This window comes from Papio anubis, chromosome 9, assembly GCF_008728515.1.
Source record: "Papio anubis isolate 15944 chromosome 9, Panubis1.0, whole genome shotgun sequence".
Taxonomy (NCBI): domain Eukaryota; kingdom Metazoa; phylum Chordata; class Mammalia; order Primates; family Cercopithecidae; genus Papio; species Papio anubis.
The window spans coordinates 13750112-13872007 of NC_044984.1; the positions used below are offsets into that span (position 1 = coordinate 13750112).

The 121896-nt window shown below is 38.8% G+C and overlaps 6 protein-coding genes across 15 annotated transcripts; 2 read left to right on the forward strand and 4 right to left on the reverse strand.

Moving 5' to 3' along the window:
• Positions 1-48890: 48890 nt before the first annotated feature.
• LOC101013836 (histone H4) lies at positions 48891-49817 on the reverse strand. Its single transcript, XM_003906046.5, has one exon. The coding sequence runs from the start codon at positions 49726-49728 to the stop codon at positions 49417-49419; it is 312 nt and encodes a 103-aa protein (XP_003906095.5). The 5' UTR covers positions 49729-49817; the 3' UTR covers positions 48891-49416.
• A 3163-nt stretch (positions 49818-52980) lies between these two features.
• LOC101014797 (histone H2A.J) lies at positions 52981-56700 on the forward strand. The gene is made up of 2 exons (XM_003906049.4): positions 52981-53487; positions 53962-56700. The coding sequence occupies exons 1-2, from the start codon at positions 53121-53123 to the stop codon at positions 54060-54062; spliced, it is 468 nt and encodes a 155-aa protein (XP_003906098.2). The 5' UTR covers positions 52981-53120; the 3' UTR covers positions 54063-56700.
• Positions 56701-65466: 8766 nt separating this feature from the next.
• Positions 65467-83856, reverse strand: WBP11 (WW domain binding protein 11). 3 transcript variants are annotated; one of them, XM_009180269.3, is made up of 13 exons: positions 83682-83787; positions 82703-82849; positions 81679-81787; positions 81115-81146; positions 80024-80117; positions 77023-77219; positions 75237-75370; positions 74808-75007; positions 74013-74204; positions 70545-70646; positions 69829-70122; positions 67946-68128; positions 66056-66489 (listed from the first exon to the last, which is right to left on the reverse strand). In XM_009180269.3, exons 3-13 carry the CDS (start codon positions 81740-81742, stop codon positions 66056-66058), a joined length of 1926 nt encoding a protein of 641 aa, XP_009178533.1. In that variant the 5' UTR covers positions 81743-81787; positions 82703-82849; positions 83682-83787. The 3 variants fall into 3 exon arrangements, with proteins under 3 accessions (XP_003906097.1, XP_009178533.1, XP_009178536.1); XM_003906048.5 differs by lacking the exon at positions 82703-82849 and having other exon boundaries at positions 65467-66489; positions 83682-83856; XM_009180272.4 differs by lacking the exons at positions 82703-82849; positions 83682-83787 and adding an exon at positions 82560-82689.
• Positions 83635-103886, forward strand: C9H12orf60 (chromosome 9 C12orf60 homolog). Of its 8 annotated transcripts, none has more exons than XM_021922069.1 (3): positions 83659-83746; positions 91028-91108; positions 102941-103886. In XM_021922069.1, the coding sequence occupies exon 3, from the start codon at positions 102965-102967 to the stop codon at positions 103697-103699; it is 735 nt and encodes a 244-aa protein (XP_021777761.1). In that variant the 5' UTR covers positions 83659-83746; positions 91028-91108; positions 102941-102964; the 3' UTR covers positions 103700-103886. The 8 variants fall into 8 exon arrangements, with proteins under 8 accessions (XP_021777762.1, XP_021777761.1, XP_009178538.1 ...); XM_009180274.3 differs by lacking the exon at positions 83659-83746 and adding an exon at positions 84017-84196; XM_009180278.3 differs by lacking the exon at positions 83659-83746 and adding an exon at positions 84213-84303.
• On the reverse strand, positions 85997-95018 carry SMCO3 (single-pass membrane protein with coiled-coil domains 3). The gene is made up of 2 exons (XM_003906051.5): positions 93804-95018; positions 85997-87034 (listed from the first exon to the last, which is right to left on the reverse strand). Exon 2 carries the CDS (start codon positions 87016-87018, stop codon positions 86341-86343), a length of 678 nt encoding a protein of 225 aa, XP_003906100.1. The 5' UTR covers positions 87019-87034; positions 93804-95018; the 3' UTR covers positions 85997-86340.
• Positions 103887-106049: 2163 nt separating the features above from the next.
• Positions 106050-121044, reverse strand: ART4 (ADP-ribosyltransferase 4 (Dombrock blood group)). Its single transcript, XM_003906050.5, has 3 exons — positions 120458-121044; positions 117926-118637; positions 106050-107106 (listed from the first exon to the last, which is right to left on the reverse strand). The coding sequence occupies exons 1-3, from the start codon at positions 120644-120646 to the stop codon at positions 107015-107017; spliced, it is 993 nt and encodes a 330-aa protein (XP_003906099.1). The 5' UTR covers positions 120647-121044; the 3' UTR covers positions 106050-107014.
• Between the last annotated feature and the right edge of the window lie 852 nt (positions 121045-121896).

Consider the following 121896-nt stretch of genomic DNA (forward strand, 5'->3'; position numbering starts at 1 on the left):
TGATCAGATCCTTGTCTAGATTGATGCGATAAGAACAGGAACAGGATGTCCAGATGATTCACGGAAGCAGGAGTTTAAAGTAAGAAAGGTCATCAGGATAATTCAAGACTTCAGAGACTTGATCAAACATTGGTGTATTCGTCCATTTTGCATTGCAGGTGTAAAGGAATACCTGAGACTGGGTAATTTATCAGGAAAAGAGGTTCATTTGGCTCATAGTTCTGCAGGCTGTACGAGCATGGCATCAGCATCTGCTCAGCTTCTGGGAGGCCTCAGGAAGCTTTTACTCATGGCAGAAAGTGAAAGGGAAGCAGGTGTGTCACATGACAAGATAGGAAGCAAGAGAGGGTAGTAGGAGGTGCCAGTTTCCTTTAAACAAGCAGATCCTGCATGAACTAATAGAGCAAGAACTCACTCATTACCATAGGGAGACCATTCGTGAAGGATCTTTCCCCAGGGCCCAAACACCTCCCACTAGGCCCACCTCCAACATGAGGGGTCACATTTCAACGTGATATTTGGAGGGGAAAACCGTCCAAACTATATCAGCTGGGGAGGGTTATGGGATCTTCTACAACTATGAAAAGAGATTCAAAGTTGTCTTAGCTAGACAACAAGGTGGGATGACACAAAATCAATGACACAAAATCATTACTAGTGCTTTGCATCTAAACCTAGTGCTAGTGTCTGGGATGCTTCAAGATGACAGACTTGTTTCTTTTCCCTGGTGTACCTGTGTCCTGGATTCTCCCCTCCCCCATTCCAACTCTATTCAATGCTTGAGGGGTGTCTTCCTCTCCCTCCTTCCCAAACCTTTTAAGTACAGTATTCTCTGTACTCCAGAAAGGCTGAAGCAGGTGATTGTTATACTTGTCAGGGATAGATGAAAAATCTGTTAAATTTTCTTCTGCCTCTTGGATTGGCTCTTCTGTCCAGGTGGTTGTGTTTATATACTAAGGAAAGTGTGTTTGCAGACAGTAGCAATATGTCTCAGCTATAATAAACTTGTCTGTGTGCTGGAAACACTTCCTGTTTTCTCTTAAATCAAACATAACAGAAGGAACAGACAGAGTTCACTCCCTAGGGTGCCAAAGCATGGTTAGTTGGGCTGATATTTCAATAGTTATAAAGAAACTCTGTATTTTCCATAGGAAAGCCAGCGAACACTCTTGGTTTTGCCCTTTAGGGCAGTTGAAAGATTACTTCCTTATGAAGGTTAAAATAGCTTGGAAAAGAAGAAAGAAAGACTGTGATTATTTCTCTGAAGTGTAAACAGAGAAATAGTCAGTTTTGTTTATTGACATATCTTCACCTGGTGGTTAAAAAGGCAGGGAAAGCATTTAAATACAGAATGGCATATCTTGAGATAAAGAGGAGCTTCTTTGAATTCTAGGAGACAGTTTTACACACACACACAAAACTTGGAGCTGGGTTTGAACCTTGTTTTGACTCTTTGCTAAGCATATGAACTTTGGGCAGGTTACCTATATTTGCCGATCCTCAGTTTTCTCATTTCTAAAAGAAATTTACTTTCTATCCTAACCAATTTTCCAACTTAAGCCTAAGCTATGACCCTTGTTGGATTTTGGAAATGGGTAAGTGCACCAGGCGATTGATGGGATCTGCTCAAACAAAATCCAGATACCTGTGGTTGAAGAGTAAGTAATCCATTCTACGAAAAACAGGCAAGCATTGGCGTGTAGAGATTAGCTGTCATATTACTCAAATCTGTCTGCAGTTCAGTTCATAAATTCATACCTTAGTTTGAGGGAGAAAAAGGCCTGGAATAAAAAACTGGAAGAACAATCCAATGGCGCACTGGTTGAATATTAAGACATAGATATCATTGCTTAGGGCCCCTCTACAAGGCTCCATCACATAAAAGTGAGGCTATTGTTCCTGACCTGGGCCCTGTTCATTAGGCCTGAGCACCACCTGATGAATGCTCATGCTCAGTAGGTCCTTGGCAGTACCTAGCACACATAGGCACATTGGACAATGTTCAAAACATGCCCAGCAACATCTAGAAATACAGGGGCAATAACAAGTGAAAATAAGTTACTGTCAGGCCTCTGAGCCCAAGCCTTCATGTATGCATCCAGATGGCCTGAAGCAAGTGAAGAATCACAAAAGAAGTGAAAATGGCCTATTCCTGCCTTAAGTGATGACGTTACCTTGTGAAATTCCTTCTGGCTCAGAAACTCCCCCACTGAGCACCTTATGACCCCTGCCCTGGCCCGCCAGAGAACAACCTCCTTTGACTGTAATTTTCCACTACCCACCCAAATCCTATAAAAAGGCCCCACCTCATTTCCCCTTCACTGACTCTCTTTTCAGACTCAGCCCGCCTGCACCCAGGTAAAACAAACAGCTTTATTGCCCACACAAAGCCTGTTTGGTGGTCTCTTCACAGGGACGTGTGTGACAGTTACTACTCTTGCTATAAACTTTGCAGATCCCAGTGTGGGGAAATTTGGGCTCACTACATCAGAAAATGGTTTCATAAAGTTCCTGGCACCTAGCTGAATAGGTGCTCAACAAATGTTAATTATTGTTATTCTTCGATGCCTTTCTCTACACAGCAGAACAGATTACTCCTTTCTTTTCGATGCTTTTGTGCATTATAGATATTTCTTCTCTAACATTAATTAAAAATTTATTTAATTGAAACTAATTTAATTGGAATTTAAAAATATATGCCAACTTTATTATATTAGAAAAGAATGGTAGTGGGAAGAAATTTTAGTGATATTCAAGAAATGATAGGCTAGATGTGATTCAAAAATTATTTCTAAAACAAATATTTAGAATCTACCACAGGAACAGAGGTTTAAACTATATTTATTTAGATCTATCTATTTGTTGTCTGAAATATGTTTACAGCAAACCAGCAGAACATATTTGAAACAAAAAACAGAATTTAAGAAATATAAAATGGTACATACTCCTTTTCATGTTATGCACGAGATTAGGAAAAAATAATTTCTCTAATGCTTAAAACTTGGCAGAATTATTCAAAGGATGAACAAATGTCTGATGGAAAGAATCAGATTTAAAGTGATAAGAAGATCAAGGAGGAGAAACGACTTCTTAATCCTTCAAGATTGCAAAACCAGCTGCCCAAAGACTCATTAAATCAAATGTATTAAATGCAGTCACATTCCATACACATTATTTTTCTGTTAAAAACAGAAAGGAGTTGTACAGTTTTGCTGTTGGGATAATAAATTCATTTTGATTTTGTCGTTATGTGGCAGGAAAATAGGGTCTGGAGGCAGGGAACATAAGGCCGATTCACACTTCAGCTATGACAGGAAATATCCTCTCCATAGGGCATACACTGAGTAAATGACTTTGTAACTTTACTTCATCCTCTTCATTTACATAGGGCAGACCCCAACTAGAGGGTATTTAAACTCACAAAAACTCTGTAACGGGATCTTTGAGCCCCTGTGCTCAGGCTGGCTCCCACACTGTGGAGTGTACTTTCATTTTCTATAAATTCCTTCATTCCTTCCTTGCTTTGTGCATTTTGTCCAATTCTTTATTCAAGAGGCCAGGAACCTGGACACCCTCCACCGGTGACAGTTATATTTGTGTACTTTGGACCCAGTACTTTTTCCTCCAGCTCTCAAACATCATTGTAGGCTTTTAAAACTCTCAGAGACCAAGACAGTGATAGAGTGACCTTGATGACTAAGGATGGAAAATAAACAGAGGGAAGCCAAGGCCATTTACAGCTGGCGCCCACAACATCCTTGGGAAATAAAAGGGGAGAGTATTTAAATTAAGGCATTTGCAAGAGAAGCAGAAGCTAAGAGTCAACAAAATACAAAGCTGTAAATTTGTGGGGAAAGAAAATACTATTATATAGAAAACGTGAATGTGGAGGCTAGTGAGAATTCTTGGAAAAAATCTAAAAATTTGCAAGAGCACGTTGCAACATAAACATGAAGTCAGCAAGAATGATAACTGATACAGGAGGTTTGGTTTTTAGCATGAGAATATGGAGGAAGTCAGATCATGAAGTTTCTGGTGTCAATTTTCTTGCGTCTTCTTGTTGTGTAACTGCCATGCAGAAGACATGTGGACTTTTTACATGACCCCCACAGAAAAATTGGAGACAAAAAAATAGTTGGGCATTTGCTCTTAAAAGGAGGATGGTTAAGAATCACATAATAGTTTTACAGGTCAAAGCTTTGGAAACTAACTCTAAAAAGGAAAGAAGCGATGACAGCAGTTGAGATGCAGATTTCAAATTCCCTCTCTTCAAGTTGAAGGGCTCCTGGAAGTGGTATGCTCAGACAAAGAAAAAATCATTCCCAAATCAAAACGTGTAAACAGCGTGGCGAAGAAGATTGCTGAGAAGGAGGAGAGGGCTGAGGACCTAAAATGGACCTTCAGGAAAGTTCGACGCAGGAAAGTATGAAACTCTTGAGGCCCTCCTAGAGAACAGAGGGTTTGACTTCATCTGACTCTGTCTCCTCTGCTTGTGTTTGCTTAATAAATGTCTGCATGTGAGGCAGACAACATACAAAAACCTATACTTAAAATAGAAATGATTGGGCTGTAAGATACTGAAATGGCTCTGTTGTCTGAGGTATATACCCTGGTTCTTTGTCACGGTCGAGAAAGAATTCACAACAGGGGCATACATGAGGAGTGGGTTTAAGAGCGGAAAGTTCAATAGCCAAAAAGGAAGAGAGACAGAAAAGGTTTCTTCATTCAGAGAAAGCAGGTTGCCAAAGAGAGGGTCTCCGGTTTGGGGCGGAATGAAATGGATTTTGTACAGAGGCTTGAGGAGGCGGTGATTGATTTACATACGGCCCAAGGGATTGATTCGACCAGGTGTGCCATTTACATAGCCCCAAAAGACTGGCCCTCCCACCCTAGTCTTTCATTATGCAAATGTGGCTTCTACCTGGCTGGTTGCCATGATACCTGTACACATGGTTTTACCTAGAGGCTGCCAAAACACTGGCACACGTGGTGACAAGGGAAAGAGGATGGGAGCTGCCATATTGAATGTACCCGGCTTCCAGGTAGGGCTGCCGGTATTTACCTATAAAATCTCCTAGGTTGCGTATCTATGCCTGACTTTTCAGGCTGCTCTCTTTTAGGGAAGAAATGATTTGGGGCTGCTTTTCATTAAAAGAAAATTTCACCAAGAACTTGTACCCTTTCTGGCTGCCTAAAAATAATTTCTTAATAAATCCTGTTAATAAGAATTTAGGGAATCATAAAAAGGCCACTGAAATGAAAGTGGGAGAAAGCTCAAATGCTGTGAATTAACATCTGCCATTTGTTGAGCACCTGCTGGGAACCTGCCACTCAGATTATCTGTCAAACACCCAAGTCTGAATAACCACAATTTGCCTTTCAAGTAAAAGTCATTTCCATAAAACAGTGTCTATTTCAGCTTATGACTCAAGCAATCATACAAATAAGTTGTAGTGGATGAAGAATATAATGACCACTAGTGGAGTTTGGTGCCACTGCTTTGATCTGTGCTGAGGTTGTAACGCCTAAGGTTCTTGCCTAGCCACGCCAAAGAATTGGTGTGGCGGCTAACTGCAGCGAGTGGTAGAGACACGGACGGAGAGAGAGAGAAAGCTGTAGGCTTTATTGAGCAGAGTGAAAGTGCAAAGCTTCCACACCGTGGAAGGGGTCCCGAACAGGTAGCCACTGCTGGTTTTGGGAGATTGCCTTTTGAACTCTTTAAGGCAGGAGATATGTGCGGCGGGAAGATGTTACCAGGGGGAGAAACAAAGGCAGTAAATTATTTTATGACATGTCTTAGATTTTGAGGAAAACTGGAATTCCAACTTAGGTTTTATCTACTTTATGACCTTGCAGCGGCATGGCAAAGGAGACAGGATCTTACAGGACTTTACAAAATATGTTTACAAGGAATTGGAATTGGGAGTATAGATAAGGTCCGCTGATCACAGAAAAACGGGCAGTTAACATTTCTTTTACTTTAGTTTTGGGGGAGGAGGAAGGGAGACAGGGAGAGAAGACACAGGGAAACTTACAGCAAAGTTTTTGCTGTTGATAGCTTTCTTGGGGAAGAAAACACATGCACAAATCCTGGTGTTAGGAATATTTTAAGCATATATCTTCAATATTATTCACCCAGGACTAAAGTAAGTCCTGATGCAGGAAATGAGTGAGTTTCACAGCTTTCTGAGCCCCTACTCAACCCAGGAAGCCCAGCTGGCACCTCCTCTCAAAGTTACAGTGGTTTTACCGTTATTGCTTTTGTATAATACTATGTGAACCCAGAAATCTGAGACAGGCCTCAGTTAATTTAAAAAGTTTATTTTGCCAAGGTTGAGGATGTACCCATGACATAGCCTCAGGAAGTTCTGACCACATGTGCCCAAGGTGGTCAGGGCACAGCTTGGTTTTGTACATTTTAAGGAGACATGAGACATCAATCAGTATATGTAAGAAGTACATTGGTTTGGTCTGGAAAGGTGGGACAACTTGAAGCAAAGGCAGGAAGACTCAAAGTGGGAAGGGAGCTTCCGAGTCACAGATAGGTGAGACAAAAACAGTTGCATTCTTTTGAGTTTCTGATTAGTCTTTCCAAAGAAGGCAATCAGATATTCACCTATCTCATGAGCAGAGGAGTGACTTTGAATAGAATGGGAGGTAGGTTTGCCCTAAACAGTTTCCAGCTTGCGTTTTCCTTCGTGATTTTTGGGGCTCAAGATATTTTCCTTTCACACTATTAACATGAATGTCAATATAGAAAAAAGGCAAATAACATTTTAGTGTTCTTATGATATTGATCTCATTGACCCCTTTAAGTGTCTTGGGGACCCTCACCCAAGGTGTCTATGAACCACACTTTGAGAACCACTCTTCTGCATGATAACTATCTTGCTCACATTGCAGGTCTCATCTCCTGTCACTCTCTGCTTGGCTCTCCAAGTTCCAACCACTAAAGGACATTTATATCTGCTGTTCCCGGAAAACTCTGCCCCCTGGTGTCCTTATTGTTATCAGATCTCAGCTCAAATGTCACCTTGCAAAGACACTTTCTGTGATCACCCAGTTTAAAGACACCCCTTACCCATAGTCATTCCCTATTACATTATCCTACTCATTTTCTAGAAAAATTTTATCATTTGATATTAGTTTACTTTTTGAATTCAAGGAATTGAACTATCTTGTTCATTTCTGTATCCCTATCTTTTAGAACAGTATAGTCAAAATTCAATAAATACTTATTAAATAAATAGGTTTTCAAAGGACATTGAGGAATGCAAAAGAAAAGGTGAATATGACAGTGATTTGAATCATATAAAGCCTTGCAAATTTGTTTACTATAGTTTTCAATATTAATCTCCTGATGACTATGATCTTCTGATGATTAGTTTCCATTTTTTAAATGTTATTATAGTCAGATTTTAATATTCTCTATGTAGCAATATGGAACTTGTATTCTTTTATTTTTCCTTCCTATTATTACACTTAGGTGAAGTGCAAAATATTTTAAGGTATACCAATATAATCCTCCTTATATGTAAAAAAAAAAAAAAAAGGATTTCTTCCATTAGTGTCTTTAGAGGATAGCGTAAAGGTTAAAAACTATGGACATGATCAATTTGGGGATAACTGACATCTTTAGTATATTGAATCTTTTTATTCAGGAACATGGTATATCTGCCCCTTTATTTACATCTTTCTTAATGTATCTAAATGAAGTTTTATACTTATCTTCCCAACTATTTTATATATTATTTATTAGAAGTATTCATAACTAGTATATATATGTTTGTTTTACTATAAATCATATGTTGTATATTTTAAAAATAAGTTCCTGGGTAGAAACTTAAATTTCAAAATATTGATCTTGTATCTGATAACCTTGCTAAAGTCTTTCATTACATTCTAGTAATTTCTAGATAAAAGAAGTTTTCTATGTATGCAAACATATCAACTGCTAAATATTCTTTTCCCTTTCTTCTCTCTTTATTATACTGCTTCAAATAGGAGCGGGGAGATTCTACATCTTAGCTTGCCTAGGTGGGGAGGTAAGACAGTTTTTATACTCTTATTTCCCCTCTTGTCTTATCTACTGTTTTACCTGACAGTTTATATCTTGTTATGTTTCTGATTTTAAAGGTAATGCTTTTAACATTTTACTACCAAGTAAGATATTTACTGTAGGCATTTAGCTTTTATTTTATTTTATAGTTTTAGATTTTTTTTATCAGGATAGAGAGATTTTTTTCTATCCCTAGTTTTTAAAGTTTTTAATCACAAAAACTTTATTATTTAAACTTCATATTGACTTTTCTGCATCTATTGAGATTATCAAAATGCTTTTTTAAACTTTTTTTTTTGAGAAAGAATCTTGCTCTGTTGCTCAGGCTAGAGTGCAGTGGCATGATCTCAGCTTATTGCAACCTCTGACTCCCAGGTTCAAGTAATTCTTGTGCCTCAGTCTCCTGAGTAGCTGGGACTACAGGTATGCATCATCATGCCCAGATTATTTTTGTATTTTTAGTAGAAACGGGGTTTTGCCATGTTGGCCAGGCTGGTCTTGAACTCCTGGCCTCAAGTGATCCTCCTGCTCTCGGCCTTCCACAGTGCTGGGATTATGGGCATAAGCCACAGCACCCAGTCAACTTTTTATTTTTTAATAAGAAAATTACATCAGCACATTTTGTCATGTTGAACTATTCATGGAATAGTTGCATTCCTGAAACAAATGCAACTTGGTCAAAATATATTTATTTTCTTATTTATATATTGCTAGGTTTGGCTTGCTAGTATGTTATTTGGATTTTTGCATCTGTATCTTGAGTAATATTGGTCCACAATTTGCCTTTCTCATATGAGAAAGAACTGCCTTTTTCAGGTTTTGGTGTCAGAGTTGTTCTAACCTCATACAATTAGTTGATGAGCATTATTTCTTTTTCTGTTCTTTGGAAGAGTTTATATAAGGTTGGAATCATCTGTTCTTGAATGTGTATGGAAGATATGATTTTTTAAACAAACACAAAAAAGTACAAATCATAGAGGAAATGCTAATTTTTTTCTTCCTACATTAGAATTAAGAGGTAAAAAAATTTATCAAATGCACTATAAAGTGAATGAAAATACAACTAAGAAATAATTGCTGTGTGCATAATTGTGTATAATAAAACTTTTACAAATTAATAAGAAAACAATTGAATATAAAAGTTATCTGTATAATCTTATTTGAATCATTCTCCTCTGTTTCACCCACCTAATGTAGGAAATAATTTTTATTACTTTTACTTTAATCATTATAGTTTTTCTAATGCTTAGAGCAATATGTATTCGTGTTTCACCTCCTTTTGTATCTAGTGACACGACTTAACGGCAAAAATCCTGGAGATATTTCCATATCGGTATATACAGATCTTCATTCTTATTTTTTAAATAGCTGCATAGTATTTTTATCTTGTGGGTTTCTTACTGTTTTTAAAGAAATCTCCTGTTTTGTGAGTGTGAACTTTTCCCAATTTTTGGCTATTACAATATGCTACAATGAGTTACCTTATACACATGTCATTTTATAGCTGTATAAGTGTATCCCAGAAATACTTTCAGAAGGGAGGTAGTTGGGTCAAAGAGTAAATGCAGGCTTTGGTTTTAGTAGATATTGCTAGATTACTCATTTTGCCCTTTCATGTTAACATTGCAATCTGTAGTGTGTGACAATATCTGGCTCTTCACAGCCTCTTTTTTTTTCTTTTTTTGAGATAGGGTCTTACTTTGTCCCCCAGACTGGAGTGCAGTGGTGCAGTCATTGCTCACACAGCCTCAACTGCCTGAGCTCAAGCAATTCTTCCATCTCAGCTTCCCAAGTAGCTGGAACCATGGGCATGCGCCACCACACCCAGCCATTTTTAAAATTATTATTCATGCAGACGAGGTCTTGCTATCTTGCCCAGGCTGGTGTTGAACTCCTTGGCTCAAACAGTCCTTCCACTTTGTTCTCCCAAAATGCTGGGATTACAGGCGTGAACCACTGTGCCCGGCCTACTTCACAGACTCTGATGCAGACTCTGTTGTTAAAATTTTTGACTTTTAGTTATTTAATAGGTGAGAAATGATATTTCAGTGGTATTCCTATAACATCTTATTAACGGATCAAGAATCTTTTCTTAATGCTGCTTGTTTGGTTGGTTAAAAGAAAATAACTAAAAATAAAATAAAAAAATGTTATAAGTTTAAATAATTCTCAATAGCTATCCAACTTTAGGCTGACTGCACTTTAAAGACATATTCTGCTGTCCCCTGGCATCCATCATTCCTGTTAAGAAGTTATCTGTCTTATATAATTACTTTATCTTTTTTCTGTAGCAGCTTTTAAAGACTTATTTTTGTCTTTTGGGTTCTGCAGTTCCACCACAGAGTTTCTAGGTGGATACTTATTTTTATTTATTCTACTTGTGATTCACTGATCATTTTGATTATGAGGATTGGTTTCTTTCACCATTTCTGAATATTCTCAACTACTAGCTCTTCAAATATTGCCTCATTCTCATGCTCTCCATTCTTTCCTTTTGAAACTTCTATTAGACAGAGGTATGCCTTCTCACTTTATTCTCTATATTTATTCTCAACTTTTATTTTAGGTTCAGGGCATACATGTGCAGGTTTGTTACATGGGTAAATTGCATGTCACTGAGGTTGGGTGTATAAATGGCCTCTCTTGTCATACAGGTAGTGAGTATAGTACCCAATAGGCAGTTTTTCAACCCTTTCCCCTCCAACCCTTCCCACTCTAGTAGCACTCAGTGTCTCTTATTCCCATCTTTATGTCCATATGTACTCAATGTTTAGCTCCCACTTATAAGTGAGAACATGCAATATTTCATAATTGTTTTAGCTAATCTAGGTCTTTTGGCATTCCACATTAATTCTAGAATAATATTGCCTATGCCTTTTAAAATCTCACTGGCATTTTGACTGACATTACATTAAACCTATACAATTTGGGGACAATTAGCATCATTACTATAGTTCATTTCCCAATTCATGAACATAGTATGTTTCTCCATTTATTTAGATCTTTAAAATTTTTTTAAATTGACACATAGTAATTGTGCATATTTATGGGGTACATGTGATGTTTTGATATGTGTATACATTTATAACGATCAAATCTAGTAATTAATATATATATCACCTCAAACATTTATCATTTACTGTTGTTAAAACATTCACCCCGTCTCTACTAAAAACTACAAAAAACTAGCTGGGCGAGGTGGCGGGCGCCTGTAGTCCCAGCTACTCGGGAGGCTGAGGCAGGAGAATGGCGTGAACCCGGGAGGCGGAGCTTGCAGTGAGCCCAGATTGCGCCACTGCACTCCAGCCTGGGCAACAGAGTGAGACTCCATCTCAAAAAAAAAAAAAAAAAAAAAAGAAAAAAAAAAAATTCAAAATTCTCTCTTCTAACAATTTTGAAATGTACAATACATTATTGTTAACTAATTTTACCCTACTGTGCAACAGAACACCAGAACTTATTCCTCCTGTCTAACTGTACCTTTTTACCCATTGATCAACTTCTCCCCATTCTTTCCTGTCCTCTACCCTATCCAGCCTCTGGTAACCACTATACTACTCTCTACTTCATCTCTTTTATATTCCACATATGAGTGAGAATTTGTTTTACTGTACGTGGTTTATTTCACTTAACATAATGTCCTCTAGGTTTATTATGTTGCCACAAATGATAGGATTTCATTGTTTTTATGGTTGAGTAGTATACTGCTGTGTGTGTGTGTGTGTGTGTGTATATATATATATAAATATGTCACATTTAAAAAAATCTATGTATCAGGCTAGGTGTGGTGGCTCATGCCTGTAATCCCAACACTTTGGGAAGCCAAGGTGGGCAGATCATTTGAGGTTAGAAGTTCAAGACCAGTCTGGCCAACATGGTGAAACCCTGTCTCTACTAAAAATAAAAATAAAAAAAAATAGCTGGCCATGGTGGTGGGTGTCTATAGTCCCAGCTACTTGTGAGGCTGAGGCAGGAGAATTGCTAGAACCCAGGAGATGCAGACTGCAGTGAGCCAAGATTGTGCCACTGCAATCTAGCCTGGGCTACAGAGCAAGAATTCATCTCAAAATAAATAAATAAATAAAAATTTACTTATCTGTTGATGTACACTCAGGTTGATGGTTGATTCCATATCTTGACTACTATGAAGAGTGCTGCAATAAACATGGGGTGCAGGTATCTCCTTGACACACTAATTCATACTAATTCTATTTTTTAATTTTTGGATATATACCCCATAGTAGTACTATTAGATCATATGGTAGCTCTGTTTTTATTATTTATTTATTTATTTATTTATTTATTTATTTTTTTTTTTTTTGAGGCAGAGTCTCATTCTGTTGCCCAGGCTGGAGTGCAATGGCACCATCTCGGTTCACTGCAAGCTCCACCTCCCGGGTTCACGCCATTCTCCTGCCTCAGCCTCCCGAGTAGCTGGGACTACAGGCGCCCGCCACCACGCCCAGCTAATTTTTTGTATTTTTAATAGAGATAGGGTTTCACCGTGTTAGCCAGGATGGTCTCGATCTCCTGACCTCATGATCTGCCCGCCTCGGCCTCCCACAGTGTTGGGATTACAGGCGTGAGCCACCGCGCCCAGCAGCTCTGTTTTTAATTTTTTGAGAAACCTCCATACTGTTTTCCCTAATGTCTGGTACTAATTTACATTCCCACCAACAGTGTATTAAAGTTCCCCTTTTTCCACATCCTCATCAGCATCAGCATTTGTTATTATTATTATTTTTTTGTCTCTTTGATGAAAGCCATTTTAACTGAGATGAGGTAATATATCTCATTGTGGTTTTGATTTGCATTTCCCTGATTAGTGATGCTGAGCATTTTCCATATCCCTTGGGCCATCTGTATGTCTTCTTTGGAGAAATGTCTACTCAGCCTTCTTGCCCATTTTTATGTTGGGTTTTGGATTTTTTGGGATGCTGTAGAGCTGTTTGAGTTCCTTGTATAATCCAGATATTAACTCCTTGTCAGATGCATAGTTTCAGGTATTTTCTCTGGTTCTATAGGCTTTCTCTTTGGTCTATTTCCTTTGCTGTGCAGATGTAATTGCTTGATGTAATTGCATTCACCTATTTTTGCTTTTGTTGCCTGAGTTTTTGAGGTCTTATCAAAAAAATTCTTGCTCCAGGCAAATACCATGAACCATTTACCATAGATAAATAGACAGACAGATAGAGAGATAAATGTTTTGAGACAGAGTCTGCCAGGCTGGAGTGCAGTGGCATGATCTTGGCTCACTGCAGCCTCCACCTCCTGGGTTCAAGTGATTCTCATGCCTCATCCTCCCAAGTAGCTGGGATTACAAGCACACACTGTCACACCTGGCTAATGTTTGTATTTTTAGTAGCGATGGGGTTTTGCCATGTTGGTCAGGCTAGTCTCAAACTCCTGACCTCAAGTGATCCACCCACCTCGGCCTCCCAGAGTGCTGGGATTATAGGCGTGAGTCACTGCACCCAACCCATTTACCCTATATTTTATTCTTGTAGTTTTGGATCTTTTTTTTTTTTTTAGAGGTAGGAACTCACTATGTCCACTACGTTGCCCAGGCTGGCCTTGAACTCCTGGGCTCAAGTGATCCTCCTGCCTCAGCCTCCTGAGTAACTGGGTCTATGGATGTGCACCACCACCTGACTACATTTAAGTTTTTAATCTATTTTGAGTTGATTTTGCATTTGGTGAGATAAGGATCTAGTCTCATTCTTCCGCATATATATCCAGTTTTTCAAGCACCATTTATTAGACTGTCCTTTTCCCAATGTGTGTTCCTGGCACTTTTATTGAAAATTAGTTGGCTGTAAATATGTGCATTTATTTATATGTTCTCTATTCTATTCCACTGGTCATTGTGATTTTTTTTTTTTATGCCAGTGACATGCTGTTTTGGTTATGATACTTTTGCAGTATATTTTGAAGTCAGCTACTGTGATGCTTCCAGCTTTCTTTCTTTTTTTTTTTGCTCAAGATTGCTTTAGCTATTCAGGGTCTTTTTTGGTTCCATACAATTTTTTTCTTGACACAGTTACTTTGAATTCCTTGTCTAATAGATCACACATCTTCTCTTTGGGATTGATCACTAGCCCCTTATTTTGTCTGTTTAGTGAGGTCATAATTCTGATTGTACTTGGTGATTGTGGCTGCACGTTGATGTCTGCACATCGAAAAATTAGGTATTTATTTTAATCTTCAGTCTGGCTTTATATATGCCCATCCTTCTTCAGTGGGCCTGTTCAGTTATCCAAGCCAACTGTTATGAAAGACTGTGAACATTGCAGCTGTTCCAACACTAGAGGGTGCCCTAAACCCATATTTGCTGTGAGTTTCACAAAAGTTCCAAGATTGGCATGCACTCTGGCAGAGATGGACCTGGTGAAGATCCAACGAGTGTACCCAAGTAGAGTGAGAATATTGGCCAGGGACCCAAGTCTGGAAGCCTGTCCCATAGGCGAGGTTTCCAGGCCAATTCCCCAACTGCAACAAGAGGGGATGGAGCTCAGCCTGGACCACCTTGGTACCTGCTGTGGGATGGGGGCTGGTGGCCCATATATGCATGCATCCCAACAGTTCTCAGGAGATGCTGAAGTTGAGACTGGTTCCCCTCAGAATTCACTGTGAGATGAAGGCCAGTGAGTTTACCCCAGTAGGTCATATGGGTACACATCCCAGAGTCATTTCCTGCACAAACGGGACAGTTCCCAGACTGAGGAGCTGGAGCTGACTTGGCCCCCTCAGGAACTGCTTTGGGATGGAGGCTGATGTTCCCATCATGTAGGCTTACATGACTGACATGTGTAATCCCTAGACTGTGAGATATTGGCAAGTCTTTCTCTTGAGTTCTTGCACAAACAGTAATGAGCTGGGATCCCAGATGAGGAGGGCTAGGGCCCAGTTACAAGGTAACTTTCAAATTCACTTCAAAGACCATTGTCAGTGGACAGACAAGCCTTTCTGCTAAGGCACTAATGTGCATGATTCCTCCTGGACCCCTTGGCAACTTGTTCTGGTTCAAGGATAAACAGGACTGTACCTAAGCCTTTTGGGAAACAAGGCTGTTTCTAGATTTAAATCCCAGGGGCATGATCAGCAGGTCTGCCACCTGGCTGTTGGTCTGCACTCTCAGAACAGTCTTTCTAGCTCTTGGGCTCCCCAGGGATTCATAGCTTCCTACCTGAATCCTGCAGAGACTTGTCTGTGGATGAATGCAGAATTCTTGTTTTGAGAGGATGTGAGTGGGTGACTTCCTATTACACCATTTTGCTGACTTGTCTGTTACACATGTCCATGTGAAGAGACCACCAAACAGACTTTGTGTGAGCAATAAAGCTTTTTAATCTTCTGGGTGCAGGTGGACTGAGTCTGAAAAAGGAGTCAGCAAAGGAAGATAGGGGTGGGGCAGTTTTATAGGATTTGGGTAGGTAGTGGAAAATTCCAGTTAACGGGGGTTTTTCTCTTGCGGGCAGGGGTGGGGGTCACAAGGTGCTCAGTGGGGAGCTCTTGAAATTCATTTTCCAGGAGAAGGACTGTCACAAGGTCAATTGATCAGTTAGAGTGGTGTAGGAGCAAATCGCAATGGTGGAATGTCATCAGTTAAGGCAGGAACTGACTATTTTCACTTCTTTTGTGGTTCTTCAGTTGCTTCAGGTCATCTGGATGTATACGTGCAGGTCACAGGGGTTATGATGGCTTAGCTTGGGCTCAGAGGGCTGACAGTCTCTAGATTTTATTTGATTTTATTCATCACTGTTTTGTAATTTTTAGCATTAAAATAATATACATATTTTCGGGAGGCCGAGACGGGCGGATCACGAGGTCAGGAGATCGAGACCATCCTGGCTAACAAAATGCAGTGTCCTCCACACCGGCGTCTGCCGGGCATGCAATAGCCAACAACCCAAAGCGCCCAGGCCGGATGCAGCAGGAGAATGGCGTGGAACCCGGGAGGGCGAAGCAGTTCGGCGAACCCACCCAGACTTCCAGCTCTGGGCGACAGAGCCAGACTCTGTGTCTCTAAAATAATAATGAAGAACAGGCACTATTCAGATGACATATTTATTCTGAGGATTAAAATGATATTCCAAACCGACGTCCGGCATCGCCAGCGTTCAGCGATCCGGCAATAAACGTTAACAGCCCACAACCCTTTGAGAGATTGCTTTCTTTTTTCTTTAAAGTACCCTTTGCCACAATAAATGATCACCCGCGCGTATGTGATGAATAATGACAATATGCCCAATTGAAACATATGCCCTTTCTGTAGGCCTTTCTTTTTCTCTCTTCCCCTTTGTCCAGTGGTTGCATCCATGTGGGACTGCAAGTTCGATCTAACACAGTCAACTGCGAGCCATTACTTCGACCGCCAACGCCAAAGATCCAATCTTCCAATTCACTAAAGGTCAGATCATATTAGCTGTAGTTTTCAGCTATTAGTCGATTGTTAAAGCATTTCCCCCATCTTTCTCATTTTATGAGAATTTTTATCATTAATGAATGTTGAATATTAACAAATGGTTTTTCTGCATCAATTGATAAAAATTGTGTAATTTTCTATTGATGTGATAAATTATATTGATTTTTCAATATTGAACCATCCTTGTATCCTGAAATAAACCCCACTTGACAGTTGTTTATAATTCTTTTTATACATTGCTAAATTCTACTTGCTAGTATTTTGTTAAAGATTTTTTATCTATGTTCATGAAATATTGGTCTGTAGTTATTAATATCTTTTCCTCATTTCTTTTTTTATTTCGCACTTTCTTGTGCTGTTTTTGTCTGGTATGGATATCAAGATAATTCTAGATTTATAAAATTAATTGAGAAAATTTCTTCTCCTTTTCTGTTTTCTGGAAGAGATTGTATAGAGTTGGCATTAATTCTTCTTTAATGTTTGGTAGAATTCTTGAATGAAACCATCTAAGCCTGAAGAGATTTCTTCTTGGAGAGTTTAAAAAAATTTGAAGTCAATTTGCTTAATACTTATCTATCAGCACATATTTCATTTTGGTGAGTTGTGGTAGTTTGTGTTCTATTTTATCTAAGATAAATTTATCTTAGGTATCTGAGATAATTTTAATATCTAAGATAATTCTATCTTAGATATAATAGAATAAAATAGAAATTTGTCTACTTCATCTAAGTTGCCAAATTTATGTGTATAGATTGGTTTCCTTATTATGCTTTTAATGTGTGTAGGTCTGAAGCACTATCCCCTATTTTATTCTTGATATTGGTAATTTGTGTCTTTTCTCTTTTTTAAAACAACTTTTCAAGAGGTTTGTCAATTTTATTGACCTTTTCAAAGAATGATTGTCACACTGATTTTTCTGTATTGCCTTTCTGTTTTCATTTATTTCTGCTCTTATTCTTTTTAAAAAATTATACATTTTATTTATTTATTGTTACTTTTTGAGACAGGGTCTTGCTGTGTTGCCCAGGCTGGAGTACAGTGGCACAATCATGGCTCATTGCAACCTTGAACTCTTAGGCTCAAGCAATCCTCCTGCCTCAGCCTCCCAAGTAGCTGGGACTACAGGCCTGCACCACCCTTCCCAACTAATTTTTGGTACCTTTTTTGTAGAGGTGGGGTCTTGCTATGTTACCTGGACTGGTCTTGATCTTCTGGTCTCAAGTGATCTTCCCACGTTGGCCCCCGCAACAACTGAGATTACAGATGTGGGCCGCTGCTCCCAGCCCATCCTTATTATTTTCTTCCATCTGCTAGCTTTGGGTTTACTTTGCTCTTTCTCTTCTGTGTTTCTGAGAAGAGAGTTTAGATTAATACTTTGAGACTCCTCTTTTCTAATGTACGTAATTTAGTGGTATAAAGTTCCTTTTTAGCAATGCTTTGGTTTTAGCCCACAAATTTTGATATGTTGTGTTTTCATTCAATTAAATGCATTTGTTATTGCCCTTGAAACTTTTTCTTTGAAAGAGAACAATGTAAAATGTGTTGTTTGGTTTCCAAGTGTTTGGAGATTTTCCTGTTATCTTTCTGTTATTGATTGTTAGTTTAATTCCTTGGTGGTTAGAGAACACATTCTGTATGATGTAAATTAAAAAAAATTTTGAGGTTTGTTTTATGGCCTGAGATGTGATTTATCTTATTACATATTTCTTGAGCACTTGCAAAGAATGTGTTTTCTGCTGTTGTTAGATGGAATGTTCTATAAACATTGATAAAATCCTGTTGGTTGATGGTGTTGAATTCATCACCTTGCCGATTTTCTGTCTAGTTCTATCAATTATTGAAGGAGGGGTATTGACATTTCCAACTACAATTGCAGATTTGTCCATTTTTTCTTTTATTTCTATTTGTCTTTGCTGCACATATTTTTCAACTCTGCTATTTGGTACATACACATTTAGGATAGATATGTCTCCTTGGTTGATTGACCTTTATCATTACATAGAGTCCCTCTCTGTCTCTCTCTCTGTTTCTGGGTTTTTTTTTTGTTTCTTTTAATGCTCTGAAGTCCACTTTGTCTGATATTAATACAGTCACTGACGCTTCTTTTTTAAAGTGAAACATGGTGGCTCTTTATTGAAATTTTCGTGTGAGGACAGAAACTATTATAATACATTTAATTAACTTGGAATATTTGTGTGAAGATATAAATGAATACCTTCAAATGTCCTAGAATCTATCATTTCTAAGCCAGATTATGCTCTTCTATCATTTTCATTCTTTAGCATATGACACAAATGGGAAATATGTCAAGGGGGTGTATGGGGTGTGGTATTAAGGAATGCTATTCCTGATGTCTTGCTATGGTATGGTTTCCGAAATCGTGCTGAAATAATTTTACATTTGGTTGCCTTACTTATTCTCAAGCATTTAAAATAAATATGCATGTGAGAAAGAACACAGATACACTTATATCAACCAGTAAAATTGTTCATTAATTATCAAATACAGTATATGTTAAAAGCCTATAGGGTTTAGGTTGCTATGTTAGTGACTGGCAAATAATACTTTTACTAGATGTAGAGGTTTTACTGGAAAAGACAGATGCTTTATTTTTAAATTATTATTATTATTTTTGAAACAGAATCTCGTTCTGTCACCCAGGCTGGAGTGCAGTGGTGCAATCTCGGCTCACTGCAATCTCTGCGTCCGGGGTTAAAGTGATTCTCCAGCCTCAGCCTCCCGAGTAGCTGGGATTACAGGCAACTGCCACCATGCCTGGCTAATTTTTTGTATTTTTAGTAGAGATGGGGTTTCACTATGTTAGCCAGGCTGGTCTCCAACGTCTGACCTCGTGATCCACCCACCTCAGCCTCCCAAAGTGCTGGGATTACAGGTCTGAGCCACTGCGTCCAGCCAAGACAGACACTTTAAAAATTATAATAATTTACTTAAATAAATAAATATACACAATATGTGTGTGTGTGTGTGTGTGTGTGTGTGTGTTTGAGACGGAGTCTTACTCTGCTGCCTAGGCTGGAGTGCAATGGTGTGATCTCGGCTTACTGCAACCTCCACCTCCCAGGTTCAAGGATTCTTCTGCCTCAGCCTCTTAAGTAGCTAGAATTACAGGCACAAGCCACCATGCCTGGCTAATTTTTGTATTTTTAGTAGAGATAGGGTTCACCATGTTGGTCAGGCTGGTCTTTAACTCCTGACCTTGTGATCCGCCCACCATGGCCTCCAAAAGTCCCAGCATTACAGGCATGAGCCATCATGCCCGACCCACAGTATTTTTTAAAGGAAGAACAGGGATTTATGTAAACCCATATCAAGGCACTGGAAATTAGAATTGGAAGGGAGAATGGTTGGAAAAGCATGTGATAGAGTTTTTTCGATTATTTTTATTTTATTTTTTCAGCTGTATTAAGGTTTAATTGACAAATTAAAAGCCTATAATAACAAACCTTAATAGTATACATTTATGGATTGATAGTATATATTTGCAGCATGAAACATAATGTTTTACTGTATGTATACATTGTGCAATAATTAAATCAAGCTAATTAACATATCCATCACTTCATATGCTTATCATTTTTTATGATGAGAATAATTTAAGATCTACTCTCTTAGAAATTTTCAAGTATACATTATATTATAAATTTTATAGTCACCATGCTGTACAATAGATATCCAGAATGTAAATCCTCCTGTCTAACTGAAATTTCATACCCTCTGATGGACATCTCCCATCAGTCACTATTCTGCTCTCTGTTTTTATGAGTTTGACTTTTTTAGATTCCACATATAAGTGAGATCATGCAGCATTTGTCTTTGATTAATGTTTGCATGATGTAAATTTCTGCATCCTTTTACTTTCTACCTGCCTATTATCTTTATACTTGAAATGAATTTCTTATAGACGTCATATATTTGGGTAATGTTTTCAAGTCTACTCTGCCAAGATTTCTTTTAATTATTTTATTTGGCCCATTTACATTTAATGTAATCAATAATATGTTAGAGCTTAAGTTTGCCTTCTTGTTTTATTTTGTTTTCTGTTTGTTCTGTTTTTCATTTTTGTGTTTTATTTTTAATTTTTATGTTTTGCCTTCCTGTGGATTACTTGAAAGTTTTGTAGAATTCTGTTTTGGTTTATCTATTGTATTTGTAGTGTATCCCTATGTAATAGTTTTTAAAATTATTGCTCTAGGTGTTATATATACATAACTTATTATGGTCTACTGGAGTCATCATTTTACCAATTCAAGCAAAGTACAGAAATCTTACTTCCTTTTATATTTCTTTATCCTCCCCAGTTTATAATTGTCTTTTCAAAAAATTATTTGTTTTCCTGTTACTATCATTCCCAGTAATTTGTCTCTGTGCACATTTAGAACCACATCAGATAGTGTTGTAATTTTTGTTTTAATCATCAAATAGAATTATGGAAACTCAAGAGGAAAAGAAAAGTGCATTGTAATTACTGATGTTTTTGCTTACCATATTCTTTCTTCCTTTGTAATGTTTCATGACTTCTCTTTTTTTTTTTTCCGTCTTTCTGGTTAGAGAATGTTTCTGCCTTCTGGTTAGAGCCATTATCTTAGAGGGGTCTACTGGGAAAAATTATACTCATTTTCCATGATTTGAGAATATCTCAATTTCCCCTTGATTCATAAAGGATATTTTTGCTGTATATAGAATTCTGGGATGTCAGTTATTTTCTTTTAGCACTACAAAATTGTTGTGCCATATATTTCTGGCTTTCATGGTCTCTGATGAGAAATGTACTCTTCCCGGAATTGTTTTCTCCTCTATATAAGGTGTTTATCTCTCACTGCTATGCAGACTTTTCCTTTCTCTTTAGTTTTCAGAAGTTTGACTCTGATGTGTCTTGATGTAAATTTTTGTGGAGTTTTCCTCTTTGGAGTTCATTTGGCTTATTGAATCTATAGGTTTATGTATTTTGGCAAATTTGCGAAGTTTCAGGGTATTATTTCTTTGAGTACTTTTTCAACTCTCTTTCTCCTTTCAGGATTCAAATGACAAAAATGTTAGATGTTCTGTTATATTCTCATGAGTTCCTGAGACTCTGTTTACTTTTTGTGGTCTATTTTTCTTTTGTGGTCTATTGTTCAGATTGAGTAATTTTTATTCTATTTTTAAGTTCACTATTTTTTTTCTTTTGTCTTCTACATTTTGCATTATACCTATACACAGTTTTAAAAAGTTTTAAGTAAAATTATTTTCTAGTTATAAGTTTTCTATTTTCAAATAGATATTATTTTTAGAGTTGTTTGGGGTTCACAGCAAACTTAAGCAGAAAATACAGAGAATTCCCATACATCTCTTTCTCCCACACATGCACAGCCTCCCCTGCTATCAATATTCCACACCAGAGTCATACATTTGTTACAACTGATGAATCTACATCAACACATCTTTATCAACCAATGTCTACAGTTTACATTAGGGCTCATTCTTGATGTACATTCCATGGGTTTTGAAAAATGTGTCATGATATATATCTACCATTATAGTATCATACAGAATAATTTCACTGCCCTAAAAATCCCCTATATAGCTTTTTGTATCTTCTATTGTTTTGCAGATACTTTTAATTTTTTGTTTCAAATGTGTTTATAATTTCTCATTGAAATATTTTTATGATAGCTACTTGAAAAAGATCATTCTAACATCTCCATCACCTCAATGTTGGCATCTATTGATTGTCTTTTTCATTCAGTTTGAGTTCTTTATGCTTCTTGACATACTGTGATTTTCTATTGAAATCTGGACATTTGAGTATTATGTAATGAGACTGTGGATTTTATTTTAACCTTCTCTTTAGTCCTTGAACATCACTGTGGCAGAGAAAGGGAGGAGCACTGCTTCATTGCTGCCAGGTAGAAGAAGAAATTGTGGTCTCCCACTCAGCCTCTGCTGACATCCAGTGTAGATGCTCCTCATTCCTGCTGTATAAGAGTGGAAGTTCTAGCTGCCCATGAGGTCTTCACTGATAACTCCTTAACTGGGAGGAATTGGAGTACCTGCACCCTGGGTGGCCTCCCCTGACACCGTGGTGGGAGTATGTGTACATGGCTTTATTATTACTGACTGGGTGGTTGTGGAAGTCCTTATTCTCCAATAGGGCTCTGTTGTCACCACCCGAGCAGGTAGTGGTAGGGGTGCCTAGTTACTGTCATGTGGGAGTAAAAGTTCAGGTTCCCATGTAGTCTCCACTAACAACATGGGTGAGGGTGTGTGTTGTGGCAGGGGGAGCGGGTGCTTATCACCCAGTGAAGATAAAATTTCTGGCTCTCTACTTGATCCTCTCTGATACCATCCTGGGGTATGGGTCTTTGGAGGACCTTCTTATATCCTGGCAAGGATGAAAATTTGGGATTTCACTCAGCTTTTGCTGCTGCTGGTGGTGGTAGAGCTAAATTTATTTTCTGTGATATTTGGCTGGAATACAGCAGTTCTTATCTAAAACTTTTCTTACTAAGCTGCCCTTTCCTAGTTCTCTGGATAGAGACAGCAGGCTTTTGTTGGGAATTGTTTTGTCTGCACCTGTAGTGTTTCCTGACTGCCATTTTCTGCAGTTCCATGTCTGGGATATATGAGGCCAGAGGAGGACCCAGGAAACTCACCACCATGTTATTCACTGCATTCTAAGTCTCTTCATTGGTCTGTGTTTTTCTCTTCACCTTTCAGAGTCTTCTTATGTTTGTTTTATACATAATATCCAAGGTTTCTGGTGTACTTAGCATGAGGAATAGGAAAAAGTACATAAACTCTATTTTTCTGGAAGTCTATCATTGAATTTTGCTATAATTTTCTTCTTTTACACCATGACTTCATTTCTAGATCCTTAGCTTGCAGATAGCTTAGGTGGGGAGGCCAGGCAATTTTTCTATGGCATTCAATTAACTGATAAATAAACAGTTAAAGACCAGAGATTGCAGGAGCTGTTTTCCAGTTTTGGGAGGATGGAAGAACGGAGGTTAGCTGTGAGTGGCATTACTGGCTAAGTGCAAAGCTGATCTGTGGATATGAGAGTTAAAGAGAAGAAAGGAGGTAACAAGGAAAGTGGCCAAAGATTATGTACCTGTATGACTTATCTACAACAATGGAAGAGTACTTAAATTGTAAACAATGCATGCAAGACTCTTATTTTGTCAATATATTATTTAGTCTAGTTTATATATAACACAAAATTTATTTTGACATACAATTATTAATTCAGTTTTAAACATGTTGAGGAGGAGGTGACTGTGGAAATTTTAGAGGAGATAATATTAGGTAGGAAATCCAGGTTTGGAGCTAAGGAGATTGGTCTGAATTGGTCTGAATTCTCAATAGAGACTTGGAGTCCATAGGTAAGAGGTAGTAGGTGGAGCCATGGAAAGGTGTGAGATTACCTAGGGAATGTGTTGAGACACAATATAATAAAGAGACAACTCACTGAGAAAGATAATCAGGACACCCTGGCATCTAAAAGGAAGGTAGAGCCTGTAATCCTACCACTTTGGGAGGCCAAGGTGGGCAGATCACCTGGGGTCAGGGGTTCAAGATCAGCCTTGCAAACATGGTGAAACCCCGTATCTATCAAAAATACAAAAATATTAGCCAGGTGTGGCAGCAGGTACTTGTAGTCCCAGCTACTTGGGAGGCCGAGGCAGGAGAATTGCTTGAGCCAGAGAGGCGGACATTTCAGTGAGCCAAGATTGTGCCACTGAACTCCAGCCTGGGTGACAGAGAGAGACTCCACCTCAAAACAAAAAAATTAAATTAAATTAAAGGAGGGTAGAGGACAAGGATCTTGGAGAAGAGGCTGAAGAGGAATAGCCTGGCAGGTAGGAGGAAAAATAGAAAAAAGATACATAATGAAAACCAAGAAAGGATGAATTTCTCAGTGTGCCCTTGAATATGTAAAAGAAAAAATATAAGAGATACACTCACCAAAATTTTCACTACCTGGTAACATTTACTGAAGACTGACCTCTGCAGAGAGTTAAACATTTTGTACACCTGGAAGTGGTGATGGCCACATATCTCCTTTTCATCCCTTGATATGGAAAAGTCTATGATTTTATGAGCCTAGCAGCCTTTTACCTGGTTTGCTAAAGTCTCCTAACCCCAGTTTGTTTTGTACATAGATATCTCTATCACTTTTCACAAATGTAATCAGATTCAATAACAAAAACAAAATTATTATTTACAATATGGCCATGAATTTGCTGAATTCTGCTTATCGAAATGTCATTGCTTAAAATAAAGAAATACAGTGTGGGAGAAAGATCTGTGGGTGAGATCTTAGAAAATCTGAATTTAAGTCCCTGCCAAAACCTGGAACCAGAGGAATCAGGAACTTCTACAAGTGCCCCACCTGGTAGCATTTTACCGAAGACTGACCTTTGCAGAGAGTTAAACATTTTGTACACCTGGAAGTGGTGATGGCCACATATCTCCCTTTCATCTCTTTTTATGGAAAAGTCTGTGGTCTTATGAGCCCAAGGTGGGGACTGCAGCACATCTGATTTGAAACCAGATTACTAGTTAAGAGGTTAAAATGAGGTATCGCAAAGAGTCCACACTGAGGAATCAGGGCTTATACTTTTTAAAAAGACTGTTTCTTCTAGAGAAGCATTTTAACTAAGTGTGGTGCTGAAGTTTCATTATTATCCACTGTTTTATTTTTGTTATAGAATGAATTCCGTATCAGTATATGTGGTTCCATGGAAAAAAGACCAATTATTTTGCAAAAGTATTATATAAAATCTCTCTGTAAGAATTAAAGAAAGAGGAAAGAAACATGAAAGGTGACTCGACAGCCAAGGACAGATTTATTTTAGAGAAAACAAACCTGAGAGGGGCTTCTGGCTAAGTTAGGTCAGAACCCGCTCTCTTACAGACTTAAGAGTTTTTAAGGATTCAGGGTGGGAGAGTTTATCAGAGGCTTGGACTGCTTCCGTGTCTTTGTTGTGTTTATCTGGGAGGGATAGTTTTGTGTCTGTTCTCATACATCTTCCGGCAGCTGCAGGGATACCCCCCCAGTTTGCTTTTGGCTTCCCTGTCTTAGTGCACCTGAAGGGAAAGGAATGCGCTTTTTAAGGCCCACTGTTTTACTGGGACCCAATGTATGAAGGTGAAGTTTGGCAGAGACTTCCCCCGCACTTCCCCCTGTGCTGGAGCTGTCTTATCTTTGTTTCACTGTCTGCTCTTTCTGGCTGCTTCTTGTTAGAAGGGAAGTGATTTCCTTGAAATGCATGAGGCTAGAAAGGGAGCTGGAACTTAAAGTAGCGGTGTTTGTCTGAGATGATGGTGCTCCTGCTCTGTCACTCACCCTATTGTTGAAAATGGTACAAACATCCTCCTTATCCTGCCTATTATTTAATGCATCTCTCTCTTCTGCTTTTTGATATATCCCATCAATATTTTTCTCCATATGCCATCTTAGTTCAGGTCTTTATCACTTCACATGGTTTCAAACATCAGCCTTTTATCTGGTTTGCTAAAGTTTCCTAACCTCAGTTTGTTTTTTACACAGCTATCTGTATCACATTTCACAAATGTAATTAGATTCAGTAACAAAAACAAAATGTATTATTTACAATATGGCCATTAATTTGCTGACTTCTGCTTATCAAAATGTCATTGCTTAAAGAAATAGAGTGTGGAAGAAAGATCTGTGGGTGAGGATCTTAGAAAATGTGAATTAAAGTCCCTGCTATATACCATATAATGAGTTTTATTTTCCTCATTTAGGCTTTAGTTTTCTCATTTGTAAAACAAAGTAGTTTAAATAGATGATCTCCAAAGCTTCTAAATCCTGATTCTGAATATAGCTTGACTGGCCCATGGACATGCAGGTCTTCGCATTGAGTTCCCCATTAAATTCCCTGAGGCATTGTTTTTTCATTCAATAAAGTTTAAGGAACATGAATCAGTAGAGGGTCCTATGTTGGACCCTGGGTGTAGAAAAATTCCCTACCCAGAGAAACAGAAGAGAGCCATCCATCCACATATTTGTACTATATCAATATGTAATCAAGGCAGCAATAGCAGAGTTGTACACAGTGCAATGGAAGGGCAATGATAAATAATAGCTTTGCCTGAGGATGCTAAATTAAGATAATAGGCAAGCCTACATTGTAGATACAAGAATAGAAAAAAAAAAAAACAAAAAACTTGAAAAGCAAGGAGGCAGAAAAGAGTCAATAAAATGTTAGGTAGACATCTGATTAAAGTGGATTATTAAATACAAACTCCTAGTTAAGTGCAGTGAATTAAATGTATATGCTTACCTTTGCTTCTCCTTATTTCTCTAAAATGATAATGCATAGATTAAAAAAAAAACAAATACAACCTGTAAAAGAGGAAAAAAAAGAAGATAATGGCAGACCAGAGATAGCAAGAAAATTGGGAAAAATTGGAAAGAATATAGACATGAGAAAATTCACTTAGAAGACTGAATAAAGATGAAAACTATGTACTCCGCAAGTTCAGGGGCAAGTCAAAAAAAAGCAACCTCCGTTTGCATTGAGGAACTCCAAAAGTGTCACAAATTAAAAATGCAAGGTGCCTCTGAAGGTAGTTGCGCAGATGGGGCTGAAAAGAGAAGGTTTGGTTTAAAGTTAGTTTGAGAAGCAGTTAGAGCCTGTGAGGCCCACCCTTACCTCAACAGAGATGGGAGGTTTATTCTCTGGAGACACTGAATGAGAGGATTCAATGTGAAGGATAGACATCTGCTGTCCTTCACACTCAAGACAGCAGAAAGGTGAGGAGGCTGAACTGAAAGGGGTAGGGACTAGAAGCCTACACACTGAAAAATGAGACCCAAGCTCCATTCCACAACTTTGGGTTTGTTTACATGTAGCCTTATTATTCTACAGGCAGAAGATTCTCCTCATGGAAAACTGATATAGCGAAAAAAAAAAAAAAAAAAAAAGAAACAAAATCCAAAGATATTGGCAGCTCATGATTCACTTAAAAATAAGTCCCTACCTGTTACCCTACAGAGAAAGTCATTGGTCAACAGGTAGAACTTAAGTACAAAGCTTGCAAACAGCTTTCCAGTGCCTCACTATTAAATATGAATGGGAAGCTTAAATATTACCTGGCATTAGAGGGAAGCCTCCATTATAAAATATACAGGAAAAAAACCAAAAAAGTACTCCAAAAAATTAAAAGTGTAAGGAGAACAATGAAGCATTACAAAAAAAAAAAAATCTAAGCACCCCCAAAGATATGAGATAATATTGCAACCCTGAAACAAGTAAAACTGTATGTTTATATAAAAAGCAATATTCAAAGACCAAAACAACATCTCACAAAGAATTAAAAAGGTATTAAAAAGTTCCATTAGGATGAAAGACAAAGCTTAAGAAACTTCCAATAGTACAGCAAAAAATGCAAAGAGAGAATGAATAAAAATATAATAATAAATAATAGATTTCTATTAAGAGGGAAGAGAGAAAACAGAGAAGAGAAAATTATCAAATAAATAATAAGAAATAACAGGCCTACCAAGTCCCCTGCACAATAAATGAAGACCTACACCAAACACGATGAAGAAATTTCAAAACACAGCTAGAAAGATAAAATTCTAAGAGGTTTTAAGATGTAAAAAGTCAAATACACAGGATTAGAAATCAGAATGTCTTTAAATTTCTCAATAGCTTGATGGAAACTAGCTGATATGGTTTGGACCTTTAGCCCCTCCAAATCTCATGTTGAATTGTACTCCCCATGTTGGAGGTGGGGCCTGGTGGGAGATGTTTGGGTCATGTGGGTGGATCCCTCATGAAGAGCTTGGTGCCCTCCCTGCAGTAATGAATTCAGGTAAGATCTGGTTGTTTAAAAGGGTGTGGCACTTCCCCAGTCTCTCTTGCTCTCTCTCCCGCTGTGATGTGCCTACTTCCCTTTGCCTTCCACCATGATTGAAAGTTTCTTGAGGGCCTCACCAGAAGCAGATACCAACGCTATGCTTCCTGTACAGTCTGTAAAACCGTGAGGCAATGAAACCTCTTTTCTTTATACATTACCCAGTCTCAAGTATTGCTTTATAGTGATGCAAATGTACTAACACACTAGCAGACAATAGAAAAATGTTTTCAAATTCAAAGGAAAAATGATGTTTTATACTCAAAGTATCAGTCAATTGTAAGAGGAGAATAAAAATTATTTCAGACATGCAAGTTCTCAAAGACCTAGAGACCAACCCATACAGACTGAATCAGAAGGCTTCAGAAAAAAAATTAAACATTTTTCACTTCTATAGGGGGAATTAAAGGATCAACCATGATCAATAATTTTTAACTCCAGGGAAAGCAAAAATTTTTATAAGAAATGTAATCATAAAATATATGGCTCAGTTATGAATAATATTCATGTAGTTATAATAATATAAATACTTGAATACTGATTTAACCAAAAACTTTGAAATAGACTTGACAGATGGGGGTTGGAAAAGTTCATGAGTGGGTAGAAGGGAGGGATATGTAAGAGAGGTAATTTTTCCTCCTTCATGATAGGAAGTTTATAGATGAAACCCAAAACTAAAAAGTTTAGATGTAGCAGTTGTTACATGTTATTTAGAAGTATAGAGATAATTACCAGAAGAAAAAGCTGGTTGACATCTGGAGAGCAGAAACTGGGTGTTGGGATAGGTGCAGCAAAAGATTTCTGTCATTCATTATATACTTTGTAAAACAAATTTTGAAGACTAAAGAAATGTTTTATTTTGATTAAAAAAACAAGATTAAATTACAAAAAGAAATCCTAAGATTAAATGGAGAATTTCTCGTGAAAGTATGTTGAGTTCACATATTCCCACTAATCTCCAAGACTCCTAACAAAAAATAAAAGTAAAGATAAATAACAATTTACAAAGAGCTAAAAACCAAATAGCCAGAAAATGTTGGTAATTGAAAATAAGGGTCTGATGCTTTCAAAGGAGGTTTAGGTAAAAAACATAAATTCGAGCATCATCTTTAGTGAGGTGGTAAATTAATCCATTAATTTGAATGAACTCATTTTAGGACACATAATGAATGAGGAGAGAATGAGCCTTCCTGCTAGAAACAGACTGAAGATCCAGAAACTCAAATGTTAGGGTACAGTGTGGTGAATGGGCAGGTAACATGATCCATTAATGCCTATCATCTGGGGAGAAACTAGGAACTTACATGGGGGCCCTCTCACCTCCGAAGGAATGGCTTAAAACGAATTATAGTCCCTGCGGGAGGGGTGGCCTGTGTCAAGCTGCTGCTTAGAGTGGGAAGAGAGAAGACTGGCAGCCTGCATACCAGGACCAGGGCCATGCCAACCTTTGCTAGGTGCACAATAGCCAACAGAGCATTAAATATAAGCTATCAATTTAAGCCTGGAATGGAGCTGAGAAGCCCAGTCAGTCATGTGGGCACAATCTTAAAATAATCAGAGACACAGTAAAATTAAAGAGTGTATGGAGCCTCAACCCAGAATGCCATAGAGAGAGAGAAGATGCAAAACCAAGTGGCTAGGTCATGGGCAATTGACCCAGGTACTTTGGTAAGGAGTTAATAGTGCGGACCCTGAAGCTACGTTATAACAATTTAAATCTCGAATCCATTGTTTACTGACAGTGTGATGCTAGCCAGTTTTACTTATCAGCCAGTGTTCTTAGTTTTCTCATCTGTAAAACAGGTGGAAAGACAGCACCTGTTCCATAGAATTTTTGTGAATCACCATTTAAAAAAAGTAAGCACTCAGAAAATATTAACTATAAGTATACTTATATATACTATTTATACTATTAATAATTCTTGTTTTGTTATATTAGTATTTTATGAGTTCCACAAGTAAAAAAAATGAAGAAAATTAAAAACAAGCAATATTTAAAAAGAAAGTGGCTGAGAATTTTCCCAAATTGAAATCCACATATCTTTTTTTTTTTTTGAGACGGAGTCTCGCTCTGTTGCCCAGGCTGGAGTGCAGTGGTGCGATCTTGGCTCACTGCAACCTCTGCCTCCCGGGTTCAAGCAATTCTCTGCCTCAGTCTCCCAAGTAGCTGGGATTACAGGCACCTGCCACCACGCCCAGCTAATTTTTTTGTATTTTTAGTAGAAACGGGGTTTCACCATATTGGCCAGGCTGGTTTTGAACTCCTGACCTCATGATCCACCTGCCTCGGCCTCCCAGAGAGCTGGGATTACAGGTGTGAGTCACTGTGCCTGGCCAAACCCACATATGTTTAAGTATACTTGAGGCAAAACACCTCAAAGACTGAGAATCTAATGGAAAGCATGCTTCTTTTTCATGCTACAGTAGCAGTTGCCAGAATTAAATAGTTCTAAAGTGCTGAGAGAAAATTTCTCTCGATCTAGAATGTCATAAATAGCTAACGTATCATTAAAAAATAAAGACCAAATATAGCCATTTTCAAACATACAAAGATAAAGAAAGTTTGCAACCCACACATTCTTGCTAAAAGAAATACTAAAGGGACCTGGTTCAGAAAGATGTCAAGTGAGTCCAGGAGAGGGAATAGGATGCAAGAAACAACTGTGAATCAGGTGTCAGTAAAAAATACTGGTAAATGCAATTAGCTACTGATTATAAAAAACTTAGCTTGTAGTTACTCATAATGTTTTCTTAAATTGTTTTTATATTCTTTATATATGTGTGCTGTTTAAAATTATTCTTAGCAGGCTGGGCATGGTGGTCACGCCTGTAATCCCAGCATTTTGGGAGGGTGAGCGGATCACTTGAGGTCAGGAGTTTGAGACCAGCCTGTCCAACATGGTGAAACTCTGTCTCTACTAAAATTACAAAAAAAAAAAAAAAGAAAACCAATTAGCTGGGCATGGTGGCACATACCTGTAATCCCAGCTGCACGGGTGGCTGAGGCACGAGAATAGTTTGAACCCGGGAGACGGAGGTTGCAGTGGGCTGAGATGGTGCCATTGCACTACAGCCTGGGCAATAGAGTAAGACTCTATCTCAAAAATTAAATAAATAAATAAAAATATAAAATAAAATAAAATTACTCATAGCAGACATTTTTCTAATTTATTATTGTTTACAAAAAGTTTGCTTTTAGCTTTGGTTCTCCTTTTTTTTAAAGTTTTTTTGGTTTGTTTTCTTAATGTTTTTATTTTACTGATCTCTTTTATTTTTCTTATCTTTCATTATTTCTATAAATTAATTCATTTTTCTGTTTTCCTTATTTTTGAAATGAGATCTCACTTTGTTGCTCAGGCTAGACTTGGACTCCGGGGCTCAAGTGACCCTCTGTCCTCAGTTTCCTGAGTAGCTGGGACTATAGATGCATGCCGCCATTCCTAGCTCTTTTCCTTTTTTTTTTTTTTTGGGGGGGGGATGGAGTATTGCTCTGTTGCCCAGGTGGAAGTGCAGAGCCACGATCTCAGCTCACTGCAACGTCCCCTTCCGGGTTCAAGCAATTCTCCTGCCTCAGCCTCCTGAGTAGCTGGAACTACAGATGCGCACTACCACGCCCAGCTAATTTTTATATTTTTTTAGTGGACATGGGGTTTCACCATGTTGGTCAGGCTGATCTTGAACTCCCGACCTCAAGTGATCTGCCCATCTTGGCCTCCCCAAATGCTCAGAGTTACAGGCATGAGCCACTGCGCTCAGCCAAAGTGGTCTTTCTAAAACAGAAATTTGGTTTATACAACTCCTCTGATTATTCTTAAATAACTTCACATTCATTCAGATGAAAACCTAAATTCCTTAACAGTGGTATAGTCATTTCCTATGCCCCTGGCACCATTTCTCCCTTCCCTCTATTAGAGACTAGGTCAGAGGTGTAGTGTATAAATTCTGGTATAAATTTCCTGACTCCTCTTTAAAAATCACTCTTACTGGTTCTTTTTATACCCATATTCTTTTCCTTATTTCTAGTGTTACACTTATAAAACAGTTTTGCAAATACTTGTTTTTACTATATGTAATTGTACAGACCCTGAGGCCTATGATGTGTTTCACTAGGGTATAAGAAAATGCTTGTCATATGTAATATGTATGATTATGGTAAATAATAATGTGTTGAAGAAATTATTGCCTCATCTTCTTTTCCGAATCCTCTAAGGCAGCACTTGAGATTTGTACTTAGCATACACACTTGGATGTGTCGGGAATGGTAGGGTTGAATTCCCTAGTGGAATACAAATTTAATAAATTGGAGAGCAGTCATAGAACTCTTATCATGCCTGCTGGTTTCCTTTTTTTCTGTAAGCCTCTAATGGTAAGCAAATCTTGATTTTATTTCATGAGAATATATCTTCTTTAAAGAACAAAACTATGATGTATTGAGCACCCTTATCCTAGACTGTGTGAAGCTTTTTTTTTTTTTTTTTTTTTTTTTTTGGGAGGGTGTCTCTCTCTCTCCCCCTGGCTGGTGCTGAGGCCGGGTCTCACCTCACCGCAAAATCCGCCTCCCGGGTTCAGGCCATTCTCCTGCCTCAGCCTCCTGAGTAGCTGGGACTACAGGTGCCCGCCACCTCGCCCGGCTAGTTTTTTTTTTGTATTTTTTAGTAGAGACGGGGTTTCACTGTGTTAGCCAGGATGGTCTCGATCTCCTGAACTCGTGATCCACCCGTCTCGGCCTCCCAAAGTGCTGGGATTACAGGCTTAAGCCACCGCGCCCGGCCTGTGTGAAGCTTTTATGGCATTAGTGTAGTCACCTGAACACCATTGTATGGCCACACACCACACCTCCACTGACTCCAGCATGTGTGACATCTTTTAAGATTTCCTGTAAATAGCTGGGCATGGTGGCATACCTGTGGCTCCAGGTAGAAGACAGAAGATCAGTGTTAAAGAACACTCATCATATTCTTATAGCTTCACTTGATTAAAACAATTAGGCACACTTGAATCAAATCCGGAAGGAACACTATTTTCTGACTACAAATACCCACCTTCATTGAACTGTTATTTTAGTGAGAAATTAACTTGTATTGCATTAAGCCTCTGAAAGTTTGGGATTTGTTTGTTCAGCATCTATAAATTTCTATAAATATTTGTAATAGAAAACATTATTTACAGTTATAATGTAAGGAAGAGTTTGGAGGAAAAAGAAAATAATTTAGAAAGAAGGTGCCTTTCATAAGGACATATGGGAGTTAACAAAAAAACGTTGGTCTCAGCTGGGCATGGTGGCTCACGCCTGTAATCCCAGCACTTTGGGACACTGAGGTGGGTGGATCACCTGAGGTCAGGAGTTCGAGACCAGCCTGACCCATATGGTGAAACCCTGTCTCTACGGGAAAAAAAAAAAAAAAAATTAGCCGGGTGTGGTGGCGTGCACCCCAGCTACCTGGGTGTAACATCCCAGTTACCTGGGAGGCTGAGGCAGGAGAATCACTTGAACCCAAGAGGCGGAGTTTGCAGCGAACTGAGATTGTGCCACTGCACTCCATCCTGGGCAACAGAGTGAGACTCCATCTAAAAAAGAAAAAAAAAAAAAAAAAAGCTGTTCTCATGGAGGTAGAGAGTAGAATGATATAGAAGCATACAGTTAGATAGAAGTAATAAGTTCTAATGTTTGATTAGCACAATAGGATGACTATAGTTAACAACAGTGTATTGTATATTTCAAAATAGCTAGTAGTGAAGATTTGAAATGTTCCCAACACAAAGAAATAATAAATGTTTGAGGTGATAGATATGCTAAATACCTTGATGTGATCATTACACATTCTATGCATGTACCAACAGATCACATGTACCACATAAACGTGTGTACAATTGTGTATCAATAAAAAAAACTCGGAGTCTGGGCGTGGTGGCTCATGCCTGTAATCCCAGCATTTTGGGAGGCCAAGGCGGGCGAATCGCTGGAGATCAGGAGTTCGAGACCAGCCTGACCTCTACAAAAAATACAAAAATAAGCCGAGTGTGGTGGCAGGCACCTGTAGTCCCAGCTACTCAGGAGGCTGAGACACGAAAATTGATTGAACCTGGGAGGCAGAGGTTGCGGTGAGCGGAGATCGTGCCACTGCACTCCAGCCTGAGCAACAGAGTGAGTGAGACCCTGTCTCAAAGAAAAACAAAAAAACAAAACAAAACAAAAAAACTTTGAAAAAAGAAGGTGCATTTGTGAATTTTATCACCCAGTGAAACCAGATAAAACCAGATGTAGAGAAGATGAATGGAATCCCCCACAAATAAGCACTGGCAATTTTAAGGGGTGAGCAAGCAAACAGCAAAGAAGAGTGCTTACAAACAGAGCTAAGAGAATCCAAGGTGTTTAGAAAAAATTGTTACCTGTGCAACATGCTACGGGTGAGGCAAATAGAAACATTCCATTCCTTGCCTCTCAGTCACATATACTCTGTCTTTCTTCAGGATTACGTGGCCAAATGAAAAAGTGAGACTTTGTTGTGAGCCCCCACGAAAATGTTCTCCCTTTCGCTTTGTTTCTGAAGATTAAATGTTCAAAAACCTTACTTACTCCCACACTAATCAAAGGCGCATACCCTGCTATTTGGAGGAGTAAATATTATTACTGAAGTATAAGTTCAAAACATTTACCAATATTTGCTTTACTATGTTCACAGAACTCAATATCATGTTTCAGATTTTATAACTTTTTAGTTAAAACCTATGTAAATTTTTTAATGCTCCTTTTATTTACTAGGAAAAATTCAAGTCATTTAATAAGTATTTTCAAGTTTCTGTTTAGTTCAAAAACTAAAATAAAGTGTCAGGAGAAACTAGGAAAATCTATCTGAAAATTATGACATGCCAGTTTATGGTCATAATATATAAGATGATTCTTTAAAGCAAATTTTCAAAGACTAACATTTGTATTGAAAATAAGATGGTGAAGAACAGAAACTGACAATTCTTTTTTTTTTTTTTTTTTGAGATGGCGTCTCGCTCAGTCACCCAGGCTGGAGTGCAGTGGCCCGATCTCAGCTCACTGCAACCTCTGCCTCCCGGGTTCAAGCGATACTCCTGCCTCAGCCTCCTGAGTAGCTGGGATTATAGGCATGTGCCACCCACACCTGGCTAATTTTTTATATTTTTGGTAGAGATGGGGTTTCACCATATTGGCCAGCCTGGTCTTGAACTCCTGACCTCAAGTGATCTGCCCGCCTTGGCCTCCCGAAGTGCTGGGAGTACAGGCATGAGCAATTGCGCCTAGCTTGACAATTCTTAAAAAACAAAATCTAAATGACTTATGTATATATATATATGAATGAGTGATCAATCTTTTTATAATCATTCATTCATTCACTAAATAACTATTGAGCCATATTATTTTTCATTTTTTCAGATGAAAAATCAAAATATCATTTTCAGATAAAAATGGTAGTTTTAAAACTATGTTACCATTAGGATTGATGAAAGTGTGAAGAAATGGGGATTTCAACACATTAATTGCAGAACTTCAAAAGGGCAAGTTAGGCCCATATTTCAAAAGCCATGCATTTCCCTTGATGTAGATATTCTACCTGTGGGTATGTATCTAAGTAAATAATCACAGAGGGTCACAGTGATTTATAAACAGTAACATTTGTTGTGGCATAATTCATAATAGCTCTCAAAAAGAGACAAACAAAATGTCAAACAATAAGAAATTGGTTAAATAAGTCATGGTGTATTTATATGATATTTAATAAAAGTTACATTGTGGAAACATATTTTTTGACGTGGAAATATTCTTGAGATGTTGACAAGTTAAAAAGAAAAATTTTAAGTAATATGTATACTATTATTCTGATTATTCATTGCTTATATGTTTGAAAGTTCTCCCAAATATAAACAAATATACCATTCCATGTGAATATATTTGCATATAATATATGCTAACACATTATTAGCATATAGTATATGCTAACACATTATTAGCATATAGTATATGCTAACACATTATTAGCATATATTATATGCTCATCAGCGATGACCTCTGAGTGCTGTATTTAGGAGGCTTTTAAATGTTGTTTTTGTGTGTATGCTTTTTCTATATATTTCGCCATTTCCCCCATTAAATAACCACTACTTTTGTAATGAGAAAATAAGCTACAAAATTGGGTTTTTAAAATTAGGTCATTGATAACCTTAGAGTAATTTCAGTATAAGTGTGGAAGATTTTAAAATTTGAGTAGTGAGTGTGACTTGAAGTGGAGGCAATGAATGTAGACTGCCCTTCAGAACATCTGGCAGTAAGGAGCACTAGTGAGAAACAAGGGCAAGTTTTGGGGAGGTCAGATGGAGGGAAAAGAAGATGGGGGCTGGGTGCGGTGGCTCACGCCTGTAATCCCAGCACTTTGGGCGGCCGAGGCAGGCGGATCACGAGGTCAGGAGTTCGAGACCAGCCTGGCCAACATGGTGAAACCCCGTCTGTACTAAAAATACAAAAAATTAGCCAGGCGTTGTGGCGGGCACCTGTAATACCAGCTACTTGGAAGGCTGAGGCAGGAGAATTGCTTGAACTCAGGAGGCAGAGGTTGCAGAGAGTGAAGAACGTGCCACTGCACTCCAGCCCAGGTGACAGTGTGAGACTCCGTTTCAAAAAAAAAAAAGAGGATGGGATATGAATATATTTGGAGGATAATGGGAAAAAGACAATGGGGAAAAATATTGGTACATAAATTAAGGTTATCTAGAGATATAATATCTTGTCCTTATCCATGTGCCTTTGTATATAGGTTCAAAGGAAATGGAAAATGCAAACAACTGTGCTCTGAATACATAATAAAACATGTATAAATATGATGAAGTGTTAGAAGGTTGCATTAGGGTTCTGCAGAGACATGGAATCAATAAGATAAAGGCCAAAGAACTATCGTGGATGGTCTTCTTTATTCGTTATTATACTCTTCCTTTATGTTTACATGTTTACTGATACATAATAATCGTACATATTTAGGGAGTACCTATGATGTTTAGATTCTGATATTGAGAACAAAAGAGAATGGAGGGCGTCAGAAGCAGTGTTTGTCACAAATAACATCGTGATAAAACCAAAAATAAAAAGAAACAAAGTGTAGTGATAAACTCAGGGAAATTAGAATATACATCACCTCACACATTTACCATTTCCTTGTGCTGAGCACATTTCAAATCTTCTCTTAGCATGGGACCCTTAGCTAACCTCAGAATCTACAGTACCATGGAACACTATCTAGACTTCTGAGAAAAAAAAAAAGAGACTGAAATGTCATTAAGATAGCATTTAACAGACAGCATGAAGAAAAGATAGTCATGGAGTGCAACATTTCTTAGCTCCTGCAGAGCTTATAGCTTGCAGTGAACGCCAAGAATAAGTTCTTAGACTATTCCAGCTGAGTGAGGCCGGGGGGCAGCCTGAGAGAGTCCGTCCCAGCATCCGTCCACCAAGTATTTATTGAAAGGGCTTGTTAAACCACAAACATTCACTAGATGGCCTTTTTGAGGTCGGGTCGTGAGACACCTGTGGCCTTGTAAAAACACTCAAACTGCATTATCAGGAGGCTCTTTTCAGTATTCCTTATTACACCACGCACTCCACTCCCTGTCCTGTTTTCAGGGTCAAGGAGTTTCATGCTCATGCACAAAGAACATACACACAGTGCCTCCGTATTTTTCCATGCCCCAACCTCAAATGCCATGTACATAAGCTTGAATAAGTTGCCGTGCACACCTAAAGCTTCTATTACCGACATAACTCATCTAAGGAAAATTCTTTAAAAAGGACTATTCAATCAAAAAATAAATCAGAATACAGACTTTGAAATCAGAGAAGATGAAGAGAACAAACAGTAGTGAGCAATGATTCATCTGTTGCATATATAATTAAGTCTGAGTAGATAATGATATAGTGACTGGGAATTTGCAATGTAAATGCTAAATAAAGATGCTTGAAATAATAGAGGTATTCGGCAAGAGAAATCCTAATAACAGTCTAGAATTGAAGTGCTAATCTCCCTACATCTTTGAAGTTGACAAGGGATACAGAGAAAGGAAACGGAAGTGATGAAAAGATGTCAACCAGAGAGTAAAGATGGAAGGTGGGGCAGTAAATATTCTGGAAGTCTCCACTTTCTGAGGTGGGAGAAGTAGCGATGTGGCTGGATATACAAGAGCTGGTATTTCATAAAAGAGCAAAGAAATGTAGTTTGACTATGCATTCCATGAAAGAGAATGTAACAACCAATGAAATAGAAAAATACAGTATTACTTCTAAATTAACAAGGAAAAAAAGAGGAATACATATTCTACCAGTTTGGTATCACTTTGGGAAAATTATAACAGAGAGCTGAAATAACAGGGGCTTAAACATAAAAGTTTACTCTTCCCTCATGTACAATATATCTGAAGGTAGACTACCTAAGACTGATGCAGTGGCCTCATGATTTCATCAATGTCCAGTTTCCTTTTATCTTTTTTGTTCCAATATCATTAATATTCAGTTTCCATCTTCAGTGTCATCTTATGAATGCTATATGGTCATTATTACTTCCATATTCCAAGCAGGAACAAGGAGGAAGACTGAAGCACAAAGCTTCTCTTGTCTGCGTTATCCTCTGCAAGGACGGTTCGCAGTTGGACTGGAAAACCCACATTTCCCACTGAGTGCTTTACCACTCTCAATAGAACTTAGGTTCTGATACTGAGAGCAAAGGAGAGAATGGACAATGCAGGGATCACTAGCAGTTTTTGTTACAAATAGTATCTTGAAAGAACCTTAACAATAAGGCGAGGTGTGGTGGCTCATGCCTGTAATATCAGCACTTTGGGAGACCGAAGTGGACAGATTGCTTGAGCTCAGGAGTTCGAGACCAGCCTGGGAAACATGGCGAAACTCTGTCTCTACAAAAACATACAAAAAATTAGCCAGCATGGTGGTACACGCCTGTAGTCCCAGCCACTCAGGAGGCTGAGGTGAGAGGATCACCTGAGCCCAGAAAGTCAAGGCTGCAATGAACCATGATGGTGCCACTGCATTCAAGCCTGGGAGACAGAGTGAGACCCTGTCTCAAAAAATAAATAAAATAAAAAGAAGCAATAGAAACACACAAAGTAAGAAGGAAGGAAAAATCATATTTGCAGTTTTTAAATGTGAATGAACTGAATTCTCTTATTAAAAGATAAAGACTGCCAGATTAAATGAAAAATACAAAACCACTTAAGTTGCTTAGAAATACAATTGTAACAAAATTATTTTATAAAAAGGCTGAACTCAGGAAGCACCTTCCCCAGTTTCTTCATCTTATGCTTCAAAGAGTAAACAAGAGTTCAGAGCTAATGATGATGATGATTAATAAAGACGACACAAAAATGTAGACATTTAATTGAAAAATATAAAGTATTTCCTTTTCGTATATCTAGTGCAGCTAATTCAATGGTTTTTCAAATTATAAGATTAATATATAATTTATCGCTAAGACAATTTGCTTTTCATCAAATTTCACAAATCCTATTTAAAAATGTAAGACAGCACAATAAGTATTATGGAAAACTTATTGATATGCATTATGTCTTAGTCTGTTCTCTGCTGATTATAACCAAATAACTGAAACTGGGTTAAAAAAAAAGAAAAGAAAGAAATCTCTTTTCTTTTTATTTTTTTGTGAGACAAAGTCTCACTCTGTCGCCCAGGCTGGAGTGCAGTGGCGCAATCTCAGCTCACTGCAACCTCCGCCTCCCAGATTCAAGCAATTCTCCTGCCTCAGCCTCCCGAGTAGCTAGGATTACAGGCACCTGCCACCACACCTGGCTAATTTTTATATTTTTAGTAGAGATGGGGTTTCACCATGTTGGCCAGGCTGGCCTTGAACTCCTGACCTCAGGTGATCCTCCCGTCTAGGCCTCCTAAAGTGCTGGGATTACAGACATGAGCCGCTGCGCCTGGCCTAGGAATTTATTTCTTACAGTTACGGAGTTATTAAATTTCAATAAGAGTTTTGGAAGAGACAAATATTAAAACCATAGCACACTATTATAATTTTTAAGATTATAAGGGTGCTGTTTGTATTTTAGGATATTATGATTTGATTGAGTTTCTAGGGAGGAATTTAGTGGTAGATTATTTTATAATTACAAAAATATGTACAAAGGATTTTAGATTTCATAATGAACAAATGTATTATCAGACGATGATCATAATCATGATGAATTCAATGCCAGTTATTTAAAAAAATACTTATTGGGTGGGCTGGGTGTGGTGGTTCATGCTAGAAATCCCAGCACTTTGGGAGGCTAAGGTGGGTGGATCATGAGGTCAGGGGTTCAAGACCAGCCTGGCCAAGATGGTGAAACCCTGACTCTATTAAAAATACAAAAATCAGCTGGGCATGGTGATGGGCGCCTGTAGTCCCAGCTACTCAGGAGGCTGAGGCAGAGAACTGCTTGAACCTGGGAGGTGGAGGTTGCAGTGAGCTGAGATCATGCCACTGCACTCCAGCCTGGGTGACAGAGCGAGATTCCATCTCAAAAAAAACAAACAAAAACTACTTATGGGTAATTAAAACATCAGCTTGTAAATGTTGCAAAGGAATGATAGGAAAACCATTGAATCTACATTTAAAATAAAGTGTGTAATGAGAGGCTTTGAGTTGTCAGAAGGAAGTGTGATATGGTTTGTCTGTGTCCCTATCCAAATCTCACCTTGATTTGTAATAATCCCCATGTATCAAGGGCAGGGCTAGGTGGAGATAATTGAATCATGGGGGTGGTTCCCCCATACTGTTCTCATAGTAGTGAATAAGTCTCATGAGATCTAATGGTTGTAAAAATAGGAGTTTCCCTGCACAAACTCTGTTTGCCTGCTGCCATGTAAGACGTGACTTTGCTCCTCCTTCACCTTCCGCCATAATTGTAAGCCCTCCCCAGTCAAGTGGAACAGTGAGTCAATTAAACCTCTTTCCTTTGCAGATTACCCAGTGTTGAACATGTCTTTATTAGCAGTATGAGAACAGACTAATACAGTAAATTGGTACTGGGAGTGGGGTGCTGCATAAAGATACCCGAAAATGTGGTAGCAACTTTGGAATTAGGTAATAGGCAGAGGCTGGAACAGTTTGGAGGGCTCAGAAGAATAGCTTTGGCCAAAATGCTGATAGTGATATTGACAATAAAGTCCAGGCTGAGGTGGTCTCAGATGGACATGAGGAACTTGGGAACTGGAGCAAAGGTGACTCTTGTTATTCTTTAGCAAAGATACAGGTTGCATTTTGCCCCTGCCCTAGAGATCTCTGGAACTCTGAACTTGAGAGAGATGATTTAGGGTTTCTAGTGAAGAAATTTCTAAGCAGCAAAGCATTCAAGAGATTATTTAAATCCTGTTAAAAGCATTCAGTTTTATGTGTTCACAAAGATATGGTTTGTAACAGGAACTTATGTTTCAAAAGGAAGCAGAGCATAAAAGTAGAAAATTTGCAGCCTGACAATGTAATGGAAAAGAAAAACCTATTTTCTAAGAAGAAATTCAAGCCAGCTGCAGAAATTTTCATAAGCAATGAGGAGCCACATGTTAACCACCAAGACTATGGGGAAAATGTTTCCAGGGCATGTCAGAGGCCTTCAGGCAGCCTCTCCCATCACAGGCCTGGAGGTCTAGGAGGAAAAAGTGGTTTTGTGGGCTGGACCCTGAGCCTTGCTGCTTTGTCCTTTCTCAGGACTTAGTGCCCTGCATCCCAGCCATGGCTAAAAGGGGCCAACATACAGCTCAGGTCATTGCTTCAGAGGGTGCAAGTCCCAAGTCTTGGAGGCTTACATGTGGTGTTGGGCCTACGGGTGCACAGAAGAATTGAGGTTTGGGAACCTCTGCCTAGTTTTCACAGGATGTATGGAAATGCCTGAATATCCAGGGAGAAGCAAGCTGCAGCAGCGGAGCCCTCATGGAGAACCTCTGCTAGGGCAGTATAGAAGGGAAATGTGGGGTGGGAGCCCCCACAGAGTCCCCACTGGGACACTGCCTAGTGGACCTGTGAGAAGAGGGCCACCATCCTCCAGACCCCAGAATGGTAGATCCACCAACAGCTTGCGCCATGCACCTGGAAAAGCTGCAGACACTCAAAAATGCTAGATGGGAAAGCAGCCATGAAGGGGTCTGTACCCTGCAAAGCCACAGGGGCAGAGCTGCCCAAGACCATGGGAAACCACCTTTACATCGACATGACCTGGATGTGAGACATGGAGTCAAAGGAGATCATTTTGGAGTTTTAAGATTTGACCACCCACTGGGTTTTGGACTTGCATGGGGCCTGTAGCCCTTTTGTTTTGGACAATTTCTCCCATTAGAATGGGTATATTTACCCAATGCCTGTACCCTCATTGTATATAGGAAGTAACTAACTTGCTTTTGATTTTACAGGCTTATAGGTGGAAGGAAATTGCCTTGTCTCAGATGAGACTTTGGACTGTGGACTTTTGAGTTAATGGTGAAATCAGTTAAGACTTTGGGGGACTATTGGGAAGGCATGGTTACCTTTGAAATGTGAGGACATGAGATTTGGGAGGGGCTGGGGAGGAATGATATGGTTTGGCTGTGTCCCCACCCAAATCTCACCTTGAATTGTAATAATTTCCACATGTTAAGGTTGAGGCCAGGGGGAGATTATTTAATCATGGGGGCGGTTTCCTCCCATACTGTTGTCATGGTAGTGAATAAGTCTCATGAGATTTGATGGTTTTATAAATGGGAGTTCCCCTGCACAAGCTCTCTTTGCCTGCTGCCATGTAAGATGCGACTTTGCTCTTTCTTCACCTTCCACCATGATTGTGAGGTCTCCCCAGCCATGTGGAACTGTGAGTCTATTAAACATCTTTTCTTTATAAATTACCCAATCTTGGATATATCTTTATTAACAGCATGAGAACAGACCAATACAAAGTGTGAAAGTGTTGGGTGCTTGAAGGATGGAAGAGAATAGGTACAGAAAGAGAGAAATGTCAAGGACACATCTGTCACACTTGGAAATTTTACCAAGGACCTCCAAACCAGATTGCAAACTCTTGGTTTTCTATTTGCCACAATTGTATCAAGTCACTGTAACTCCAGCAATACCCTTAATAGTCCTGGTTTGACCTTTGGTTGCATGAGTAAGTTACATCTTGTACTGACTTTGTAATGTGGCTCTAACTATTCACAGACCTTGAAAAATATAATATAGTAGTCAATGTTCAGCTAACTTAGAATAATGATAGACATGAAAGATAAACTTAATACTCAATCTGATTATACCAAAGGAAAAAATGTCAGTTTCACTAGTAAATCTTAATACAAGGAAGTGGAAAAGCTGTATCTGTATGAGTTGCATAAAAGTAATGACACAAAAAAGAGATTTGAATTTAATCTTTTCACTAATAATAAATAAAACATGAAGAAGATAACTTAGACCATTATAAATACGTTGCCTTTTTATTTTACTAAGTTCTTTACATATGCTGTCTCGTTGAATAAAACAACAATCCTGCTAATTAGATCATATTATCACTCTACAGAGGAGAAGACTAAAGAGAGGTTTAAGTGGTCTGCCCATGTTTACACTAGACACTGTCAGAACAAAGCCTCAAATGCAGATTTTCTAACACTAGGTCCAGTCTTACTCATAATACACCGAACTGCACACCAACCAAGTTTTCTTGAGGTGCATGAATCCATACTGGGTATATACTCAGAGGAAAACAAATCGTTCTACCAAAAAGACACCTGCACTTGTGTATTTACCACAACACCAATCATGATAGCAAAGGCATGGAATCAACCGAGGTGCCCATCAGTGGTGGACTGGATAAAGAAAATGTGGTACATATATACCATGGAATACTACACAGCCATTAAAAAGAATGAAATCACATCCTTTGCAGCAACATGGATGCAGCTGGAGGTGATTAGCCTAATCAGATTAATGCAGAAACAGAAAAACAAATACTGCATGTCCTCATAAGTCAGAACTCAACATTGTGTACAGATGGACACAAAGATGGAAACAATAGACACTCACGTAAAAAGTAGAGGTTTCTCTTCAAAGACTTTCTTCCCCATCTAATTAGGAATAAATAGTAACTTCCCTTAGAAGCAAAATTTATTCAAAGACCTGTGCTAACATTCTTAAATATCTGCTAGCTGTAATAAAGGAATCAATGTACTTTATGTTTTTAGCTCCCACAATTTAGCCTAAATATTTGCCCTGGCATGCTTATATTGGTCCAAGCAAGCATTAGGTCATAGCCTGTTTCTCTTCTTTATTTGAAGATGTTTTTACCTTTCTCAGCATTCCACAAGTTACTTCCTTCTTCCTCTGTTCTACTCTACCTTTGCCTCTTTTAAAAAGTTCTAAGTTACTAGGCAATAGAGACAAATACAGAACGTGAGGTCCCGTTCCAGCCAATGGAAACCAGACACAGCAGTAGGGTGGATGCATCAGGTTATAAATGACCCTGTCTCCTTTGTTCTGTGCACTCTGATGACAAAACTGCTAGCGAGTGTACTCTTTCTGCAGAAAGTGAAAATGGCCTTGCTGAAGAAATTAAATTTATGTTCAAGTACTATTTCTTTACGGCACTGGGGAACAAGTATTTCTAACACTGGGGTTTCATGCGAAGGGAGGGAGTGTGGCAAGGGTTGAAAAACTAAAAAATTACCTATTGGGTACTATGTTTGCTACTTGAGTGATGGGGTCATCAGAAGCCTGAACCTCTGCATTATGCAAATACTCATGTAACAAACCTGCATGTGTATCCCTTGAATCTTAAATATATATATAAATCTAGGGTTACACAGGAGAATAAGCCTTGGGAATAAGCTGTAAGAAATAAAACTTGACTCTTCTAATAGCCTAGGATACTCAAATAGGGCTAAAGTGGCCCCAGTCCATAGCAGTATGTGACCCAAAAGATAAGCAAATGCTAATTATCTCTGGAGGCAGCATGCTCAATTTAGTTTCTCAGACTCCCACAGATGACCTTCAATCACATATAAGTTCAGAATAAAACTGCCAAACATACGAAGAAGTCGCAAGTCTTAATATGTATCAGCAGAGAAACAAAACATTCACTGTAAACCACTGTTAAGTCATATTGGATTTATCTGTTAATTTTGACTGCAAAATATTTCACCATAATTTATTCATCCACTCTTGTCAATGGGCATTTGGTTTCTTTGTTGTTGCTATTGTGAGCAGTTCTACTAAGAACTTTAATGACGTCTCCTGGGGCATTCACGCTATCATTTCCTTAGGTAAATATCCAGAAGTGGAATTGCTGCTTGAGCATATAATGTGAATCTATCTTAAACTTCACAAGATCATGCAAACCCTTAGTTTCAAAAATAGTTGAAACAATTTATACTCCTACCAGCAATATAAGAGATTCTGTGTAACATTTGTTATTTGTTGTCAATCTACTGAGTCCAAAGTTGTATTTCATTGTGGTCTTTTTTTGAGAGAGTCTTGAGTGCAGTGGCTGATTTCTGCTCACTGCAACCTCTCTCCAGGGTTCAAGTGATTCTAATGCCTCAGCCCCCGAATAACAGGGATTACAGGTGTGCACCACCATGCCCAGCTAACTTTTTGTATTTTTAGTAGAGACAGGGTTTCACCACGTTGCCCAGGCAGGTCTCGAACTCCTGTCCCAAGTTATTTGCCCACTTCGGCCTCCCAAAGTGCTGGGATTACAGGCATGAGCCACCATGCCCAGCCTCAGTGTGGTCTTGATTTGTAGTTTCTTTGTCTTGATTTGTAGTTTCTTGATGACTAATCAACTTGAACATCTCTTCTTATGCTTATTGGCCATGTTTTTCCAGTCTTTTGCCCATTTTTCAATGGGCTTGTTTGAACTTGGTTTCAATTTTTATTCAACTAGTTGCCTAGTTCATTGCATTATTCTTGGGCAAAGGACAAATTAAATATTCAACATTAGATTCTCTAAATACACCCTGCCTGGAAAATACTCTGGCATTTGTTTATGCTGTTTGTTCCCCAAATTTGGTGTGGCCTTCTTCAGTGGGTCATTAGCTCAGAACAGATGGCACCTGTGCTCTTTGAAGATACCCATACACTTGGCTGACAAAATTTGTCCTTCTGTATACCAATAGCATTCGATTTATACCACTCTATTAGAGCAAAGCACATGTGTACAATTACATGTCTTTCCCCTTTCTCTCCTAGAAAAATAGGAGCTTCTTGATGGCAGTAACTTACTCATTTTATCTCTGAATATTCAAAATATGCTTGGAAAAGAGGCATGAAATAAATGTTCAAAATTCAAAAGGGATGACTTTGCTACAGGATCAAATCTCAATGCATTCCATTCACTTTAAACATTTTATTATTATTTTATGTAGAGATGGGGGTCTCACTATGTTGGCCATGCTTGTCTGAAACTCCTGGCCTCCAGCAATCCTACTGCCTCAGCCTTCCCGAAGTACTGGGATTATAGCCACTCCCACCCTGACCCCCTCATTCACTTTTTAAGTGAGGCATTACAGAGAAGTTTTAAATCAAGTTCTTTAACATTTTTAGTAAGCAATTTTATTACTAATAGTAAACTTCAGAAAATCTTGGTCGTTTTCAGTTTGACATATTCTGTTCCAGTTATTGAACCATGTGACCCAGTTTTGGTTTGGAAGATATGGTTATTGTCAGGACGGAGTACTTACTATACCACAGAACTCATAGTCACAGACAAAAATAAATATTTCTTGGGTTTGGATAACTATATTTTATAAAGAACAAAACACACACAAAAATAACTATGCTACAAGGGAAAATATAAGTTCTATTTAATCAAAGAATTGAGACCACTACAAAAAAAAAAAAAAAAACCGAAACCCAAAACCATAAAATATTTAAACAGTTCCATATAAATTAAATACTTAAGGAAGAGTTTTAATTGTCATACAAATATGTACAGTATTTCTATCCTCCATCGGGGCCCTAACCTTCATCCTTAATTTATGTGAAACCCAAAATCACATATTTGGTCATGCAACAAATATTAAGGGTACGGAAGTATGTCAGACTCTATTTCTTTTAAGTAACTCAATTTTTCACTTGCATTAAAGAACACTGAGCTTCTGCGAGTGTCTCACTGTCCTAGAAATTAAACTAACACCAGTATTGTGTACTCACTTGAAGTCTTTATGGAGTAGGAGAAAGTACTTAGAAGTGACATGTCAGCAGAAAGGAACCCGGGTGCCTTCCTGGCAGAAGAGGAGGCAATGTCAAGATCTAGCGGTGCGGAATCCTTCGCCAGTTGGGTTCAAATCTTGGCTCCAGTTCTTTAATCCCTGGGGCTGGGAAACTCCCTTAGAGTGACTTCAGCCCACCACACCAAGGAAGCTAAATGACTTCTCCATGTTTAGAAAAGCTAGAGTGAGACCAAGCGTGGTGGCTCACGCCTGTAATCCCAGCACTTTGGGAGGCGGAGGCCGGTGGCTCACTTGAGGCCAGGAGTTCAAGACCAGCCTGGCCAACATGGTGAAACCCCGTCTCTACTAAAAAATACAAAAACTAGCCGGGCGTGGTGGCGCAGGCCTGTAATCCCAGCTACTAGGGAGGGTGAGGCAGGTGAATCGCTTGAACCCGCGAGGCGGAGGCTGCAGTGAGCCGAGATCATGCCACTGCACTCCAGCCTGGGTGGCAGAGCGAGACTCGGTCTTGAAAAGAAAGGCAAAAAGAAAAACTAGAGAAGAGGCAGATTGGTTAACGCGGCATGGATCACACCGCATCCTGGGGTGCTAAACCTAATGAGAAGTTAGGAAGGACAGAGCTAGGAGTAGAGCGAGGCTGTTAGGCGGAGCTTTACCGGAGGCCGGCACGGCCCCTACGGCCTGCACGCAGGCTGATCACCAGGTCTTCAGCCTCTACCCTTGCCTACTGGAAAGTGTGCTTAACTGGTCGCCCCTGCGCCCCACCTTTCTCCAGGACCCTCACTACACCCCGGGAGTACTGGGTAGGACCACGCGGCTTGCTAATCCCACAGCTGTCTCTCTTACTTTCTCACTGAACTGACTAGAACCTAACCCGCCGCCCGTTTCCTTTCTAGACCCCCAGGCTGCTCTGAACAGGGCCTTTACTCGGAAGCCAGGGCTTATCTTTCGGCTGCGACCGGGTCATTTGTGATAGGAATGACACTGCCCGGAGCGGAGGACTCCCGGCAACTTGGCGACCCGCAGGTGGAGATCTGGCTTTCCATGCCGGCGTGACCCCCACTGCCTGCCTGCCAACTCCACGCCCGCCGCCAGGTGGCCGAGCAGGACGCCACCCGCTCGGCGTAGGCAACTTTACGCAGCTGGCTACCGGAAGGGGCAGGGCGCCGCGAGTTTCGCCCAGCCGCCTTACTCTCAGCATCTGAGCTTGGTCACCTCTCACTCAGGACGTCAGCAATGAATTAAAATAGTACCCAGTAAGACTACAACGCGCCACACTAGGGCTGCATTCAGCGCTTTCGGGCTTGCAGGTAGCGGCGTCCTCCCATTTCCTGCGATCTAGCAGGCCCTGCACACGCACGAACCGCCCTCTGACGCGTGACGCTCACCCCTAAAGGTCGGCGGGAAGTCACCTAAGCCCTGATTTACATGGAAGCCATCCGTAACGTGCTTAAGGGCCAACGACTCGGCCGCTTAAAAACCCATGACCAGTTCTAACACTGGGGCTTTGTAGAAACACTCTTCTCAACAAAATCCGCAGCCTGGATTTTAGGTGCACAGAAGTGGGAGGTCACTACTGCGTTGCACGGCACCTCCCAGGGCCCTTCCTAAGCACAGGCGGAGTCCCCTCCATGAGGTCTAGTCGTCCCCGCTCCAGCCAAGCCTAATCCCGGGCAGACGATCGGGTCGCGAATGTCCCACTCCCGGTATCCGGAAGGCAGCATCAAAGGGCTGATATTTACCCGGTATCTAGGAAGTGTTAACAGCTCTTTCTGTGACAGTTTGGGGGCCCTGAAAAGGGCCTTTTGGAGTCTGGAGATAAGCTGTGGGGACAGCTCAGCCGCCGAAACCATAGAGGGTGCGACCCTGGCGTTTCAGCGCGTACACCACATCCATGGCAGTGACGGTCTTGCGCTTGGCGTGCTCCGTGTAAGTCACCGCGTCGCGGATCACGTTCTCCAGGAAGACTTTGAGGACTCCCCGGGTCTCCTCGTAGATAAGACCAGAGATGCGCTTGACGCCCCCACGTCGGGCGAGACGGCGAATCGCGGGCTTTGTAATGCCTTGGATATTGTCCCGCAACACCTTCCGGTGGCGCTTGGCGCCTCCCTTACCCAGCCCCTTGCCGCCTTTACCGCGCCCAGACATTCTGAAGTCACAGCTCCTACTTAGCAGAAAACCGGGCAGCCCACTGTGATTGCCGGGCGCAGACCAGGGCTTATAGTCTCTCGATGCGGACCTGTTTGAAAACATGAAAAAGTGGGAGGAGCTCTAGGCCCCACCTCTAGAGACATGCTATAGTTGTTAAATCCAGGAAGCAGTCAGCGAAACTAGCCTGATTTTTTTGTTGTTTGCTCTTTTGGGAAAACTTTTTCTGATATTTGGAGAAAGGTTCATGGTGATACATTTTAAAGTTAAAACAGTATGAGCTAATAGAATTTATATTGCCTTTTTTCAGCCCTTAAATAAAAATAGGCCAGATCCTATGAACGTTCCTTGTTCTGTCTCTCCCTCCCTCCCTCCTTCTAATCATGTTTTTCCAAACGGAATTCCTGACTTACTGTGAAACTCACTAAAACCTGAAAAGCTTTACATCTGAGATTGCAAAGCAATTACTTAAAAATTTTCACATGTGGGTCTTTTAAAGACATAGTAGGGGGAGAGGACTTTTTTTTCCTCTTTCGCGGCCCTGCAGAGAATTAAGATACTTTCAGTTGAAAAAAAACAAGCCCAGCTTCCCGGCCCCCACCTACACTCCACCCCCACCTCCCCCAACCCCCGCCATTCCCCTTTCAGCTGCTTCTGCGCAATTTGCAGGTTTTCCTGCCCTGCAAGAGCCTGTGTGCTTTTCAACTAAGTAACTTCCTATGGTTATTTAGTTGAAATATTGTAAATGTCTTATGTCATTCAAATCTCAGGTTCTCATCTCACATTTTCCACTTAAAAATTCAAAGTTCTTGTAAAATAGTGGATGCCACAATCATGACTTGGAATAATGATTTCTACTGCAAATCCCCTCAGGAGGTTCTGAATCCCTGCCTTTCTCAAGAGAATCCCTGAACAAAAACGAAAGTTTCTGTGAGGTGTCACCGGTCTTCGAAGGTGTCAGGACCCTGTCTTCTCTAAAGGTCTGACTGTGTTAAAAAGCAGCTGTTATTTAGAGGATGATTCATAAGTCTTTCCCCAGGTACTTAATTAAGATTCTGAGCAATGTATTTTAGTAAGTGGGGCTCTTTGTACCTGGTCTTGAAGATAAGCCTTTACAGCAGGAAGGCTTTATGGTAAATTTTTATTATATTTCTAAATGCTTATAGTTAACATTTGTTTCAATCTTTGCCCATCTTCATAACCCAAAAGGTATTTCTTTTTCTTTTACTTTTTGTTAAAGATAAAAGAGTTGGAACACTTTCTTGAATGGCTGGAAAAAGTCCTGCATGGTCGAACTTCACTCCATGATTTTAATACTTTACTCAGAGGGAAGAGGAAAAGTCTATCAGATCTTGAAGGGATAAGAATTATTGTAATGGGGCTGGGCGCGGTGGCTCACGCCTGTAATCCCAGATCTTTGGGAGGTCGGATCACGAGGTCAGGAGATCGAGACCATCCTGGCTAACATGGTGAAACCCCGTCTCTACTAAAAATACTTAAAAATTAGCCGGGCGTGGTGGCAGCGCCTGTAGTCCCAGCTGCTAGAGAGGCTGAGGCACGAGAATGGCGTGAACCCGGGTGGCGGAGCTTGCAGTGAGCCGAGATCTCGCCACTGCACTCCAGCCTGGGCGACAGAGCAAGACTCTGTCTCAAATATATATATATATATATAAATATATAAATGGTAAAATAGGTTGACTTACTTATACTCACTTTCTAAGAAATCAAGGCTAGAATATTTTCAAATCAGAAATCTCTTGCTTATTAGAATAAAAGAAAAAAATCGTGTCCAAAATAGTAATAGTCTCAAAAACTCCTGAAAATTCCATCCATGATACAGGCGAAAATTTAAGCTAGTTTACAGAACTCATTCCAGGAATATCTCGTTAAAAACTGTATCAGAGATTTGTACGTCCATTTATTTTGTATATCTAAGAGTTGTTGGATGCTTACTAACGTATTTAATTTTCAAAACACTTTGATACAGATACAGGAGTCAAATAACTTATCCAAGATCACTGCTTAGTGGTGAAGCCAGGATGTAGGCTGAGGCAGTCTGGCTCCAGAAAGGCCGCCTTTATAAAGCATGACAATAGCTCTGAAGACATTTATTGAGTCCCCAGTATGGGTTAATCATTGTTCTAGGCAGTAATGACATTTACATAAATACTTGAAAATGTTATTTCAATGAAGTCAAATCTTTATTCGGATAGGGAGAAGGTAAATTTGTTTTACTTTAAATGAATCCACGTAAAATGTTTATTTTAAAAAGCAAGTGTTCAACATTACATCACGTATCGATGTTAACTGTGTTACTGAAAATGTTCAGGTAAAAATGAATTGACCTCGATGAATTAGTAGAAAGTAATTTCTAACTGAAATAAAACAAAATACTTTAAACAAAACACTTTTTTTGTTTCAAAAAGCGTGGGTCCACAATTCAGGTATGTAAGAATAAACTGCCATTCTGACTTTAGTCTCTGGGCTCATTTACAAAGAGACCCGGGGGACCTTCACGTCCTCGTAGAGGACCCGATCCGCTGATCTGCGGCGCCCTGGCTTGGGCGGAGCAAGCGAAGGCCAAGACTTCGGCCTCTCCAATAAAACCTAGTGGCTCTTTGCGGGCCCATAGCCTTAAAGACAAAAGATATTTTGGCTAGGCGAGCTTGTTCTTCCCGTCAGCGCAGGAAGTATTCACGTCTGGCCATCACTAGCTTCAAAGACTTAAAAGTGAACGATTGGCTGGCTGTGAGCCGCAGGACCCAGCAGGGAGACCAGTGTGGTCTCCATACCGTTGGGTAGCTGCAGGCAAGGCTCTTGTATAAGAAACAGCCCACGGACCCTGTCCTGGGCAGGCAGAATTCCGCAGAGAGGCTGTTGTTTCGCCTAAGCAGCACGGGCTGCCGAGACAGAAACCTACCTGACTAGTATGGTGTATTATATGAGATCATCCACTTAGCATAGCAACGTCTACGGATAACCCCTGTAGCTCTTCTTCTGGATTGCTTTCTGTTTCCAACCATGTTTTCTTATTTCCTACTAGTTTATTTGCTTGGGAGCGAGCGTGGTCGTGGAAAACCCGTAACCGCTAAATTCATCTGGGTCCCCAAACGCCGAGCGGGCTGGCCTCGGTATTTATGTGAGCGGCTATATAAATGAGGATTCGGAGCTTGCTCTATTGATTGGAGAGAGCTGGAGGAGGCGGTCTCTCTTCCAGAGCGCTAGTTGGGAGCGGCGCCTGCCTGTCATTGGTCACCAGAGCCAATGGGAAGGGGCTGCCCCGCGGCCGCAAAGAGTTTGTAGAGGCAGTTCGGAGGCGGTACGTTGCATTCCGGTACCGGACGCCGAGAGCGGTTTGTCTCCGTCTCTGGAGTTGTAGGCGAGAAGTGATCATGTCCGGTCGCGGAAAACAGGGCGGCAAAGTACGAGCAAAGGCCAAATCCCGCTCCTCCCGCGCGGGCCTGCAGTTCCCGGTGGGCCGAGTGCACAGACTGCTGCGCAAAGGGAACTACGCGGAGCGAGTGGGCGCCGGGGCGCCGGTGTATCTGGCGGCGGTGCTGGAGTACCTGACGGCGGAGATCCTGGAGCTGGCTGGCAATGCCGCGCGTGACAACAAGAAGACCAGGATAATTCCCCGCCACCTGCAGCTCGCCATCCGCAACGACGAAGAGTTAAACAAGCTGCTGGGCAAAGTGACCATCGCTCAGGGCGGCGTCCTGCCCAACATCCAGGCCGTGCTGCTGCCCAAGAAGACGGAGAGTCAGAAGGCGAAGAGCAAGTGACCCTGACGCCGCCCTCAGGGAGCTGGCTCCCCCCGCAAGGGCCCTTTTCAGGGTCATCCCGCAATGGGTTTGAATGTGCTGGATGTCATGGAGGGCCGGTGACATCTAGCGGGGAGGTGGGCGGCGAGGGGCCCGGCGGGAGCCAATAAAGTTGGTGAAAATCGTTTGGTCTAGAGAGCTGTATAGTTGCGGGGACCTGCCGGATGGCCCCAGGGGAGGGGGGCGATTGGGAAACCCCTGGAGCAGGTACTGGTGGGTGGGCTTGAGCCACTCTGGACTGCTTTGGTCCGCAGGTCACCCTCGAGGCGTTAAGGGAGGGTGGCTTGGAGGTGGGCAGGGTGGGAGCGCACCTCGCTCTCAGTAGGGCAAAGGGGAGGCAGAGTCGGTGCGGCGAGGCCTCCTCCGGAATTATTTTTACTTCCCCTTCCCAGAGGCTTCGCTCTCCTGCCAGTTTGTGGGCACTCAGGACCAAGTTCTGGGAAGAGACCGTCGGATCGAGCTGGGCTTGGGGCAGGAAGTGTCTCCGGCCATATTTTTCAAAAAGTGGAGTAACTTTCCGTCTTGGAAGGGTGGTTCTGACGGCACGATATTAACTTAAGAGATTCTTCTTAGCCTAGTAGCTGCTGTGCTTTCATGCTTTGGATATCAGATATCTTTATATAGCACCTTATGTTCATATTTTTTTAAATGAAGGAAACGTTCAATTTGAGTCATGAGGTTGGAAATTCGTTCCCCGGACAGTCATATTGCATAACATTGCAGCGCCTTTAGTCGTTAGTTACATATGCTTGAGCTTTTAAAGTGATGTTTTCAGGTTTCTAGCTTCATAATGATCCTGTCTTCAGATTATATTCTCTTTGAGACTCAGTTTGACTTTGCTTTAAAACAAAGCAAAAACCTCTTGCTTTTAGGGGTTCTTAACCCAACAAATAACCTGTTTGAAATCTCTTATGTTCTCCCACTAGCCTGAAGCAATGACCTCATTCCAGTAATGTCTTTGGGAGTTGCATTGCCTAATGGCACGATATTGCTTTAGTAAACATGTGAGGAAAGATAGGGCCAAATACTTAAGTGCAGGGAGAAACACATTTCAGACCAAGAATCCATATTTAAGAGTTAACACTAGTAATCATCTGCCCTTAGTTGACACTCCCATTTATTTCATCCTTCTCAGCTAATTTCATCCTGGCCCACAGACCCCACAAAAAAGATCCCAGTACAGATTTCACATCTTTGGACTCCTCTTCCCTGTGAGTCAGAATTGAAGTCTTCCCCCAAAAAATATATATAAAATAATAACTATATATTATGTATCTTGTAATAAACATTATCTATATTATAATCTATATTATATATATATATTATGTCTTCATCCTTAGTAGCAGCTGGCCCATTTTCCCACTTGGACTTTATTTTGTCCCCAGTATTTATTGAACAGCTGTCTATGCCAGGCTCTGTACAAAGTGATAGGAGTAGAGCTGTGAATGAGGCCAACCAGATTTCCATTCTCTTGGAGCTCATTTTATTTTTATTAGTTCCTGAAGATGGGACAAGGAACCAATACATACGTTAATATGAGAGATCAGCTTCTGTTAGTACTTGTACCTCTCTATGTGTGGATGAATGATGGAATTACTTCTCCCATGTTGCCACTTTTGAGGTGTACAAAGGTCAGGACGTACATACCTCTGTTAGGGGGCAAATTATTGGGCAGGTTCCAGATGTCCTGCTATTCACTCCCTGTGGTTTTGTCATATGTAAAAGTCATAACACCTGTTTTAAGGATTAAGCTTGTTCATTTACTGTGTGCCACATATTAGACAACAAATGGAAAAAAGTACGATGTTCTATGGGGGTATGGGTTTATCCTTATAGGTTAAATTATAGGTAAACATTAATAGGACTTTTAAAAAATGCCTAATTGTTAGAATTAATACTTGCAGTTACCACTTGGGGTCAGTGGAACAAAATGCATATATGGTTTTGACATTTGAGTCTAATTTCTTAAAGAGATGAGGCATCTGAGGGATTGTTACCAAAATGATGAAGAAATAAGGACAAGGGACATCAAGACATTCATAAGAAAAAGCACCTTTGCCTTTCCCTGGGAAGATTCACAGGAGTCTGTCCAGCTCTTGTTACATGATGAGCAACATAGACAAGATACAAGGCATGGTAACTGCCCTGTCTCTACCCGCCTCTCCCACCACTACCCTAAGGATTCTTAGCATCCCCTCGCATACTTTGCCTGCCTCAAAATTCAATCATCTCCTCACCATTTTTGTTTTTGAGAGTTTTTTTTAAACCTGAATCGTTTATTGGCAGTTTAAAATGCATACTCCTACAAAATCAGCTCAGTCCATGATCCACGATGGACAAACAGTAGTTCTTGCTGATGTGTGATTGTTAATTTAAAAGGCCACTATTTCTTTAAGCATAAGACCATATGGAAAAAGACCTAAGACAAAATCTGGTGGGAATTGAATTCCAGTTTTTAATAGAGTTATAATCCATAGTTTTAGTTACACACACACATAGTCTTTCCTGCAGAGATAAGCCCTTCAGTGCGGCTGTGGCTTGGCCAGGATTTGTTTGATCTTTGTTTTTCCTGCAGGGCCAGTCTTGTCTTTGTGTCCCTGAGGATTGGTCTGTTTAGTTGTGCCTGCCTGGAATCAAAAGGTTTAGTCAGGCTCCATAATTGGTGATGACTGGCATACTACATGCAAACCACAATGCCCCTTCCAGTGGTTGAAAGGTCGCATACCACGCTGTGTAAGAACTTCAGCTCTCTGCAATGAGACTTAAATTCAGATTCACTCTACTCATTAGTTATCTGATTTTTGGAAACTTAATCTCTTTAAACCGGTTTCATCTCTAAAATGGGCATAATAGTTTACCTCAGAGAGTTTGGGGAGGATTCAATGAATTAATGTGAGTGAGGACACTAAGATTCCCGTATAGAAATAGGCTCAATGAATAGTAGCTGTTCTTATTTCTATGTAAAGTGAGTAGCGGTAGTTGATGGGAGCTGTTGAAACAGGTAAACATACAGCATTCTAGCAATCCTATGACTTTTGTGATAGCAACCATAAAAACAATTTTAGTGACTGTTTTATTAATTAAAGCACATCCACAATTCAATGTATAACAAAAAAGAAAGTAATAAATGATTAAAGCTTGTGAACCTGAATTTGCAGTTTTGCTTTTTTTTGTGTTTGTTTTTTGTTTTTGCCCCTGAAGACAACCTAGTTTAGAATTTATGGCTTGTTAAGTCCACCCACACACATTAAAAATGGACCCCGTTTGTTCAATAATTTATTGAACAATATTATGTGTTACACCTGTGATTGATAACCAGCTGCCAAGAAACTTACTATCATGGTACACACACTCAAAAGGAAGATAATAACAGAGTACATGTAGAGGGAAGGAGATGCTCAGGGTGTTAACAGGAACAGGGAATATGGGTACCTGTGTCACTCAGCCAGGTGGGCACACTGGCTGGTGGGAGGTGTAAGCTGGGCTGAGAGGCAGCACGCACGAAGACGTGGGGGTCAAAGGTAACTCCTGCAACTGGATTTGGATCTGAATCTAGGGGAAAAAAGTCTGGATTGGAGAGAAGAATTTGGGAGTCATGACTAAAAATAGCCAGAGTAGATCGAATCATCCAGAAAGAACATATACATGTATAGAGTATAGACCGATATCAGAAATTGCCACAACCAACAGAATGTGAAGATCTGTGAGATTTAATCAATTGGCAGAGGAAGAGGCATCACTAAAGAGAGAAAAGGATGTGGCCGGAAGGACACCAGGAGAGAAAGTGTCAATAGAGATTTTTCCACAATTTGGATCGTTGTGCTGCTTCGTACTCCCTGCTTGCTTATACTTAAAGAAATGGTCTTTAAAAGTTATTACTTTTTTCCACACATAGGAAAGGGTGACAAGCTGGCTCATGTTACTAATGGAATTGGAATCAAAATGCATTTTTACCCTTTACATTTTTAAACTGCGCATATGGAAATTCAAGGTATACATGGTGACAGCAAAAACATTTTTCTAAAAAAAACCCTAGAAGAATATTGGCAAAGATCCCTTAAAGATATCCTTTATCATCATTCTTTTTAGTTGAATATAATTTTTTACATATAAATTTTAAAGAAGTTTTAAAAAGAGGTAACTTATTCATAAAGCCAATGTAGGCATTTTAGAATGATTAAAACATGAGAAATTGGACTCTGACAAGGCAACTTTTTTAAAAAATCAATAAATGTTTAGCTTTCCAAGAGACAGAAATGGAGAGTAAGAGGAACAGAGAAGAAGCAGAGGAAGAAATAATGAAACTGGTTTCAGGCAGATATGAAATTATCACTGTAAAGCTTTATTTTGTTTTCTCCACAAGTGGAGGAAGGAAAACTTACATGTTGAAAATTGGATTTTAACATATACATACTTGAAGGAGAATGATGACTTGTTTGGGCAGTAACTTGGATCCATTTTGTTTTTTTTTTTTTGAGACAGGGTCTCCCCCAGTTGCCCAGGCTGGTATGCAGTGTTGTGATCACAGCTCACTGCACCCTCCACCTCTAGACTCAAGCCACCCTCCTACCTCAGCCTCCCGAGTAGTTGGGACTACAGTTGTGTGCCATCACACCTGGCTAATTTTTTTATTAATAATTTTTGTAGAGATGGAGTTTCCCCATGTTGCCCAGGCTGGTCTCTAACTCCTGGGCTCAACTGATCTTTCCGCCTCTGCCTCCCAAAGTGTTGGGATTGTAGGCATGAGTTACCACGCTCATAGACCCTTGATAATTTTATCGAGCCATGAAATAAAAAAGCCAGCATTGCTTAACCCCAAAGTATGGAATCATAGGAGAGAGGAACCCTATATTCAACAAAATTATCTTTCTTTTAGACAAACAAGCAATCTGAGCATGAGAGTTTGCTTTCTGTTTTAAAGCACTTCTCAAATGAACTGTCCTTTTCATGTCAAAAGCCCAAGTGACCACTACAATTCCGAAATATCCCTGATGAAATTGTTGTATTAGAGACGGAAGTGTACAGATTAGCTTTGTAGTAAGACATCGTGAAGAAAACGTGTGTTTGGCCTGAAAGAAGTGCAGTTTTAAATTGTGAAGACTAGGAGAAATGCAGTCGTATGTAAAGATGTGTAACCTCTAACCCCCAGAGTTTGGCCATGGGCCAGCTATTAGTCTAGGCAGACAAAACAAAATAGTCCAGCTCTCAGGGGCACATAGACAAGACTGAGGAAGACGTCTTAATCAGACTTGGAAATGGTAACCCCAAGCAAAATTTATCCTAAAATCTCTGGTCTGGAGACCTTCTGAACTCATTAGCACTCGGAAGTCACTTGCAAACAGATTTATCAGAACTATGTTTATAACTTTCCCTGTGGACAACACTAAATATTAAGCAAGCAGTGGAAGCAAGGAATAGAAGACTAAAAATGGTTTGCTGAAAGAATATAAATCTGATTAGATAATTTTTAAAATTCCAAGAGATCGTCTTCCTAGGGAAACACATAAAGTCAACACTGAAGTGCTTCAACAAAATACAGGAACTCAGTTCAATGTGAACTTATTTCCCAGCCATGAGCAAGTGGCACCTCACACAGATCAAGTCACAAGAGGTCTCAGCTGTGCACACTGCGTTGAGAGTCCTGGTGCAAGCAATAAGAGCTTTGGCTAAACCTGTAGTTTTGTCTATGCCCTCTAGCCGAAGACCATCAGGAACATATTTGTAGTTGAACAAGTTGGGATTATTTCTCTTTGCAGCAAGGGGGAACACATTCCATGGGGAAATGTGGTATGTCTCAGTAAGAGGCTGTTAGGGCGTATTATAGGACTTGGGTTTGTGTTAGTTGATTTGGGGGCTTTGCTCAGCATTGCATGTCGTCAGGAAGTAGGGTGCAAGGAGTGTTGTAAAGTGCAGAATGCAGTGAAACTAAAGCTGTACATGATAAATATGCTAATGCATATTAGCCAGGATAGGGATTTTTTGTTCATTTTTGTTGTTTGGACAATGTTCATGTTTTTGTTTCTGTTCAGACATGATTACAGAAAGGTCTTGTTTTTTATTTGATCTTTTTACGGCCACTCAGTGGCCTTGTCTCGTGTTAGTGTTCTGTGAATTGTGTATGTTCAACAGATCACCACAGTGTAGCTGTGTCAGGCCAACTCCTGGCAACAGCACAGCCTAGCTGATAGTCCAGATCAGTTGCTATCTGTCATGGACTGCTTTTCCCTTGCTCATTAGCTAAAAAAATGTGACACACGGAAGAATGGTTGCTCAGCGGTGGAAGTAGACAAATACATCTCAAGGCAAATGTTGGCAGTGCCCAAGCATCATGCAAAAGAGGGAGCTACTGTCTTCAAGTAGTTCAGTCACACATTTGTATATTTCAGGCATCCATATCCGCTAACAAAATCCTCATTTTCATGTTCATCAAGTAACTTTCTATCTTGAATTTATCTTTTTGTCCATGTCTTCACATAGGATAAGAATGTCCTTGTTGGCCGGGCGCAGTGGCTCAAGCCTGTGGTCTCAGCACTTTGGGAGGCCGAGACGGGCGGATCACGAGGTCAGGAGATCAAGACCATCCTGGCTAACACGGTGAAACCCCGTCTCTACTAAAAAATACAAAAAACTGGCTGGGCGAGGTGGAGGGCGCCTGTGGTCCCAGCTGCTCGGGAGGCTGCGGCGGGAGAATGGCGTGAACCCGGGAGGCGGAGCTTGCAGTGAGCTGGGATCCGGCCACTGCACTCCAGCCTGGGCGACAGCGAAACTCCGTCACAAAAAAAAAGAAAAAGAAAAGAAAGAAAGACCTTCTTTCTTGAACATGGTATTCCAGGTGTTCTTAATAATAAATCATGCTTTAAATTTTTTATCTCTATGTATGTATATTACTTATATTTATTTAAACGTATATATTAGGGAAATACCATGACCTCACTTTCCTCCCTTCTTCCAGTATCCTGTTTCCCATTGCCCAGCCCAAATGGAAGACAAAAGACAAGAAATCCCATTGATGCCTTATCTACAGTTTAGCCTTCTGGAGGCATATAACAGGGTGGAAAAGTATAAAGACAGCATTAGGAGGGCAGACCTCTTAGTTGTCCAAATATAATATGAGCATGCATCCATTGCCAGGGTAAAGAGTGTCACTGGACCTTTTACAACATGAGAAAGGTTATTTCCTCACAAAACCCTTGATATACAGAGTGTTCTAGCAAGAGCAAACAGTCCAGATGAAATCTCTGGTGTAAAACTTTCATAAGAGTAGTCCTTAAATGAAGTCTATAAAATTTATAGCTTTACAGATTCCAGCCTGTTCTTCTGCCATTCTTTATACCACTCACCAGCCATGCAAAACTATCTCTTGTCTCCTCCAGCAGGGAACAAGGGCACAGGGAACTCACACCCTCTTCTTTGCTTCAGCCTGTCCACTAGAACTAGCTCAGGTTTAATCTAACTGCAAAGCAGCTCAGGAAATATAGAAGAGAAGATGACATATTTTGGTGAGTACCATTGTCTCTGCCAGTTTCTTGGAGCATTTTTGCTTACTTCCTAGTTCTTAGCTTTGTTCTATTTAACATACTTCTGTTGTGGAGCTTGCCAGTTAATTAAAGTTCCTTTGAGAGTTTTCAAGAAAAGTGACACACACAGTTATATTAGCTAGCATACATAAGCTAACAGAACTAGCTAGTAGCCCCTGCCAAAAAGGGCTTGAGAAATATTCCATTTGTTTTTGCCAAAGGAACCTGTGCTAAGAATTGTTTTAAAACATTGTGATAGTAGAAGTAAAGAGCACTGTGTTTTCTTTGGATTCATGTGTGCCAGTTCTGAGCTCCAAATTAAAACTTCAAATTCGGCTCTGAGTTTTCTCAGTAGAGGGCCCTGTAGAGAAACATTGCAGTAAGAAAGGGCGTATTTCCATTTGGACACCAAGTAAGGTAGGCTACCTGCCTTCAGTGCAGGTTTCATCTTAGGAAACCAGAGTAGTGACAGAAACTGTGTAGCTCACAAAGCCCAAAATACTCACCATCTGGCCCTTTAGAGAAAGTTCGCTGATCCCTGTTCCAGTCTATCTGCGGAAACAAAAATGAAAAATACGAAGCTCCCCAAACCACGAAGCATCTATTGAAATAACTGATGTTGTTCTGCTAGCTTTTTATGGAGAAAAACTAGCAGAACAACATCAGTTATTTCAAATAGATACTTTCTAAGGTTAACCCTTAAGTTTTAAAACAATCTGTCTTAAAATTATTTCATCAAATACAAGGGTTTTGTTTGTTTGTTTGTTTGTTTTTCCCCATGAATACGTATTTTATAAATGAACTTTGAGGGTACAAGTGTGAATTTAAAAATACCTCCTTCTTTGGTCTGGGTTATTATGCAGTAAGAATAGTCTTGGGGGAGATGTTGAATTTGTACTTGGCCTGGGTTTTACTTCCCTTTTCAATCAAGAAAGCCATCAAACATTCTTTGAAGGTAAGGTTTTCTTTGCAATAAGTTGCTGAAGCCCTTTTTCGCTTTTACAAAGAAGTTCAGCCTTCATAAAAGTAATATGACTTTTTCATTTGTGGGTGGTATGTTTTATAAAATCAGACAGGATTTCAGAGATGTATGTTTCCCCCTCTTCCTGCCTAAACTTTGGCTGTCATCTTCCTTTTTTCTTTGCCTCACTCCCCATTTTATTGGGATCAAGATTGCTGGGTATAGACAGTAATAATGAACAGTGCAGTTCATTCTGTTCTTCCTTGGACTATAAATTTTTCTAGACATTCTATGGCTAGAAACCTGTTGTATTCTTTCTTCACAAATACTGTTACAAAAGCCATTATTTTACATTTTTTACAGCATTTTTAGAGTGTTAATTCTGCATATATTTATCTCCTGCAAAAGTGGTGTAACTCTTACTAAAAATGGACTTACCGTGGTATTTTACAATGTTAAAAAACACAGCTTATTTTTAAGCTTAATATGCCTGGAGGGGAAATACTCTGTGACTGGAATAACATGTCAAGGAAAAATGTGTTTGGGGACCCATGGTCTTCTCTTGCAGACTTCTGATTTATTTTAAAAAACATACTTTCTCTATTTGGTTGCAGCACCATTAGACCCACAGTGTATATTTAATATTTCTAAACTTACAGAGAAAATATTCAATTAAAAAAAATCTTTTAAAAAGTTAACATATAAAATTATAAATGTAAAATGAATATGTCTTCACTGGCACATGGCATATATAGCTGATTTCCCCCCCAAATTGTTGTTAAAAAAAGATGCTTTAAAAATTTAGCATTAGTAAGTATTGTACTCAAGGTTTGAGACAGATAAAGAGAATGAAGTTTATTCCCTGAATTTCCCTAAGGTCCATGAGGGTAGGGACCTTACTTGATTTAGCTCACCACTGTATTCCCAGCACCTAGCTCAGTTGTTGGACAGTAACTGTCTATAGAATAAGTAAACTTCATACTCTCATGTCCCCAAATCCTCAAATATGTCATTCCATCAATTACCCCATCATTCTCCACCCTCTCCCTATTGGCTATCGCCCCTCAGCAAAACGTCTGCCAATTAAAATCCCTCCATTCACCCAGAGCATAGCTACCTGCCTTCTGTCCTCTTTCCTTCATAAACTACAAGGCTTTCTTAGAGAAAAAAGTTGTGAGACAGTTCTTTTGGCTTCACAGAAGTTCTAGTTCCGACTTTTGCCAAAAGCTCTTATTTCTAAAAATGTAAAAATATCTTTTCCAGCAACTCATTAATACCTTCCTGGATCTAGGATCTGTATATGAAGAAAGTATGTATAGCTCTGCTTGGTGACAGCTTTGAGCCCCAGTAGTTCTGAAATAACGCCAGTCTTCCAAACTGGCTGAGGAACATTTTCAGATGTTAGACCTAGTGTAGTTTGAGTTAGGGATAAAACTGTTCAGTTCTATAGGGGTAGTGATTGTCCCATCTTCTCGGCCTGAAGAATACTTATAAAAATGATTTTTAAAATACTTATAACCCTCCCCAGCTATACATGAGGTATTTTAACAAAGAGCACAAATGAGAATATAGAAAATGATAACTGAAACAGAATTTTGGATAGCATCTGGGCTGCATGCTGATTTCATGACATGGCAGAGTATTATTGTGGTGATCCTTAATTTAAAGGGGCAATTGCTGTCCCTAAAGTGACACTTTGCTAAGGAAATAGTAACAAGTCTATCTATATACATGATTAAAGATTTTTATCATTTACATTTCATAGCTGTGATCTAACCATTTTTGTGAAAATATTATGTAAATTATGATCATAACAAGTGTACCCAGAATCAGAATTCCCTTTCCTGTGGATGCAGCTGATGTATTGTGTCACATCTTACCACTGATTTTCAGAAAATTATATTAGCAATATTAGGAAATGCCTTTATGATAAACTATCAACAGCTTTCTTATATTAACATGAATCAGAAATCTCCAAGTCAAGGCTGAGATGGGAAGATCACTTGAGGTTAGGAGACCAGACTGGGCAACATAGCAAGACCTCGTCTCTAAAAAATAAATTAGCTGGTTGTGGTGGCACATATCTGTAGTTCCAACTACTTGGGAGGCTGAGGCCAGAGGATCACTTGAACCCAGGAGTTTGAGGCTACAGTGGGCTATGATCACATCACTGCACTGCAGCCTGGGCAACAGAGCAGGCACTTGTCTCTAAGGAAAAATGATAAAAAAAATCGCTCCCAGAAAGAATGTATGTTTCAAGTAAGATCATTAAAAATATTTCAGATCAAGTATTGGGGAGCAATTCTGTTTATGCTGAAACTATAACTACAATATTGATACCATATGGTTTGATCCTTGATATCCATAAGGTTATCAAGGACAGTGTCAAGGATTGATAACATAAGGTTCAATCCTTACATCTAAACAATCAGACTCAATTCACCTGCTGACCTATATTAATATTACACTAAAAAACCAACCCAAAACGGTCTATTTAGTGCTTTGGCAGGATTTGCTTTAATATTAAAGAATAAATCAGTATCTTCCAAGCACAGTCAAAACAAACAAAAGATCTTGAATAAAAGTCTAAAAATCCATCAAATAAATCAACTCTAAGAAAATAAATGCCTTGTTGTATTATTGCACTACATTTTAGGTTATCACCAATTTTTGATAGTATGGGATTTACATGAAAGGCATTTGAGATACTGTGGAAAGTAACGTATGACTAAACAATGCACACACTGTGTGTATGTGTTTATGAAATACACACTTTGGATCACTGGATAAATCACGAGTCCTTTTTAAGTTTCAATACTCTCTAGTGTAAAATGGGGAAAATACCCAGAAAAGTCATCTATTAGGGTTACTTGGTAGATCAGTTAGTCATGAAATTAACATTAAACTTAATAGACTAAGAGTTAGTCAACATTGGTACATGAGTTTACATTAAAGCACTTTGTAAAGAAAATGGTATAAATGCAAATTAATGTTATATATATTAAAATATGAATAATATAAAAGCACACAAAACCCATCAATTCAGAAAGGAAAAAAAGCTAACCTTTTATGATTCTTTAATAGCTTAAAAATGGTTTAAAATGACTTTTGCCATTCAACTCGTATCAGTTCATGAAGCTCTAGAATAAGTAACCACTGAAGGTAAGCTATCTTTTAAACAATAAAAGCCAAACTATACTATTCCTAACACCTTTCAGTTTCTCTAAAGCCAGTATGACAACCTTACAGGAAAATAATTACTCCTCTTTTTTATCCCTTAAAATTTAAAACATAGTTTCTACCATGTTTTCAGTAAGATTCTCATTATGTACCAGAAAGGCAGTTCCTTGAAAACCCAAGTTTTAAACACTTAACCTTTTTTTTTCTGTCCATAAACTAGGTATTATGTTTACACATTATCAGTAACACAGAGTCAGTATCTTGGTGTAGAACATTTATTTATTTTTCCCACGAATCACTGAAAGTTTAGGTCAGTGGGAAATAATTTTAATCAAATAATTGTACATTTTCTTCCCACATATCCTGCCTTGTATTAGGAAATGACATTGTGATCCATTTCATTACAAGTAAAATATTACAAAATATTTACAGGAAAATATTAAAAATAACTCAAACACAAAAGGCAAGATGAAATAAACTGTTTTTTTCAAAAATCTCTACTCCAGTGCCCACAGCACACAAGAGAGTCAAAACAAATAAGCAACTAAGATCCCCCTGTGATCACAAATTTCCAAAGAACTGGAGGAGGGGAAGAAACAGGATGAAAATGGTGGTGTGAAAGGGAATGGATGTTAGCAGCACTGCTTCAATAACTGATCTATTCTGGATGAAATACCCTCTTTTATGTGCAGTAAATTCTGAACAAGGCTAAATTTTAGGATATTCCTTGAACTGAAATTAGAAAATACCCTGACAATGGAAGCAGCTCTTTCATCTAAGTTTAATAAGAGCTTCTTTCTCCATGGGCCACTGTTGTGAACAGAAGCCTGTTCTGGCATCAAAAGCTGTCACAGTAGCCCTTCCATCTCTTTCATGAAAGCCTCATAGACATCATCCTTAGTTTGTACTGAGACAGGAACAGAAGGACCAGATTTGGGTGCTGCTTTGGCAAGAGGCACAGCAGAATCATCCTCTGACTTTCTCTGGGGAGCAGCAGTAGCCCCTTTATTCTCCCGACGTACTCTCAGTGCAGTGGGCACAAATCGAGTAATCTCTGCCTTGGGATTAGTGATCTGTGGCTTGGCACTGATGGTTGCTGTGGCTTTCTTCTCAATGGTGGCTGCACTCGTATCATCCGCCTTGGGTCGCTGAATCAAGTTGGGTGGGGCACTTAAAACCCCAGGGTTCGGCAAGGGAGCTGGTGGGAAAAGCCCAGGGGGGGCAGGTCCAAGGGGAGGCACCAAAGGTGGGCGCATCATGCCAGGACGAGGTGGAGGAATACCTAAATGAATAAAATAGGCAGGATGAATACTGTAAGAACTAATACAATTTAACTACTATTAAGGACATTTAAATATTGGTTACCAATTTTTAAAAAAAAGGATAACAACTTACAGAAAATAAGCTGAACTCATACTGGTTGCAATTTGAAACTCTGGAATATTTTATTATAAAACAGTATTTACCTTCAGCCTATATTCCTGCACTTACAGTAATATGTTCTCTTCTCTAAATAATGTTCTACTTTAAAATATAAAGTGACATCAACTGGTTTCAAATTACTATCTCAAATCTCACATCCCAAGATTCTATTCCAGCTGCATAGTGCAGATATTAGTAAGGACAAGGTCAGGAGACCAATGCCCATGCATTATATTTCTATTACCATTTCCGCTGCTCAAAAAGGTAACAATGTGCAAGAAAGAAAATTTTAACCCTGGTCATTAAATGCACATGGAGGTCAAGCATAGTGGCTCACATTTGTAATCCCAGCACTTTGGGAGGCCAAGGCGTGTGGATCATTTAAGGTCAGGAGCTCAAGACCAGCCTGACCAACATGATGAAACCGTGTCTCTACTAAAAATACAAAATTAGCTGGGTGTGGTTGTGCATGCTTATGATCCCAGCTACTTGGGAGGCTGAGGCAGGAGAATTGCTTGAACCCAGGAGGCGGAGGTTGCAGTGAGCTGAGATCGCACCATTGCACTCCAGCCTGGGCAACAAGAGCGAAACTCCGTCTCGAAGGAAAAAAAGTGCACATGGAGTAAGAGAATGCAACTAATCACAATCTGTCATCATTACTGGAAAAGAACTCATGTCCTATGGACAGTCAGACATACACAATATTCATATACCAAGAACTGCAGATTTCAGTTCTTCAAATGCTACTTTTAAATTAAAGTACCATATTTTATCAAATCTAAGATCCTATTGATTACATAAACTCATAATTATTCTGTGTACCACTAAGACAGAGAGAGAGAGAGAAAAAGCCCCACATGGGGCACTTAAAAGCAGATCTTCACATGAAAGTGGGACATTTCAGTGTTGTAAATTAGAAATATACCTGCCACATAAAACAAGCCCACAAGAAAATCTGCATGTCTAACCTTGACACTAGGTAGAGGAAAGGAAAAAAAAACACACTCTGTAATTTTAAACTTTAAGTTGGTACTCATGCGGATGCATGGAATGGCTTCATAACTACAACTTAAAACCAAAAAATTATCAAATAGAGAATTTAATCCCATGTTCTCTGGCTAGAAGTCCCTCAAGCGAACCAAGTGCAAATACCCACTGGAAGAACTCTACTTCAAACCAGGTCAACAACAACTTAAAAACCACCACCCACTGTAAGATTACCTCAGATTTCAGAATACTGAAATGTGACCATATATCTTAGAGCAAATTAAATAAACAGTAGGCAAAGTTTTTATTATAGAAATTGAAAGCGTCACCTGGAGGTGCAGGGGGAGGTAGCCTTGGTGGGGGTCCCCGAGGAGGGGGACCAGGAGGCAGACCTGGAGGTGGACCTGGGGGAGGGCCAGGGGGTCGGCCTGGTGGTGGTCCTGGAGGTAAAAGTCGGGGTAAGGGCCCTCGGAGTCCTGGCATTCCAGGTGGTCTCAGGAATGGAGGAGCTCCTGAAAAGGGAAAAATGATAAATTGGTCACACAAATATACATTAAGTAATAATTATGGCTTAAAAGTAACTCAAATATGGTTTGACTTTAACCTGAAATCAGATTAACTTCAAAAACTTAATGAAACATACATGGAAACAGAATTCATTCAATAAATATCTCAGTACAGCTGGGCACAGTACAGCCACCTCACGCCTGTAATCCCACCATTTTGGGAGGCTGAGACGGGTGGATCACGAGGTCATGAGTTTAAGACCAGCCTGGCCAAGATGGTGAAACCACGTCTCTACTAAAAATACAAAAAAATTAGCTGGGCATGGTGGCGGGCACCTATAATCCCTGCTACTCAGGAGGCTGAGGCAGGAGGATTGCTTGAACCCGGGAGGTGGAGGTTGCAGTGCGCCGAGATCACACCACCACACTCCAGCATGGGCGACAGAGCGACTCTGTCTAAAAAAAAAACATCTGAGCACCAGAAAAATGGTACTGGATTTGTTGTGGATCTTTTCACTTTATTTCCCAACACTGACAAAAAGCGTACTCAATCACAGCTCTGCAATGCTGGACATATAAAAAGGTGATAAGAATTCTTAAATGGTTCCAGTATAAGCTGAAAATGGAATATAAAACACAATGCTTTGTCCCTACAAAGGACATGAACTCATCCCTTTTTATGGCTGCATAGTATTCCATGGTGTACATGTGCCACATTTTCTTAATCCAGTCTATCACTGATGGACATTTGGGTTGGTTTCAAGTCTTTGCTATTGTGAATAGTGCCGCAATAAACATACGTGTGCATGTATCTTTATAGCAGCATGATTTAGGGGGGAGGGATAGCATTAGGAGAAATACCTAATATAAATGACGAGTTAATGGGTGCAGCACACCAACATGGCACATGTATACATATGTAACAAACCTGCATGTTATGCACATGTACCCTAGAACTTAAAATATAATGATTAAAAAAAAGGCAAGCAAAAAAACCCCACAAAAAAAACAACAAAAAAACCCAATGCTTTAAGGACCCCTTGAAACTCATGAATATATAGAAAAAGACCACTAAGAATGACATAAAATATGTAACTTTCCTTTGCACCAATCGGAAAATGATTAGCTTAACTGAAGAAAACTTAGTAGGCTGACAATAGGATGAAGGACTAAAATCACAAATAGCTGAAAAGTTCTCTGTTGCTTCATTTTATAATCTTTTTATACTTTCGAGCTGAACACTTAATAAACAGACTAATCACCTTTGCCTCTAAAAAAGAACTACAACTAAAAAACTATGCAGATTACACTGACATTCAACATTCTTAACCTAAGAACACAAGACAGTATTAACTGTGTCTTACTCCCACCTGCTGCCAATTTAGAGCTAGGTCAACCTATCATATTAAAAAGCAATACTAAAGAAAGCCTCCATTACATGTTCAAGTTTCTGTCTGTTGTAATCAGAAAAACTTTGAAAACAAGAGTGCTTTGGAGAAAAACAGGTGGCTGTCAGTAGAACTATGAGTTGCAAACAATGGTTTAGGAATAAACAAGCTTCACTTGTCCTTTGAGAATCTTTCACATCTTAGAGAACCCCATTAGGAGGAAACAAGAAAACATGAACGCTAATAACACATACTGTTTTTTGGAATGACTTCACTCTAACCTCATTTAAACTTTAGTCACATGATGTAAGTGTTTACCTGGAGGTGGACCAGGAGGGAGGCCTGTAGGTGGCCCAGGAGGCCGTAATGGTGGAGCAGGTGGTGGTCCAAGAGGTGGTGGTCCTGGCATGGGAGGTGCTTGTATCTGAGAAGGAGGAACAGACTGCGGCGGAGCCTGCTGCTGTGAAGAAGCAGTGGATGCGCCATCAGAATGGGATTCCTCTTTATGCTGTTTTTGTGATTGCTTTTCTGCTTCAGAGTCATCAGAATCATCTTCATCATCATCCTCTGAAAATTCCTCTACTTCCCGTCCCTCCTCAGGGATTTCTTGACCTGAAAAGAAATTTTAAACTCAGTAAATGGAGTTGATTCACTTTTTTACAGTTTGGAGAACAGCAATGACTGAATACACATGGTTAATAAATGTGTTCTTAAAATTAAAAACCAAATAGTCTTCTTCAATAAAATACTTAGATGTGAAAGAAATACTATTCTATACTCATCTGTATTAGTGTAGCATAGTGGAATGAACTCAGGCTTTAAAACAAGACAGACCAATGTTTAAATGCCAGCCCAACAATTTACTTGCTATGTAACTTTAGGCAGCCTATATAATGGTTCCAAATCTTATTTTTGTAAAACAAGAACTTATTACTTACTTGAAGGTTGCTGAGATACTAAATGGAAAAATGTATGTAAAGCAATTAGCGTGAGGACACACCAAAAGGTGATTCACTCTTTTTTTCCTGCCTTACCTGCCATACGAAGCATCATGGCTTGAAGAGGAGTCAGTTCCTTCATGTTCTTCTTTTTCTTCCTTGATTTTCCAGGCATATCTGCAAACCGTACACTCAGACCTAAGGAGTCAAAGGAGGGAGTGGAGTAGATTGGGATCAACAAAATTCAGTAAATGTTTACTATGTAACAGTATAAAGTACTAGATATGACTGCTACACACTACTTGGCAGAGGTGCAGGATGAGACAGCTATATTAATGATATGAACACCCAGATAAAAACAATGTTCTAGAAAATATAAATTATTATAGTTGGTCAAAGAGGTGATAAGCCCAGAATATACAAAACTTAAATGGTAGTTGAAGATCTACTCCTTAAAGGCTACAAATAATTTTAGGAGGAAATTCAGCCAAACATTAAGTTACAGAAATTTCCTGATAAAGAGCATAGGAAAAGATGAAATGTTACCCAACTCATGAAGTTAGCTTAAACCTGATACCAAAACTCATCTATTGGCCAACATAAAATATAAGCAAGTTATACATGTTTATAGCAGCACAATTTGCAATTGCAAAAATATGAAACCAATCTAAATGTCACCAACCAACCAATGGTTAAAGAAAATGTGGTATATATCCACCATGGAATACTACTCAGCCATAAAATCGAACAAAATAATGGCCTTTATAGCAACTTGGATGGAGTTGGAGGCCATTATTCTAAGTGAAGTAACTCAGGAATGAAAAACCAAATATTGTATGCTCTCACTTATAAGTGGGAGCTAAGATTTGATGATGCAAAAGCATAAGAATGATACCATGGACTTTGGGGACTCAGTGGGGAAGGGTGGGAGGGGAGTGAGAGAAAGGAGACTACAAACTGGGTACAGTGTATACACTATTTGGGTGAGGGATGCATCAAAATCTCAGAAATCACCATTAAAGAACTTATCTATGTAACCAAACACAACCTGTTCCCCCAAAACTGTCAAAATTAAAATTTACAAAAAGGAAAAAAATATATAAGCAAGTTGAATCCAAGTGTTCTAAAAGCCAGCAATGTAGTTCACTACAATAAAGAACTTACAAAGAACAAAAAAAAAGTTATATCCCAACAGATATATAAAAAATACTTATGATTAAAAAAAAAAAAAAAAAACACTCTTAGCAAGCTAAGAATAAAAAGAACTTTTTTTTTTTTTTTTTTGGAGACAGAGTTTTGCTCTTATTGCCCAGGCTGGTGCGATCTCAGCTCACCGCAAACTCTGCCTTCCAGGTTCAAGCGATTATCCTGCCTCAGCCTCCCGAGTAGCTGGGATTACAGGCATGTGCACCCACGCCCGGCTAATTTTGTATTTTCAGTAGAGACGGGGTTTCTCCATGATGGTCAGGCTGTCTCGAACTCCCAACCTCAGGTGATCCACCCGCCTCAGCCTCCCAAAGTGCTGGGATTACAGGCATGAGCCACCGTGCCCGGCCTAAAAAGAACTTCTTAACTGACTAAGGCCATCCATTGGACGCTGGATAGGAGTATTTTTAGTTAGTAAACATTTTAGGAGGAGGATAGTTCCATGTGAACAGGACTTTAGTTTTGTTTACCCTGTGTCCTTAGTGCCTAGAAAAAATGCCGTGTGTATAGTAAAAACTCAATAAATATTAGCTGAGTGAATATCAACTCAGAGTTGGGATGGCCATTTTCAGAACATGTGTATTGATGAGAATATGTAAGAAAAATGTGGTTGGGTGCTGTGGCTCATGCCTCTATTCCCAGCACTTTGGGAGGCCGAGGTGGGCAGATCACCTGTGGTCAGGAGTTCGAAACCAGCCTGGTCAACATGGTCAAACCCCGTCTCTACTAAAAATACAAAAATTAGCCGTGCATGGTGGTGGGTGCCTGTAATCCCAGCTACTTGGGAGACTGAGGCAGCAGAATCGCTTGACCCCCGGGAGATGAAGGTTGCAGAGAGTTGATATTGTGCCACTGTACTCCAACCTGGGTGACAAGAGTGAGATTGTCTCAAAAAAAAAGATAAAAGAAAAAAGAAGAAAAAAAAAAAATCTGTCGGCAGAATAAAAGGAAAAGAAGGCAAGAGACCACACAAACCCAGAAAGAAGTGGAGCTGCCGTGGCTCTAATGGCTTTGTACTTTCCAGTACTAGTTCCTACCTAACAGTCCTCTATAATAATCTTTCATTTCCAGCTCTATTATTTTTAACTAGCTTTTGTGACACAATTCTTTTTTTTTTGGGAGGCAAGTCTCGCTTTCAATGTCATGAGCTGGAGAAGCGAGTAACGATCGTCGCACATTCTCACTTTCCCAGGTTCGCCGTCTCCTGCCTCAGCCTCGACCGGCGGAACTGCGAAAGCACTCCGCCGACTTAGTTTTAACATTTTTAGTAGAACAGTTTCCTCATGTTAATGAGATGGTCTCGATCTGACCTCGTGATCCCGCCGCTCGGCCTCCCAAAGGCGTTGCGGCGCCGGCGCAACCACAATTCTTAAGACACAGCAGGAGAAAAATTTGTCATTATCAATATTAACATTAGTATTACATAGTATTATATAAATATTCTCTTGCAGGCTACAAAAACAATCCCAAAAGAAGCTGCAAAACTGCTGAGGTTTGACAGAATTGGTGTGCATTTTGCACTGTCAGTACCTATTAATGATGCTTAAAATTTTCTTGACAAATGTCCTATTTGAATTTTTTTTTTTTTTGACACGGAGTCTCACTCTGTTGCCCAGGTTGGAGTGCAGTGGCACGATCTCGGTTTACTGCAAGCTCCATCTCCTGGGTTCAAGCCATTCTCCTGCCTCAGCCTCCCAAGTAGCTGGGACTACAGGTGCCCGCCACCACGCCTGGCTAAGTTTTTGTATTTTTAGTACAGACGGGGTTTCACCCTGTTAGCCAGGATGGTCTCAATCTCCTGACCTCGTGATCTGCCTGCTGCGGCCTCCCAAAGTGCTGGGATTACAGGCGTGAGCCACCGCGCCCAGCCTGAATTTTTTAATAATCAAATAAACATACACATTATAGATACAATATGTTTCATGATTCCACTCTTGAGTGTACCTGGGTTATAAATATGATCCTGGTTCATGTAAGATACTATAAAAGGGCTTCAAAGGTAGACATTTAAACAGATTTATAAAATACAACATCAATGTTTTTCTTAATATGGCTATTCTCCTTTCCTATAACATACCCATAAAAATACATGTTTATGCTGTTGAATAGTTATGCCTTTTACCCCGAAGTGAACTTTTGCATAGACATTTTTATTACACAGTTTGTTTTTCCTCATAAACATCCACTGAGTACTTACTGTGTCAAAAACTTTCAAAAGTTTAGTATATAAAGATGAATATAGCTATGATCCCTACATCCAAAGATTTGAGAGTACTCTCACAGATTCACTGATAAATTAGGACCTTCAGCTTGTCCTCTCTTTATTGATCAATACCATGAATCTTCATCCGCACATACCTGACTTCTTTTCTTCATTGTTGTCTCTCTCACCATCATCACGGTGCACAAATTCATCCCCGTCACTTTCTCCATCTGATTTGTCGGTGTCACTGTCATCAGTACTGTCATCATGCTTATCTTGATCCATGTCCTCAGGATAGCCATCATCTTCACTGGTGCTAGAAATATCATCATCATGACCTCGCTGGGCTGAAAAGTGGGAAAGGAACATGGAGAAGTAATATGATTGGACCCTCCATGACATGGTACCCAGAAATACAGAAAATTATCCTATTTAACTCAGACTGTAACAACTTAATGCTTACAAAAAAAATTCCTGTATATAGCTATTCATACAGTCTCACAATATTTTCATTTGCCAATAATTTTAAACATTTCTTTTTGGTAATTTAAGATTTTTTTTAAAAGAGGTTCTACTTTGAAAACCCATTTCCTCCTTTAGCAACAATCATGCTTGTATACACACACACACAGTCAGTGAATGTATACGACGATGCTCTAGTCTGATGACAATAAAGCTAAAAGGGAACCAGATATACAAGTCTTAAGGGATTAGTAGCAAGAGTGACATCTCCAAGGAAAGCCTGACTTAAAACACAATAAACATTTCTATACTTATGTATGATGCTTTTACTTGAGTAGATCCTATGATTTATCCAACTGTATATATATTAGTATGTACATGGTATCCTCTCATTTACTTCCTAAGTTCTGAGGGTGGTGAACAATATGTTAAACAGGCCTAACACAAAAAATGATAGTTATAACAGCAAAGGAACAGTCACTTCTCACCAAGTTCAGGACTATATAACATGTCTTCATCTCGCCTACGAGGGGGAAGATCTAGGGCAAAACCCACTTTACGGCCATACATCTGCACGACTTGAGGAGGAGGTGGACCAGGGGGAGGGCCAGGAGGTTTTCTGCCAGGGGGCAAACGTGGAACACCATGTCCAAGAAGAGGAAGGATAGAAACTGCCCGAGTTGGAGGTCTGTTAACAAAAAAACAAAAACAAAAAAATCCCCCCAGTAATCACTTAACATGAATGAGATATTTATTTTCTCTTCTAAACAATTTTCAAGGGATTTATTTTACATTTAATCAAACGTCACACTGTTTACATCCACATTGTCTTTATTTCCCCCTGCATTAATTTTGGCACTGGACAGTCAATTTGTGCCTTTACTAAATGCTCTCTGATTGTGACACTGCTTCCTTACCCATAGGCTGAGGTTTTCTTTAGTATAGAGGGTGGCTGGGCACCAGGAAGTGGAATGTCCTGGATCAAAATGTTGGAAGGAGCATGTGGCATATCCGGCAAAGGAATACTCTCCACTTCCACATGCTGAGCATTCTGAAAGAGAGAGAACCATTCAATAGTACGATAAAAAAGTCATCCACTAACTAAACACTAAAAATGACAAGTCAGCTGTTTCGTAACTTGGACAAGCTTTCCAACTAACATAAATATCACTAAAAACCCCCACAAAAATAATCTCACGTCAATACTTAACAGATTGTCAAAGAATTGAAAGAAATCTTCACTTTTAAAAATGCTAAAACCCAGCAGCTTTTTTCTCCTCTTATCAGGTAATTCTTTTTGGATATGATTCAAAATAGCTGTTGTTTAGAGAAACCCAACTGTTACAAGTATCTAGCATCAGACCTACCCTATTTAATATGCAGGGTGACAGAAAAATACATGTCGGGCTGGGCGTGGTGGCTCACGCCTGTAATCCCAGCACTTTGGGAGGCTGAGGCGGGTGGATCACGAGGTCAGGAGTTTGAGACCAGCCTGGCCAAGATGGTGAAACCCCGTCTCTACTAAAAATACAAAAATTAGCCGGTTGTGGTGGCGGGCGCCTGTAGTCCCAGCTACTCAGGAGGCTGAGGGAGGAGAATTGTTTGAACCTGGGAGGCAGAAGTTGCAGTGAGCCTGGGCAACACAGTGAGACTCGGTCTCAAAAACAAAAAACAAACAAACAAAAATAAAAATAATACATGTCAACAAATAGTATATATCCAGTGGTGGAGGTTGGGCTCATTAGCTTGCCTATGTTGAATTTCTGTTGTGTATTAGCTTAACTAAGCAAGTTAACTTGTGCCTTCATCTGTAAAATGGGAGACATATTACCTCCTTTACAGCAATTATAGCATTCGATTTTTTCCCATCTTTATTTTGAGGTAAACAAAATGTACAAATTCAGTAAGTTTTGACAAATGCATATACCTCATACTCCTTCCCAATCCATCTCTAATATCATCCCCAAAGGCAACCACGGCTATATCTTTTTTTCCTGCACAGATTAGCTGTGACTATTCTAGAATTTCATAAAAATGAAATCATAACAATGAAATAAACTTAGCATGTTTTTGAGATTTATTCATAATTTTTCTTTTTTTATTCCACGCTGTTTTGAGTATTAGATTATTCCTTTTATTGCTGAATAGTATCTGATTGTATAAATATGCTACAGTTTAATTATCCATTATCCTATTAGTGAACACCTAGGCTGATCCTAGTTTTTGAATTAATTTCTTCTGTTTAAATAAAAAGGATTAGATTTGCTGGTTCACACGGTAGGTATATGTTTAGTTTTAGAAGAAACTGCTATGAGGAAGAGGTTCAACATGACTAATTCTTCCATTAACTTTTTAAATCTAAGTACAGGTTGAGCATCCCTAATCTGAAAATCTGAAATGCTCCAAGATCCTGAACTTTTTGACTCCCACATGATGCCATGGTGGAAAAATCCACACCTGACCTAGTGTGATGGGTCGTAGTTTTGTTTCATGCACAGAATTTATAAAATTATCTTCAGGCTATGTTAATTTCATGCTTAGACTAGGGTGCCATCCCCCAAATACATGCAAATATATGCAAAAACAAAACAAAATAAAAAACAACACTAAATCCAAAACACTTTTGGTCCCAAGCACTTTGCATAAGGGATACTCAATCTGTGTAGTATTTTAGTTTATCTCTAAAAAGAAAAACTTGATTACCTTGACAGCATCAAAATATTGGCTAAGTTGAGCCCTCTTCTGTTCATATTCTACTTCTAGCTTTCTCAATTCTTTGTAAATATCTGGATTCTCTTTTTCATAGAGTCGTAGAATACGTTCGAAGGTTTCACGCAGCTTTTTACGCTTGTCTTTCAGTACTTTCTCATTTAATTGTGGCTGTTGCACTGGGTTAAACTCTAAGAGAAAAAGTAGATTATGGAATTGAATATAAGAGGCCACTTCAATTAGGTATCAATAGGTTACATAATAAAAACCTCTATATATGCTAAAATTTTTTTAAGAGATCTAGATATCCAGACATACTCTTTTCAATTTTATTCAAGGAACTACAATATTTATTAAAATCCCCACCCTTTTTAGATGGCCACTAATTTTACCTTTCTCAGAAATGCCACCTAATTGATTTTCATCTTCATTGTAATAAAAATCAATTTTCACTGCTCTGTGCTGAAAACCTGGTGAAGACTCTGTCAGATTTGTGTTTACATACTATATTAGTCCTGTCAAATTTTGAGATCTATTAGCTGGGCGTGGTGGTGCATGCCTGTAGTCCCAGCTATTTGGGAGGCTGGGCAGAAGAATCGCTTGCATCTGGGAGGCGGAGGTTGCAGTGAGCCGAGATCACACCACTGCACTCCAGCCTGGGCAACAAGAACAAAACCTCGTCTCAAAAAAAAAAATTTTTTTTTGAGATCTTAGGCATTTTACTTGAACTCTCAAGTAAAATTTTTTCCTTCCTCATCTAAAAAATGGAGACATTAACCACTTTGTAATAAAGCTATGATGATACAATGGGATTACAAATAAAATATCCGGTGGTGTTTGACTCACCACTTAACTATAATCTTTATAACAGATCTGTATTCCTGGCCTAGCTACCATACGATCCTTTTTCTCCCCAACTAATCATGTATCAACATGGGGCTTAACTGCAGGTCCTCTATCCCAAGAATAAGACCTCCAGGCCTGTCTGGTCAATCATATCCCCCTATCTTCCTTTTTAGTGAATGACTCAGAGATCAATGAGCACATGATCCAAACTAGGGCCAGAACCTTCCCTGAGATTTTAAATGTAGATGTGAGAGACAGAAACTCTCAGATTTTCTTTCTGGACGTGTTATGTAGAGATAAAACAAATCTAGAGCTGCCTGTGGCCTTGTCTCCCAATCACCACTAATTACACACATATATTCCACCTTCCATCACAAGAAGTTCATCAGTAGTAAGCTGAATGAGGCTAACAGAGATCAGACTAGACAGATGGACAGTACTGATGATGAGATTGGATTCTGAGGTTAGTTTCAGGAATTTCTCTTTTTTTATGTTCAGACTTTTTAATTAAGAGAGCCAATGCATGCTTTTTTCTGTCTTAACTAGTCTGTATTGAGTTTTATAAATTGTAACTAGACTCCTGATGAATAGTATTCTCTTCACCCCTTTTCTTTTTCTTAAAAGAATAACAAGTTTATCTTCTTCCTTAAATCCTATTAACTATTATTAATCTTGGTAATTTATTCAAATCTAGAGGGTGTATTCTTACACTATACTATTCCTAGTGTGATTAGTAAAAGCATTGAATGCCTGAGCTTTAATCTCAGCTTTGCCACTACATAGCAGTGTGATCTTGAGAAAGCTATGTAATCTTTCTGTGCCCAAGTTTCCTTACCTGTAAAATAGGGACAGTGCACCTACTCTAAAAAATTGTGAGGATTAGAAAACTAGTGGGGAAAAAAACTGGTGCACAGGTGCGTAGCAAGAAAACTACTCAAGAAACCTGTTATTACTATTAGCTCCATTTAAAACAACACATAACATTTGGGGTCATTTAATGAAGGATTCTCTGATTCCCCAAGGAAAGTAATTATCCCTGCTGATATTTAGACCAGATGCAAGAAGTGAAATCAGTTACAGCTGAACTGGGAAAGATCTGGGATCCTGAAGCCTGACCCAGAACTCTTACCCAGGCTAGCTGCACAGCTTCTTCCACATTATTTCAGAAACCTTGTAATAGCATAATGCCATGACTGAATTTTTTCTTGTACTGCATTTTATGTAATCATTGAGGAGTTTTATTGTATCTCTTTTACTTACTACTCTGTTTTTGGGCAAACCATGGAACTTGTAACGATCACTTTAAAACGCTATTTTACAAAAGTGGCAAAAGGTAGAAGACAAAGTGGCAAAAACTTGACAGGTGAAAAGCACATGGAAGTTAACTAGACTGTTTTATTTTCTGCATGTTTGAAAACTTCTATTAAAAAAACAAAATATTCTACATGTTCTAGTATTAAACAGAAAGGATATTTGTGGGTTAGGATAAAATTTCCAGTGGCAACATCAACGATTTTCAAAGTTAGATGCAAAAAAAGATAACATGCAGCTATTCCATGTGATTCCAGTTATAACAAAGCAGCGATACTTACAATGCATATGAAGAGTGAATAAAATTATTCTATAAAATGTGAAAAAGGCAGAGAATCCTGGTATAGTATTTTATATATTTGGTTTTAGGTATTTGATGATTTTTTTTCTATATCCTTACTAAAGAGTCAAGAATCTTTTTGGATCTTCTGACTGGAAAAATTGGAAACTGCCTTATATTGACAGGGGTCTAATACATAGATTTACATGGTAGTTGCCAACATTAAATAAAAGACGACAAACAAAAAACCCAAGGTTATTTCATAAACCAGATTTAAGTCTTCTCCTGAAAAGCAAGCTGGCCAAACTGCTTCTGTCATCTCATAATAACAATTAGCCGAAAGCCAAATAATCACTTCCCTCTTATTCTGGTATATGGGGTCTCCAGTTTGCAACCACCCTCTAGCACTCCATTTTGTCTCCCTGAAACTAACATTAAATCCAAGCATCAAATGTCCTCATGCTGTTCTGTTTTACTTATGCCTATGCTGCTTCACTCATTACCTGCCTGCCTCTGTATGTGTCAGACTGTTATAGCTGCCTGTTTGTAAATTCTTACCCATTTCATCTAGTTTCTCCATGTCTCGGATTATCTGTTTTGGATCCTTCATCTTTAAAACTGCAGCTCGAACCATCATGCGCTGTTTTTTGTTCTTAGAAAAACAAAAGAAGGTCAGATGTCAAGAAGTCAGGCACTCATGAGTTTTACTTCAACTCGCTTTAAGAATCTGAACAGAATAACTCCTTGGCTTCTGATCACTTGTTTCGACCACCAGAAACAGCTATGTAATTTTTGGCCTTAAAAACGTTTACACTTGTCAAAAAGATAAAGAAATGCTATTTTTAAGATGTGTTTTCTTAGTAAAGTATTTCTTTCAGCTCTGTGAGGTCTTTAGCAGTCACTTAAACACACATACTTTAAATGTCTTTTTTTAAACCCCTTATGTTCTTGAAGACCTTGGGTGATTGTTCCTGCCCCTTGTTCTAAAACCTCTGCTAGCTGAAGTCCAAAGTTTGAAGGTTGAAGCTAAATTCTAAAATTATATAAAGAATATTTTAAAATTTTGCAGAAGTTAATGCTAAACATGAAAACACAACTGAACATTATTTAAAATCTGTGTTGCTTCAATGTATTAAAACACAATACTAGAAAGCAAATCCTTTCTTATTCTGTTGAAGTACTTTGCCACAAATTCAACAGCTAAGAGGAAAATGCTAATCAGAAAAAGGTAATATATTTATAAATATTATAAACCAATATATATATTTAAGCTAATGTAATATACATAATAGTTAATCAGGAAAATGGATAAAGTGATCTAGCATCATGTTTATTTCCATCCTCATCGGTAGACTTTAAAAGTTATGTTTTAATAAATAACAAAAAAGAATTATTTTCGAAAGTATTTTTTAACTCACTGGAAAAGTAATCAAAAATGGCATGATAACTTGTAGTGAGCTTCTCTGCAAAGTTACTTCAGTTCCTAAATATAGTAAAGTTTGGCTTAGTATATCTTACAGTTTTTATAAAAAGCATAAAGCATCTTTTCTAGAAAATATTAGAAATGTTATTCTGAAACCCACTAATTCCAAACCACAAGATGTGCCAAACAGTACTTAAAGTTTTATAAGATGCCTCTGAAATCATACCTTCTTTAATTCTCTCTTCCGGGCTTCCTTTCCTTTAAAAGGAGAGAGGGAGATATTATAATAAAATTTTTGAATCTTGAACATTAGCATTTCCTTCAATTTAATACAGGTAATTCTTTATTGTGGGAAGTTATAGTATGCACTGTAAAACAGCAGCATCTTTGGCCTCTACATGCCAAGAGCATCCCTCTAATTATGACAACCAAAAATGTCAAGACATTTTTGTTTAATGTTTCATAAAAAAAAACTATGAATCTGAAAGAAAAAGATAACATAAAATGCAAAACAAGGGCTCGCAAAACTAATTTGCTCAAAATTTCAAATACAAAAAGAAAACTTTCAGCCAATTCTACTTTGCAAGTCAATCAAATTTGAAAACTAAAATATGGATACTAATTTCTTTGCATGTTTAACGTCTTAATATTCCCATCCAAACACTGAATATACAATTTATTCTTCCTATCACTGCTGGTCTTGTAATTAAGCCACAGAGAAATAAATTCCCAAATATGTGCAATTTTTAACACTCTCCTACTTCATCATTCCACACTAATGGACACTTACGGGCTTGGTCTGTGGGGTTCATAAATTTTCCACTCTTGGTGGATGATGTAGATCTCCGTCCCATGTTGACAATTTGTATGGTTTACTTGTTCATTAAAAAAAGAAAAACCTGTGAAGGTGAAGACAAAGAAATAGCTTATATCTCCTAAATTTATTTCTTCCTTTTTCTAGTCCCTACCAATCTCTGAAAAAAATAATTCCTTTAATTAGAAATTCTGTGAGACTGTTCTTTCCTTAGTTTTGACTTTAATGTCCAAGAAAGATGGCATTAAGTTTCTTGACCATGAAAATTTAGATCTCCATCATTCTTTGGAAATGTGATGAGTGTGAAGACCACTTTGAATATCCTCAAGTCATTACTTTATCTTTTTTCTTATGGATCACAGCACTGACTTTGTCAACTGATAAAAAAACAACTAGAAAATGCTTTAACGATATGGCACAAACCATGAACATCAGAATTCATTAGTCCTTCTTCTATAACCTCCCTTTATTAACACGTAATTGTAAAAGAAGAATACGAACGGAATGGGGGTAATGGATCTAGGCTCAAAACAAACACCTCACCCTTGCCTCGCTCCATGGTTGTTCTTGGCTTGTATGCTGTACATTCTCAACACTTCTAAGACACTAAAAACTCATTCATTTAAGCATATTTAATTCAGATATAATGCTTGACTCTCAAGAGTTCAAAACACAACTAAAAATGCAAGTATTTGAAATGAGTGCTATACTGAGAGCTCCCCAAAATTTAAATATTAAGACACATATTTTTCTAATACCTGACTCCCAATATATATTTCTTAAGGTAACTAAAGGGATACTTATTCTTGTTTGAGGAAAACATATTTTGTAAGCTAAAACTTTTATTAACACAGTACCCTATTACATGACTTCTTCCTCTTATTCCAAAAGAATGGGGCTTAATTTTTTGAAGCATTCTTTCCAGTAACAAAGGTGGACAAATTTGTTTCCTTTTGCAAGTAGACACTTTTTAAAGGGAAGAAAGGGAAGATTTTCAGACCAGTTTGTTACAGTTAATATGTCTTTCGCCAAGTGTCCAACTGCCCCAAAAGCCAGATGTTTCAGAAAGCCAGATGTTTCATAGCTGTTCTGGTGGCAATTACTTCAAGACGGCGGTGTCAAAGGCTCTGATTTTTAGCTTCCTCATCTAAAAAATGGGGACATCAATTACTTTATAATAAAGCTTTGATGATACAACGGGATTACAAATAAAATATCTTGTGATGTTTGACTCACTATTTAACTATAATCTTCATAATGGATCCATATTCCTGCCCTAGCTACCATACACCCTGTCAAGTGGTTTCCTTCTCAGAAAAACTGGGGCGTGGGGGTGTGGGTGGGAAAGCAGCAGGGAGTAGGAGGTAGGGAAGGAGGAAAACATGCAAAATTCGTACAAATACAAGCTCTCCCATCTTTGATTGCCTACGTTTTTCGTGCTTTCCTTTCTCAAGCGGGCTCATGTTCTGAATCTCCTCCCCCACAAATGAAACACAACGGATACGAATTACAGAGAATTTTACGGAAGATACGGGAGCTTAAGTCTGCAAAGATTAGTTTTTTGTCTACAAGCGGGGGCGACTGGAAAAATCAAGCCAAATAACCGTTGGGGAACTGTAAATAGCCAAAGAAGCTTCAATGGGATAGGGTCCAGGTCCACCAAAGGAGGCAACACCACCAACTGCCGAAACCATAGTGACGGTTGACCGACCATGACTCGAGGTACAAGACGTCAAACCTAAGGCTACCAATCAACGTGCATAGGAAGCGGCCCCAACCGCCCCGGGCGATGCCAACCGCGTAACCACTGGTCGCCGCGCCACCCCAGGCCCTGGAATACCCCAGTCCGCAACCGGGAGACCCCAGCCGGGGAGAGGAGGAGCGGGGCAAAGGGACTGGGTGTCCCCCAAGCCAGTGCGCGGGCCGTGGAAGGGACGAAAGAGATGAGGAAAAGAAGTAGAGCAACTCCATACACTCACACTTCTGCTGTGCTCCCAGGACTACGAGAAGCGGGCAGGGGGCGATTCCCGGCGTCTTTCACTTCGTAAGGGCCTTCAACTCGGCCTCTCGCTCTACCCCTCAGCTACCGCCATCTTGAAACCTCGCGCCCCTCCGCAATCCTTACGTCATTTCCCATTCCTCTGTCCCGCTGTCTCTTAGCGCAGCTGGGCCCTAGAACCATAGAGAATACTCAAGAATTCCAGGACCAGAGTCTCTTCCGGTCCCATACAATACTTCATTGGTTGGTTGTCGGCTAAGAGCCCGCCTCATTGCGCTCATCTAGTACAATAGGAATTGAAAGAAGATAGCTGCTATCTGATTGGCTGACGGTCCTGTCTCTCAAGTTGGAGGCATTCTGACCTAGTTGCTGGGGGCGTAATGCGTTGACCTATCCGAGAACGGTACATTCTGCAGATGCAGAAGCGTTCCGCGTTTTGTGTTTCTGGGAATTACGTTAGTTTTTGGATTTTTATGTTTCTTATGACGCAAGCAGGTGCGATCCTTTAGGGCTTTCTCCGTTTGTAAACGAATACCCAGATAACATTTGCTACTGAGTTTAATCCGCTTTGTAAGCATCAGGTTATCCCATGTGGGCGTCTGGTACGTGTGGAAATTTAATAGACGCGCAGAACAGAACATTTGTAGACCACCTGAACAAATAAATCAGCACCCGTATTAGAGTCGCAAATTGCTTAACGGGCGGTGATTTATTATTTATTAGTAGTGTTCTGAAGAAGAAATACGGGGATACATATGCAGTCGGTTTTAAGTTTATGAGTGGCAAGGTTGATATATATTGGCCGTATTCCCTACTGGTCTATTCACCAGCCAAAAGTCCTCTATGATGTCACTCTACGTACGGGATTATTCACTTAACTCTAGCCTTTGCCCTTTCCTTACCTTCTATCCCTTCTTTCCCTGAGTCAGCCCCCACTTATTTCCCTTAAAGGTAAGCTTAAACATTTAAAAAACTATCTTAGAGGATACGCTTGGTTATTTCTAATCTTAACCAGACTATCCCTTGTAGGAAGTCTATTCTTACCACCAGTTATAAATATTTCAAAATATTGTTGGAGATACATATAAATTTTTGGCAGAATCTTTAAACTGCCCTTGAAGGTAATATGATCGGTCCTATACCTAAACTTACCTTTGTGTTAGGAAATTCTTGATTTGATTTTAGACTGAATTTGAGTGTCGGAAAGCAATGACAAGATCTGGTAGGTTAAAGCTGATAAACCAGGTAACACATAAAAAAGAAAATAATCTTGAATTTTGAAGATGAACTAAGTTGTAATATTTTGCAACTTTTTTTTTTTTCTTCTTAACACCATATTAGTGGTCATAGTTTTGCAACTCATTTTGAAAAACAATGCGAGAAGAGAAAGAGAAAACAAACTGTTTGTTGGAAATATTAAAGTCTTTCATGTAGCTAAAATTTTTTCTGTAGCTAATATTATTAAGATAGGCTGAGCAGTTTTTATTTCAATACATTTCTTGTACTTGGATGGGAGAATCAACTATAACAAACGCAGTCTGGCATCAACAGCATATTAATGATTTTGTCAGTATAGACTAAAAGAGTCCTCATGGGAATTACTTACTGGCAAAGGATTTAGAAAACAAACACATCTGCAGAGATTCAGCTGAACCATTAATAGGCCTCTATAGCCTTTGGCGTTTTCTAAAATCAGGTAATTAGTGAAATGGCCCACCTAATGCGTCGTGTATCAAAGGCAGCTGCCTCCTTTTTGCTAGTGTTGAAAATGAAATTATATTAATTTTTCTGAAAACATAATAAAGTATGACTTTCCTTTAAATGACAAATGCTTTGAGAGTAGTGACCTTCTATTCTGCATCCTAAATGCATTTTATTCATGTGTAGCTGTGTTTTGCTTGCTTGTCTTTTAAATGTTTCAGTGTTTGAACATTCACTTGAGCGATATTTAATCATCACAATTGGTCAGGGTTGATTGCAGTTACAGAAACAGGACCTTGATGTTTTTAGTTTTGATTTTTACCATTTTCAAATCCATCCAGTTTACATTGTGTAATTAGTAGACTTTTACAGATCTGCTTCCTGTCCTAACTGAAGCAAATTGTTACAAATCATTTTTCAGCCTCTTCTAGTTTACGAAAAACAGATTTACTCTGATGGTTAAAAATATGATAGTATTTCTGTCTCATTTGAAGGCCTAGGGTTTGTGTCTAGGCAGAAGTTACTAAGTATGTTCCCTTATAACTAAATGATGTTTGAAGCTGGTGGTAGAAATGAAAGTCTCTGCAGTCAACGTAAAATTTAAGAATTTTAATGAAATTAGAAAAGGAAAAAGTAACCTCTATACTTGCTACTCTATGACAGCATATACCCCAATGTTGATCTGGTAGAGCAAGGTGTGAAAACATCCAGTGGGATAATTTTTTTTTACCTTATAGCGTCTAGCACCAACTCATCCAGGCATTGGCTCTAAACTCATCTAGTCATCTAGTCTTGACATCCCCAATTTCCCTCTCCAAATTGTTTATCCTATTTAAGTGCATATTGGAAGCCTATAGAAGATGAACCTAATCAAGGAAGCAAACACTGTTACTGAAAAGGAAGCAGAAAAACACTTCAGTGGCAAATAAGATGGCTGTTCATTTCATTTGGTGTTTCACTAGATTGATGACCTCAGTAATGGCATGATTATATTTTTCTGAGGCTGACTTGAATTCCACCAGATGCTTCTCATAACTTTTGATGGCTGCTTGAAGCTGTGTTTTTTCCACTGCTCCCAGGATGGCACGGACAATCATATCTATGCCAAGGCCAAGAACAGCAACTCCAATACTACCAAGGAGAGAAGCACCAATTTGAGCTAACACAGTGACCAACTTGTTAATTATGCCAGTTGTGATATTTGAGCCCACAAGTTTAACAGCAACTGCACTGGCTGCAGATGTAGCTTCTCCCAGGATGACCGAAATAACCTGTTGCACTATTGCAATTTTCTCTGTTTCCTTTTCCTTAATATCCTGAAGTTTTCTATAGAGGGTTGGCTCTAGCTTGTCTTTTAGTGCTTCATCAACCTTTTGCAATTCCTTTTGGATTTTCATAATGGCTTGGATGATGATATCACAGTTTTCTTTGATGGTCCCGTCTCTTTTCATCTCAATGGAGGCCAGCCTGCACCCCAAGTGCGTATTTAGAACCTCAGTCAGCTTATTGGTGACATCGAAGCTGTCAGATAAGCAATCAAGGAGCTGTTGGTGAAGACGATTTACTTCTTGCCGCCTCTTTGGGTTCTCTGGGTAAAGGAAGTCACTTTGGGCCATATTTCCAATATGATCGCTGAAAAATAAAATGGTAAATTTTTACTGAAAGTCTTAAAAAACATCTGCTAACTGCGTAGAAGGGACTAGGAAACCTTTTTCTTCATGCATAGCAAAGAAGCAAGATGCTGTGTAAGGAGAATTCCTCAGAACACTCAAGTTTTTTTTTTTTTTTTAGAGATAGAGTCTCACTCTGTTACCCAGGCTGGAGTGCAGTGGCGTGATTTTAGCTCACTGCAACCTCTGCCTCCCAGGTTCTAGCAATTCTCCTGCCTCAGCCTCCTGAGTAGCTGGGATTACAGGCACACACCACAATGCCCAGCTAGTTTTTTGTATTTTAGTAGAGACGGGGTTTCACTATGTTGCCCAGGCTGGTCTCCAACTCCTGAGCTCAGGCAGTCCACCCCCTCGGCCTTCCGAAGTGCTAGGATTACAGGCATGAGTCACTATGCCCAGCCTCAGCAGGTTCTTTAAAACAGTTATTGTTACGAAATTTGGAGTCAGTGTATGGAAAATGTAGGCAACAGAATACAACCCTTTGATGGATAAATTTAAGGTATTAGATTTTGTGGTGGTGGGAAATATTCATGTTTATCAGGCATCTGTTTATTAATAAGCATGATTATTTCTAGGTAATATTTAATAACTTTTATTTGAAACGGACCCCAATTTGAAATGCTTAGCTCTTGATTACTAGTGCTCCTTAGTTTCTCCAACCCCTAGTCATCACATTGACCACACCTACCGACTGATTTCTCTGAATTTACAGGGCTGTTTTTTGTGTTTCAATACTTGGTTATTTTCACTTAAAATATTCAAATTACTTTATATTTCTTTATAGGCAAGTTATTTGTTTTCTAAACCTAAGGGATATCCAAAGGCAACATATATATCATGCTAGAATCTTTAAAAAAATTTTTTCTTGTGATAAGAGTATATATTCAAGACTCTTTGGATTAAAATTTCATGTGAGGAGAAGGTGGGAACTATAAATACAAAAATTAGTCAGGCGTGGTGGTGCACGCCTGTAATCCCAGCTACTCTGGAGACTGAGGCAGGAGAATCACTTGAACCAGAGGTGGAGGTTGCAGGGAGCCAAGATGGTACCACTGCACTCCAGCCTGGGCAACACAGCGAGACTGTCTCAAAAAAAAAAAAAAGTAGTGAGAGCACATCATAGAACGAATAAAATAACTTGACAGGAGACTTCAGCATTTGTTCTTTTGGCCCATGGTACCATTTAGAGAAAACAGTCGTGTTCTTCTGTGTTTATTTGGGTGAAAAATCTAAATTTGAGCCAGTAAGAGCACGATGGTACTCAATATGCATACTTTGAGTAGCCTTTCTATGTGGCTGGCACTTTTTTTAAAAATTAAACTCGAGAGAAAAGAGAGAAAAAATGGAGTTCTCTATCCATATCCATGTGGAATCTGGCACAGTCTCTTTTTAAGTAAACAACATCGTAATTAACTTGGACCCTATGTCTTCTAGCACCACAGTTCTTATTCTGCTTAAGGGGAACCTCAGAAGCATAGAATGAAGGAATGAAGATGTTTTTCTTTCAAGAAAGTAAACCTGAAAATAACCTATTCTCCAAATCATATGGATATAATTTGGAAACGGAAAAGGGGAAATTTTTCTGAAATTGTTTAGAAATATAAATAACCATGTATGTTGTTAGATTTAGAAAAATGCACTGGAACCTCCTGGCAAAATAAACTACCATGGTCAGAAATTCATTTTTATCCTTGATTCAAATCCAGCACACATGCACATATATACAGGCAGGCACACGTGTAACAGACACACACTTCCACAAAACAATACTTAGAAAATCTCTAATCCAATTCCCTTTAAATAAATTGCTTGTTGAGGATCCAGTAAATATTCTCTAAACACACAATGGGTTGCAAACTGTAATTTGATAAGCACAGATTTGGACTTTGAATTTTATTTTTTCTTCTAGTAATTTTCCATTAAATGTTTGTCTTTTTTGACTCCCGGTTTTCAGATCTCATTATGAAGTGAAAACTCTAGTTTCTGACTGACAGGAGAAAATTAGCTATATTCCTCTTCAGACAGTTAGGCGACAGGAGTTTCTTTATCCTGAAAAAGTTGAAAATATCTCTAGCAGCTATCATATGCCATTATATGAAGGCATAGTTTCCAGAAAAGGTGGGTGGTTTTATCTACCTCAAGATAAACAAATGGAGAAATGAACCTTCCTCCTGGATGGGAGGCAGAATGCTTCCAAGTGGTCGGCTCCTTTTCAGTTAACTCATTGTTTTAGCACAACTTCACAAATTAGTCATAGAATGTTTCTGAAAGACTGAACAGGTGAGCCTTATTTTTTTCAGGAAAAAAAAAAAAAGAACTCTTCTCCCCCCAGTATTAAAACACCATAACCCAACAAAATAGTAAACAGTATGGTACAGGAACAAGAGTCAGTGAATTAATGGAACAAATTAGTCCCCAAAGCAGACTCTTCTATCCATTTAATAATAATAAATTGTAGACTCTCAAATCAATAATAATCAAAATTATTACTCCATAAATGGTCCTGAGTCATGGGCTAGACTTTGGAGTTAAAAATTAATAACAACGTTGCTAGTGTCATACATGTAGAAAATTAAATAATAGCTGGAAGAAAATGGATAATTTTCAAATATCTGTATGGAGGAGGACTTTATAAGCCTAAAACCAATGAAAAAAAAATCACATGCAAAAATTTGACTAATAACGATGGCCAATGTAAAAAGAACTGAAAACAAGCTGGGGGAAAATGCAAAAAAAGTACTGTTATTATTTTTAAGATGCAGTGACAATCTAATATATAAATGAGCAAACAACCCTGAACAGAGTACAAAAAAATAGTGTCTAATAAAATGGTGGGAAAAGTTCAGTCTTACTAGAAATCAAAGTGTAAGACACTGTATGTTTTCAACTACTAATGTGTTTCCTCCTTTTAAGTAGTCATGCTCTTGCACTTGCACTCTCACACTCTTCTTCATAGGATCTAGATATCAGTTCATGACTTTGTTCCAATAACGAGTTTGGCTAAGAAACGTTATGATGTGCTAAGAATTATGTTTCCCTTATAAGGAAAAAGGACTTTTATTCTGAGTCAGACTTACCTTCCTAGCTTTTTTCCTAAGGGTAGGAAGTGGGGAGGGTTTTCTTGTGCTAACATATCTTCAGCAGGCCTGCCACCACACCTGCTCAGGTGTGTCTGAGCTCCGGCTCTGAATACAGCTCCAGGGTATGTCTACACCCCAAATGAGATAAGGAGCACTGGGCAATTAGGAAGAGGAGAGGTGGGGATTGAAGGTGAAACCGTTGAATTGTGTTTTGGGTAGGTGAAGTCTGAAGAGCTTAGTGAAGAAGGCAATTATTAATTCATTAACAATTCGTCTAGTATGTTAGTACTGACCACGTGTAAGGTCATATGCTAGCACCACTCTGCAAACCATACAAAGATGAAAAAGACACGGTCCTTGCCTTTTTGGAATTTCTAATCTAGTTAGGAAGTTAAGACAGATTTGTAACTATAATGTCAGGTTGAAAGTAATATGTCGTACAAAATTAAAGGTATAGTTGGTATTTGACTTGTGCAAATCTGTTTTAAACAACCCATACTTTAATATATAATATATTGGCACTGTGGCCATATGGAGACATGTAGTCATCTAGTAAGGTTAACAATTTGTAAGCTTTCAAGTAGATATGCTTAAATATGTGCTTGACAGTTGAGGAGAGGTTGGGCACCACATGGAGAACCATAGTTGGTAGGGTGCAGTATTTTCATTATTGCTCTTAACAATTTAGTTCTGACTCCCAAAGCGATAACTCTACTCAGCAAAACGAAAGCCTTGCAATTACTTGGAGTCACCCTTCTTAAAGGTCAGAGTTGTTACTCATGCAAGCTTCAAGTGATATTTTACAAACAACCCATAATATTGTGCCCGAGAGGAGTTCTGTGCCATATATTTTCTCCATCTTATTCCATTTTCAGTGACGACCTGTCAATTTCAGAGATTGTGGCATCAGCAGCAAGTAGTATATTTAATCCAGCTCTGGTTACACCCATTCTATGGTAAGTTTGAACTTTTACATAATTTGAATTATCACATGATGGTGCTTCCTGTCAGTGAAAAATTCCACTTGGGGAATTACCATCCACTTTTGTACAGAGTTTATGCTATTATTTGAATATTTTACTGTAGTTATCCATGAAATGGGCTCTGTAGTGCCCTGGAGCAACTGCTGGGGAACTGCCAGCCAGCAGGTGGAGCTCTTGGTCTCTGGGACTCCCGTTTTTCACCTGGGCCTTTGCTGGACTGGAGCAGCTGTGCTTTCTCTTGCTCTTCACATTTGGGATCTGGGTGGGTAAAATTTTATTTGATGACAGAGTTCTGTTGCTAAAACAAAGTCTGGAAACTTTTGACTTGTTATTTTATTAAAAAATGACAAAAACATCTGAAAGTGCTGATGCCATTGATCAGCACACCTTATGAAATGAAAATAGAGACAGAGGTTAGCTTGAGATGGATGCTTACTGCACCTAACCTTGTCACTTTTTTTGAATTGAGAAGTCAACATTTAAGATTAAAGAGCATATAAGATATGGTAGAAATATACTGATAATTGTATCTAAGAGTTAAGGTTTATTTAATGACACCATACAGTTGTTGTAGTTTTTCAGAAAAGGAACCACCTTACAAAATGAAAATGTATTGATCGTCATATGTTCAAATAAAACTTTTTAGGATACTTCGTGAATAACAGTAGTGCGTTGACTGTCAAGTGCTAGTGAACTTGGAAATTAATATCAAGATGATTAGAGAAAGCTTCATGGATAATGCAATATATGATTTGTGCTTTGATAGATGGTATATTATGGAGAAATTAAAAGTGAATGGTTTGGTGAAACAAATAATTTTTTAATATATACTTATTACCAGTAATATATAAACTTTTTTAACTAGAGGAGAAAAAACACCCATAAACCTACCATTTTATTTTTGATTTTTGTTATTCCTTTTCAAAATTTGTTTATATGCATAAGTATCTTTACAAATTTGTCATAATAGTATAAGTAAAATTCATCATATTAATTTACTTAACACTTTACCCTATTTATAGTTTAAAAAATATTTTATTGGTTGCATATACTATTCCCTATCTTTACCGTAGTTTAATAAATCCAAAATTGTTTCACTATCACAAATAATATTCTAATGAGCATCACGATACCCACAGATTTTTTTTACTCCATTGTCTGGATTATTTCCTCAGCATAAATACCTAGAAGAATTACATAATTAGTGGCATAAGTAATGGGAATTAAATTTTTATTACTTTTGATCTGTATCGTAAACTGCATTCCAAAAGCTTTTTCTGTGCTACCCCAAATAAAGTTTTATAGTAGGATACTGGGTATCCTGCTGTAAATTTTTTACAATTTTTATTTTAGATTCAGGAGGTTCATATGCAAGTTTGTTGCCTGACTATACTGTGTGTTGCAGAGGTTTAGGGTGTGAATGATCCCGTCATCCAGACACTAAGCATAGTGCTGGTATCTTTCCAAGCCAGAGATAGTCCTGCTTAAATATTATTGATTTGCAAAGTGTAAGGTTAAATTTCAAAAAGAGAAGTTCTTGCCTGTTTGGAAATACAAACTGAAAATGTTTACAATGAAATGAAATGGTCTCTGAGATTTGCTCACAAATCATCTGGAAAGAATAGTGGGGTAGGGTTACAGAGGAAAAAAGATTGGCCTTGTTTTGGTAATTTTTAAAGCTGAGTTATGGGTACATGGGAGTTTATTATATTATTGTCTCTACCTCTGTGTATGTTTGAACTTTTCTTATAATAACAATTAAAAAAGAAAGAAAGGAAAATATGACCCCGTCTAAACCTCTGATGTTTAGTCATTAGTGCTCTCTGAGGTTTTACGTTTCTTCTTGCTGTCACTTTTCTTCACTGTCCAAATGGGGTTTTGCCATCATGCACAGTTCCCTTATTTGGGAGTGTGGAAATAGGGTATAGGTAAAATCAGGAGCTTTTCAGGAGAAAATAACAGCTTCTAACTAGTTCTGAGTCTCCTTTAATTCAAATAAAACTGTGGCCTTTAATTAAAACAAAAATTGCTCATGATGTGATGATATACTTTCTGATATAAATTCTTTTAAAAAATGTTTCTGAGCAGAAAGAAGAATATTAAAGTCATTCATCAGCATTTATCAAGTGTTCACTGGTGAAGCCTCTACTGTATCCCTTGAGGCATTTGAAAAAGACAGTGTTCCTTGCCCTCAAGATGATAACGGCCTGTTTGGAGACACACAGCAAATGCTCAGAGACATTTAGATAGAACATAATTTATGAAAGTACTATAAGTACTATACATTAACCAGTATTGGATTCCACATTCATTCTTTTGTGGCATAGAAGGAAATGGTACTATCCATATAAACTTCACACGTTCACACAGGTATCATTTTATCCTTAATCCTTCTTAAAATTGATGTCTTTACTGCTTCTCTTCCACTCTGACTTAGTCAGTCCTAGAAATTGTTAATTTTCTTCCTTCTCTGCTGTCTTCAGAGAAGGCACCAGGGAAGGTTCCTTCCAAATCACAAGGAACATGTCATGGGATCCTCTTATAACAAAGCTGCTTTTTTTACTTTATTTTATTTATGGTTAGGATTCAAGACTGACAGGCTGTTTCAAATTCCTCCTGCTATTGAGAAACAGAGTATTATATCAATAGAAATATCTACGTTGCTTACCTTGCTGTGTTTCTGAGTTCCGTGGTCCCAGCAGTTGTTGAGGAGTATTGTTAACGTGCTTTTTCATCTGGTTTCCTCTGGATATTTCTGGTGGAATGTGATGACTTACAGACTTTGCTGGTCTCTGCTGGGTCCCTCTGCCTGTCTGGTTTATAGGCTATTTCTATGTGGCTTGGACCTCAGGATTCTTTTATCTCGTATTGATAAAAACTTAGTCTATGGTATTAAGTTATATAAATTGAAAGACTAATAGTGTGTAAAACTTATTTTTAAATTTCTGTTCTTTAATGGACTTTTTATTTTTGAGAAGTGCTATATAACTGAGCTAATTCAATTCAGTAGAGAAGATGGCTCTTTGATTGCAGCTCTCAGATTTTGGGGTTTTATCTTGTCAACTGTTCCAGATACTAAGTTTCTGTTAGCTTCTGTTGCATTTGTACCTCTCACTGTTGCTGATTATTTAAATTCTCAAGAGATATAAATGCAGTTACTTGCATCCAATTTTTTTTTTCTTTTCTTTCCAGCTAGGAGTTCTCCTCTTTATCACTCTTTCTCTTCCTATGTTGGTGAATTGTCTTGACAGTATAAAAACCTTGAAGTTCAACTCGAGTCTTTTCTCCGAAAGCTCAGATCAGAGTTTTCCCTGCTGCTTCTTCCGGCTTCTGTCTTCAGACCTGTTAATTCCTCCGCAGCAAAGACACCTGAGTCACAGGGAAATCACTCAGCCCCAGTGTAACTTAATGAAAGACAGCAGGCTTTACCCTCAGACAGTCCTGGTTTTGTGTACTCCAAGTACCACTTACTGGTCATGTAACCCTAAGAAAGTCACTTAGCCTCTCTAAGTTTTCCCATTGGTGTAATATGAGTATTAGTTAATAATTTATGGATTTTCAGAAGGTTTAAATGGGATAATGTTTATAAAGTAATTGCCATAGTGGCTGATATGTGGCAAAATCTTATGAAATGGTAGCTATTCATATATTAACAACAGTATCTCCTGGTGGAGGGGAGAGGAGAATGGGTGGGTACAGGATACAGAATCAAAATGCCAGACAGGCAGACAGGAGACCTTAAAATCTAAAGATGCTGCCCAGTGATCCTAAAGAAGGGCTAAGTGGGGTCACTTTTCTACTTTTGTCCCAGTGGATCATCTTGCCTTGATGTATCCAGGGCCCCACCATGTACGGACGTGTGGCCAGTGTATCTGAACTAGGTATGGATGTTAAGTAGGATTTTAACAGATGTTTGGGGAGGATGGCGGTATAGAGGAGATAATACAGATGGAGGAAACACTGAGAGCAAAATTGTAGAACATTTTCAGGGAACAAAATCCGCCATGCTGGTGATACAAGGTGTAAGTGGGAGCAGTTAAGGGAACGTAAGTCATGGAAAATTGAAAACAGTTTGTAGATAGCCTTAAATGTCATGCTAGAAAATTGTATTTCATTCTGTAGGTAATAGTGAACCATTAAAAAATTTCTTTTTATTATGGGGCAGTATTTGGAGGTTTGGATTTCAGGAAGGGTACATTATGTAAACTTGATTAGTAAGTATGGACAATAAAGCATGAGTCACCAATCCCATTACCTACAGTATCTAGAAAAAATATGTCTGTCTCTTACCCTGTCTTAAAACAGGTGCGTTTTGTTTCTGAAGAGGCTATTGTTGAAGAGTACCATTTAACCCACTTGTTCCTAAGGTGTTTGTTTCTCTCCTATTTCTACCCTTCTTAACATCTATTGCCTACTCATCCACTCCTTTCTCTCCTACCACATAGTAGCCTAAGTGGAGTTGCCAAAATTAGGGATAAACAGTAACAACGCAAAATAATTATTAGAGAAAAACTAGAAGCAATATTGACTTCATACGGAGCCCCCTCATCAACTTGAACTTCTTTTCTCTGCAATCAGTTTCTCAGGTTGAAAACTTGAACTTCTTAAATCTTTCTTGACTACTAAAGCCAGTATTGCCATCAAATCAATAGTCAGAACTGAACTGTAGGAAGGAGGCAAATTTTCTTAGTGTAGATCTTGGAGTCAGGGTGGTTTTAGGGAATCAGGAAGGCTGATTTGACAAGTTTCACTGCTGGATTGACAGTGGTGGGAAATGAGAGTGAAAGCAATAATATCTCCAAACTTATCTGCATGTAGCTCTCACTTGATAGTTTCTTTTATTTAGAATGCTTTATTTTCCCCTTTATTCTAAAGCTCATCCCCTTCTTTTCGTAAAAAACTGTGCTCAAAAAGCATATATTCCATGATCCTGAATAACCTGCCTGATTCAGTTATGATTGTTTCAACAATTCGCCAGCACTTACGAATGTTGCTCTTAAAAAAAAATCAAGCAAACCTAAAAATAATCACCTTTTTGACCCAATAGCCTCCTTTATCTCTCTTTTCACAGTTAGACTTCCCAATTGGATAGTGTACATGCATTGCCTCTACTTCATTTTCTCCATCAATTTTCCAGTATTTATAATCTAGCTTCTGCACATATTCCTGCCTCTTGCAAAATTGCTTTTCTAGCATTGCCAATGACATTGTAATGAGTAAACATAATAATTTACAATGTTTATCATACTTGCAACATTTGAAATTGCTGATCAGGTCTTTACATTTTCTTTTTCTTTTCTTTTCTTTTATCTTTTTTTTGACACAGAGTCTCACTCTGTTGCCCAGGCTGGAGTGCAGCGGTGCCATCTTGGCTCACTGCATCCCCTGCCTCCCAGGTTCAAGCGATTCTCGTGTCTCAGCCTCCCAAGTAGCTGGGATTACAGATGTGTGCCACACCCAGCTGATTTTTGTACTTTTTAGTAGAGACGGGGTTTTGCCATGTTGGGCAGGCTGGTCTCCAACTCCTGGCCTTAAGTGATCTGCCTGCCTTGGTCTCCCAAAGTGTTGGGATTACACTAAAATAAAATACTTAAATATAAATACTTAAATATAAATCTAACAATATACGAGCCACCATACCCGGCCAATTTATCGTTTTTTCTTTAATGGATATACTTTTGGTATCATACATATCAAAGGAGTAATCAGCTAACCAAAAATTACAAGATTTTCTTCTGTTTTATGGTTTTATGTTTTTATATTCATGTCCCATTTTGAGTTAATTTATGTATGTATATGGTATGACATAAAATCCAAGCTTTATGTCTTTGCATATGGATATCAGGCTTTTCCAGCACCATTCGTTGAAAAACCCTAAACTTTCTTTTTTTGTTGTTATTTCTTTTTTGTGTGTGTTTTTCTTTATTTCTTCTAAAAAAAAAAAAAAAAGGATACATGTGCAGAACATGCAGGTTTGTTACGTAGGTATACATGTGCCATGGTGGTTTGCTGTACCTATTGACCCATCCTTTAAGTTCCCTCCCCTCACCCCCCACTCCCCAACTGGCCCTGGTGTGTGTTTTTCCCTGTCTGTGTTCATGTGTTCTCATTGCTCAACTCGCACTTATGAGTGACAACACGCAGTGTTTGGTTTTCTGTTCCTGTGGTAGTTTGCTGAGGATGATGGCTTCTAGCTTCATCCATGTCCCTGCAAAGGACATGATCTCATTCCTTTTTATGGCTGCATAGTATTCCATGGTGTATATGTGCCACATTTTCTTTATCCAGTCTATCATTGATGGGCATTTGGGTTGGTTCCAAGTCTTTGCTATTATAAATAGTGCTGCAATAAACATACATGTGCATGTGTCTTTATAGTAGTGTGATTTATAATCCTTTGGGTATATACACAATAATGGGATTGATGGGTCAAATAGTATTTCTGGTTCTGTATCCTTGAGGAATTGCCATACTGTCTTCCACAGCGGTTGAACTAATTTACATTCCTGCTAACAAGGTAAAAGCATTCCTATTTCTCCACACCCTTGCCAGCATCTATTGTTGACTTTTTAATAATCTCCATTCTGACTGGCATGAGATGGTATCTCACTGGTATTTCTCTGATGATCAGTGATGTTGAGCTTTTTTTTTTTTCATACATTTGTTGGTCGTGTAGAGGTCTTCTTTTGAGAAGTGTCTGTTCATATCCTTTGCTCACTTTTTGATGGGGTTGTAAATTTAAGTTCCCTGTAAATTATGGATATTAGACCTTTATCAGGTAGGTAGATTGCAAAAAATTTCTCCCATTCTGTAAGTTGCCTGTTCACTCTGATGATAATTTCTGTTGCTGTGCAGAAGCTCTTTAGTTTAATTAGATCCCATTTGTCAATTTTGGCTTTTGTTTCAATTGTTTTTGGCATTTTTGTCGTGAAGTCTCTGCCCATACCTATATCCTAAATGGTACTGCCTATGTTTTCTTCTACGGTGAAAACACCTAAACGTTCTATATTAAATTGCCTTTGCATCTTTGTTAAAAATCAACTGACCGGCCAGGCATGGTGGCTCATGCCTGTAATCCCAGAACTTTGGGAGGCCAAGGTGGGCAGATCACGAGGTCAGGAGATCGAGACCATTCTGGCCAACATGGTGAAACCCCGTCTCTACTAAAATACAAAAAAATTAGCCAGGTGTGGTGGTGCGCACCTGTAGTCCCAGCTACTTGGGAGACTGAGGCAGGGGAATTGCTTGAATCCGGAGGGGCGGGGGTGGAGGTTGCAGTGAGCTGAGATCGTGCCACTGCACTCCAGCCTGGTGACAGAGGAAGACTCCATCTCAAAAAAAAAAAAAAAAAAATCAATTGACCACATTTGTGGGTCTTTTTCTAGACTTTCTATTCTGTTAGGTTCATCTACATATCACATCACCAATACCATACTGTCTCAATTACTGTAGTATATCTTAATATTAGATTGTATGAGTCTTCTAGCTGTTCCTTTAGAAAAATCTTTGTCTATTCTTGTTCCTTTACATTTACATATATATTCTAGAATTCACTGTTCTATATCTATAAAGAATCTTGATGGCATTTTTATTGTGATTGCATTAATTCTGTGGAGCAATTTGGGAAAAATTGACATCTTAACTACATAAGTCTTCCAATCCATGAACAGAGTTTGAGTTGACATCTTTGCTTTATAGGGTCTTTCAATTCATGGACAGAGTTTGTCTCTCCATTTACTTACATTTTCTTTGATTTTTTTTTTTTACTTCAGAATTTTTTTTAAATCTTAGTGCACAGATTATGCACATATATTCTTAGGTTTATATTTAAGATTTTATTGAGAGAGTATTATAAATGATACTTATAAAAATGATTGGTTCCCTATTGTTCATTCCTAGTGAATAGAAAACAGTGGATATTTGAATGCTGACCTTGCATCTGCTAAAATTGCTAATAGCTCTAAGAACTTTTGTGTAGATTCCTTGGGATTTTATATGTAGATATCATGTCTACAAACAGAGGTAGTTTTATTTCTTCCTTCTCAATTTGAATATTTTCTTTTTCTTGTCCTACGTCACTTTCTAAGATTTCCAGTATGATATTAAATAGAACTGGTGAAAGTGGACATACCTGACTAATTCCTGGTCCTGAGAGGTAACAATTAGTCTCTTATTATGTTAGCTGTGGTTCTTTGTAAGAGCCCTCTATGATTAAGGAAGTTTTCTTATATTCCTAGTTTGCTAAGAATTTTAATTATGAATGGATATTGAATATTTAAAAATGCCTTTTCTGCATCTACTGATGTGATCATGTGGTTTTTCTTGTTTAGTTTGATTTTTTAATGTTGAACCAACTTTACATTTTTGGGATACACCTTAAATTGGGTGCGATGTATTATTCTTTTTATACATTTTTGGATTGGATTTGATAATATTTTGTTGAGGATTTTTATGTGCATGTTCTTAAGGAATATTGGTCTAGAGTTTTCTTATTTTTCTACAGTGGTAGCCTTATAAAATGAGTTGAGAAATATTCTCTCGTGGACTTTGGGAGGCTGAGGTGGCTGGATCACGAGGTCAGGAGACTGAGACCATCCTGGCTAACACAGTGAAACCCCGTCTCCACTAAAAATACAAAAATAAATTAGCCAGGCATGGTGGCAGGTGCCTATAGTCCCAGCTACTCGGGAGGCTGAGGCAGGAGAATGGCATGAACCTGGGAGGTGGAGCTTGCGGTGAGCCGAGATCAGGCCACTGCACTCCAGCCTGGGGGACAGAGCAAGACTCCATCTCAAAAAAAAAAAAAAACAAAAAACGAAACGAATTAGTCTCCCTTTCTGTTTTCTGGAGGATATTGTGTAGAATTGTTATTCTTTTTTAAATGATTGTTTGAATTCACCACTGAAACCATCTGTGTCTTGAATTTTCTCTTCTAGAAGGTGTTTAACTACAGATACAATTTCTTTAAGAAAAATAGGTTTATTCAAGTTTTCTGTTTCTACTTGGGTGAGTTTTCATAGCTTGTGTCTTTGAAGGAATGGGTCTATTTCATTTAGATTGTTGAATTTGTGCACACAGAGTTGTTTATAGTGTTCTCTCATTATCCTTTTTATGTCTGTAGGGTCAGTAGTGACATCTCATTCTTTATGTTGGTAATTTGTGTTCTCTCTCCTTTTTTTGGTCAATCTGTCTTAAAGTTTAACAATTTTATTGGTTTTTCTTTTCAAAGAAACACCTTTTAGTTTTATTGGATTTTGTCTATTTTTTCTGTTTTGAATTTCACTGATTTCTACTCTTTATTTCCTTTTGCTTACTTTGAATGTTTGCTCCTTCTTTTCTAACTTAAGATAGAAGTTAAAATTATTCATTTTGTATCTTCATTTCTAATATAAACACTTAATCTACAGATTTCTCTCTAAGCACTGCTTTAGTTTCATCCCACAGATTTTGATATATTTTCATTTTCATTCAGTTCAAAATATTTTCTATATTTTTGTGACTTTTTTGATTATTTAAGGGTGTGTTAATTTATAATATTTTGTAGTTTTTCCTGTATCTTCTTTGTTGACTTCTATTTTAATTCTATTAAGAGAACATTTATTGTCTTTTATATATATCAGAAAAGCTGCTGGAATTTTTTATTGGAATTGTGTTGTTTTTATAAATTAATTTGAGGAATACTGACATCTTAGCAATATTGACTGTTTTGGTCCATTAACAATATATATCTTTCTATTTATTTAGGTCTTCCTTAATTTTTCTCAGCAATGTTTTACAGTTCTAAGTGTAGAGATATTTCATCTCTCTTGTCAGATTTATCTATAAATATTTCATATTTTTAATGATATTGTAAAAGTCATTGTTTTAATTTTAATTTCTGATTTTTATTTTATTGCTAATATATGGAAATACAATTGATTTTGTACATTTGATCTTGTATTTTTCAACCTTGTGAAACTTAGCTATTAGTTCTAGAAATGCATATTTAATGTAACTATTGATATGCTTAGATTAAGTGTAACATTTATTATTAGTTTTCTGTTTTTCTGTTCTGTTTTTAAAATTTCTCTGTTTTCCTTTTCAAGCCATCTTTTGAGTAATGTAAGTAGTTACTTAAATAATTGTGAAGTTTCATTTTAATTTGCCTATTGTATTAGTATCCTAGGGCTGCTATCACAAATTACCACAAACTTAGTGATTTTAAACAACAGAAATGTACCCTCTCAGAGTTCTCAAGGCTGGAAGGCTGAAGTCAAGCAGGCCCTTGCCCCTCTGGGGGCTCTGAGGGAGAATCCATTCCTTGCCTCTTCCAGCTCTGGTGGCCATCATCAGCCCTGCATGTGGGGCCACATCACCCCCATCTCTGCTTCCATGGCCCCATTGTTTCCTGCTCTGTTTTCAGTGGCTACTCTAGAGATTATAATATACTTCCACACTTCACACAATCTGCTTAGAATTAATATTTTATCACTTCAAGTGAAATCAAGAAGTCTTTCAGCTACATAAGTCTCCTTACCCTCTCTCCTTTATGATGTAATTGTCATATACATTGCGTCTACGTGCATTGAAAATCCCAGCAGTGCTATTTTTTGGTTATAATTTTTGCTTCTTTCTGTGGTCTGCCACCCACTATTTGATTCCCAGGGGTCCCCTTTCCTGGTGTTCTGGCTGGAAAACAGTTTCAGCTCTTCCCATTGCAACTGGTTCTCATCTTGGGGCAAAGCAGTGAGAGAAAGGAGCCTGCAAGATCACTACCACCATCCCTGCATGACAGTTGCTTCTGCCCAGGGTAGAGTGGGAAGAGGGAAAAGGGGTCCACCCCATAAGGACAGCCTTTTCACTGCCAGTTGGCAGGGGCGGGGGCAAAGGACTGACTGACCTCTGCTGTGCTTGTGAGATGTGTGTGGGGTTGGGGTGGGGAGTAGGGGATGGGGGTGGGTGGCACTGCTGTTACTTCCTAGCACTTGAAGTCAGAAGTGTTTGGGGCTGCCTCCTGCTCATGACTAGTTGAGGGCAGACAGAGGGCTAGGTCGGTGGGGGTGGGGGGCTACCATTTTGCTGCCGGCAACTAGATCAAAAGGGATCTACCCGGCAGAGGCCCCTGCTCCTGATTTGCTAGGCAGAATAGGTTTTTTTTGGAGCTCTCCCTGTTTGGGCATGTTCACAGTTCTAATTCCAGGCAGTCCTAGAGCCCAAGATAGGATATATAGGGAGGAGGAAAAGACAAACAACAACAACGACAACAAAACACCCACCCTCAAACAAAAAGTCAGAGAGCTTCATTGCTTTGTTGTCCTTTCAATGCCGTACTCCCTACTTCCTTGGTCTTTTGTCATCTAGCTTTCAGCATTATCTGATAGGGATTTTATATATTCAGTTCAGATTTTTAGTTGTAATCAGTAGGAAAGATTGGATGGAGTGTGCTTAGTCTACCTCAACTGGAACCAGAGACCCTCTATGTAATTTGTAAAGATTTATCCAATATTTTTCACTACACTGAATAGTTGTCAAGGGTAATATCCTTGAGTGTAGTGCAATTCAGTATGTGAATCTATCCATATATTTGGGATCCAGCATACAGTATTTGATATGTGGTATAAATTCAGTGATAAAACCCTGTTCTACTCTGTTTTAATTATTTTTGTGATTTTTTTTATTGAAGCAAAGTATCATTTTTGTTTTAATGTTTGTATAGCTTTCCTGCCCTTGGCAGGAGTTATCCTCATATTTAGACTATACTTTCAGTTTTTTATGGTTGCCAAATCGACTTTTAGTTTTCATTGGGATTACTGCTTTGCTTTGCAGTGCTGAAACTTCTTTGTTGAAGAGATGTCTTCAGAGTCAGAAAAGGATAAAGAGAGACTGATTCAAGCTGCCAAAATGTTCTTCTTTCATGTACAAGATTTTGCTTCTGTCACAAACACACTGACTGAGTTGTTTAACCGCAGTATGAATACTCAAATCCTTTTGATGGCTGTGAAAAACAATAGTAACATTAAGGATTTTTTTGAGCAAATGCTCAAAATTTTTAAGGAGATGCAATCTGTAGTGGATGCAAAACATGACAAAATTCAAAAGGAGTCTTTAGGTTCCAAGGTTGCAATGGCCATGTACTCTGTGTTTCAGAAGGGTACCAATGTAGAGGAGTTGCATCAGTCAGCTAAAGAAGTGTTCAAAAGTGCCCATACACCAGTCATCATCTCTGCGCTAAACAGCAGTAACATCCTTGGGAGTTTGGAATCTTCTCTTTCACACTTGATGAAATTCCCCATCATGAATCTTCAATTAAGTGACTTCTATACAGAAGACACCAAAGAGCAATCAGATGTCACCACATCGGAGAGAACCAGGAGTCCAGATTCTTCCAAAGCCACTATGATAGACACCTTGAAAAAACTGCAGGATGCACTAAAAACTGAGGATTCCAAAAATCCCATAGAGTCAGCAGCAGATTTGTTGGAACAAATTGTCAAGGCTATGGGACCAATCTTAGAGATTCTCCAAAAAGCCATAAAGACTATGGAAATGAATATTTCTGTGTTTAAGAAAGCCAGTGACAAGTAGGGATACAACAGAACTGTTCATTTCTGTCAGAAAACTAATTCAAATCTTATGGTTTTTCATGGCGGTCTCTAAGATCTTTTGGTGCCAAACATGGTATGTTAGAACATAGTACACGAAAGTCATCTGGCAAAACATTTACCTGTAGTTTTGCTTTATTAAAATAAAAATAAATAATTCAGAAAGCCTGTTTGAAATCTCAGTCACTAAGAAGAATATAAACAAAGTGATATTACATTTGAGGATGTTTCTAAATATTATGTTTCATCTTAAAGCATAATTAAAACAACCCTAAGGATCATAATCATGTAAGTCACAGTGTTCTCAAATGTTGGTGTTTAGCAGAATCATCTAGAAGACTTATTAAAACAGACTGTTCAATTTCTGATTCTGTAGTCTGGGATCAGGCTCTAAAATTCACATTTCGAACGAGTTCTTAAAGGATGCTGTTGTTGCTTGTGCCTGGAGAGTCAACGCTTTAGGAGAATTGTCTTACTCAGAAAATTATGACTTCTCATGGAAATCAAATGCTTTTGGCTGACTTTTTAGCTTCACTGAGTGGCTTCCAATTGCCTGTCCAGCCCACATTACCCCTCACTCTCTGCCAGACCTGTCTGCTCCCTGACCTTATGCTGTACATACATCGATCATTCTGTATCTGCTTCTATTTTCTACTTTCCTCTAAATAAAACCGCATCTCTGATAGAAAGCTTTATCTAACCATAGGCCAGAGGAATCACATTTCTGTCTCAGCTTCAAGCATTTAATATTTAATATTTAATATTTGGCCTTGTTTTGGGCACTACACACTTGGCACATACTCTCTCTCGTTTTTTTCTCCTTCCGCTCACCCCTTCTCCCAGGCTACAGCCCTAAGGACTGGTTCAAATGCAGCCTCTTACTTAAAGCCTTCCAGCTGTCTCTTCTTGGCTAGATTGGAAGAAATCTTTCTTTTGAATTGTTTTGAACAGAAAACTTGATTTTCGCCTTTTTTTTTTTTTTTTTTTTTTTTTGGCCTTTCACTTGTGGCTTGCTTATGTTCTTAATTTCTCCCAAGAGATTGTAAACTCATGAGAGATCTGGCCTAGTGTTCTCAACTTTTAATCCCCAAAGTGCTTTGTACATAGTGTGGCTCAATACATGCATTTCTATGGCACAGGAAAAATGTACTTCAGATGTTGGTTGGCTTTTCCCAACATAGCATGTCATTACTGACTCATCAATGCTCACTGGAAAAGCTTGCTCCCAGAGCCACGCCCCCAGGACTGTCTACTAGGTAGCCACCAAACTGCCAAAGACCCTATCCTATGCAAGTCACATAAATTGTCTGTTTGTAGAAATTCTTTCTTTTTTTTCTTTTTTTGAGATCGAGTCTCACTCTGTTGCCCAGGCTGGAGTGCAGTGGTGTGAACTTGGCTCACTGCACTACCTCCACCTCCTGGGTTCAGGCAATTTTCCTGCCTCAGCCTCCCAAGTAGCTGGGATTACAGGCGCACACCACCATGCCTGCCTAATTTTTGTATTTTTAGTAGAGACGGGGTTTCACCATGCTGGCCAGGCTGGTCTTGAATTCCTGACCTCGTGATCCATCCTCCTCGGCCTCCCAAACTGCTGGGATTACAAGGGTTAGCCACCATGCCTGGCAGAAATTATTTCCTTTTATTGACCGTAGAGGCTACTGCAACTAGGTGACAGAGGTGATTTGGCCCTGTTAGTTTCAAATCCCAATGTAAAGAATGATAGTACAGAGATGCCTGAACTCCCTGCCAGGTAATTTTATGTAGCTTATTCCCCATTCTGTTTCTTTGATCATGACACAGGCCATTCAGGAAGTCCTATGGAGAGTAAATAGATGGACCGATTTTCAGTTTTGCTGCTTCTTATCCAAATCTCAGAAGGGATAAGGAGCATGGACTTTCAAAATCCAAAATTACAGAGTTAGCCCACATCTTTACTCCATTTAGCCTGATCCCAGGGTCTTTAGTGATCGTGATCAGGTTAAACAATCCCTTATGTCTCTACCTAAATTACTACCTGAGGGAAGCGTTAGAGAACATTTCCAGCTATGCAATTCAACAATTTATACTTCTCTGCATCTGCTAGTTTACATGTAATGAGACCTCACGATATCGCAGATATTTGTTTGTAATCAGTGTTTTTTTCCTCTCATAATCTCTGTTAACCTTCACACATACCCTTATGTTTTCCTAATATTTAAATTTGCTATGAAGACTTAAATTTGCCATCAAGTTCTCTATAAATTAACGTATGAGTTTAAATTTTAACTTTTGTAATGTCTTAGGAACATGCATGAACACCCATTAGTGCTGGTGAATGAGATTTCACTAACATCTTTCATTAACTTTCCCTTTTATTTCTCAAGTTTCCATGTGTCTTCTCATCTGAGACCATACTAGCTTGATCTTGAATGCTCATAAAAATATCTGAAGAAAATTCACACCTTGATTAATCTCTGGGGTTCGAAGCTTTTCCGTTTGGTGAAGAATTTGTCATTTGCTTTCTAACTTGATCTTCTTTGATTTGTTCCTATTTGGAATAACTAAATTAAAAAAAAAAAGGAAGAGTCCTTGTATTCATTGGAACTTCTTCAACTGCTTGATGCTTGACATAGAAAATCTAATTCAAATTATGCAGGCAAAACCATAAATTATTGATTTATATAATGAAAAATCTTGGAGTATTCAGGTTTAGGCAAAGTTGGATTCAGAGGCTTATACACTCTCATCAGGTCTCAGTTTCTTTTCATTTATCAGCTCTTCCTTGGTTGTGTTAGGTCCTTTCTCAAGGAGGTTCGGTCTCCTCTCCTGGTGGCAGGATCTCTACTGGCAGCTATAAGCTCCTACCCTGCTTTCATTAATATCCATTCAGAAAAGAAGCTCCCATTCTATTTCCAATTGCATTTCCAAAAAAGTACCCTGATTGTATCTCACAGGCTCTGATTGGATCATTTTCTATTCCAGCATGAATCTTTGTGTCGATGAAGAAGAAATATACTGATTGGCTAAGGCCTGAGTTACAGGCCAATCACAGTCTGTGGGCTGAGCCAGCTCTGCATCAGTTGCTAGAGGGGCAGAATGATTTCCCCAAGAGTACTTAGGGTGCTCAGATTGAAATAAGGCAAAGGGGTGCAAGGAAAGGCATAAGAGAATTAACAAAGAGGAGGCCATGTACTGGTTTCAGCAGAAGTATGATGGGATCATCCTTCCTGGAAAATAAATTTCCATTTCTAGCCGAAAGGCCAATAAAAAAGATTTTATTTAAAATTTTTTTTTAAATAAAAGGAGTCACAAGATTCCTTTATACTCGGCTTTTGGAAAAGATGATGACACTGGCCAAAAAGGAGAGAGATGCAATAGCTATAGGATCAGGGATGCATTTCTTGCTGGAAGCTGTAAAAAACAAAACAAAAGTTAGAGATATTTTAGGTAGCAGAGTTTTTTTGTTTTTTTTTTTTTAAACCACCTCATTTCTCCATTGATCCACTTTCTTAACTTAGAAAATTCCTAATAAAAACATTTGAAGTTAGCTACTTAAAACACATTCTTTTAGATTTTTCGAACATAACTTGCTTATTTTGTAGATGATGAAACAGACACCAAGAGGTTAAAAGATGTACTCCCTGGTAACCCAGCCAGCTGGTGGTAGAGATCTGATTTTCCATCTTTATCATCACCAGCAGCATAATCACTGTTATCATTATCTCCATCTTAATTATCATCATCTTCATCACCATTATGAAAGTTAACGCAAACTGAATGCTGATTTTTTGTGCTAGTATCTATTTTGAGCCCTTGCTATATATTAACTTACTTAAACCTCACAACAAACCTATGAGATTTTTATTGTCATTATCCTTGGTTTTTAGTTGATGAGATTGTGACACAGAGATGTGAAAAAACTTGCCAGTGTCACACATCTCGTAAGTAGTGTAGGCACCATTCAAATTTGGCCAGTTTGTCTCAATTCTGCATTCTTAACCACTAAACTGTTTGTCTGTGTATTACATGTCCATCCACAGAATTTTTCATTACAAGGTGAGCAAGAAATATTCACATAGTCCTGTTTCGAGTGTGTGTGTGTATGTGTGTGTGTGTGTGTGTGTGTGTACTAACTACACATATACACCTTTCACAGGAAATGTGGGACATGTTAGCAGTCAGTTCGGTGTGGAAGCAAAACTGGAAAATAAAAAAAAAATTGTCAGATATAACTAATAATTGACCATACAATGGGATGGGGACTGAAATGAGATGGGAGATGGAAACCCCGTAAAGAATAGTCTAAATAAAGACTGGAATCTCTTTTCAGCTAGTCTTCACTGATTGTTTAAGGTAGAAAAGATGTTTCTGGGAGGAAGAGATTCAACTCCAATTGCCTCAATATTTGCTCATATTCTTTGATAGGATAACCAGATGAGGGAGAAATGCATTTCTACTATTTTCACACTCTGTCTGTCTGTCTGTCTGTCTATCTATCTATCTATCTATCTATCTATCTATCTATCTATCTATCTATCTGTTTTTTGGAATTTCTATATAGGAATGTGTGTGTGTGTGTGTGTGTGTGTGTGTGTGTGTATACAAGTAGAAATTCAAGACAGAAAAGACAGAAATTTACTGTGTGTGTGTGTGTATGTGTGTGTGTGTGTGTGTGTGTGTGTATATAGATATATACACACAGTAATTAGTAATTTCTGTCTTATTTTTTTGAGATGGAGGTCTCACTCTGTCACCCAGGCTGGAGTAGATACAGTAATTTTCAACACCTCAATTTTCACCAATAAGAGTTGGCAAGGAAAATTAAGAGCATACATCTTTCTAAACTTTTGTCAAAGTTTGTGTTAAAATCAAATTATGTGAATCCCTATAGAGACCTAGGAAGCATTAATACTGCTTTAGCAGGTCAGTCATTAGAATGGTTCTCAAACGATTTTTTTTCCTCTTCACTGAGGCTAAAGATCAGAAGGATTTTCAGTCTCACCCTTTCCCAGTATTTAGAGAGCTTAAGGGTCTCTCTTAGGCCACACAGTCAGCGACAGAACCAGTATTTAACCTAGAGTGTCTGATTCAAGAGATTATATGTTGAGCTTCCTGGAATGTAAATGGCAATTCTGAGTCCTCACTGTATTTGACCTATCAACCATATTTACGATAGTGAATCACTCCATCTTCCTTGCTACTTACTCTTCACTTTGCTCTTAGGACAACAACTCTATCGGTTTTCTCCTCCCTCACTGGCCATTCCTTCTCCATCTTTTTTTTTGAGATGGGTCTTGATCTGTCACCCAGGCTAGAATATAGCAGTGCGATCTCTGCTAACTGCAACATTGGCCTCCCTGGCTCAAGTGATTCTTCCACCTCAGGCTCCCAAGTAGCTGGGACTACAGGCGCACGCCACCATGCCTGGCTATTTTTTTGTATTTTTGGTAGAGACAGGGTTTTACCATCTTGCCCAGGCTGGTCTCGAACTCCTGAGTTCAAGCAATCTACCTACCTCAGACTCCCAGAGTGCTGGGATTACAGGTGTGAGCCAACACACCCAGCCTCTCCATCTTCTTTGTACTTGACCTTTTAAAATGGCAGTGTCCTGAGGTTTGGTCCTTGGCCATTTTCTCTCCTTTATTTACACACTTTTGTGGGGAGTTCATCCAGTCTCATGGCTTTAAATAGCACCGATCACCCACTGACCTCAAATTTATCTTTCCATCCTGGGTCACTCCTCGGAGTTCTACACTCATGCATCCAACTATCCACTCAACACTTCTGCTTGGGTTACTATTGCACAGCTCAGATATAACGTGTCAAATACCAAACTCCTGCTCTTAAATCTACTCCATCCCCAGGCTTCTCCGTCTCAGTGAGTGCCACCTGCATCCTTTCAGTTACTCTAGCCAAACCTTGGAGTCATCCTTCACTCTTCTTTTTCCCTCACTCTTCACTTCCAGTGTGTCAGGACCTCCTCTTGGCTCTGAATCTGGTCAAACCTTACTGCCTCCACTCTACCACCTTCATCTGTCATCTGAATGATCGAAATAGCCCCCTATTTGGTTTCTCTGCTGACCTCATTACAGTTTATTCTCTACTGGGCTGCTAGATCAGTTTTGACACAATCTTCTATGTTCTCTGCCCAAAACCTCTCAGTGGTATCCTGTCTAAGAGGAAAAGTCAAAGTCCTTACAACTGCCTTCAAGGTCCTATGTGATCAAATCTACATCATCTTCTGTCTTCACTTTCTACTACTTTTCTCTCATTCATTCCCATACACTGGTGTCCTTGGTGTTGCTTCTAACTTGGGGCATTTGCACTTGCTGTGATCTCTTCCTGGAATGCTCTTTCCTCAGATATTCATGGGACTGGCTCTCTCATCTCCTTTCAACCTTGGCTCAAATGTCACCCTCTCAGTGAGGTTTTCCCTGATCACCCAGTTTAATATTACCACTCCCTCCCATGGTGTTCCCTATCTCCTTACTCTGCTTTATTTTTCACCTTAGTACCTAACGCCTACCAGCTACGACATAATTTACTTCTTTATTTTGTTTATTTCTGCTTCACATCAATGAATGTAAATCCCCAAGGGCAGAGATTTTCACCTATTTCCTTCCCTATACCTAGGATAGTGCCTGGAACATAGCCAGTGCCCAATAAATAATGATTTGTTGAATGAATGAATGATAGCTGCTATTACGAAGATGCCCAAATAAGAGACAAACATAGAGACACTACTGTCTTGTAATCATACTCATTCTTCAACAAAATTCATAAGCCCTCTTTATAATAATTAGGATGTTAAAAATATCTTCCTTTTAATTTTATGTCAGGTTAAAGTAACTAACTCTGTTGATACTTTTTCTTTATCTCTTGTATGGCCATTATCATTTCTACCCGGCATTGTTATCATTATTGTTGTTAGATGGACCATATATTTAGGAAAATAAATGAAAGACAGCTGTGCATTAAATCAATTACAAACTGAAAAGTGTTTTATTTGAGGATACCTCACATTTTTTTTTTACTTTTGTAGTTGTCTTTAGTTTTCTATTTGACTATCTCTTCAAAGTTTTTAATTTTCTCTTTACCTTTTTACAGTATTTTTTTAAAATTGGAGAACGTGATCCATTGACGGGTTGTGACATCAGCTTAGGAGGTCATAGTCGTCATTGTTTAATAATGTAATAAAATAGGTTAGAATGGAAAACACTAGCATTACACTGCCTGTGAAAAGGATAACTGTTGTATTTTATGAATATGTGTGTATTTGCATATTTGTGTGTGTGTGAACTGACTTACAGTGTAAACAGTCATAGTCAAGAAGCTTAAAACTAATGGCAGTTTCTCAGTTATATTTGCTGAAGAATGAATGAATCCCCTGAAACCAGTCTGTGGAGAATACCGTCCTGGAATTCTTATTAGAAAACATGGGGAAGGATCCTATTTTTGTCATTTGTAAACTGTGAATAATTTTACGCAAATCACTTAAGCTCTCTGAATCTCAGCATTCACATCAGCACAGTGGAGTCAATAACCTGACTTACAGGGTGGTTGTAAAACCTAAACAGATAACGGGTGTCAAAGCATTTTGTAAACTAAACTGCTAAATATCATTTTATCAGTGTATTACAACCTGATTTTGGTCATCTCTGCCTTAGGGTAGAAAGTCTGGAAGAAATACATAATGATTATAACTTGTATTTCATGGAATCTGAATCTGAATTTTATCAGACTGTTCAGAAGTAAATAGTCTCTTAAAAAACAGAAAAAGGCAAAACTGATGTGCACTATATCAAGTTAATCTAGTGTTTGAGGCAAATGCTATCTATAGCCTCTTTCTGTCAAAATGCAAGGAGCATGACTGTTAATATTTTAGAATATTACCTAGCAAAAACTTAGCACCCGAAAATGAAAAGCATTATTCCTTCTGCCTCTTCCTTTGTTTCTCTTCTTACTATCAATTTCACTGAAGCACATGTTTGTGCCATTAAGCCATTATCCCACCTCCATGTGCAAAGTACTTTCCCAGAGTTTCTCAGTTGTGTTTGAGAGGATGCAGAGACACCAATGCTATCACAGCATTCCCACAAGGTGAGTATCACTTCCATTTTATAAATGAAGAAACAGGCTCAGAGGTTAAGTCATTTGCACAAGGCCACCTAGCTGCTAACATATGCCCAAATCTTTCTGGCTCCAAAGTTTATTCACTTTCCACCATGCCGTGTGGTCTCCCAGATTCATTCAATGACTCATTCTTTCATCCATTTATCTGAGACAGGCACTCTACTTCAAGGTCATTGTGATGCCACAAATAGGGTAAACTAATTTTAGATAATTGAAGCCCAGAGTAAAAGAAAACGGGAAGAAATAGAAATCTAATAAAATAAATAATAATAATGGTAATAGTAATAGTATCTCAAAAGTTTTGAGTACTTACATTTGTCAGATACTGTTCTAAGAGATTTTACATGCCTTCATTCATTTCTCCCCACCAGAATCGTACAGGTTTTTAAAAAGTGAAGTTTACATGTAAAACCAGGCTGACTGCAAACAATTGCCTATATTTTTCTAGAAACATGTTAAGAATTTTGATTATGTGAAACATTTTAACAAATAAATCCCTGTTCTTTGTGAATCCAACGATATAGAACAGAGCATGTATTTGTGTGTCTACAGATTTTTGGCGTAGGTTATTTTGCTGAAGGAAGCAAGATTAAGGGCAAATAACTAACCTTCTGTTAACATATTCTGAGTCTTCCAATGGGCATGAAAACACCTGTTTCTATGGCAACGAGTATAGGTCATGTGAGGGGTGATAGAATAATTAGAGGGGAAAGTGAAAGCTGTTAGTTTAGAACGACAATTTTTTCTTTTGCAAATTTACTTCCTAAAATTGTATAATGCTATTAATTTGATCTCTTGTCTCTCTGAAAGCAACCGATTCCTGGAAACTCTTTAAACTTGAGTCACGAGTTAACAGGACCGATTTTAGCATAAATTGAAGGACTGGGGAAGCTATGCTCTTTAATATACTGTCTCTTCTTTGGGAGAATTACAGTATGCTGGCTGGGTAATTTTAAAGGTCTTCATGTGGTCTTTCCAGTATCATGTCTGTCAGATCGAGAGGGAACAGGAGAGAAAACATAATTCACTTGGCTTATAGGGACTTCGGGGGACACAGAATAGCCTGTGGCTCCTGCTCATGAAACAAAACAAGGCTGAAAGAATGAGAAACAGCGTCCAGAGAAGATTTCAGTTTCATGAGGAGTTAGGTATCAGTGCTCCAGAACACCATCTGTGAATTCCCTAGGCTGGGATTAGTGGAGCAGTGAAGTGGGAAATAGCAGCTATCTAGAAAGTCAGGTTTGGGGAGAGTCCGCTGACCTCACTTCCTCCCTGTTAAGGACCCCAGATAAGACAGACACACTACCTCCTTCCTCTTATTGTTCATGTATGGATCAGTCCGATACTGCTCCAGAATGTTGGGGTAAGTACTACTTATCAAGAAATGACTTTCTGATGTTCCTTAGCTTATGGATTGAGAGAAAAACAAAGAAACAAACAACAATCAACACTGTAGCGAATCACTGAAAACATTCTGAAGGCAATCAAACTTTTTTTTTTTTTTTGAGACAGAGGCTCGCTCTGTTGCCCAGGCTGGAGTGCAGTGGCGCAGTCTTGGCTCACTGCAACCTCTGGTCCTGGGTTCAATCGATTCTCCTGCCTCAGCCTCCTGAGTAGCTGGGATTACAGGTGCGTGCCACCATGCCTGGTTAATTTTTGTATTTTTAGTAGAGATGGGGTTTCACTATGTTGGTCAGGATGGCCTCGATCTCCTAACCTTGTGATCCACCTGCCTCAGCCTCCCAAAGTGCTGAGATTATAGGCTTGAGCCGCTGCACCTGGCCGGCAATCAAATATTTTTTAAATCAGAAGAGGTAGATATTGTGTACTGTCCAAGACCGTATTCAGTAGTGCCCCCTTATCCTTAGTGGATACATTCCAAGACATTCAGTGGATGCCTGAAACCACAGGTAGTACTGAACCCTATGTTATTTTCCTGTACATATACCACCAATGATAAAGTTTGAAGTGTGGCAGCAAAACTAGCATGAATTTCTTTTTCCTTCTTCACAATTCCACAGGTAGAAGATTCATTTTTACTGTAGATCTTAGCAGCCTCAGCATACAATTTTTTCTTTTTTTCTATTAAGTCGAGAACTTTAAACTTTTCATTCAAAGGAGGCACTTCCTCTTGGGCATATCTGAATCGCCAAGATCACTAGTCTTGCACTTTGGGGCCATTATGAAACAAAATGAGGGTCACTTGAAAACAGACACTGCAATACTGAAACAGCAGATCTTATAACCGAGAAGGCTACTAAGTGACTCACAGTGTAGACTGTGGATCCCCCAAACAAAGGGATGATTCACATCCCGAGAGGGAAGGCACAAGATTTCATCACACCACTCAGAATGGCATACAATTTAAAACTTAGGAATTATTTATCTTTGGAATTGTCCATTTAATATGTTCTATGGGTAACTGAAACCACAGAAAGCAAAACCATAGGTAAGGGGGCACTACTGCAATTTTTTTGCCTTCAACTAAATGACTGTGATGCCAACTAGCCAATGGCAGATGAGGCTTAAGTAGGTCAGGTGGAACCAGAGGATGGAGCAGCCTTCTCTGCAACCCTTAGTCAGAGTCTGGGGTCAAAGGAAGAAAGGCATCCCTGCAATGTGAGCTTATTCCTTTCCCTCTTTTACCTTCTCAGATAGTTTCATAGCTGTGGAGGGTGAGAAGATGCTCCAATTCCAGCTCTTGGCTGATTATATGATGCCACTGACCTATCTCTTCCCTCTTCACTCCAATTTATAAAGAAAATATTATCCTCCATGACCAGTGGTATTTTTTATTCTGCCATTTACAAGCTTTGCCGCATGGCCACACAAGCTTCTAATTAATAAATTTCTGAGAAAAATTTAGTTATGGTAACTCACAGTGCAAGTGACCATGTCGATCATTTACATTGTGACAACAGCTTACTTTTGACTAGCGGTTGAAGCTTCTAGAATATTTTCCCTTCTTCAAATATTGGAACTGTTTTTAATTAATTGTGTTATATGGTAATGTGGTCTAAGGCTTAGATTGCTTAGAGATGTAAAAGGGAATGCTTCGTTCATTTACCATTCAACAAAATAGGCTGGGCACTTCTATGTGCCAGAGGACTGAAGTTAGTAATAGCTAACACTAATTTACTATTACTATATGCTATATAATATATAAATAATTTTATTTATTTATTTTTCTTTTAAGATGGAGTCTCTCTCTATCACCCAGGCTGGAGTGCAGTGGCACGATCTCAGCTCACTGAAACCTCTGCCTCCTGGGGTCAAGTGATTCTCCTACCTCAGCCTCCCTAGTAGCTGGGACTACAGGTGTGCACCATGATATCCAGCTACTTTTTGCATCTTTTTGTAGAGATGAGGTTTCACCATGTTGGCCAGGCTTGTCTCAAACTCCTGGCCTCGATTGATCCACCCGCCTCGGCCTCCCAAAATGCTGGGATTATGGGTGTGAGCCACCGCACTTGGCCAATAATTTTACATTTTTTTTTTCATTTTCACAAAAGTCTTCTGAGGTTCTGTTATGATGATTATTAGGTAGATGAAAAAACTTGGAGTTTAAGTAACTTGACCAAGAACACATAGCTATTAAGTGGTACAGTGGGCTATAAATTCAAACAGAGTGGGTCTGGGCTCAAACTGCCTGCCTGCCTAGCTCTCAAATACTCTGTGGTCAAGTTCCTGACCACAGGGAGCTTACAGAGCAATACAAGATTATTGATTCCCTTACGTGTGATTTGTGATTCCAAATATTTCATGAAGACCAACCCAACTTTCAGAATTTAGTGATATATGTGGCTACCCCAGCTAAACCTTAACTCAAAACTAAGTTAAAGTTGCATTTGAGTAGTTTTGCCATAGGAAAGCAAAGATTGATTTGGGTGGGGGTGTCCTGAAATATTTTTCTTTGAGGTTTATAGAGTGGCAGAGTGTGAGTAATAGTTTATATTATATTCTCCTTTCCCACAGTTTCCCACTCAATGCTTGATATAAGTCTTCTGTAATTTTTCTTTGAATATATTTTACTGTGCTTACTATCCTAGTGAAGAATTATATGCCCCAAATTCATGATGAGAATGAAGTAATCATATCGTAGTCAGGTGTAGTTCTAAAGAATCCTGGAACCTGGCTATGAATGTTTTGGTTTATTATCAAAATCTCACTGTTTTCTTCATATTCTACTATAGTTTTTCATCCTCTACAAACACTAATCTCCTGTGTCTGTGGGGCAGATACTCATTTCACTCGTTTTGCTGCCATGCTTCCAAGGGGAAATGTGAGGAGATGACAGTATTAATAGGTCTCCTCTCCCTGTTCTGTATTTATAGCTAGGACAGAGTAAGCAGATTCTAGACCTCAGTCTAGATGCCAGTTTGAACACCTTTGCAACACTACCACTCCGAAATGTTGAGAAATGCTGACAGCCTGAATTATAAATCATAGCAATAATGATAGAGCGAAGACAAATTTGGGGATATATTGAAGGTAGACCCTGCAACTGGGTTGCAGCTAACTGTGAGTGTGAATAAATTTATATATTAATAAAGACAGTCTTTTTTTTTTTTTTTTTTTTCTGAATCTAACAGAGCACAGGATTTGCTACACAACTACCCCTCCATGAAATGACTAGGTGGCAACATAAAATTCGATCAGCCATGTTTTTCTTAAAAAAAGTTTAACGTTTTTTTTTTGTATTTTGATATTTCTAATGTTTCCTACTTCGGTTCATTTTTCACAATATCATCAGAGCCCTTTCTAAGATGTTGATCAAATTGATTTCTACTCCTTAAAACTTCTAATGACTTCTTATTACCTACAGCATAAAATTAAAAGGTCCTTAGCACAAAATACAAGACCTTTTATAATAAGGCCCTGTCAGAATTCTCCCACCTGGATAAATCCCCTCCTCCCTTCCTACTCCTATTCTTTTCCCATATCCTACACATCCTACATACCAGCCACCCAGAATTTCAGAAGACACCAGGCTGTTTGAAATCCTTGTGATTAACATATGCTGTGTCTTAGTCTGTTTTCTGTTGCAATAACAGAGTATCACAGACTGGGTAATCTGTAAAGAAAATAAATATACTTCTCACAGTTCTGGAGGATGGGAAGTCCAAGAGCATGGCTCCAGCATCTAGTGAGGGCCTTTGTGTTATACCATAACATGGTGGAAGAGAAGGGGGCACACAAGACAGAGAGAGGCACCAGTGATCAGACTGTCTTTACAATAACATACTCTCACAATAACTAACCTGCTCACATGATAACAACATTAATCCATTTATCCAATCATCTCTTATTAGGAAAGATCCAATCATCTCTTATTAGAGCCCATTTCATGACACTGTTGCATTGGAGATTAAGCTTCCAACACAGGAACTTATTGGGAGACACATTCAAACCACAGCAAGCTATTCTCTGCTTAAAATGACTTTTCTTTCATTGAAAACTGCCATTCTCATGACAAGTCTCCTGTGGCTCTCTATTATGAAGCCTTCCTCACTGTTCCTGGAGAGAATGAGTAGCTCCCTGCACTGAGCAGCCACAGCTATTGCTTAAATATTTGGTATATCACTTAGTACTTCTGAGTGTATACATTTGTTCATATTTCCATTTCTCATTAGACTAAAAATCCTCCTAGGTTATTATTTTGCTTTATTCATTCTATATTTCCAGGGTCCCCATCACAACAGAAGATGGTTAATGAACAGAAAATTAATGAATAAATGTCTTGCCTCTTGCTTTACTTTTAGAACTCCTATCCATGTAATGACGATGACAAAAACAATGAGTTTGAGGGAGAAGTTAAAAGTGCTATCTTTATGCTCCACCTTCCAGTCAAGCTTTACTCTGTCTGTCTGCAATTTTCTACACAATAATTTCATTGCAAAACTTATTGTCCTAGAGGTAATGGAGCAGGAAGAAAAGAGAAGAAGCCAATAAAGTGGCTTTCTCTAATCTGTCAGTTCCATCATTACTGAAGGCCAGTTTTCATGTTTTTGGTCTTTCCCCTCAAGCCCACTGAGAAAAAATAACTTTTATAAAAGAGCAGTGGTCTGTGAATAGCCTCAATTTAGATAAAGAATACCTTTTAGCAGCTGACAGTTGTACGTGCTCAGGTTCCCAGTTGACCTCAACTGCAACCAGTTTCCTCTTGGGTGGGAGCTCATATTTATAACTTTGAACAACTCATAGGGAGGGATCAAGACTTCCTTCTTGAGGGAGAAGTATTGTACAGGTGCACCCAGGCAGGTGAATATGGTAAATAGTGTCTGGTTCCCAAACTCCTGTGCCTCTTCTTTTAGGAGGGATGTGGAGAGGAATTGGCCAAATCGAATGGTGGCACCTGTGTAGGCGCTGAAGTGGACATCCTTCGTCCTATAATGCACCTCATAGCACAGAGGAGTGCCATTCTTCATGACGCTGTCTTTCCTCAGCAGCTGGACTGCTGTGGTGAGGTAGTAGTGTAAATATTTGAATTGGAATGAACGTTCATACTGCTGTGGAGCCCTGGCAACATAGGCCACGGCTCTAGTAAAGTTAGAACGAACATTGCTGTTCAATGTATAAAACAAAATAGCCACAGCATGCGTGGTAGTCATGTTCTGGGGTAGAACTTTTCCTTGGTTAAGCCAGGTTAAGTGAGCTTTTTGCCACATCCCAAAGTAATTCTTCTGGGCTTCTATGTCTTTTGTGAAATAATCCCCTTGAGTTAGTTTCTCCATAACCTCTTTGCTACAGCCTTGGTACTGATCATCAAAGGAACCTGGTGCGAAGTCAAAGTCGATTTTCATCGCAACCTATACAAAAATAAAAATCTTGAGTTTAATTTTTCAAATCAGATGGTGAATGTGGTTGCAGATTTGCTGTACTCTATAAGGCCAAGTCTTCTCCTGGAAACCAATATTTACTGAAGTAAGTTTCACTGAAAATCATTACACTGTTCCAATCCTTCCTGTGTCAATGACCTGTGCTAGAGATTGAATTTGGTTTGATAAATAAATTACTGAAAACTTGAAAAACTCATCTCCCCAGAGAGGGAGTAACTCTTTTAACATCAATAAAATCACAGCATGTTTGCATATTAAGTACTTTGAAGAAAAAATTCATAATCTTATAGTTTAACTATACTTTCTGTTTCCTCTGCTTTCCCCCCTTTCTATTCTCTCAGTAGTGTTTTCAAAAATATCACTTTTATGAATGCCCAAAACCTAGATTAAATCCTTGAACTTTATCCTTAAGCTATGAATAGTACTGGGGGGGGCTCTCGTAAATAACAACCTTCTTGTCTACCCAGGTTCTGAAAACACTGATAATAAAAATAGCAAAATACGAAAGCCAAAATGTCTGTTTTCTTACTGAATAAGGGCACGCTACAGCAGTCACATCGTTAGGTCTGATGGCAAGTGGCTTGTTAAGAGCAAATTCCAGAATGGAACCGACTCATTTGCAGGCAGTACTGAACTGGGACCTGCCCAGGTAAGATTCTTGTCATGGGGAAACAGAGAACTGATGCCCTTTGCCATCAGGCTAACTCGCAGGAGGAAGAAGAGCAGAGCCAAACTCAGCACACCCAGTTGTTTTTTCCCATGCTGCCAGTGGAGTACATTTGTCCACCTCGGGGAGAGCAGAGTGAGTCAAGGGTTGGACAGTGGCCAGGAATGTGCCCAGGAAAGTCCCTCCCCTTCTGGCAAAGGACATTCCTTTCTAATGGGTGGCCAACAGAATGTTATTTATTGACATCTGGTGCAAGTTAAACTGAAGTGACAGATTTGAATAGAAGTCCATAGAATATCATCGGTCTATCATTTAGAGCCATATGTAAATTATATAAATTCTAAAACATTTCTTTCTTGGCAAAGAAATGGTGTTTTCCTAATGAACAGTGCTCATTAAGGGACATGTTAAAGGATCACATTCCATCCAGTCAATATTAAGCATGTTGGAACTGGAACTTAAAGAACATCCCATTTGGTATTTTTACTGTGTTATTTATAAAGAGACATCAGCTAGTTTGTAAACTAGAACACATTTTTAAGACTGATTAAACGATTTTAACCAATTACTCTTCACAACAGGTATTAAAATAGGTCTACGGTATCTGTTTAAGCCAAGCCGAGCCAAACCAAACCAAACCAAACCAATAACATAATGTTCTGTCAACTGTCATGAGGAACTCTGAAACTTTGTTAATATGTTACTAGATCTCAAATATGCACTCTGTCATCTCTTAACATTAGGTTGTTTTTTTGTTACACAGATCTTTATTAGAATACTTAAAACTTAAGTCAATCTGTATGACAGAGTTTAAAGCCAAATAGACTTGGTTTATTTTGCATTGTTTTGTACTATGGAAGCAATATTTTACTTAATTTTTACAGTGGATCAAGAAAATAACTTTATGCCACTAGCATCCATAATGTCAAGTGTACAAACAATGAAGGATTCTACAATTTTAATAATTGTTTTCAACACTCTTTACTAACATGATTTGTTAAAATGTCGGAATGAAACTAGAAACTGAATGCCTAAGGTCTGGGCCATTTAAAGGCTGTGGCCAGGTGAATGCTCTGTTGAAGTACTGATCATAAAGAGATCACCTCCTCAATTGTCCCCCTACCTCAGAACCGTCTGTGGGTCTCTGCAGGCCAGAGAGGAGCAGCAGGAATGGCAGCAGGCCTCCAAGGAGCCAGATTCTTATCACTGTAGGAGCTGCAGTAGTTGGGAGAAGAATCTTCTTGCATCTGTTCATCAATGGACCCCATTTGCTTGTGTCACAAGTGCTTCTCCTTTGCCCTTGCATCTTCATCCTGAGATGAATTCTCAGCGTTCTCTTTGGAGGTTTTCGTTAGGTCTCAGCAGGAACCTTTTTTGCTTTTGTCTATGCTGAGCAACTTCTGTTGCCCACCAACAACTAATAGCTTGTCTGAGGGAGGAAATCAACTCCAACTTCTTTGCAAAACTGAAATCTCTGTGAAATAGCCAGATGTGTGCACCAAATAAGGGTTTCTAAAGAGAACCCAAGTTACTTTTCAATTAAAAAAAACAAATCTCTGATCTAGTCTGTTTTCAGGGGAATGCCGAAGTCCTGTTAAGTGTCAGACTCAGCAGTTCAGCCTTCCCTTTCCCAGCCAAACAGGAAAAAGCATGCTCTGTCCAGCGTCTGGGGCCAAGTAGCTTTATCTGGAGCCCCAGGCTTCCATCAAAGCTGATAAGATTGGCATGCGCAGGGCAGCTGGGAACGCGCCACCTCAAGGTGGGTGTCTATAGGCTCATCTGGCACTGCTGATAGGCCCTGCCCAGGACGGGCTGTCACAGAGCTAACTGTGTTTTAGGGTAATTGTCAAAAAGAAGGCCCTTTGTACTGCTTTTCCCTGGCACCTTTGAAATTCTCCAATCCAGAGATTGTACCTCTGGGTTCAAAGCTCTTCCCCCATTTTCACTTCTGAAGATATCAGGCCATCTGTCCACACAATCCCAGTCTCTAGCGAATCCTAATGATGACTGTCAGGGGACTGTTTATGTAGAGCTGACATAAGTCAAAATAGGGTCCACTGTGCAAACTTAATCCAGCAGAGTTCTATTAAGCACTCTCTTTTAGGTACTACCCTTTCTAGTCTGAACATCCTTCCTCTCTTCCCAACCCTTGATAAAATTATATTTTCTTGCAGATATTTTGTATTTATACTCTGGATTCATTATTTAAGAAACTAAAAGTTAGCAATCCTTGATAATTGTTTTTCTTGCAAATATTTACTTCTGGATTCAATTTTTAACTTTTAAGGTAAACTAAATGCTGTTCTTAAGTATTCTAGTATTTTTTGGCAACCTAAATCTTTTTTAATCTAAATTTTCTGATGATCATAGCAGTTCTGCCTCATTAACAAATATTCAGAATATTTAGAAAGCACAAAGGAGAAAAAATTACACATAACTCATCACTTGGAGAAAGCCACTAATTAGGGTCTGGGTTTTGATTTATACACCCTTAGACATACACACACACACGTTTCTAGAACTAATATGGTATACAGTTTTGCATACTGTTTATTCCCCTTA

Coding starts and splice junctions, on each gene's coding strand:
- LOC101014797 (XM_003906049.4), top strand. CDS start 53,121: ATGTCCGGTCGCGGAAAACAGGGCGGCAAAGTACGAGCAAAGGCCAAA. Junction 53,488..53,961: donor GCTGCCCAAGAAGACGGAGA/GTCAGAAGGCGA, acceptor CTCTCCTGCCAG/TTTGTGGGCACTCAGGACCA.
- ART4 (XM_003906050.5), bottom strand. CDS start 120,646: ATGAAGATGCAAGGGCAAAGGAGAAGCACTTGTGACACAAGCAAATGG. Junction 118,638..120,457: donor GACCCACAGACGGTTCTGAG/GTAGGGGGACAA, acceptor ATTTTTGTATAG/GTTGCGATGAAAATCGACTT. Junction 107,107..117,925: donor CAACTGTCAGCTGCTAAAAG/GTATTCTTTATC, acceptor TGTTTTTTACAG/CTTCCAGCAAGAAATGCATC.
- SMCO3 (XM_003906051.5), bottom strand. CDS start 87,018: ATGGCCCAAAGTGACTTCCTTTACCCAGAGAACCCAAAGAGGCGGCAA.
- WBP11 (XM_003906048.5), bottom strand. CDS start 81,742: ATGGGACGGAGATCTACATCATCCACCAAGAGTGGAAAATTTATGAAC. Junction 74,205..74,807: donor GTTATATAGTCCTGAACTTG/GTGAGAAGTGAC, acceptor CCCACTTTTCAG/CCCAGCGAGGTCATGATGAT. Junction 70,647..74,012: donor CAATGAAGAAAAGAAGTCAG/GTATGTGCGGAT, acceptor TTGACTCCTTAG/GTCTGAGTGTACGGTTTGCA.
- LOC101013836 (XM_003906046.5), bottom strand. CDS start 49,728: ATGTCTGGGCGCGGTAAAGGCGGCAAGGGGCTGGGTAAGGGAGGCGCC.
- C9H12orf60 (XM_021922070.1), top strand. CDS start 102,965: ATGTCTTCAGAGTCAGAAAAGGATAAAGAGAGACTGATTCAAGCTGCC.